Source organism: Sceloporus undulatus, chromosome 5, assembly GCF_019175285.1.
Source record: "Sceloporus undulatus isolate JIND9_A2432 ecotype Alabama chromosome 5, SceUnd_v1.1, whole genome shotgun sequence".
Taxonomy (NCBI): Eukaryota; Metazoa; Chordata; class Lepidosauria; order Squamata; family Phrynosomatidae; genus Sceloporus; species Sceloporus undulatus.
In genome coordinates this window covers 129,246,704-129,356,951 of record NC_056526.1, presented here as the reverse complement: position 1 = coordinate 129,356,951, position 110,248 = coordinate 129,246,704, and the positions used below count along the sequence as shown (strand labels likewise).

Sequence of the window (110,248 nt, the reverse complement as noted above, 5' to 3'; positions counted from 1 at the left end):
TCATTCAACAAACATCTACCACAAAAAAATTTAAAGTACAAAAACAGCATAGAGAACATCAAAAATGTTGATCCACAAAGACAATACAATGACTTACTAACTCCTACAGCTTGATTATATCTCTAAATCTATTATATATACAAACACTTTTATTAGCTGTAAATTGAAACTTTTTTCCTTTATTCTATTCAGTTGTAAATTTTTCCTTAAGTCAAAATGTGATAATCTGTTATCTAGCACAATAATTGTTCTTTGTCTGAAATAAATTAATTCATCTCAGTTGGTGGACTAGAACACTGAAAGACTGGGGTTCGAATCCTGGCTCAGCCATGGAAACCCACTGTGAGTCGTTGGGCAAGTCACACACTCTCACCCTCAGAGAATGGTAATATCAAATTCCCTCTGAAGAAACTTGACAAGAAAACCCTGTGCCTTTGGGGCGCCATAAATTGGAAATGACTTAGAGGCACCCAACTACAAACATTTACTCTATATAAAGTGTTATTACCTGTACTTATATAATTTGAATTTAAATGTTTTGTCATCTTTTCCCAGTCTCTGTTAAATTTATCTATATGCCTGTTTCTTATCAGTTGTATCAGTTTATCAGTTTCCATATACTCATAAATTTTCCAAATCCACTCATATGTATCCATCTGTCAGGGATGCTTTGATTTGGATTTCCTGCATGGCAGGGGGTTGGACTGGATGGCCCTTGTGGTCTCTTCCAACTCTATGATTCTATGATTCTATGTGGAATTTCTTCACTTTTCCATTTCTTAGCATAAGTTAATCTAGTGACTATTAACATATAAAAGAACAGTGTTCCATATTTTTTCTCCAGTTCATTGTCTAATATTCCTAATAGATACATTTTAGATCTTTTTTGTTTTTATTTGCACATATCGGTTTATGAATGTGGGTCTAAAATCATCTCCCTTTTTTTCCATAGCCACCACACATGCCCAAAGTCACCCTGTAGGCATCCATGACTGAGCGAGGATTCAAACCCTGCTTTCTGGTGTCATAGTCCAATGCTCAAGCCACTCCATCACACTGGCTCTCTCTAAATAATATTAACTTATTTAGCATTATATTAGTAGTATGGCCACTTCTTGATTCACACTAACCACAATTTCTTCTTACAACTCACCTGGGAACTGTGGCGGGTTACAAACCGCCTGTTTGGGGCGGGCTGCACCCGCCCCTTTCCCCACTGTATCAGGGCCTCAGTGTCCAGAGCAGCAGCCGCTGAGGCCCCGATCCGTAGCCTGAAAAGGGGTGTCCTTGGGGCTTCAAGCCCCAAGGACATCCTGCGGCGGCGGGGAGGAGGAGAAAGGGGCCGTGTGAAGGCTGCGCCCAGCGGACCAAACCAGGAAGGAGCTCCGAAACGGAGCTCCTTCCTGCTCCGCGCTAAGGGCACACTAAGCACCCTGGCGCGGAGTGAGGACGTCACGTCCGCGCCGCCCCATATAGAGGCGGCGCAGTTGTGACGTCCTCATGGCGGTGGCCGTGTGGAATGGCCTCCGCCATTTTGTGCGCACAGAGCACGCACTAGGGTTAGGGGGGTGCGGAAGCACTGCCCCTTTCTAACCCTAGTACGCGCTCTGCGCGTACTTTCTAGCCTGTCTGTAACGGGCCAATTCTGCTGCACAGTATCCTCCCCTGGTGTGACCCTTTACTGCTATATGCACCTGTTCTAATCCAAACTGAAATTGGTTTGGAAGGCCACACAGTACCTCCATCATGTACACATCAGTACAAGAGTGTTTTTACTGTGTGCAAGTGTTTGCTGCCATTTTGCACTTCCATTAGACTGGGTACATGCCTTCAGATATGTTGCTTCCTTTCCCCCCCCCTTTATTATTTTTTTAAATTATTCTCTCATACATTAAAAACACACAAAACATCTAATTTAAACCATGACACTACACATACAAATACAAACATTATCCCTTGCCCCTCACAAAAATAACATGACCACTTAAACAAGACAGTTACTTCCTAATCTCGTCATTTCTTTTGTTTTTTTCCCAATACATCTTTTACTTCAGAAATTCTTATTTCTAATTATGACTACATATTTATAAACACATACTCTTTTAGGTCTTATAATGTTTCTATCTCAAGTAGCTTCATTCCAAACCTGTAATGAAATCTGATCCCCATTCTTTCCTGAAATAAAGTATCAAAGGCTCCCATTCCTTCTTAAATCTATCTAAAGATGTATCCTTAAACAAATGTGTTGATTTATCTATCTCCATATAGTCAAATAATTCCAATAGTCATGTCGTTCTATTTGGACATTCATTTCCTTTCTATTTGAATGCTTTTAATGTTCTGGCTGCAGTCGTCATGTAAAATAACAGTTTGCCATATTTCTGGTCTTCTTGGCAAGATTTGTTCAGAAGAGGTTTGCTATAGCCTTCCCCTGAGGCTCAGAGAGTGTGACTTGGCCAGGGTCACCCAGTGGGTTTCATAGCCGAGTGGGGAATTGAACCCTGGTCTCCGCAATCGTAGTCCAGTGCTCAAACCACTGCACGACACTGTCTCACTAGTTTGGGTGACCCATTGGTTGGATACACGGAAATATCACTCTTTATAGTCCAAAAATCATATTTCCCCCCTTGTTTTAGGTTGGCCTTTATGCTGATCCTAGTGGTATGGCAGTACCTCTCTAAGTGTCTAGTAGACCTTTGATTGCTAGAGCTGGTGGGACCTGCAGAGTGGCAGCATCTAGAGATCCAATGTCTCTCATCCCTAACCAAAAGAAAACCCAGACCCAACCCCTTGTAACTGATTGCAGCAGAGTGTAGCAATAAATGTGAACTTTTGGGAAATAGATAAAATGTGGATACTTTTCTAGCATGCATTGAAACGGGGTGTTGGAAAAGAGTTTTATGGAAACTATGGATTATTAAAAAGGTCTTGCAGATTCAGGGCCATGGCTTCCTAGGGCTAGTCTACATTTAAGTGTACTATTCAAATTGCTGCAATTTTGCACATTCCCATTAGCATTTAATTGTCTTCACTTTCCTATGCAAATTTGCATTTATTTGCATCTATTTACCTTCCTGTGTATAACACTAAAGCTACAAAATTAAAGGTGGGAGGGACTTATGGGCCTCTAGATAATGCCAGACCGCTACTCCAGTAAGCCTTAGTAATCAAAGGTCATGTGGGTCACAGTCCAACAGCAGCTGGGGGGTTACATTCCCCATTCCTGCTTGTAGGCTGCGTCTGCACTGCAGAACTAATGTGGTCAGTCTGACACAGCTTTAATTGCCCTATGGAATCCTGGGATTTGTAATTTGTCATGGCACCAATGCTCTCTGACAGAGAAGGCTAAATATCTCACAAAACTACAAATCCAAAAATTCCATCACATTGAGCCATGGCAGTTAAAGCAGTATCAAACGGTATTATTTCTCCAGTGCAGATGCAGCCAAAATAGAAGTGGGCATGTCAGTCATATGCTTGTGGGCTTCCTGTGTCACTGAGGGCTTGAGGGTGGGGAGAATGCTTTTGTTCAGATATCTCCCAGCATGTGTGGCCTGGCATCTCCACCTCCCAAACGGCAGCGAGTGGAGAACCCTTCAGGAATGGCCCCTAGAGATCACTGAACTGGAATACTGTCAGCCCTCCACATTTGCAGCTTTGACCTTTGCTGATCTGATTATTCATGCATTTAATTAATGTGTTTTCTCTAAGAATCTCTAGGTCCTCCAACACAACTCTATGGTCAACGTCAGCCAGAGGTTGTGCTGGAGGACCTAGAGATTCCTAGAAAGAGCTCTTCCCTAGGCATTTATAGGCCCTCCAGGGCAATTCCATGGTCAACATCTGGCAGATGTTGACCATAAAGTTGTGCTCAAGGACCTAGAGACTCCTAGAGAGATATTCTCACCAGTAAAAAAATAATAGTGCTTTTGTTATTTGTCGTTTTTCCACTTTCATGGTGGTCCAGAACTCCTAACTCCAGTAAATGTGGTGGCCCCACTGTATATGAATATGTTTTCTCCTGTGCACACAACACTCATCTATCTTGTTTCTTTAAGAAATGTTCCATAGCTCAAAGGTCATTCAGGTACAGGCGAATAATGTGTAGTTACCATGGCAAATAAATTGTTACTATGGCAACTTGGATCCAGGACTGGTTGAGCAAGCTGTTGTGTAAACTGAAAGTACAAACCCATGTACTGAAGAAGTCAGCTTCTCCAAAGTGTTAAGAGTTTTGATTACCTATAAAGACACAGTTCTGTTTGAAGGAGTTGCGAAATGTGAAGGCTGCAGGTATTTATTTAGTCAAACTGCTGATTCTTTTTAATACCATAGTGCTCTTTAAAGCTTTTAACTTTCAGAATGCACCCTTGTTGTTAACCACCGTCAAGTCAACTTGGACTTATGGCAAGCCGATGAATGAGAGACCTCCAAATCACTTTATCATCAACAACCTTGCCCAGGTCTTGCAGATTCAGGGCCATGGCTTCCTAAGGCTAATGTAAGTGTACTGAATGTAAGTGTACTGGGCCATGGCTTCCTAAGGCTAATGTAAGTGCACTGAATGTAAGTGTACTGGGCCATGGCTTCCTAAGGCTAATGTAAGTGTACCATGCAAATTGCTGCGATTTTGCACATTCGCATCAGCATTTAGTTGTCTTCACTTTCTTATGCAAATTTGCATTTATTTGCATCTATTCATCCTCCTCAGCCATGGAAACCCCTGCATCACTTTGGGCAAGTAACACTCAACTTTAGAGAATAGCAGTGGCAACCCCCCTCTGATGAAACATGCCATGAAAACCCCATGATAGGTTCTCCTAGGGTCACCATTAAATCCTAAGACAGCTAAACCCTCCAGACTGAGGCCTAAAGTGAAAACTGTTATAATACAGGCACAACAACAATGTCACCCAAATGCATGTGAAGTAAATGGACAGCCATACATACAATAATGTGGATTTTGGCAGATTTCAGTGGATACGTTGGTAAAAACCATAAAGCCTTTTTCCAGAGAGTTTAAGTTTTTCAGAGGGCGGGGACAAAAAGCCAACTCTGGTGAATTTCATGTGGCCAGATTACTTTCTATTTGACTTGAATGGAATGTATTTTAAATGTGTAGATCTGCCCCTAGATTGAGTCTATCCATCTGGAATGTGGTCTTCTTCTTTTCCTACGACCTTCTTCTTTACATTGGAAGGAAGACAAAGTATTATTGTCTTTTCTAGTGAGTCAAGTCTCATGATAGGTCCAAAATAAGAAAGTCTCAGTTTCGTCATCTTAGCATCTAGGGAGAGTTCATGCTTCATTTACTCCAGCACCCATGTATTTGTCTTTTTAGCAGTCCATAGTTTCCATAAAACTCTTTTCCAGCACATTTCAATGCATCCTAGAAAAATATGCACATTTTATCTATTTCCCAACAGTTCGCATTTATTGTTAAACTCTGCGGCAATCAGTTACAAGGGGTTGGGTCTAGGTCTAAGTGCATGCAGCTAGATTGGTTGAAATTGCAAAACCCTAGCTCCACAAAACTTTCCAACTGCCTCCCAAATGGAAGGCAAATGATTACGGCATCTGATGAATGGGATGGACAGTCCAAAACTAGGCAGAAGCTGCTTCTACAAACAGGGTACTGCTCATAGAGAGTGCCCCTTTTTGGTTTTTGAATATAATAAATATATGTAAGAAATAAACATAACATATATATTGTTACATGTTATTACATATATGAAAATAATATATTATAACAAATATATTCATTATTTGCCACAAAGCTTCCTTGTTTAATGCTCATTTGTTATTGTTGTTTTTTGTGTGCCTTCAAGTCATTTCCGACCCTAAGGCAAACTTATCACTGGGTTTTCTGGTGCTGAGAGTGTGTGACTCGCCCAAAGTCACCCAGTGCGTATCTGTGGCCAAGCAAAGAATCAAACCCCAATCTCCAGTCGTGATCCAACACTCAAACCACTACACCAATAAAACAATCTCTTGTAAAAGGACAAAGATCTACATTCTGCAGAGGTGCTGCCAGTAATGGCAACCAGTGAAAGGCAGGGTGGTTTGAGAGCTCATTCTCTATATATGCTGCCATTTTCTGTAAAGCTAAATCCTCCAGACTGAGGCCTAAAGTGAAAACTGTTATAATACAATTTTATAACTATCCATTTAATTCACTCTAATGGTTCTAAAGTTCAAAGGAAATTACAGTTGGCCTGTTTTGTGATCCCATGACTTATGTGAGCTTTCATGGTAAGATAGTGGATTTTGTTATTTAAGTTCAAAGTCTACAGAGTGTTGTGTACACTTTAGCAATTAACACTTGCTGATTTGGAATACTTATGTATACTTCCTGGCCCAGAGCAAATGTAAATTGTTCCAAAATCCAAGTGTATAAGGAAAAGAACTGTGTTATCTCCAACTAGAGTTGCTACAAGGTGTCCCTTATTTTGAGGGATTGTCATGTTCCAAGAGCCATCTTGAAAGGCATTTTCTAATGCCAAACCAAGAAGGGCTGTCTAGAGGTACTGTATGCATTTCACAAGCTGTTTCACAAAAATAATCTTAAAAGAGAAGCAAAGCAATCAATTCGCATATAGTCTCTGCCCCACCCCCTGCAATGCCCTTGCTATGCAAGAAGTCCAGATGTGTATAGTCAGTTACAAAATACATTATCTTAATACTGCATTAGGACATAAATATTGCTTTGACTGCTAGCGGAAGCAGTTGCTTTGTGAAGCTATATAATTGTTTTTCTTAGTGGCAGAAAGGAAATCAATGCATAACTGGTAGGTATTGCCTTATGTGAACACAGCGGCTAAATTGTTTCTAAACTTGATGGTTCTCAGTATTCAGGGTTTTAAAAATATTATTCATGTTCAGGAGAAAGGCAGGCTATAAAGTGAATAAGTAAATAAAATATTAAATAAATAACAATTCATCTGTCAGGCAAGAAGGCATACTCTTTAAAATTGCTGCTGAGTTTAGTACAAACTACTTTTGCACTTTGAACTCAGTTTGCAACCACTGAAGTAAGATAAGGACAAAAGGGGAAACAGGGAGGAAGAGAGAGAAACTGACATGCTTTAAAAGTATGTTGAAAAAGTAGGAGAGAGAGGAATAATCAAGACTGTTCCTGCCAAATTGGGACAGTTGGGGGGTGAGAACAGTAAATGAGAAGGGGTTTTAATTTTTTTTTTAATCAGAACAATTATCAATATACCATTCCATTTTCAATTGCTACAAGTACCTTCCCATGAAAAGGTATGTGTGATGCTGATGCTGCTTCTAATTTACACAGTAATTTTGGTTGTTGTTTTTTTAAAGATAGCCAGGATAGTACTGTCTCTTCCTGTGAGTGAATGTCTATTCTGACTTAACATTCAAGATTTCCCCCCAGAGCAGTATCTACATCAAGACCCTCCTGATCTCAACTTGGGTTATTTTCAGTCCAATTTGACTCTTGTGGCATGTGTGTTGCTTTTCCTCCAAACCAGAAACATGCCTGCCCTTTTCAGTTCAAGGAGGCAGATCTGCTGCACTCACATGATGTCTAATCCGTGCTATTTCTAGGCCACATGGAGCACAAGCAACAGCAACAGTGGCTCATCCAATCTAGTATTTAGTGCCAACTTATGCCCCACCATTTTAAGTTGCTTCTTGATGATTCCCCATCCAAATACATTCCTGCTTTAAAAATGTAAATAGAAAGGTGGCATCTTGCCCTTGAAGTGGGTTGTGACAGTAGAAGAGGTGTATCCAAACCTTCAGATTCCCCAGATGTTTTTCAATATCCTTGCAAACCTTACATCGTCTTCTGTTTTCTCCATTAATAGCTCCTTAATTTTGTTTTTCAAATGTTCTGTAGAGACTTAGTGCTAAAGCAGTAGTAGAGTGTAATGTTTGTTTGTTACTATGTTTCCTCAGAACAAGATTCCTTTCTGCCTTTATGCTTTCCCTCTGTAGGGCAATGCTTCATTGGGCATGCACAGAGGAAACAAAATAGGGTTAGTGTACCATTACAATTTAATACTTTTGTGCATGCACCCTTTGGGACATGGGCACACTTTAACAACAAAGTCACCTTGTGTTTGAACAAATAGTAGCAAGTATGAACTTTATCACAGCAGCCTATTGAATCACTGAAATTGTGCTGCTGAAATAATCAGGAACATACCAGTTGCGCTATTATGCTGCTTCGGAGATCCATGGTCTGCACTCATTCCTCTGCACCATCTCACTAGCCCTTTGTCCTCATGTATACTTTACCCGGTGTCTGCATGCCTGTTTGGGAACAGCAAGGGGGAGGTCAGAGGAGAGGAGGTAAATCATGCCCACTAATTCCATGTGACTGCCAGAATATCAGAACTGCAGCAGAAGGACCAATTGCATTATCTGTCCTGTGGGAAAGCAATGATCTTGGAAGCTATTGATGTTTTTTTCCTGTCAATGAAAAGGTGTGGTCCTGCAACGATTGAAATGCAAAGTAGCAACAGGAGAGACATGACGTGGGTCCAAAATACACTGCAGAAATAATCCAGTTAGAGTCTGCTTTAACTGCCCTGGCTCAAGGCAAGGGAATTCTGGGAACTGTAGTTTTGCGAGACCTTTAGCCTTCTCTGGCAGAGAGCTCTGATCCCACAATAAACAATTCCCACAGTTCGCTAGCACTGAGCCAGGGCAGTTAAAGCAGTCTCAAACTGGATTATTTCTGCAATGTGTTTCGAACCATTCCGTGTTTCGTAGTGACCAAAGACCACTGCTAAAGAATTTTTTCCTGCTAAAATTCTGATTTACTAGCCTTGTGTGATAAAGTCTTTAGTCTTTTACCAAAAGCTTTTGCAACTGAATGTGGGTTTATTTTTTTGTTTTGTTAGTTGGAATTAGTGGGGAAATCACAGAACTACTATGGCAAACTTCATAACTGGTTACAGCTGTTAGATCAAAGAGATGAAAAATATTTTCTCTCTTTCATTTTATGCACTCTCTGAAATCAGTCACAGAGACATTTTTGTATATTCTTTGTTTTATGAGGTTCCGTTGGATTGGAAGCAATACATGAGACCTGGGAGGCTAAGTGTCTCCAATCTTGTGTTCCATCTGGGTCTTATTTTTCAGAAAGCTTTTCCATTAGTTCAGTTCTTCCCAAACATTGGTCCTCCAGGTGTTTTTGGACTTCACTTCCCAAAATTTCTGTTGGACAAGCTGGCTGGGGCTTCTGGGAATAACAACCAGAGGACCAAAGTTTGTGAACCACTGCATTAGTTGCTGTATAAATTAAGTGTTTTTAAGTTCATTAATTTGAATGTCTCATACCACTATCCTTTCTTGTTTTACTTAGTATTTTTAATTTTGTTTACCTATGGCTTTGTGAGTCAACTTAGACACCTCCATTTATACATACATTTGAAATGAATAATAATGTAATAAAATTGCTGGCGAGTCTACAGTGTGTCCAACGTTTTTAATGGGCATAAAGACGTTCTTTGGCTCTGTTCATTATTCTTCCAAGGTTTTCTTTATGCCTACAACTTATTTGTAGAGCCGGTACTTCTTGAAACAGCTATTTGTTTTTATTTCTTACAGGTTTGTTTCAGATTAGCCGGTCTGGAACTGATGCCTTGTTGACATAGCTGAAGCTGTTCCTGTTGTACCAGATGCTCACAAGGATATTAGTGTGAGTCAACAGGGTGGTGTTAATGTAAATATTCCATTAAAACACCTTGTATCACTCTTCCCCAGCCTCACACTTTCCAGATGGGCTGGACTAAAACTTCAGTACTCCCCCAGCCAGCATAGTTTTCTTCCTATCTATGTTTGGATGTTTATCTTAAGACATGTATTCCTCTCTCCTCCTCCTCCTGCTTCTCCTCCTCCTCCTCCTCATTGTACGTCTTCATGATACTCATCGTTAGATGCAAGTCAGAGTATATTTCAAAGAAAAGTAACTAACACTATTATGTTTTATTGTCAATGCTTGCACATTAGTTGCTCAACTCTGATCTCAAGTAAATTTCTACTCTCTTATCTAGCTATGTGGCCATGTAAGAAACTCCTAGAAAAAAAGCTTTGCGCGTATCATCCAGCTGCAGGGACAATGGAAATGTAGCACTGGCCAGAAAGTAGCTAGAAGTTTTGATAGTTCAGAATTTTTTTTAATATCCTTCATTGCTGGTTAACTCACATAAACACTGTTGTATAAGTAAGACTGAATCCTTATTTTATCAACACACATATCTACTCTGAGACTGGGGGCAGAGGCAGGCCTTTTAAAATGTAGTTTTTGGTTGACTACTCCATAATTCTGCAACTGTACTAGGGGTTGAAGTTGAGAAAGTTACTTTTCTAAGCTCTGGGTTAGAGGCCACACTCTGGTGTTCAGAAAAAAACTCTCAAATGTAGTTGTATCCTGAAAACCAGGAGCTATGAAAACTGGGCCAAAGAAGATGCCCTAAGCTTTCATAGCACTCCATCTATCCTCAAAAGTTCATAGATTCATTCTATGCCATGAATCCCATTTTGGGAGAAAGGCAGGATATAAATCTAAAAAGATAAACAAACAAATAATCATTTGGACCTCTTATCCCAAGTGTTAAAATGCAGTGCTGTTATAATAATACCGTTAATGTATTGGGGGGAATAACAGATATTTGAAAAATTCCATTATCAGTAACAGCCAGAAGTATGAGGCCTATACCTACTTAACTTGTGGTTTCCTAGTTTTCTCTGGCTCTGCACTATATGATAAATTACCAGCCCACAAGTACTTTCTCAAAATGACAGGATAATGTTCATATGCTACTTGAAGTTCTTTCTCTCTTCCTAAATGCTAAAACCTTTTGTGTCAACACCATTATAAGCGCAACACAGTAATTTCTGTTACATACATATAGGTGTATTAACTTTATAAATATAAAGGATAAATTGCAGAAGCAAATTATGGAAAATATAGATAAGTAGGAAAAGTTATAAAAATAGGTGAGAAAGTATCATCTAGGGTACAAAGTGAATTATCTGTGCAGTTAACAAAGACTTGGAACAATTACTAAGGAAGGACAAAGAGGAAAGCGCAAAGGCAGGCTTGCTGTTATAAGTGGAATACATAAAGAAAACAAAAATAATGACCAAGGAGGATCTACAGAAATTCAGTCTAGACGATGTGGAAGTCAGAATACATAGTTAAAGATTTCCCATACCTTGAATCAAACACTGATCACAACAGAGACTGCAGAAATCAGAAGAAGACTAGGAATGGTGAGGGCAGCTATCAAAGAACTAGACAAGATTACAAAAGAATAATGGTTAAATGCCTGTACTGCAGCCACTCACTCATAAACCATAAGGTTGCGAGTTCAATACCAGCCAGGGCTCAAGCTCAACTCAGGCTTGCATCCTTCCAAGGCTGCTGAAATTAGTATCCAGGTCATTTTACCTGGGGGAAATTAGCTTACAGTTGTAAACTGCTTAAGACACTGCTTAGGCGGTATGAAGCGTTATATAAATGAAGCTGCTATTGCTAAAGATACAGAACTGAGCACTAAATTTAAAATCGTCCAAACCATTGCATTCCCCATCACCATGTATGCATGTGAGGACTGCACAGTGAACAAGGCAGATATGAAGAAAATTAACTTATTTGAGATATGGTGCTGGAGAAGTGCTTAGGACACCATGGACAGCCAGAAAGAGAAACAAATAGGTCCTAGAGCAGATCAAGCCTGAAATCTCCCTGGAGGCCAAGACTGAGGCTGTCATATTTTGTTCACATAATGAGAAGACATGACTCACTAGAAAAAACAATAATGCTGGTTAGGGTAGAGGGTAGTAGAAAGAGGGTAAGATTGCACACCAGATGGACAGACTCAGTCAGGAAGACCACAGGCCTGAATCTTCAGGACCTAAGCAGAGCAGTGGAGCATAAGGGATCTTGGCAATGCCTCACCCACAGGACTGAGGGCAGCTAATAACAACAAGAATAAAAAAATGTATTTTGCTATTTATATTTAATTTCTGTACAAAATACCTAGCAAAAAATAAAGTAATTTACAGCTACAACGATCATGGGAAAAGGCAAGTCACCATGTAAGTAAATCCAATTGATTCAATGGTTTTACTGTGTCTAGTTGGGGCTACTAAGAATTCAGATCTCTCAGTGTAGTACAGTGCAGCATCATACGCAGGCGTGCCATATGTGGCTTTCAGCTTAAGCTGAAGCTGTGCACTGGACGAGGCAACGGCGTGCACACCTGCGCCGTGCAACATGCACGAGCCCTATTGTTTTCAATGAGGCTTGAGCACATGCAGTGGGGTGGTCCAGAATGGATACTCTGCGTAAGGGAAGGGCCCATTGTATACATCAGAGTGTTCTTAAAATGTAACGTTGTCCTAGCACATGGGTGAAATAAAAACACAGAGGCCTACAGTTTGTCCCAAGTAGTATAAATCCATGGAAACAATGGAACACATAAATGTTGGCTTCCAAAGTTCCTGTTGATTCAACCAGGCTGCTCTAGCTGGAATTAACAATTGCATTTAGGCCATTGTGTCACATATGTAACAAGACTGGTAGAAGTGGTCTTCTCATCCCTTCCTCCCTGCTCCACCAGCCCTGTTGTGTATGTGTAACTCACTGATTCTGCCATGGTTCAGTTGGGTGGCAGTTTACCCAGCTTCTGTTGCTGTGTCAGTATCATCATGAATATTCAAGATTATCCAATACCATTACAGAATTTAGTGAACATTAATTTTCAAGTACTTTAATTAGCATAGCCTCCAATTTGGCAGGGGCAATCCCTGTCACCTCTTCTTGAACTGTTTCTATAGTGTTTCTCTCTTCTCCTCCCACTTTCCCCCTTTGTCCTCATCTTATTTCCATTGCTGCCAATGAGTTCAAAGTACAAAAGTAGTTTGCACTCAACTAGAAGGAAAGGGGGAAGGAAAAGAAGAGAGGAGCAGGCAGAATCTTGTTCTTCCCAGTAAGCTCAGGTCTCTCCTGCTTTTATCTTTCTTCTTCATTAATAATTTTTGCCAACTTGTCCACCCAATGATGTTACTTAGCCATATGTGTTCCTGTAAACATTGGAGGGGATGAATTAAATGGGTTAAAGTTTTTTTACAAATCAACTATCTCATTGTCAAGAGTAAACATCTTAGATACTCTCTGATTGCACTTTACTGAGTATAGTCACTATCACCCATCCATCCATTTGTGGGACTTATTTAATTGTTGGTTAAAAAGTACCATTCATTTTGATGAATCCATTGAAGTTCAGGTTAAAATTGGGTTTAGCCCTGACACATAAATGGATGGATTTGGAGTTACAATTTATAGATTAAGAAATTACCCACTCTAGAAATCTGAGTAGACATTGTCTAAACTTATGTCTTGGAAGAACCACCATCAACATAATCATAGATCCCTACATATAAAGCATTTTGGTAGCTGACAGAACATAAAGGTGAGAAACAAGATACAGACATACAGTGCTCCCTTCCCTTATGAGGGGATCTGTTCTGGACCCCCCAGTGTAAAGGGGAAATTATGTATGCCCGTCCCCCATTCAAAATGATGGGGCGCATGCACATGGTGTGGCGTGTGCACGTGGCGCTCCATGCACACCACAGGCACACACACCATTCATTAGATTGTCCTGTGGCTTCAGTGTATGCTGAAAGCCGTGGAAGTGAAACCCATGTATGGTGTGGGCTCACTGTACTTCATTTAGAAAAGCCTCTGACAATGAAACTCCTTTTTACAAAGTCTTTTTATACCTACCCAGTACCCCTTTTCCTCCTTATCCTCTGTGTTGCTGAGTTTTTTAAAAGCAGCAACAGCATTGGGAAGATGGTGTAGGACTGGGAAAAAACACAGACTTTCTATGCCAGGCTGCAAGTGTGCCTGCAGTAAGCAATGCAATAAAGCTTGAGCTGGGAAAGTATGGATTTTACTCTTATCGATCCTGTGGTAGCCTATAACAGTGAAAGTAAACAGCAGCTGCCTCCAAAATCCCTTACTGAGCACCAAAACAGAGAGAAAAGGGTGAAGCAGATATGCCTTCTTCACCAGCTACCCCCACTTGTTTAAAAAAAGCATAGGCATATAAATTTAACCACCAAAAAATGCAAATCATAAGAAAAGTGGAGGCTTGTGAAAAACCATTCCTGGATGCATTTAGGAGGAAGCATTCAGGTGGTCTCTAGAAAGTTCAAAATGGTTTAATTTACCTATGCAAGGCATACGTGACCTTGTTGTTTAATTGCAATATGCATATTGTTAATTTTAAATGAAAAGGTTGCTGAAACAGACTAAATAGCCTTTCGGTTTTTGTGATGTGGGATTCTAACTATTATTTCCGTTATTTCGTCCTCTGGTACCAAATGTTCTGTTAAAGAAGTGAGATCCAGGAACACATCTACTTTGTTAAATGAGGTTTACCTGTAATTCTATCAGCCATATTGAAAAGAGCACATCTTCTTCAAATGTCAGTGCTGGCAGTAATTTTGTCAGGCAGAGGGAGACTGAGAATCAAGGCCATTTCACTGACTTTGCTGAAAGACAATTTGGTCCCAATATTCTTTTTCATTTTATGTTGTATTATAAGCAGAGACCACCTTCAAAAAATTCTTTGGAGGAAAAGGCTGAAAATACAACAAATCAAGGCTGAAACTAGATATATCAGGAGGTTCTAAACTTTTATCTACTCCAGCAGGGATGTAGCCGGTGGGGGGGGGTTTCTTGGGGTCCGGACCCCCCCTTCCATTAGAAAAATGAATGGTGTGTGCTGCTGCGCCACCACACCCAAGCCCCATTATAGTGGTGGCACTTAGTCTGGACACCCCCCCTTCATAAATTCCTGGCTACGTCCCTGACTCCAATTGCCTGTACACTAGGAGGCAGAGGCTTTGATTATATTAAAAGCAAAAGAGATATACAACAAATGAAGGGAACTGAGTCTTCTCTCCATTCCTCTTTTCCAAATGTTGTTTCTACCAGCTATACTCACTTCACAGAACTTAGGTGAGAAGAAAAACAAGGATGGAAGCAAATTCTGGGAATAGTGAGGTGGTTAGCCATAGTTGAGGGACAAGTGTGGTTGCATCTATATTGCAGAATTCATGCAGTTTGACACCACTTTAACTGTCATGGCTCAGTGATATGGGGAATTCTTGGGCTTGTTGTTTTGTTTGGTATTTAGCTTTCTCTGTTAGAGAGCTCTGGTGCCACAACAAACTACAATTTCCATAATTCCATAGCATTGAGTCATGGTAGTTAAAGATGATATCAAATGAATTATTTCTCCTGTGGAGATGCAGCCCAAGTTTGACACTCTGTTAATATGGGTTTCTTAACCATCTTCAGAAACAGATACGAAAGCACGAAGTTTGAAACCTTTTATGCTCCCCTCCCTTTCAAGGTTGTGTAAAATTAAGGATACAAGGTTGCCTATTAGGCATAGAAATTGTATTTTCTTTTCTTTTTTGGCTCCTTTTTTAAAGCATAAATTGTTTTCCTCAGGGGATTTGAAAAACTGGGATAGAGAAGCTTTTTCATGCTTGAATTTTAAGTATTCATCTGAGGTTCTAGAAGGGAGCAAAACATTGTAAATCACATTTAACATGGATATGTATCATACAAGAGATCATGTTGAAAACAGTGGATGTGATTTTGCAAATGTTAAGTACTATGATAGTCCGCTGACTTCTATGGGGAAGTGCTGAGCATGTGCCACTTAAATCAAAAGGAATTAAAATATATTTTATTTGAGTTGGGTTGTCTGTTGTTTTAAGATCAGATTTTCATTGCTTTCTTCTGCCTCAATTCACACAACGTGTATCATTTCTTGGGAAAATAGCCAATCTTTTTCTTTCTCCCCAAGGGCAAACACTATCCTTTTTCACATTTGGAAGTCTTCTATAACAATCATTTTTTTAAAATCCCACAAATACAGACAACATATTTATTTTAAAATTTAACTATATATAATATTTATTATCAATCCACAGGATAGTTTGATTGCTACATAAAATTCATTAAAAGCTATTTCACCTTTACAAAATGTAAAAAGAGAGAGGGGGAGGGCATGAAGGGGGAGGGAGAGAGAGAGAGAGAGAGAGGAAATAAAATGTGCCACAAGAGAAAATAATTGCTGACAACCAAGATACTGAATTGTAAAATTATAAATTTGCTGTAGAAAAGATAAAAAACCTGAAATAATTATATTCACTTTAGATTTTTTTTACTTTGAATAAAATATTCCACTGTATAAAAAATAAAAAAGCTTACTCTGGTTAGAATTTGAGTATTTTTTCTCTCTTTTAAAACCTGGGAATTTGCATAATATATCTGTAATAGATTTTCTTCTATTGTACCACACAACTTTCAAGCATAGCAGATTAGACACATAAGACAAGCACTCTTAAAAACAATCTCTGAAATGTACATGGGAAGATTCTTGCCTTCCTATTTAATTCATTTTTCCATAGCCTAAGGCCACATTAGCCAGAACAGCCTTGGAAAAGAAGAGTTAGGAGCAGGAAGAATATCTTTTAAGTGTGCCATTATTTAGAGCAAGATAATGAAAGGCCTTTTCTGCAAGTGCTTTTTATTTTTAATAAGGTGCAAAAGCAGACTGCAATATTGCTAGTACTGCACTATGTACATATATTCACAATACATTCTGGAAAAAAATAATCCAGCTAGTTCACATTGTCTTCTTCCAATCCGAGGTTCTCATTTCCATGATGGCCTTGACTGCAAGATTAGCAGTGACTCCATTTACGGGTGTTGTTGGTCCTCTTGATGAAGTTCTGGAACATACTACTGCAGGCCTTCTTTCCCTGGGTTGTAACCTTGGGGTTCCAACTTGCTTCATGTCTGCATTCTGGAGTCCTGAGTTTGAAATGCTCCACTGCTGGAGGTTGGACAAAGTAATGTTCTGCATTAGGAAGGCTTTTTCCTTCGATTTGTTGAATGTACATTAGGTGAGTTCCTCAAAGCCACAACACAGAATTTTCTAAGAACCTAACAGTTCATCATGGCTCAACTGCTCTTGACTCGAGACTGAGTAATATCTGATGTTTTCTTGATGACACTTGCCCGATTTTCATGATCTGGCAGTCTGCTGCTGTAACTGGTGGAAGCCAAACACACTGTTTGTGAGAGGGGGAGCTCTGGGAAAGGAGGACACGAGCTGTTATAAGGCTGAAAGCAGCTTTCTTTTTTGATGGTGACCTGGAGGTCAGGTTTGTTAGAAGTCACAAAAGTAGCCATACTGGGAAGTGGGTAAGGGGAGTTCCTTGTCCCCAAGTTGCTATAATATTGTTTGCTGCCAATATTTTCCTTTCGCCATTGAACTTGACCCTGGAGAGAAGAGACAGTTTGTCAATTTTACTAACACTCTATATATTAGAACCTCTAATCAGGTGAATTCTTTTAAAATTATTTTTGGACCCCAAATTATGGTTAAGTTGGAAGAGGTGGTGGTAAGTGGCTCAGCCTAGTGCAGTTCTACTGTTGGGAAAAGGGAACTACAAGGACATCTGAGATAACTGGGAAGACAATGGATGTTTAGTTTTCCCAGCTGTGCAACTGGATAGTGGCGGAGGATGGATAGAGGATGCACCCAGGAATTGAAAAGGTAAATTAAGAGCTGGCAAGAGTGGCCAGCAGAATTACACTGTCAGAGATTTATGCTCTGGCAGTAACCAAAGTGCTTAATTTTGGCTAGGCTTTGCAGAAAATAAAGAATCTGTAGTCACCAAAACTAGTCATGAGATACAAATAAAAAGCAGCAATAGAAACTATAGTGAAAATACTTACACACAACACACACACACACACACTGGGTTTTCCTTCATGCAAGATGTGACTGAAGCCAGACAGAAATACTTTTTCATCTCAAAGGTAACAAATATGTAAGCATCTTTCTATCATGGTTAGTAGAACTTCCTGCCATTGTGTTCAACCACATGTGAACTCAGGAAATACAAAAGTGACAGCTTGTGACCAAGATATGACAAACAAACAAGCTGTAACTAATGCACACTCCCACTGTAGTTGTTATGTTATACACACAAAACGCTGGCCCCAGCTGCTTGTTCATTCAAGTTCCCAATGGTGAGGTTTAATTGCTTCAGTAAGACTTTACTGCCAACTTTCATAAGGCAATGAAATTTCATATACTATTATCCCATAGATTATCATAAATTGCAGTAATATTGTGTCTGAAGTATGAGGAGAAACAAGCTGAAGTAGAAAAAACATATTGCAGCAAAGCTATGCCTTGTGCAAGTATTCAAAAGCTGTTCTGGGCCCAAGAAAAGCACTGCTGAGTTCTCCATTGGGAGGCAAGAATAACAGACAGGCTTAAGTTTTGCTTGTCTCCAGTCATAAAGCAAGCCTTTGGGCAGTAGGACACATGAGCTAAGAAGGAGACCCGGTCCAGCAACACTGAAGGAAAGTACCAGCATTTGTTGCTGTTGTTGCGTGCCTTCAAGTACTTTTTGACTTATGACGACCCTATCATTCGGCTTTCTTAGTAAGTTTCTTCAAAGAGGGTTTGCCACTGCTATCTTGAAGCTGAGAGAACGTAACTTGCCCAAGGTCACCCAGTGGGTTTATATGGTTGAGCTGGGATTCGAACCCTGTTCTCCAGAGTCATAATCCAACACTCAAACCACTACACCACACTGGCTCTCTAGGTGCCAGCACCAAGTCTGAATATTTATAAAATTCAGAGACATATTCACAAACTCCAATCCGTCTGCAGTGGGTTGAACAGAGAAAATTACTTCCTGGCATGCTGCACATATTATAACACTGGTTAACACCCCAGCCTCATGAAGCTGCCTTTAGCCAGTTTATCCCATCTCCTTTCTGGCCCCCAGCCTGCACACACTACTTTCCAAAACTCTCTCCACCATTTGTATGGTTATCTATCAACCCTTGCCTTAGCCAACATCTTTCCACCTGCCTTTGCCCCTTAGTAACCATAGTTAAAACTGAACTTGTCACCTCATCACCATACCCACAAGTTTAGCATTTCTATGACTATTCATATAGTCTGATTATAAAAGTCCTTCCTGAGCAACACTTCATTCCATGCCTCTGAGAAAGAAGACCCAGTCTACAACAGCTTATGCTACAACTTCTCTCACACATCATAGTCTCTGAAAGTGGATGCTACCAACTTCTTTCTTTCAGTTAATCTCAAAGGTGCTACAAGATCCTTTTGCATTCTAAATAGTGAGACAAATTCTTCCCTTAAAACTGACACCAGGACCCTTACACTGTAGTGCAGAGATAGATTTTGAAGTGTTCATCATAGCCATGCCACCAAGAACAGATCAAAAGTGCAAACCACTATGTATTAACAAGCCAGTTCTTGCAGTTTTTATTTCTACCAGGAAGCAGAACTTTTCTAAAGCTAACTGGTCTTAATTGCCCTTTCAAGACAAAGCCGTCCCAGTATACTCTCATAACAATAGGAATAGCTCACAACAATATACAGTATTTCACTTTTCTCTTTCCACCTATGTTGAAGATTGCACCTAAATACAGAAGAAACAGGGGAACTGAGGAGGACAGCAGATGGTGCCATCACCCCGCTAATAATAACATCTTGGTACCATAAGCTTGGTTTCTCTATACTACTGCCAACTGATGATTTTGACAGCAGCAGCTGCTGCAACTCAGCCCAGTCAGCTAGGATAACCCAGCTAAACTAGAATATGAGGATTTGGATTGAGCTGGGAACAGTTTTAATGATTGTGGAGTGATGCGTTCATTAACTGAAGAAGGCTTTGTTGTTGCTGGAGCTGCACAAGAGCTGTGATACTTTCTAGATTGACTTTCTCTAATGAAAAGGTTTATTGTTGGGGCCTTCAGGTTTTTTCCAACTTATGGTGACCCTGAAGAGAACATATCACAGGGTGTTTTGGGGTTTTTTTTTAGTGTTGTTGTTTTTATTGGTTGCAAGATGTGTTCAGAGGGGTTTGCCACCTTTCCTCCGAGGCTGAGAGAATGTGACTGGCCCAAGGTTACCCAGTAGATTTCCATGGCTAAATGGAGATTTGAACTCTGCTCTCCCAGATTCATAGTGCAATGTTCCAACCACTATAACACACTAGCTCAATGGAAAGTATCTGCTGCCAAAGCTACTGCAAAGTCATCTCCTCCAGACTTTCTTGTGTACAAATACTTCCCTGCTGCACTGGAGATGGAACATGAATATGCCTCATGGTGGTTATTTTTTCAGTATTCTGCCTTATTGGTTCTGCATCATTCACCTGAAACAAAATTATTACAGCCATTGGCTGAACTCGACAGTTTCTTTCCTTACTTTTTACATATGCCACTAAGACTGGATGGTCCCCTGCACCTCCCAGGGGGCTGCTGCTGTTGGTGTGAATATACAAAGCTTGGAAACTTTACATTTTTCAGCTACAACTGTCAGAAAGTCTGAGAATTCTGAAAGTTATAGTCCAAAACTGCAAGTTTCAAAACTCTGTGAAAATACGCTGCCCAGTCTAAGCAATCATGAGGAAAGCTCATCTTTGCTCCAGGCTGCTCATTCCAGTGTGACGTAGGGGTTTGAATGGTAGATTATAACTCTGGAGACCAGGGTTTGATTCCCAGTTCAGCTATGAAACTCACAGGGTGACAACAAATCTTGCCAAGAAAACCTAACAATAGGATTGCCTTAGGGTTGCCATAGGTCGGAAATGACTTGAAAGTACACAAAAACAAAAACAAGCCCATGTAAACACAATTGTCACATTTCAACAGGCTCTTCGTATGCCAAAGCACCTTCTTTTCTCTTCTTCAAATTCCCCTGCTCTGCACTGTCCACATTTTGTGATTGGTCTGGTCTGTTGCTCTTGCTCATCAGTATTACACCTGGGGACTGGCAAAGTTTGGTTCTCTGGCTTCCCAACTTCCTTAACTGCCCCTTTTCTGCACCCCTCACAAAAGGTGAATGGCCTCTACTATAAGCTTCCAGGGAAACCTGTTCACCTTTTAAATTAGTTGCAATGTTTAATATTAAAACACACACATCTGTCTGTCTGTTTGTTTTAAATCAGAAGTGGACTTTCAGTTTCAGGCTATGCAGTCTCCACAGGATTTGGAGAGAATAAAGTGACCATCAGATCAGCCACAGTTGCCACATTGCACTGCATCATCTTTCTGCCCTATAATTTGGGGGCCAGCCAGGCCACATGCACATGCCTGTCAACCCTTCTGCACATGCCTGTCAACCCTTTATGGTCATCTTCTGAAGAATTGCTTGATATTCTTTTGTTTTCAAAGGTTTGATGGTCTAGGATATAGAAAAAGTCCTCCCCGGTAACAATGGCAAGACTCTGGAATTCCATTGTTTTTTCCAGCCTTTAACTAAAAGGTAAAGACCATGGTTTAATTAATGGTTTGAGCACTGGACTATAATTCTGGAGATCAGAGTTCAGTTACCCACTCAAGCATAAAAACTACTGGGTGACCTTGGGCAAATCACACTCTCTCAGCCTCAGAGGATGGCAATGCCAAACCCCCTCTGAAGAAACCTGTCATGAAAACCCTATGATAAGTTCACCCTAGGGTCACCATAAATCAAAAATGACTTGGAGGCACATAACAACAACACAAAGAAAACACCTTTTAGTTTCACTAGGTGTTTGGATTTTCCATTTTGCTTCTTCTCCCCCCCCCACCCCCGCCCCTTTGGTGCTACAATTGTTTTTATAGCTGCGCCAAGGTTTTGTTTAATGTATTTATTTGAATTCCTGGTTATTATTTGTCTTTTATGGCCGTGTTTTTAATTTAATCATACACTGTTTTCGTCTGCTGTGAGCTGCCCTGGAGACCTTTGTAGAAAAAGGGATAGAAATTCTTTAACAGTTAGAGATATATGTATGCAGGGCTAAAATGTGACCATTACACAGTGAATGTATTCTACTGATAGCAGTGGAAGTGGAGTTGTGCAGACAGTATGTTCCTCTGTGCCTTGTCTTTGCATGTTGTGATAGCTTCTTGTGCATCTCATGTATTTCACAATGGTACTTAGTCATTGACAAATGTTGCACAATATTGCTGTTCTGCATGGGGGTTGCATAGTGCTTGCATATCATAACTCCACATGCTATGGTGAGGAGATGTCTGGTACGTTAACATCCTCAAGGGAGGCCTTTCTCTTGACCCCATCACTGTTGGCACACCTATTAGATGAGGACATGTGAGATATGCTTTTCTGACAATTAAGGGTCTTTTAATGGGTGCTGCTGCATTTTATCCTTTTTGGTATGTTTTATAAATGTTACAAGTTGAGTCTCCCTTATCCAAAATGACTGGGACCAGAACTGTTTTAGATTTTGGTGTTTTTTTGGATTCTGAACTATTTACAAGTGCATAATGAAATATCTTGGAGATGGGACCCAAGTCTAAATTGAAATTCATTTATGTTTTGTATACACCTTATAAACATAGCCTGAAAGTAATTTCATATCCAATATGTTAAATAATTTTGTGCAGGAAATAAAGCTTGTGTACATTGAACAATCAGAAAGCCAAGGTGTTATTATTTCAGCCCCCAATATGGACAATTTTGGATTTGGGGGGGATTTTGGAGTTCTGGATATGTGAGAATTAACCTGTACAGTGCGCCCTTACTATTCATGGGGGATCCGTTCAGGACCCTCTCACAGACAGCAAAAAAGGCGGGACCTTAAGTTCTGTTCTTTTCAATGGGGGCATGCTCCCGCTCACACCACCACATGTGTACACGCCCATTGAAAAAGCCAGGGCTTGCCGTCTGCACAAGCCCGCAGTTAGTGCAGATGTCCTGTATACTGTTTTAAATTAGTAATCTTTTAATATGATAGTTTTTTGTTTTTTAACATTTGTATAATCAGCTTTTTAGTGATATTTTTTAACCGTGTTGTAAGCAACTTTGTCATAAGAAAGATGAGATATAAATTAAATAATTGAAATAAATTAGATAAAGGAACTACTGGTTATAATAATATAATACTGCTAAATTGAGGGAGAGCAAAAAGAAAGAAAGAAAGAAAGACAAGAAAAGAAAATAAAACCTTAGAGGTATTTTGTATTCTTTTGCTTACCCGTGCATTTTCTTCATCGCTGGGGATGCTATCTGTAGTTTCACTTTCTGTGGAACACAAGGAGAAGAAAAATATGAGTACTTCATACATTCAAAAACAGGGCTATACAGCCTCTTTGGACCTGACAGCTGCATCAAATATTGACTGGGGTGGGGCAGAGGCTGGACATGCTTCCCTGCACACACATATGCAAACAGACATGCATGCAAGGATGATGAAGCTTAACCTTTGCTACTGTCCACTGAACTCAAGCAATCACTGGGTTTTGGAGGAGAAAGCTTCCCCCCTTTTCTAGTGAATTCTGCCACTGAGATTACTGCTTGCAAATAACTGTCTAAGATATCAAGGAACAGATTCCTCTCATTAACTGAGTTGATCAGCTGGGCTGTGGGACCAGAGTGTGATATTTGTTTAGATTCTGGGGCTGCACAGGGAACAGCCAGGTGGCACAGTCTGTGAACCTCAGCTGTAAAGTTTTGCTTGCTTATTTTGCTGGGAGATAAGTACCGTATATACTCGACTATAAGTCGACCTCATGTATAAGTCGAGGGCAGGTTTTGGACCCAAAATTAATGATTTTGATATGACCCGTGGATAAGTCAAGGGTAAAATTTAGGGCCATGTAACTAAGGATGTAAAGGATGAAGCAAAAGAAAATGATGCCCAAGAACTTACAAAATTGCATCAGGCTTAACTGTCTGTGCTCACCCTAAAGGCTGGATGGATAAGAAGGGGGGGACCCAGTGCTACTAGGACAGACTGCACTCTTGCCATTCACCAGGGATGGTTCCTTTAAAAAAAGAGTTAAAGTACTGTACTTACACTGAACCATGGATAAGTTGACTCAATTTTTTTTGGGGGGGGGGGGTCAATGTTTTGACCAAAATTTCTTGACTTATACATGAGTATATACAGTAATGTGTTCTCTTATCCAGGAATGGAGTCTATGTCAGCCTTATGAGACTTAGTGCATAACCAGTTACTCAAGTGTGAAACCAGGTAGATAATTAATTAGAAGCCGCTACAAAAAGAGTGATGTAAAACCGTTACTATTTGAGGGTCAAAGGGGGGAATTTGCTATTACTGTCAGCCAGCTTCAAGGTCAGCAGCCTCTTTTCAACCCACAATCCCAGCTACTGCCTTGATCACACAACAGTGTCCTGTGCCACCAAGCAAAGCTATCAGTATCCACATTCAAGAAGCAATGAAACTTTTTTCACTTGATAATGTTTATCTAGACCTCTAGGCCTCAAGACCTTATTTTTAAGCAATGATATATTAACATCCTGATATACAGTATTCTTTCAGAACTCAGTTTTTGGTTGCAATACAGTACAGTTAACACTTTCACAATTTTTCTGCTCTATGCAATACATAATAGATTTTTCTACACAAGACGGACCTAAGATTCCTAGATGCAGCAGTACCACTAGAAGGCAGGAAAATTCTCTGTTCTTCCAAATGCCAAGCAAAAGCTTATTTATTCTCTGTTCCTCTCCCACACATATCAAGCTGCTTCATTCATTTGCACGTAAGCAGGTGTATTGGAATTTATCTGACCAAAAGCCAGCTCAAAGCTATTTCTCATAACAAGCCACTCACATAAACATTTTGCTCATGCCATCTTACACTATGTAAGGTTTAGCTGTGCATGGGACTTAAACCCATAAACACACTCACATGTACATAAAGCATTTTAACACTTCTACAATCACAGCCCCAATACAGTCTGAGAGGCCATATTGGAAAAATAAATTAAGACAAATGGTTGAGTGTATGTGAAGTGAACAGGGGATTGTGAACAGTCAATCTAGATCAGCTACTCAGTTATGTATGTGTAAGTAAGTAGCAGATCCTGACCTGAACAGTTCTGCCCCCAGCCAACCTTAACAGCCAGCAGTTAAATTGAGTGAAAGAGATCTGTTCAGCTTCCAATAGTGGGACAAGGAGGAGGATGCTTCTGGCCTCTTCCCACCTGTGAGCAAGGCTGTAGTAGGAAATTGCAACAAGGTTCCTGCTTCTGATTGTTGCAAACTTGCTTGATGGTGAAAGGCAACCTGAATGCCATCCTCCTTGCACCCCAAACAGCAGCAGAACATACCTCATTCAACTGTTGGAGCTGCTGGCTAGTAAAGTGGATTGGGGGTGTCATTTATGCAGTCATACAGTAAGACTACATAGGCTTACTGAAAACATGGCAGTTCTAGAGCTGTAACTCTAGGACAGGAATTCTGTTCCTGCAATACAGAATGGCATCCAGTATCTTTAGTGCTTTCAGCTGAATCCCTTGAGGGTTACATGATATAATAAAGCTTCACTTAGGAAAGAAGTCGTACTCAGCATAACATTTATATGAGACCTCGCAAGATCACAAAAAACCAATGCAGCCTAGAAGTGAGGCTTCTCATGCTCAACCCATAAGAACTTTTATCTCCTTTAGTTTTCTTGTGATCATTACAGTGGGCCCTTGATATCCACTGGGTTTTGGTTCAAGGACAAACAGCCCCCCTCCCCCATGGATACGAAAATCCATGGATGCTCAAGTCCCATTATATACAATGACATAGTAAAATGGTGTAACTTATATAAAATGGCAAAATCAAGGTTTGTTTTTTGGATTTTTTAAAATTTCAAGCCTTGGATGCAGAGGGCCAACTTACTAATTATTTGGCATATTTTCCTTCCAGAAACCTACCTATGCTTGTTATATTCCATGTCTACAAAACACCTTACCATACTAGACAGGGGTTGGAATTGGGGGTGGGGGGGAAATGATCAATAACCCTGAGGTTGGTAAAATGAGTGCCCTGCTTGAAGGGAGCAATTAGCTCACAGTTGTAAACAGCTTAGAGACTGCTCAGTGTGGTATGAAGCAGTATATAAATGAAGTTGCTATTGCTATTGGAGCACTTGAGTTTCACTTCCTTGGCTGAGTCCCTGTACTTTTTCCATATTATTTCCATTCTTTCTGAAATAAATCTGAAGTTCCCAAGGACTCTTCCTTGCTTTTTGGACAAAGCAGCTTCCTTAACCTGGCTCTCAATACATCTGGAAGGTACCAGGTTGAAGAAGGCTGGAATACACACTGCAAGCTAAAAATAGCATCTTCTTTCTTTCATGTTCTGCTAATCTGTGCTTGGGAGTTCAATTTCTTTTCAATTAAGTTAGGTCTCTCCTTAAGAATAAGTGTTGCAGCTTGGCTACACTTGCATCTGCCACTGTACAGTGGTGCCTCGGGTTACGAAAATAATTCGTTCCGTGGCCGCTTTCGTAACCCGAAAAGCCTTCGTAAGCCGAAATGCCATAGGCGCTAATGGGGAAAAAGCCGCGGCTCTGCCGCGGCTCCATTTAAAATAGCGCCGGAGTTTTTTCGTAACCCGAAAAAACTTTCGTAACCCGAAACAATAATTCCCTATGGGATTTTTTCGTATCCCGAAAAATTCATAACCTGGGTATTTCGTATCCCGAGGTACCACTGTAGTTAGTTGATCCACTATATCAATAGGTAAGCGTCCTTTACACTGGCTAAATAAGGCTGGTTTACCAGGGTCTAAAACACACTGCAGAAATAATCCAGTTTGAGGCTGCTTTAACTGCCCTGGCTTTGTGCTAGGGAATCCTGGAAATTGTAGTTTGTTGTGGCACCAGAGCTCTCTGTCAGAGAAGGCTAAATGTCTCACAAAACTACAGTTCCCATAATAATAATAATGATAATAATAATAATTATTATTATTACTATTATTATTATAATTATTATTATTCTGGGAACTGTAGTTTTGGTGCTTATTATTATTATTATTATTATTATTATTATTATTATTATTATTCTGGGAACTGTAGTTTTGGTGCTTATTATTATTATTATTATTATTATTCCACTTTTCTTCCACTACAGGGACTCAAGGTGGCTACATTCCCTAGCATTGAGTCAGGGCAGTAAAAACAGTCTCAGGCTGCATTTCTGCAGTGTATTTTGGACCCAGGTGTGACTTTTCCTGGATAAGGAATTGTTATTCTTGTTTGAGCAACATCTGGATTAGAGTATTGCAATACTCTCATTTGATCTAGTTTTTAATGTTTTATTCAGTTTCACTAGTCACAGTAAAAGGATGTGGAGTGTATATGTATGTCTGTGTGTACAGAATAGTAACTATTTTAACCTTTCAAATTTAGCTTTCATCCTATTTAGAAATTACCTGTCTACTAATTTTACTGGAGATACATGTTAAGGGTACATTCAATTTTAATTCACATTTCTGTTTCAATATATTAAGTAAGATTAGCTCTATTGTTGCTTAGCTGGAAAAAGAACCTGTGTTCATCCTTTCACTGTAAGCACAAACAAAATCTCTAAATATCCTAAAACAGATAAGATATGCACCTCCCAATGTTTTAGATATTGCTTCTACTTCAACCATGGTGACAAGTTCTATTACAAGGTTGCTTACCTGCATAGGATGAAACTGGGGAGATTTGTAGTGGGTACAGTTGACTCATACTGCTGGGCTGATCATCACACTCTGTTGTCACTTCCACTACCTGGCAAACATCTGGAGGATTGGGAACTATCATATGATCCCCAGGACCAACCTCAAAGTGTGCATCTCCTACAACTTTGTATGATAATAAACAAGAATAATGATTGTCAAATTAAGCAAAAACTTTACTATATACATTGCTCCCTATTTTTGGGAAGGATCAGTACTTCCTTCATAAAATGCACAGCAATGTATCTGCAGTATGACTGCAAACTGTCTCAACTGCTATCAAATTTTGAAAACCTGGTTAAAAGAGACTCTGGCGTTATGAAGAAATGATGGTTATGCTAACTGTGTTTATCATTTTTATAGTGCTATGAGGAAGTCAACAGGTGACTTGCAGGCACATAAACACACACAATAGGAAAATGATGGGGAAAGTCCCAAGACAGAATTTTGATATCATTTGCCAGAAACGATCATATGTACATTGGGTACTTCACATGTCAAATCCAAAACATACCTTCCTTCCTTGATAATGGATCATCAAAATGAATGACCTTGTATATAACTACAAGCGTGGTTGGAGTCTTGTTGGTGACTTATACCAGCACAAATGCCGACATGCTACCAACTATACTTCTAGAGGATGCAGAAAGTACAAGGCATGGCTGCCCACTTTGTGATCAGTTGTGCCATGGTGCCCTACTTTATAAACCCAGTGTAGCATAATTCCAACATACTGGTAGCTAAGATGGAGTCATGCTACACTGCTGAACAGAATCTTAGCCTCAGAAGCCATAAAAATCCTTCCATCTCATCTTCCATATAATCAGGACAACTTTTCTAACTGAATGTTGTCAAAGTTGCTGTTCTAATTTTCACCGATGACAAAGGGGGAAGATCCAGGCTTATGTTTAGGGAGTGGACCTACTGTGACATAAAACTATCCACAACAAAGTTGTCCCACTGATTTTAGTCAGCCTATTCTAAACATAAGCCAAGCTGGATCCAACCCACAGGTTACTATCACGATACGTTTTAGGTAGACAAACAGTTAAATCTTCAGCTTGCAGTTGTGCCATCTACCTTTTATCAGAGCTCCGCACTAAACCTGTTGTTATAATAATTTCATCATGTTACTGGCAATATAGAGATGCTAAGCTGTAAATACCAAAGCTAGTGCTGTAGAAGTTTGCCAACCATGAAAAGGAATGTGCTGGAACTGCTTACCTACAATGTTTATTGTACTGTCGACTTCAGATTTTATTGTGGAAGATAAGCAGTAATTAGAAAAACCTTGACTTATTCCATTACTCAGTTCATAAGATGACTCCTCTGGTTCTTGCTAGAAAGAAAACATTGGGGATAGTGTCAGGATTGTAGAGAAGGAGAGATGACCAACTATTTTTTTCATGCCATGACCATGCTTTTTCATGCTTAACCCTGTCCCCTGCCTTACAGTCTCATAAAGTCTTTTTTGCCATGACCTAAGTAGCTGGATGACACTGAGATGGCAACTCAACCCAGCATTTCATAAATCTCATTAGTATACATAAAAGCAAGGGGCGAGGTTTATATAGTGCCTTCCAAGAAATATTAATGTGTGGTTTGTAATGAAAAATTAACATCAAGGGTCACAAAAATGAAGAACTGCCACAAATGTTTCTTTTTATTAAATACAGTTGGCCCTCCACTTTCATGGGGTGTAGTGATGCAGGAGCCCTGCGAAAGTGAAAAAAGTGTGAATATCATAAGCCCCCTCAAACATGCATGCTACAGACTCCAATAATTAACACCAGCCCATCACTCACTTTTGCCAGCGCAATGCCTCAACCATATTTCAAACCCATTCCTAGCCTTTGACCTCCTCACCCACTCTTCTTCCTCCCAATACTCTTTCTCTCAATCTCCTGTTCTCCCAACAGCACCGAACTCTCACTTGCTTTCCCTCCTCTGAATCAATCAAAATAAGGGTGAGGTATGCGTGGAGACAGGAAAGAAGGCTGAGGGATTTTAAACCTGGCTGAGGTGTGATGCAGGCAAGACTGGCAAAGCTGCAAATACGGAGAGCCTACTATACTCAGAACAGATTACAACCACTCCTCCTTTCTCATGGACTTGAGGTCCATGGTCTTGAATATTCACAGAGAGGTGACCTCCATTATTTTCAATGGGGTGCACCCTGCACATGCTCGTGGGCACACACCCCATTCAAACCTATGGGCTTGAATATTGGTGAGTCTCTGTTTTGGGGGGTGGGGGTGGTTCGGAACGGATCCCCTGCAAAAACTGAGGGCCAACTGTACATTCATGAACACTGAAGTGCAATGAACACAGAATGCATGATCACAGTTCCACTCCACAGATTAAACTTATCTATGTCTCTTTGGGCATAAGCTTAATTGCAAAAGTATCTGAACCTTTTACCCCAGAAATGTCTTTTAATATCATATATTCTCACAGAAAAGAAGATGCAAACTAACTACCAGCAAAAAGAACTGAGAACCCTGTTTAGCTAGAAATATTTGTTTTCCACTTCAGTGCTGGATTTACTTAGCTCTTATGTTTCACATTTGGACAAAGATGGAAAAGACTAGAATTAATGTTTACTTCATTTATGGTTTCCACTAACTGAGAAGCAACTGTCATTTCTAGTAAATTATATATTGCAATCCTGTGGTACTTTTTCTGGACCCTTGGGCTTCCTAAGAAATTCAGCTTTCATTTTTAAAAAGCAATTTGCTTATTTATTTGTTTTATACAAAAAGCAAAATGTGACTATGTATTCTGGTGTTCATATACTACCCAGAGTGTCTACCATTTAAACTAACCATAAAACCAAATACTTAATTCTGTCAAGAACAACAACAAAAACCACAGTATAATAAAGAAAGAGACACAGATAGAGCAAATAGAGCAGTCATTAGATAAAAGCTTATCTATCCAATAAAATTCCTGACTAAACTAGAACGCTTTTTGTCACATGGCAAAACACCATAGGAGTTTTCTATTCCTTGAAAGCATGTGGGAAATTGGGTGGAGGTAGGAAGATTCAAAAAGGCCATAAAAATCCTAAAGTTACCAGGTCCTATCTGATCTTGGAAGCTAAGCAGGAAGCTGATTAGTACTTGGATGGAAGACCACCAACCCATGCAAGGCTATGTTTTAGAGGAAAGAAATGGCAAAACCACCTGTGAGTATTCCTTGTCCAAGAAACCCCTATGAAATTCATGGGTTATCATATGTCGACAGGCAAATTGAAGGCACATACACAGGAAGATTCAATGGCATGCATCACTTCTTGCTCAAAGCAGTAAAAGCAAAACATAACAACAAAATGTGGAATGTACATGAAGTTAGGCAAGAATCCTGATGAACATCAACAATACACAAAGTCCACTAAGCAACATTTCCCATAGTTATCTCACACTGCATGCATTCCTCTTTGTGCCATAAACTCTTGGGACAGAAGAACGCACATCAGTAATCACAATATGATTATCTGTATTGACCTGTTATCTACACTAATGTGTAACACATAACAGTACCTCATTTTTATCTTAAGTAAGGTGTGGGCAAGCCTGAATTTTGCTCCCCCTTCCTCAGACCCAGACTTTGCTGTTGCCAGGTTTTGGAGACAAATCACATCACTGAATTTCAGTGGCAATGAAGAAAAGTCACTAAAACAATTTAAGCAAAACAGTTGAAAGGGGGAAACCCTGGGGGCCCAAAATAGTTTAGCCAGTAATGTAGCACACTGGGAATGCTCCAGTTGCACTGGGGAGGGATAAACCTCTGCTTTCATACAGCACTACCAATGAGAATCTCTCATTTCCCCTCTCCCATAACATACAATGCATACTCACAAATACAGTAAAACAGAGACATGGCTATACCATTCCACATAACTTCACAGACCTTAATTCAATTAGAATAATACAATCATAGAGTTGGTAGAAACCACAAGGACCAACCAGTCCAACCCCTTGCCATGCAGGAATACACAATCAAAGTACTCCCAAAAGATGACCTACTGTTGAACAGGTCTTACCATCAGGAAGTTCTTTATAATGTTTAGGTGGAATCTCTTTTCCAGTTTGAATCCATTGCTCTATGTCCTAGTCACTGGAGCAGCAGAAAACAAGCTTGCTCCATCCTCATTATGATATCCTTTCAAATATTTAAACATCGGGCCCTGAACCCGACGCCAAAATAAAGCTGTTGGGTCACTTTGGAGGTTGCTGTTTAAAGGATGCATGCATCCTAAGAGGCCAGAAGCTGTGCCAAAGCCATGCTCCAGTCCTAAGTACTGGAGCGCAGCTTTGGCACAGCTTCTGGCCTCTTAGGATGCATGCATCCTTTAAACAGCATACCTCCAAAGTGACCTGAAGCAATTTTATTTTGGCCTGTCTGTTCAGGCATAGCTATCATGACACCTCTTACTCTTCACTTCCTCAGGCTCCCTAAGTTGCTCCTCATAGGATATGGTTTCCAGTCCTTTTACCACATTGGTCACCCTCCTCTGGACATGTTCCAGTTTGTCTTGAATTGTGGTACCCAAAACTGGACACAGTATTGCAGGTGAGGATCAGTCCTGGTTACAGTAAATCCATTTAATCAATGAAATTTAGATAACTGTTGATTAGGAAGTTACTCTTGAGGTGGATCAACTCTAGTTAGAACTAATAACTGGCTTCAGTCCATAATATGTAGTTTAGCCCTTTGATATAAAGTTCTTAGCTGAGTAGGGCTGCTGTTATAATGGCATCAAGTCCTTCTTTAGCATGCTCTAACAGAAACATATTGGCTGATACTAGTACTTGCAAAGGTTCCCATTAGCTTCTAGCCAAAAATTGTAATGCCTTTGTCCATGAAATGAAACTAATTACCTTAATTTGTTTCACCTTGTCTTCCTTGTCTGGCTTCGGTTTCTTTCCTGTAGACATGGAAGGAAATTATTTCCTTACAGACAAGCCAATTCTGCTTAATGCTAGCACAAAACCAGCATCTCCAAATATCAGAAAACCATTTATTGTCATAATCATTTCAGTATTATTTGAAATAATCTAACCATTCAACATACTGATATTAAGTAAAACTCTACAGCAGCAATGGTTGCTATTTACTTCATTAAACCCAGCAACATAAATGAGGAGCTATGGAGTAGATGTTTCAATAAATCATGTACAGTTGGTCTTCCACATTTGCAGCTTTGATAAATATGTTCTCTCTAGGAATCTCTAGGTCCTCCAGCACAACTCTGCCAGAAGTTGACCATAAGGTTGCACTGAAGAATCTAGAAGTTTCAGCAGAAAACACTTCTCTGGGCATTTGTAGGTGATCCAGCATGATTCTATGATCAACCTCTGGCAGATGTTGACCACAGTGTTGCACTGGAGGACCTAAACATTCCTAGAGAGGTGTTCTCTCAAGTAAAAAGAATAGTGCTTTTTTATTTGTGGTTTCTCCACATTCATGGGGTTCCTACACCTTTAACCCCAGCCAATGTGGAGGGACCACTGTATATGTATTTGTTGTGGCTTTTGGTTAGCATGCACACGCACACACACAACCTCATTGAACTGAACGGGAAAAAAATAAGTGTCCAAAATTAAAATACTGCATATACTCATGTACAGGTCTAGAAATTTTAGTTAAAAAAAGGACCCAAAAAAACTGAGTCAATTTATCCACGGGCCAATATAAGTACTGCACTTTAACTCTTATTTAAAAAATGAACTATTCCGTGGTGAAAGGCAAAAGTGAAATCTGTCCTGGAAGCACCTGACCCACCTCTAGTCTCTCATTCATTCATACTTTAGTGTGAGCACAAACAGTTATGCCTGCTAGAATCTTGTAAATTCTTTGGCAGTGTTTTCCTTGCTCCATCCTTTAGATTCTTTCGTACATGCCCATAAGTTTTACCCTCGACTTATCCATGGGTCATATCAAAATCCATAATTTTGGCCCCAAAAATTGGACAACTATACATGAGGTTGACTTATAGTTGAGTATATACAGTAAGTAGAGGCTGGATGTGTGTATGAGAGAGGGAGAGACAGTGAAAGCGCCCACACAAGAGAGCAAGTATATAGTTAAGTATATACAGTAAGTGCAAGAAGAGCCACAGACCACTACTCCTTTTCTGCTTCTCACTTCCTGGGACCATTTAGCAAAACACAATGCTTCATCATTATTCCATACATTTCTCTGTCCATGCTTTATATCACTGGCACAAAAGACCGCCAAAATACATGCCAAACCATTTGTCCATCTTGTCCACTGTTGTCTACACTGACTGACATTGGCTCAATTTTGAGCAGGATTCTTTTCACACTGCCTGTTAATTGAATGTTTTTTTCTTAAACTGGGAGATGCCAGGAATAGAACCTGGGACTACCCACATGTAGAGCATATTCCCCTCCGCTGAGCTACGTCTTCTCATTTGTTCCTCTTCTCACTGGCCATAGGTAGGGTAAAAAGCAGCATCATGTGGAGCACTTGGCGGAAAAAACAGGGCTAGTATCATCATTCAGCTGACAGCAATTGCTTCTTGCCTCAGCTCAAACATGATGTACTAATACATGATGCAATGTATTATTATTACAGACAATTTTACAGACCATTTGTGCCTACCACAAAGGGAAACAACTGCCGATTCATCTGTAACTAATCCATTCTTGATACAACATGAACAGCAGTGGTTCAAAGCACAGTTCTCTGATTTTCAGAATAACAGCTTCCATCACTAAATGATTGGTCAAGCCCACAACGTTCATCTACCTTTTTTAGAAGGCCTCTCAGATAAAGGCAACATTCGGTATACCCTGAATGCATTGTTTCCTTTCTTAATGCTTTTGTCTTTGACTTCTTCAATATCAGGTAAGGAATTCATTGCACATCGGAAATTTGCTTTCCATGTCTTTGGATCTGCTTTGTCAACTCCTGGCTGGTACTTCCCTAAGAAAAAAAGAGGAAAGTACTTGTAAAATTGGTCTTTGTCACTGAGTTAATGAAAATTCTCTTGTAAGAACAGTTTAATACCAAGACTTAATTTCATTATGAGGAAGGAAAGGTACTGGAAGGCAAGTCTATGAAAAGAAAAGAACTGTGAAGAGCGGACACCTCTGGATGATGGAAACATAAAAGCTTATGAGAAACACTATTTGCCAAGACTGCAAATCCAACTGAGCAGGGTGGCTTTAGCAGGGTGGCTAAAATGTGGCTCTTCAAATGCTGTAGGACTGCAACTCTCAGCATTCCTCACTACTAGTTAGTAGATAAGAGCTACTATGCAAAAGCTTCTGGAGGACTGCACTCTCCCCACCTTTGATGTATGTTATCACTGCACAAAATGAATCCTTCCTTGTCATTTATTTTTAATATTACTGAATATCATTCCCATATGTAAGACCGCTTGGAGCAATTTGAGTGTGAAATGAAGTGATCACCAGTCAATTGAAGATGTCATTGTCTAATTGTCTAATACTCAAACTCTGAGCTAGAGAAATGAGCCTTCAGTTGAGTTCACATCGTGGCTACAGCTCACAAAATCCTGAGTCTGGGTGTCCTCAGTGGATTTTCTTCAAAAACAATTCTGCAATCTTCCAATGCCAAACAGACAACACAATACAATTCAAAATCTGGGATCTATGGTATCATGCCTACAAAGCAGAATACTGTAGCCCTCCATGTCAAATCTTCACAATTTGACTTGAGAATTTTATAATTCATTTATTTGGTTTTAACGCTGCCTTTCTCCCAGAACGGAGACTCAAAATGGCTCAAAACAAACATATGGGAATGTATTCAGTTATATCACCACGTGGATGAAAGCCTCATTGTGCTAGTGGTTGCATGTTTTCAGAATCAATGCAAGGATGTTACCACTTACGGTTATATTGAGGAAGCAGTTGTGCAAAGCAATTACAAAACAACCTGTGGAATCTCTTCTCTCTGTGTATCTCTTGCACATTTTTTTGTGCAAAGCAATCCCACAACAAGCTGTCAGTTGCGTCACTAGGTGGATGGAGGGATTTAGCCCAGTCGGGCCCTCCTCCTGCTGCAGGGTGAGAACGGGCAAGCACCCCCTCCAGGCTTTGCCAAAGGAAGAAGCTGCCACCACGGCAAAGGAAAAGGGTAAGTGTGTCCTTTTGGCTGCCACTGTCACACGCCCCAGCACCTCCCTGTACCAGGTGACATCAGGCATGCCATTGCTAGTTGTCCAATTGCTATGGTGTAATCTAGAAGAACAACTGTGCTAGTAAGAATTTTTCACTCCACAGATACTAAATTGGATTTTAGGTCAACAACAATAGTACACATAGTTTTATTAAACTGTAATTAAACACATAATTAAACTATATTATTAAAACAGGCTCTTCATACTGTGAATGATGTGCCCAACAACTTGTTCAACTGTAGTCCATCTTTATCTATAAAATCAGTAATGACCCGCAAGGCACATAAACAACTCTGGCTCATAGGGCTTCACTAGTCATTTGAACAGGGAAGACAGCTCCATGAAGGCAAAAGAATGTGTGTCTGGATTTACTTCCTCTGGTTTACCGAATAGGGGAAGTAGTGCTTGTAGCTGTAACAGCCCATGTGCTAACTGCACTTCTCATCAGACATCCATCAGGGTGATCACATGGGAAAGCAAAATAGAAAATGCTATTACTAAGTACATTTGCCTAATACAAATGAGCTTCTTTTACCTGTGTGAATGGCCCAATTCCTGAACAAGGGAGCATCTTTTTCAACGTCCCACCCGTGGCGTGCAGCATGCATCCATGGAATCTGAAAAATTTTCTTTTCCTGAAAAACAGAAACAAACAGGAAATGAATGCAAACAACAATTAACACAGAAATTGTCTTCAGATTTTTTTATTTTACAAAATAGACTCCAGCTGTACCTTCTGTGCATTTTTTTTTCTGTCACATGCTTGCTTTCTGGCTCATCTTTCCCCTTAAAATACCAAGTCAATGACTAAACAGCAGTAATTAAAACAGTTACTGACAGTAAAGAAAAACACTAAAAAGTGTATATACTTGTTTTGCAAAATTTGTTTCCAATATTTAAAAAATATTCTAAACTACTATTGGATGGGAAAACTGTCATTTCAGTAAATGAATTTCAGCATGTGTTGGTTATCATGGAAGCAACATTTGCTGAAAGCCCCACACAACTATCAAAGGGACAAGAGCCCTGCCCTTTATTCCACCAGGCAACTCTATCCTCCCCTGTTCACATTCCTGGCTGGCAGAAAGTTCTTTATGGTTACATCTGAAACAGAGAACTGACTTGCACTTGCCCAGCAAACCGGGATTATAAGTACAGAAGTCATTCCCCACAGCACCAAGCTAGTAGAGATTAAAAAAACTGTTTTATTTTTATCACTGTTTAAAGATGCAGACAGGCCTTACCTCATTTAGCCATTTCAGACCTGGTATCTTGTTTGAATTTATTTGTTCTTCTAGCCATGGCCGCATTCGCATTCTTTCCACCGGCATTGTTTCCTTTGCAAGAAGAGAAAGCATTGATAAATTATTCTAAAAGCCAGGTAATGTTTCTTTTTTATTGTATTTTATTATATATAATATTATTATATTATATGTTTCTGTATACAAAAGTGAAATTAACTCAGTACAAATAAAAACTAATGAACAAGTTACATGCAACCTTTATGGGCTAGATCTGAAAATGATACTACTGTACTTAAAACACACCCATTAAAAATGATGGCATTTAAGTTTGTCATGACTCACTTAAATCCCATTTGTTTCCATATGTCTGCTCTATGTATGATTAAGTTTCATTCCAACCCTGACAGTTTGGGCAACAAAGGTCCTATCATTGGTGAACCATAGTCCAAGCAGGGAAGGGAGCATCAAGCCTCACCCTGGAATTTTGGGATGACACGCTCCCCATTCTGACCACAAGCCACCCCAGGTCCTGTTCGTTCACAGAATAGGTTCAACAATGATTGTATATTCATGGGTCAGAATCTGGGAGCAGCCTGGAGTATTCTGGGCCCAAAGCTGCCCTGTTGTTCCTGTTACCTGGCAGTCTAGAGCAATGGTGGATGGTTATTGGTACGTGTCCTGCTGTGCCACCTGCCGCACAAGTTGCTCCATCTGAAGCCAAAAATGACACACCCAGTGTCAGATCACATGGCTGGGTGCCTCATTCTGACCTCAGGGAGACTCACAGTGGGCAGCACAGTGGGACATGTTGCAAACAGCTGCCCACTGTCACTCTGGAGCAAAATATGACGTTTTAGAATTCAGTTTCAGAGGGATATCCTGCAGGTTGAAGTGGCGAATAGGACAGATATCATCTGGAAAGTTTGCACCAGAACTGGGCCCTGCATCATCTGGACTACCCACGGTTAGGCAGAGGGAAGATGTGGCATTTGGCCTGTGCAGACACAGCTGATAATAGTAGCAATGGAGGTCTTCTTCCCAGCTGACCTAAAGTTTGGAAAATTCATTTTTGGATTACACATACCCTACTAGAATCCCCTACTAGTATGCCTTGGCAATTCCTTGAAATTGCCAGTGGTTGTCACTATATTATCATCTTAAGAAAGTGCTCGTATCAAAATTAAAAGTTGATATCAGTCTCACTGAGACCAGTAGGAGAGATAAGCAAGACCTTTGCCTACTTTAGGTGCACAAAGATTTGGGTAAATCACTTTAAGCTCAGGGTAACCATGTATTCATGTGCACTTTTAACTGGAGTTGCCCCACTGAACTCAGTTGGAGTTCCTTCTCAGTAGACATCGAAAAGATCAGGTTGTGGTGTACCTTACACTTTGGCTGAGTTATGCACACCTATTTTTATTTGCTTTTTATACTTTATGCAAGGCTGAAATCATACATTAGCTATCACATACTGTAACAGTGACCAATGAACAAATAATGCCACGAAGTTAATTATGAGCCTGCAATATAGTATGTCAATAAAATGAAGCTGATGTAATCTTAGACACCACATATTACATGTTTTCATGAATCAGGAATGCCGTATCCCCCTAAATGGGTGTTATTAGGCATCAAGTAGAATGTTATACTACGCTGGGCTGAATATAGAAGTGACTTCAGGCCAAATCAACAAATCCAAGTAGGATTCAGGTCATTAGCATTACAAGAGCTAGAAAAGCTTCTTGAGAATGAAATTTTATGTGCTTTTTTGCTCAGTCAAAAGAATGGTAAAAGTAAACCAGTAATTATGGCATCGTTCTCAAGAAAGAGAGAGAAAAGAAAGAATAACAGTGTTTCCTATGAACAGATTTTGGGGGCTTACGATGGTATATACTGTACTATTTGAACCCTATCAGATAGTTTACCATAAGCATTTCAAATTATTAGATGACTAGTTTAAGACCCTGGGGAGAAATCTTAATTTTCAGGAGAACATTTGTACTTTGTACAAAACTCCCAGCAACATGTGCTCTTAGTGTCATTTTACAAATCTCTAAATATATTTACCATTTCCTTTTGAATTCTTGGAGCATATGAGGTATGAGTGACACATTGTGGAGCCAAAATCTCCCGGTTTTCCATCAGCTGTGGCCCTATCTGCATGGACCCCTGGATACACCAGGGGTAGCCCAGAGTATCCTGGCCTGGCCTCTCACCATTACTTGGTTCCCTGTTCTCGCACCATGATGGCTGTCTGCATGGGCATTTCACTGAGCTGCCTGGTGCTTCTGCCACTGCAGGTCACTTGCTCTGAAGACAAAACAGAGCCCCCAGCCATGCGAACACTGCTGGGCATCTCGTTCTGACCTCAGAAACTAGCACCCTGCAATGGCAGCAGATTCATCCTGGGTGACTCAGTGGGATACCCATGCAAACAGTCATTCCCATATGGGAACAGGGGGCCAGGTAATGAGGAGAGAGCAGGGTTGCTCCATGACCACAATACTCCCAGAAGATTCGAAGTAAGAAACAATTTTTTAAAATGCAGTTTAAGGGTGTTATCCCTGGTTCTGGTGCTGAATGTACTGGACTTCATCTCAATTGTTTGCATCAGAACTGGGGTTTGGGCCATGCATGGTCCAAATAGGACAACACCAGAATGGGTGCAAAACAGGCCTTTTGCCCTATGCAGAGAAGGCCATAATCTCCAAGTAGGGCTGAGAAAAATCTAGTATAAAAATCCTGGAGAGGCACTGCTGCTCTGTGTTAATGACAAATCTAGAAAGATTGGTCTAACTTAGGCTTGCCATAACCCGGCTGCAACCGGGAACTTCCTGATTTTGGGGGCCCGGGGCCCCTCCCGGCACGGGTGCAGCCCCAAAACCGGGAGCCCCCCGGTTGCAACCTGGGTTGCTGTGCCCCTGGCAGGCCTCGCTGCCTTCCTCCTCCACCTCGGGGAGGCGGGGAGGAAGAAAAGGGCAGCGAGGCTTGCCTGGGGGGCAGGAGGCGAAGCTGGAGGCAGTGCCACCCTGCACACCCGTGCCACCCTCCTCCTCCGCCCCTCTCCCCCAGGCTGCACGGAGGAGGCGAAGGTGGAAGGAGGCAGCATCTCCTCCGCGCAGGGAGGAGGAGAGGAGGCGGGGGAAGGTGGCGTGGGCGCGCGGGGAGGCGGGGGATTCCCCTGGGATCCCCCCCCCAACGAGGACCTGGCTGGGGCTTGGAGGACGCTGCCTGCCAAGCCTCAGCCAGGACCTGGATGGGGCTCCGCGATGGCGAAGTCCTCCAGGCCTGGCTGGGGCTTGGAGGACGCTTCCTCCCAAGCCCTAGCTAGGCCCTGGATGGGGCTCCGCGATGGCGGAGTCCTCCAGGCCTGGCTGGGGCTTGGAGGACGCTTCCTCCCAAGTCCTAGCTAGGCCCTGGATGGGGCTCCGTGATGGCGGAGTCCTCCAATGCCTCACTGGGGCTTGGGAGACGCTGTCTCCCAGACCCCAGCGAGGCCTTGGACAAGGTTTAAAAATGTAGGACTTTTTTTTTTTTAATTTCCTGGCCAGTAAAAAAAAAAAAGAAGAAGAAGAAGAAGAAGAAGAAGGAAAAAGTCCTACATTTTAAAACCATGTCCTACATTTCTCCCGTTTTGGAGGTCCCCAGGGATGGCAACCCTAATATAACTCACTGTAAGGCAGCTTTCTAGGCTCGTATGAAGATAAAGCATTTCCAAGTCTGTGTTCCTATATTTTCACCAGCAATAAAACCAGCAATGCTAGGAATGATTATTGGCTTTCTGTTCCTGCTGGATATTGGGGCTCAAATGGAAATACATATACTGCAGAGCACTAAAAATTGTGGTAGTGGTAGGGGCAGTAAAAAAAGAAAAATAGAGTGAAACACTATAGAGCTAGGGACAATTATAGCACCATGATTCCACTTTAACTACAATGGCAACATCCTAGGAAATCCTGGGATTTACAGTTTAGGAAGGGGTATTTAGAATTCTCAGTCAGAGAACTCTAGCGCCTCACCAAACTGCCACCCTACCCCATAGGATTCTATAGGATGCAACCACGGCAATTGAAGGTGAATCATACTGTTTTAATTGTGTAGTGTGAAAGGGCACACAGTCACACTAATTATTCCATTGACCTAAGAGGAAGAAAGATAAAAGGAAAAACTGAGAGTTAAAAGACTTTTTAAAAATGTTCAACCAACAGAATTATAGAGTATCATCTTCACAGGTCAGAACCTTGATTCTAATAAATATAATATAAATCACAATGTACTTGTGTTATAACCTGGTATCCATAATTCCACTCAACAGTTTGCCAGGTGCACATGTCCCTGGATATCTAACTATCTCAAACAACTTTAATATTACAGTTTGGAGAAGGAAAGTAACATATATTTCAAGAGAGTTAAATCTAGCTCTACTTGAGTGAAAATTTGCATATAATAAGAAGCAAACATAACTCTTGGGAGTTTTTTTATTTGTTCCCAAGCCATAGTGCAAATCAGAGAAAATACTGCCTCTCCCTGTAGCCTTCTGTATATACCAGAAATTTGTTTTGGGGGGGCGGGGGGGGGTTGGAGTGTGTTGCTAGTGTCAGACTAGTAAACTAAACCAGCATTTGTGGAACCTGGCTTCCAGTAACCAAGAATAGAAAGCTATAACAACAACAACAACAACAACAACAACAACAACAACAACAACCACCTTAATTTATCGTGTCCAGAAATCAAATGAAGTCCCATTGGATATTTCTTTTAGAATAACCTTTCTTTTCCTTCTGTATCATACAAGCAACTTCTCAATTTATGTAGAATATAGATGGGGTATGCCTCAGCTACAACAGTTTATCATGACCATTGCAACTAACATGTTAATATTACGTGTGCAAGAATATGAGGTCATGCCCCTATTGATATCTATCTAGCCTGAGTATGGAGATCATTGATATGACACTGCTAATACACATTCTAGACATTAAAGGCAAGAAGCTACAACATAGTACTGGGAATCTATTTTCAGTGGTATTTTTGTGTATGTCGCTTTTGCGCTAGAACTTCTTAAATCTTGTTGATATGTATGTCAACACCATTTATAAGACCAGGTTTCACACATCTCTCTATGATGCTGTGAACTCTGTATGAATGAGTACTTATATTATTAAGTATTTAAATTGTATGATTATCCTTTCCACACAATTTGTCTCTCATGTATCCATATCAACCATAACATATCTAACTCATAACATAACATAAACCAAACAATTAATGCAAATGTGAACCCATATTCCATCAACTACAGTGATATATTATCAGCCTACGCAGTTAAGTAAAAAATTAATAAGAAATGTGTAAAATAGGAAAGTAAGCTCTGTTCTCCTGTTGGCTTATACTGTATATATAAAGTCCATTATATTAATTGCAAGCTTGCATGAACATACACAAAAGGTAATCATTTTGTGTACTCTCTCTTCCTCCCCTCTGGCACAGCTAGGAAGAGATCTGGAAGCATGTGCTTCTGATTGTAAACTGAGTGGTCAATAATGTCTGAATCCAGGAGGACTTTAATTATTAGAATATAATGTGTTCAAAGAAGTAAGAACCTAACTGAAGTTTGTGGGCATGACTTACTAATGGTATTACTTAACATTAATTATGCTATTATAGTCCACCCTTCATATTTGCAGGAGATCTGTTCTGCACTCCCCACACGAAGAAGGAAAAATGCAGGACCTTGAGTCCCACTGTCCTTAATAGCGGGGGCAACACATGTGCCCATTGAAAGCAATGGGGCTTGCCTTCCACAGATGTTTAAATCCACAGATAGCAAGCCTATGGATATTGAGAGCCCGCTGTTCAATAATGCCCAGTTTGAGTATAATGGAGGGACACTAGCTGGTTCAAAGGTGGAGACAGATGCTTCTTTTTTCCCCCTTGCAACCATGGGGAGGAACCCAAAACTTAATAATGATTTGTGTATTTGCTCAGGTAAATAAATTATACTTTACCTTTATGTCCAAAGAAGTCTAATGAGTTATGCTACATATTTCTCTCTGATAACATTTAATAGTAGAGGTTTTCAAATGCTCCCATAGGCAGCCTCCCTAAGCAGAATTCATTCATTCGGCCTTGCCATTTACTACTTGGATCAAAGCACAGTTGCTTGAATGCATCAAAGTGACAAAACTATTCCCACAGAAGAAATGGCATCTGTCATAGTACTTCCATACAGTGCAGCACCATGCTTCTGCATCAGGAGATTTTAAGGCTAAAAGAAAGACAAGTGTTTGTGTGCAAGCTGTAGATCCACAATAAATTAAACACATTGATCAACAGCTGCATGTCCAGCTCAGTATCCACTGTGCAGGCCATCACAATTAGTTGAGATAGCATAAGTATGCAAGAAAGGTGAGCAGCTCCTGAGGGAGGGTGTGAAACGAATTCGTAGTTGTGTCTGCTATTAAAGTTGAATATCTCTTACCTGAAATACTCAGGAGCAGAAGTGTTTCCAAGCGTGCAAGCTGTAGATCCAAAATATTTTTTTATATATATAAAAGGAATACAAGTAGCACAGTGCATACTGCATTTGTGAGGCTAGGGAGAGATGTGAGAGACGCAAGGCAGGAGAGAAAAATATGTACCTGTGAAATGGTGGAAATCCAAGAGTAGTGCTTGGAGTGAATCTACACCTTCCACCATTTCACAGATCCTTGTGTCTCTCCCCAACCTCATAAATAGAGTACTATGTGCAACGTGTATTCCAAAATGCAAAATATTCCAAAATCAAACCCTTGAAATTTCATGTCGGCTGTCAAAAAGTTTTGGATTTGGAGCACTTCAGGTTTTCACAGAAGGGATACTCATCTTGTATCAGTTACGTGTGCGCAAACACAGAAAAGGGAAAGAATGGGCAGGACAGGCAAAGGTCTGAAAACATGTTTTAATAGCATGAAAGAAATACTCTGCTTTAGAAAGGGAAGCAGGCTTGCTCCTGCTGACTGGCTTATCAAAAGATAATTAGTCCCTTGCATGGTATTAATTGGTTGCAAAATAGATTACTTAGTAATGTGGCTTGTGGTCCAGTCAAGAAACCTCTGGCTGCAGTCTTGTACCATCTCTAAGAGACTCATCTGATATGGAGAACAACAACTCCCAGGCAAGACTTTGAAGTGGTGCTGAAGTTCAGAGGCTCTAGTCTGCAGTATTAGAAAGGCCTTTTGTACCAAAGCTTTCATTATTTTTGTAAGCACCTTCTCAGTGGGATTTAATTCAGGGACAGCAGAATTGTAAGGAGCCATCCACCTCATGCATACAAATATACTAGTAAGAGGTATAAGCTGAATTGTGTAAAGGCAGAAATTGCTCAACGACCTACAGTCAATCACTGCAGTTTCTTCTTGCTGTTTGTCCACAAAAACCAAAGTAGCATTATGGAGATTATCATACTAGGGGCCAATTCCACAACCATTGCACTACTGGAAGATACTGGAAGCATAGAGCTATAGTGATCTATACTCCTGCACAGTTGCACAATCGCACTGTAACAATGAAATAAAAGTGAAACAAAAACGCAGTCACATTCTGCATACAAAAGCCAATCATCTTGCTGTATCATTAGTACATCACCCCCACCCCAAACTGATGCTAACTCAGAAATTACCCCAAATCATTCTCCCTTTGCCCATTCATTACCTTCCTCTTACACTGGTGTTGCCCCCCCTTCCTTATATACAGTACAGTATTTTGAGAATTAAGAAAAAGCAGTCAAAATGGGACTGATGGGGAAATGACTGCAGGATGAGAAAACCCAACTTTGGACAGTAAGCTAGTTTGAGAGGCAGCCTGAGTTTGCTCACAGAGCTGCTTAAAGGTAAGGCTTTATAAGACAGAGAGAAGTATGGGTACTTTAAACAATGCCAAGACTTATATGCTGCAGCTGCTGTTGTGTCTAAGAAAAATGGAGAAAAAGTAATGCTGTGAGACATTGTTCCTCCTCATCCCATTCCTGCAAATGTCAGGGAATGGAAGAAACATGTGGCAGCCAAAAACATTCCCCATCCCAGTCACTTATCAGCTGAGGCATGACACTGCAGTCACTACCTTTTCTGTGCTTGACAGATTCCATTTCCAAGGGGAAAAGAGGAGTTATCTTCGTATGCATTTGAATGTGTATGAGGACCTCAGCACACAGATGGTGCAGTGTGCCCAAAAGATATCATTTCTGGTTTAGAAGAGGGTGGGGGAGGCTGTACTTGAAGCAGCTTTGCTACTTTAAGCTAACTCATCAAACCACAGCTACCCAAAGCCAAAGGTGAGAGAACATGGGCTTCTATTACTGCTGAACTTTAAACAGCAAATGAAACCATCACAACAGCAATTACGGTTAGGTGTGTGAAGCTGGAACATAAATGCAACCAGGTGTAGGTTCCTTCATGAAATTAGTCATTTCATATAGGTTTTTTTCTTCATTCCACCTCTTTTTACAAGATGAATGTTAAAGTTCTCTGTACATTTTGCAAATCTAATGATCTGAGAAGAAGTTATTAGCATCAAATCATGAAACTATGTATGCTGTTCAAGAAATTAAGCATGTATAATTAAGATCATTTTTACCTTTTACCAGGATTTCATAAATTGCTTTCTTTCACTTGCAATTTGCCCTTGTTTTCCTACCACTTCTTTTTCATTTAAACCAATGATCCATGGAGTGTGTTTGAAAAGCTGAATGGCATCTCCTGATTGCTAATGTGATGAACACTTCATCTAGAAATGCTCCCAGTGTGGCACAGTCCCATGGCTTTTCTATATTAAAAGACTTCCCATTTCCCATGACCCAGGAAATGATATAAAGGCCCGTTACAGACGGGCCTAAAAGTACGCGCTCCGTGCGTACTACGGTTATAAAGGGGCGTCCTTTCCGGACGCCCCTAACCCTAGCACACGTGGAGTGCGCACAAAACGGCGGTGCCCTATGCACACGGGCACCGCCATTACAACGTCATGAATGCGCCGCCTCCAAACAAGGCGGCGCGGACGTGACATCACGCTGCGTGAGGGTGCCTAGAGTGCCCTTTCCGTGGTGTGAAAAGGAGCTCCGAAACAGAGCTCCTTCTGAGGTTTGTGTCCCTGGCGCAGCCTTTACACGGCTGCGCCAGGGACGCAAGGGAGAAAGGGGCCGAGCGGCCCCTTTCTCCTCTCCCCGCCGCCATCAGGTGTTCTTGAGGCATGAAGCCCCAAGGACACCCCTTTCCAGGCCGTGGGGAAGCGGCCTTTTGCCGCTTCCCCACGGCCTGGAAAGCGGCGGATCGGGGCCTCGGAGGCTGCTGTTCTGGCAGCTGAGGCCCCAATACAGCGGGGAAAGGGGCGGGTGCAGGATGCCCCAAACGGGCGGTCTGTAACCTGCCAAAATTTTCTTATTTGGAATGGGACACCAAGCTCCATGAAATCATCTCTGAGGTCATTCACCACAGTCCCTCTTTTTGTGTTGGGGAGAACCCTATCTAAGTAAAATGCCCTAGGGGGAAGTGGGCTTGGATAATGTAAGAGTAAGTAACTGATTTCCCTCTGGGCCGAACATACATTTACGCTTACCCACATATGTTAAAAGAGATTATGTTGGTGTAGGTGGGAACTAGGTAGGGCTGTAATAATAAATAATAAAAAATAAAAATTTTATTTATATGTAGAATGTAAACCTCATAATACGCTTTCCAGATGACTTATTTTGGTTCCCAGTGATTCATAAGAGAGAGGTTCATTCAATCTTGTCCCCTTTACACTCCAGGTTAAAACAAAGGCAAACTCCTGGCTTTAGTTAGCAGGGAAATGGTGCCTCCAGATATCGTCTGTTGCTAATAAGAGGGGCAAGATAACATTGCCAAAAAAGACAAATAAATGTGTCCTAGAGCAAATCAAGCCTGGATGTTCCTTAGAAGCCAAGATGACTAAACTGAGACTAAAATTCAGAGATATAGACAATATCATGTGAAATATCAGTATGCAAAGGGATCTTGTAGCATCTTTGAGACTTAGTGAAAGACGTTGTACCATAAGCTTCTGTAGACTCGGTCTGCTTCCTCAGATGCATGGAATGAAGTGGTGCCAGAACTGAAGTGATCTCTCAGTCTGGGGTCTTAGATATGGTAGTCACTGGAATTAGTTTTGGGGCATGAGCAGGCACAATGAGGGGACTGTGGTTTCTGATGCTTCCCTGACAAATTGTGGTAGGAGAAAGCCCTACAATAGTCTGTGTTGTGGCAAGGGGAGCAGTGGCAATATTCTGAATAATGGTAATGGCTGTCTTGGGATGGTACATGTAAGGAGGCCTATGGCGGTTCTATCCATGGTGGTTCATACATACAACAGCCAGATGAAGCCAGGGAATCATCAAGACAATGATGATGCTAGTGATACCAAGAGGGATGTGAATGGTCTAAGCCAACAAAATACCTCTGATGTCTGAGAGACCTCATATAACCACTGACATGGTCTGGGAAAGAAGAATGGTGTTGAACCAAGCATGATCAATGGCTCACACAATCCGGAGAAGAATAGTGTCAGACCGAGCACAATCTGAGGCTCTGAGGGGTACGTAAGCAAACCAAGGAGTTGGATTGGTAACCAGGTAGGGAGGTAAGTGAACAAAATGAGAGACGAAGTGGTGGGTGGCCTGGTAAGTGGCTCTCCTGGCAGACTGGGACCAGTGGGCTCTGAGAGGAAGGGGGTTGAGTAGCCACAACCTGAACCAATTGTTCCATTGAGGGTGGATTGGTCTGGGAGAATGGGTCTGAGTGAGATTGTCAATCTGGGCCAGATCCACATTTGGGGCTGAACCCAGGAGATGGACCAAAATGGAAGTCAATGCAGAGGCTGGTACAAGGGAACTGTGCCAGTCTGGCTTTTCCTTTTTCCTTCTCTTATTCTTAAAGGGGAATGTCGAATTGAAGGCACCCCTGGGAGATTTGCCAGGCTTCCAGCTGTAGAGAAATGGATCTGCTTGGGGTTCAGGGAGACTGAGCTGTATGCTGGTCTCTAACCTCTGTAAGTGGTGGAGAGCCAGTTTCTTAGTCCTTGGCTTGTAAACCCCTTACAAACAGAGCAGGAATGGACCAAATGACCCTCACCCAGGCCAAACAAGCTGTCCAAACTAGCAATCTTCCTGACACAGGAAGCACAGTTCTTGAAAAGAACCCTTGAGACCATACAAAAGAACTAATAGGTCACTAACCAGAGTTTGGGGTTGGAGAGGAGAAACAAACTAACAACTATTTTTAATAATGAGAAGCAACAAAGGGAAGAACAATAAAGGGAAAAGAAAAACTGTTCAATGCTGGAAGCTATTTGAAGGTATCAACACCCCAATGGTTGAAAATGAGCTAAGGAATAGCTGTTGGCGCTATTTATGTCCATGACTGAAGAGGGTGGGATTCCCAAAAGATAGTCAGCTCTGAACTTTCTAGGTGTGGATCTGCGCAGGCATGAAAGCCATTTGTGAGGCAGAACAACCAAGAAGAAGAACTGCAACTTCTGGGGCCAGGCATCTTGTCAAAATGAGAAGCAACACAGAAACTGAAAGTAATGTAGAGAAGAAATTAGAAATGAAACTGTGTGTTGGGTATTTTGCTTCAACTAGTTTCAATTTTTATCAGCACACAGCTGGAAAATATTTTATGTGGAACCACAACAGTAACAGAATGACATTTCTGTTTTCTCCAGCCTCCATGTTAATGCTGTAATTAATGGCCTTTGTCTCTAAGGGTATTTAACCTCCATATTTTATAACTGTGTTTTCTGTTCCTTGTCGAGCAGGTGATCCCTTCTAGTAACAAACGGTAAAACATTTCAGAGAGGCATTCAGTGAGCAAAGAATGGGGGAGGGAGGTAGAAGCCACTATTGGTAAAATACATGCTTGGCTGAGTAATGGACTTTTAAGTCTTTCATACAGGACTGGCCTTGTGGGGGAAGTACAGTAGTCCCACTAAAAAACACACATGTATTTGTTCCTTCTTACACATCATACCTTCCTGGTTTATAAAAGATTTTTTTAGCAGAACTCAAAAAAGTTACAAAAAAGGCTACAGCTCCCAGAAGAACCAATGGGAGTGGCTTGTGGATTCTAATTTGAACGATGTTATTTCCTTATAAAATGTTAAAATATGAATATACACAAATATGCAAATGAAAATACTAAATAAGCAAAATATTTTCATTCATGTACTATCTTGAGTGTGTGTGTGTGGGGGGGGAGAGACATAACATCCACATGCAGATGTAAAGGGGGCCATAAATTTGAATATCATTGCTCCAGTCTACACTATTCTAATGGAGCAAATTCAGTTGGGAAATATTATTTCTTGGGGCTAGGACTCTCACAAATAGCAAGCTGGCTTAGAGACGCCTGTGAATTGTAGATCAAAAAGGCAACCTTTCCAAACTCTGAGCAAATTATGTTGGGCTTCAACTCACTCCCCTGGTGGCATTTTTGGAAGGAAGTGAAAACCATATTCTGCCTTGTGCTATATACATAGAAACTCGCCAGCCAGCAAGTTTTTACTAGTCCTTTACTTGTAGCTCTACTACAATGCAACTAGCTCCACTAGATGTATTGTATCACAATATGCTACTCATGCACTTCCTCCTTCCCATCCCCAGTGAGCCACATTTCACCACACCCTTGACCATGCTTCTTTGACACCTGACATTAATTGAAATGGCTCATACAGAAAGGACCATTTGCTAGGCCTAAAACAGGTCTCGAGAGCCCAGGACCTTCCCAATTTTAAGATACTTTCATTCCCAATAGTCCTATGCAGATTGGCCAATGGTTACCCATGATGGGAGTAGTAATTCTTCAAGGCCAAGCATTCCTCACCCTGGGCCTAAAGCAAGGCCCAGGGTCAGCTAAACAGGAACTTAAGAGGGCTCTGGTTGCATAGTTTTTCTCTACTACTACCTCTATAATAAAGCCTATTCTTTAATCCGGGGGGGGGGGGGGGGGGTTGAAAAAAAATGTTCATTAAACTTTCACCTTGAGAAACATGGTTTACAACATGAAAAAGCAAAGTAAGAGAAACTCAGCCTCCCTCTAAACATTCACATTCATTGTGTGACCAGATCGAATTACTAAGATGAACCTCTACTCTAATTATAGGATTCAAGGAACTTGGATGTATCCAGAATTTGGAGCCATTCCAGAATATAAGGAGGCACCAGCCCTATTTTAAGGAACAGAGAACACAAGGAAGTTCTGAGCTTTCAACATGTGCTGGACCGTGACTCTTCGTTGTACCCACAGCTATACACAATGAGTTTTCATGGTAATTTCTACAATAAATATGGAGCATGGATTCCCTCATTACAGTATGTTAAACACATGACATGAAGGGAGAGGCTTGAAATATGTGAGAGATCATCTCTCCTTTTTTTTGTGTTCACACGCGCGTGCACACACACGTTTTCTCAAGACTAATGCAAACATGTGTTATGCTACACAACTAGGATCTGTGCAGGCTGAGTATCCCTAATCTGGAATTCCAAAATTTGAAATGCTCCAAAATTGTCCACATGGGTGAATGAGATAGTGATGCCTTTGCTTTCTGGTGGTTCAGTGTACATAAACTTTGTCTCATGCACAAAATTATTAAAATATGCTGCATAAACTTACCTTCAGGCTATCTGTATAAGGTGTACAAGAAACATAAGTGAATGTTATGTTTATATTTGGGTATCATCTTCAAGATACCTCATTATATATATATGTAAATATTCCAAAATCCAAATAAATACATCCAAGCTCCAAAGCGCTTCTGGTCCCAATCATTTCAGATAAGCGATACTCAACCTGTACTGACTATTGCTCTTGGATTGGAAGGTAGTGGCCATGACCAGAAGTGTTTTCTACCTGCTAAGAGTGGTAAATCACACCTATGTGGATGCTGTTAGATCTCACTGTAACTGTGTTCTGTATATCATATATACTATATATATTTATATACTATAAGTCAACCTCATGTATAAGTCGAGGGCAAGTTTTGGGACCAGAATTATGGATTTTGCTATGACCCATGGATAAGTCAAGGGTAAAACTTAGGGGCATATAGCAAAGGATCTAAAGGATGAAGCAAAGCAAAGCAATGCCAAAGAACTTATAAAATTCCAGCAGACATAATTCTTTGTGCTCACTCTTAAGGTTGGAGGGATGAGAGAGTAGAAGGGTTCAGTACCCCCAGGACAGATTATACTCTTGCTTCCACCAGGGGATGGTTCGTTCTTTTAAATAAGAGTTAAAGTACAGTACTTACATTGACCCGTGGATAAGTCGACTCAGGTTTTTTGGGTCAATTTTTTTACCTAAATTTCTAGACGTATACATGAGTATATACAGTAACTCTGAAGCAGGTAGCTTTTCCTATTAATTGCAACTCTTGGCACAATTCAAAATTCGGGTGATGGAAAGCTTAACAGAAAATACTTTGCTCCAGTCATTGTTGCTCAGGTGCTATTTTTGGACTCATATTCTAATAGCATAAGAAGATATGAAGAGCTACGCTGAATCAGACTAAAGGCCTATTTAGTTAAACATTAGTTTACTCAATTTATTTAGTTAAACATTCTGTTTACCCAAGCACTTGCCTTTGGGAAACCCACCAGAGGGACATGAATACAAATGTCCCCTTTGTTCTATGTTCTGAGGTGATGTAAACAAGGAAAAGGCCCACAAAAACCTAGACTTTCTATAAACTGAGAAACTAAAAAGCTGTATAGGACACAGTAACATGATTTAATGCATCCTTGAAGATGACAGATGAGAGGACAGATGGAATGTTTAAAAATAACACAACACCTGCATTATTCTATGCTGAAAAATTTGCACAATTACAAATATACTCATAGAAGAAAAAGTTTATAGAACTTGCTCTTGTCTGGCCATGAAATGATAGAAAAACAGGCAAGAGTCAAGGAATATTTTTTAAAAATGTTTTTGGTTGAAATACATATAATTTTCTATATCATCTTACAGTTGTTTTGCTACAATAATAGTAAAAGTTAGAACTCCACCATAACAAAGGTGCTTCATTTAAATCTATTCCAGTTTTTTATTTGTGATTTTTGTCCATTAAATTTGGCTTTTCCTCATTGCACTTAATTTCTACAAATGTTCTCATGTTCTTTGTTCCAATAAAAATGGGAAGACAGAGCTATGATATCTGATAAAATTGTTGTTGCATTCCCTGTTGGTACCACAGATAAATGGTGAGGTACAAAAGTGTATGACTTGAATTTTAACATGAAAGTTTGGAAGACAACCCAGTTAAGCAAAGAACAAACAAAGGTCTCCTCCTTTGAGCTTTCTGCACAGTGATTTTTATATCCTTTAATTTTTTTGTAAATTATGTCTGTAGTACAAAAAAGAACTAATTTTTTAGAAGTAAGAGTATTGTGTAGTGTGCAGGACTAAGTCTCTGAATGCTGGACAATGACTCTGAGAGACTACGGATCCAATTTCCAACCAGTCTTGAAAAGCCATCAGGAAAGGGCAATGGCAAATTGGCTTTTTAGCCATTTTAAAATGTATTACCTCTGCTCTCTGTTTTTAAGAAATTATATTTCTCTTGTTCTCAATTTTGTCTAGCCAAGATGTTTAAGCATACTGAGTTAAGACATGCCCAACCTTAATTTTTCTAAGAAATTGCCTTAAATATTTCCTGTAAGTCTGTAGTTGTTGTTGTGGGCCTTCAAGTCATTGCCATCTTATGGCAACCCTATCACAGTGTATCCTTGGCAAGTTTCTTCAGAGGGAGTTTGCCATTGCCTTCCCCGGCGGCTGAGAGCATGAGACCCAAGGTCACCACATGGGATTCATGGTCGAGCTGGAAAATGAACCCTACATTTTATGGCTTGTTGGGCGAACTCTGTTGTATCGTGGAAAATGTACCAGCCAGCTACTTTGATATTTTCCCTAATGTCACTTTCACCTAACCTGATGCAACTTGTGAAGAGGTGAGGGATGGAAGGGTTACACCCCAAAAAAACAGTTGAACTGTGCAGAGGGATAAAATAGATGACTTTCATGTGTTTTCCTAATTTAGGCAACCTCCAGAGTTCTTGTCAAATAGAGATCCATTTCCTTGCTCTGGTACCTGCATTAGTGCTACAGAGAAAGTAGGGAAGCTGAACAACTCTTCTTTGAGACACATCAGCCAAGCTCTTGAAACATAAAAATAAACATTAAGCCAGTGCCTGTGTATAACTGTTATGTAAAAAAGACCTATACAGTTGCTTCAATTCCATATTCTTCTACAAAATTTCTTTTTTAACTATTCTGTGAAGATGAACATTGCCTGCTTTCCTTTTTCCAGATACCTGTTAAGATGTTCAGAGCTTCATATGCATACATTCTTCTCCACAAAGTGTACTAAAACCCACCCAGACCAAGCAACGGTCCTGCAGTATGAACTTCCCAGCTAGCCCTGTGGGATCTACGAAGGTTCTCTGTGTGTCCCTGTCCACTCTTGCTGAACTGAATGGGACCACTTGAGAACATGTTTTCTCTAAAAAACACCAAGACTGTAATGCCATCACCCAATGAATATTTAACACCTTAGCAAATAATTGGTATACAGTACTGCTGGGGAATTCCGCTGGTATTTCCAACCCAGTGAAGAACTAGTCACACTAAGGCATATGAAAAAGAGTGCAAAGAGGCAGAGCACTTAAAGAAAAGCTTTATTCTAACTAAAGGAGTTCTAAAACAAAAGAATATCATTACACACAAGACCAACTTGTTCTACAGGCAAACACAGAAAATATAAGTTACAGAGTACAATCATTTCAGCCAAACCAGGAAAACAAACACCAGACTATTCTCAGCATCAAATGTGAAGTTTGCCAAGCCTTAATTTCCCAGTAAATACAACTCCACAATCACCTGAATGTTTAAGTTCAACTAAAATGTGAACTGAGAATGAAAAAAATTGTTACTACAGAGTCAAAGGAAAAAATCTGACTGCCTTTGCATTGCTCCCTAACAGAGGTATATTGCTTTTCTGCTCTTCTCCCCACTCCTTTTTTGTCCCACCTTTTAGGCCACATTCTCAATCTTTTTTCCTGATTTATATTCCTTTCCCTATCTATATTTATATAGATGTAGGCATTCTAAGATCAGCAATGCCTTTTACAACCCAACTGTAACCTCTCAAATAAACAGATCCTCTGCTTCTGTAGCACTTCCTAAGTATATTTCCTCTATGCATTTTTAAAAGGAGAGGAAAAGACTTGTCTCTTACATGCCTCTACGCTTTTGGTGTGTTGTGTGTCTTTAAGTCATTTCTGACTTATAGTGACCCTAAGTGAACTTATCATAGGGTTTTCTTGGCAAGATTTGTTCAGAGGAGGTTTGCCACTGCCTTCCCCTGAGGCTGAAAATACGCGACTTGTCCATGATCACCTAGTGGATTTAATGGACAAGACCTCAACCTATTTGTGGTCATAGCATAATCCCTAATTTTGGCCCCATAACCTGCCTTTGATTTATACATGAGATCAATTTTTACGCACATATACAGTAGACACGATCCAGTTACAATTGTAGAGGCATTTTGAAAAATACAGTTCAACATTTTCAAAATATACAGGGTTTCCTCACCCACCCACCCCCCAAGTATAGCAGCATTTTGCCATGATGCCATGGATGGAAATAATCCATTGAGCCATTCAAACCGTGTGGATATTGGGTGGAAATGGAAGTTACCAATGGAAATGCACATTTGCTCTAAAATTCTGTTCTTGGAAGTATTACAGCATGAAGAAAAGTTTTTTTCTTAATGTTAAAGTACTCCAAAATTTATGTGGCAATCCACAAACAATTTAACTCAGGAAGTTTAGCCTATATAACTTTTGCCACAATGCCAAATCCATGAAAATATATAACTAAGAGTAAACTTCTGACAAAGATGGCTTAGCCAACAAAAGGCCAGATGAAGCTGTGTTGAATCGAAACCGCACTCAATTTAAGAGATGCCAAAAATAATTTAGGATTACCATGCCCTCCCCTAACTTTGTGTTGGCACAGTGACTGGGACCATGCTAGAGGAGATTTGGATCTGGCATACCTTGGCTCTTCTCTCACTCCACGGCTTCTCTGCCCCTACTTCAACTCTTCTACAGGCTAAGCCCAGCTAGCAAAGCAGTTGTGCTGCTAGATTCCTTTGCTAGCTGATCTCTGATACCAGTTGGCAGAAAGGATTATACTAGCACAAGGGTAGCTTTAAGCCAGTTCAGATAGCACAAGCAGCTTCCTAACCACTTCTGACTACTTGCCTCTCACATTACAAAGGAAGAGGAAACTTCCCTAATTTCTGTGATATCAGTAACTTATCCAGCTCAAAAGAACTTGTGCCATTATGAAATGTACTCGTATAACAAACAAACCATTAGGATGATAAACATCAGCTTGCTCTTGCAGATCCATGTAACAAAAGAATGATGTTCAAGCAGCACTGAAGCAATGTTATGATGGCATAGCAAGAAGATGAACCTGTATAATTGCTTGTGTTTGAATTATGTATACTCAAGATACTGAATGCCATGTTAACATTTAGGTACCAATATTATGTGCCAAGGTTAAAAAGTGGCTAGACAATTACCTAGCCCATACTTTTGTCCCAGGTGTGATGTATTAAGAGGACATAAGAATCTGTCCATGCTTAAGAACCATGCGCTAATTAGAAAAATGCAGTGACATCAAGTTGTGATAATGTTCCTAAGTCCCGGACCTCAAATTGCCCAACTTAACTATTATGCAACAGCAACTGGTACAATGGTACAAAGAACAATCTATGTAAGAACTAGGAACATTTTACTATATCCTGTGAGTCACTGATTTGACTTAGAAAGCGTGGTTTGGAGCTGTGAGAACAATAACTGCAGGGAACATCAAACTTGTGCATTTCATCCTCCCCTCCCCATATATGTGTGTGTGTGTTTTCCCTTTCTTGTTCTGAACCAAGCACAATTTGCCTTTTCATCTAAACTGGCAAATGATGACTGGGAAAGTTCCCTCCAAACAAAATTTCAAAGTAGGAAGCTGATCCTGGCTTTTGGGGCAACTACAAACCTTTCTTTGGATAACATGACAAATAATGATTTTCTGGAAATAGTAAAGAAAATATGGAATTACTAAATTCACAGGGGTAAGGAGAAAGTGAAAGCAAAGTTCTTTAAAAACTCCTTCTTATACTACTAAACTATCATTGATCCACAGTTTTTGGAGAAGCTATCCTGAAGCGTGCTTACGATCAGAGATTGGTGAGGTTTTTTTTTTAAGTATTACATTGGGAACTTAACTGCTCCGTGATACTGTCACATGTGTGGTGGGGAAAGAGAGCAAAAGTCCAGTACTGTAATTTATAATATCAGATCTTAAAGCTAAATCTTGCACTCCATAAACATATATTTACAATCACTAAGGGGAATTTTGTCTGACAGGGTATGCTGGACTTTCCTGTGATGAATCAGGTACTCTGTAATGCAGCTTATTCCACCAACATTTCTTTTTTGCTTTGTCTTTTCTCTTAATATTTATGTGCAGATTACCTCACTTTTTCTGGGTGTTAGGTGCTGTTCAGAGAACAAAAATGACAGTATTACTTGATTCGAAGTGTAATGCTTTAGAAGTGTTGTCTTTTGGTGACATGGTAGGGTTGCCATAACCCTCCTGCCGGCGGGACATTCCTGGTTTTTCACCACTAGGGGGTGTCCCTGCACGGTTTCCTCCTTGACTCAGGTTTGTCCTGGGTTTTGCCAATCTGGTGACTTTCACACCAAAATGGGTACTTTTCAGAGCCTTTGGTGTGATTTTGGTGGTTTGGTTTTAATGGAAATTCTGAGGGTTGAAATAAGTTCCAATTATTTTTATTCAATTAGGGCTATGTTTTATTGCCATATGAACATTACAGGGACTTTTCAGGGATTTTGACTGAATATTTTGTGAGATATGGGGGGGATTTGGTGAGTTTTGGCCAAACGTTTCAGGAATTATCTTCGAGGCTTGTTGGCAAGAGGAGGTTGCCAGACTCAGGAAGAGGAGCTTCTCCCCTGTTTGGTCCCAGCAAGGCAGCAGCGGGGAGAGGGCCATTTCCTTTGGCACTGAGGCAACGATGATGAGGAAGAGGAGGATGAGGAAGAGGGGGAGGAGGAGGTGCGTGGCCATTTTCAATATTTATTTTGCCCCTGTGTATTTTTTCTAACTTTGACTGTCAGGGCTCAATGCTCTGGAATTCTGGTGTCTGTGAGGCATTTAGCCTTCTCTGTTAGAGAGCTCTGGTGCCACAATAAACTACAATTCCCAGGATTCCATAGCACTGATCCCTGGCAGTCCAAGCAGTGTGTTTTGGACACAGATATCCTTCTTTTATGAGTTAATGAATGAATCCAGTCCCTAGCCTTTCTATCGCTCTCACACACTGCAGGAGTAATAATCCACTTTGAGACTGCTTTAACTCAGTGGTAGGGAATCCTGGGAATGCTAGTGTTTGGGAGACATTGAGACTTCTCTGTCAGAGATGGCTCTGAGACCACAATAGACTACAATTCCCAGGATTCCCCAGCACTGAGCAGTCTCAAACTGGACCATTTCCTCAGTGTGGATGCACCTGGTGAGGAATCCTGGGGACTGCAGTTCAACTACGTTTGGAGGGTTATGGAACTCCCTGCTAGAGATAGCTCTGGGTCCACAGTGTACTACAATTCCCAGCATTCCCAGCACTAACCCAGGACAGTTAAATCACTCTCGAACTGGATTATTTCCTCAGTGTGGATGCAGCTTTGGTGAGGAACTCTGGGCATTTCAGTCCAGCTATGTTTTATTTCTGCAGTGTATTTTGGACCAGGGACAAGGTGACCAGACATCATCCTCCTTTTCCAGGACATGTCCTCTTCTGTCAAATTTCAAAATGCCCTCCATTTTGATCATGCCTAAGAAACATGCATTTATATTAACATTTAAAAAAAAACCATCAATTTTTTGTGTGTCCTCCATTTATTAAAACTGTGTCCTACATTTGAAAATGTCATCCTACATTTGTCCTACATTTGTCCCGGTTTGGAGGTCCTGACTTATGGCAACCCTATGACATGGGAGCATGGTATACAAATCTTTAGCACTAATTATTAATCACAAACACAGCATTTTGAACATGCAGAAGGCCTAATTCCATATTACCATATATACTTGTCTATAAATCAAAACATTTAAGTCCAAAAATGGGCTCCAGAATCCTAGGTAGACATATATAAGGGTCAATATGGTAATACTTCTCCATGAATCTTGGGAAATCTGTGGAGAAGGGAGGGAGGAGAGAGAGGAGAGAAATCAGAGGTCTGTACCCCCTTTTTGCAAGCCATCAGCCTTGGGGAAAGTTGTGGGGAAGGAAGGGAAATTGGAGGTTTGTGTCCACATTTTGCATGCCCAGACTGTCACCCTTGGGAGAGGTCCAGAGCGAAGTGGTGTTTTCCCCCCCCTCCATTTAGATCCTTTGTTACATGCCCCTGAGTTTGACCCTCGACATATCCATGGGTCATATCAAAATCCATCATTTCCCCCCCAAAACCTGTCCTCGACTTATACATGAGGTCGACTTATGCACTTATACACAAGTATATGAGGTATATGTCAACAGAGCTAGTAGTACATGCATTCATACAGCTACTAACATAGTTGTTGCTTATAGTCACTAGATTGGCCACTAATAACACATTCCCAAAGGATAAAAAAAAATCAAGATTGAAATAAATATATACAACTCTATGATTCTATGACATAAATATAGACCTTTAAAAAAATCAGTTAAAATTATAAATAATTGGAATAGAACACATGCATTTCATGTAGAATATTATGAGATCAACTGGTTAGACCAAACTGATACTCATACATTTTATTCATTTAGCCCATTTAAACTCCACCTTTTCCCGACTGTTGAATTCAAGACAGCCTACATGGAGTTTTTAAGCAGTCTCTGTTTCATGTATGTACTAGATCCAGTCCTGTCTAGCTTTAGCAAGGTGGGTCCATTTTTGTTCTCAGTCATGTACCAGGATTGAGATTCCTGGACCATATACATCAAACTTGCAACAGATAACCAGAATCATGTCTATATTCCATGGAGCTGAAACCTATGCACAAAATTTGATATCTTACACAAACAGTAGGTGTTGCTGCTATGATAGTGCTGTCTGATTTGATGGATTGCAAATTCAGACTACTGTATATGATTCCAATTCACTCAGGCTACCATTGAATTCTTGAGGAAACTAAAATCCATTGATGATCTCGCAAAAGACATTGTTTTGTCTACCAATAATATTAAGGCCCTTTTCATCAACATTCCCCACAAAAATAAGATTATAAGCCATAGTGAATATCATAACCCATATCTGCCACCAAACTCTGCCTCACTGTACTTACCCAGAAATACTTCTGGAGATAAAACATGTATTCAGATCAATGGCATTGCTATGTGTACTTGAATGGCACCAAAAGGTGCCAACATATTCATGACTGAATTACAGAGCACTGTTTTCTCAGTTTCTGTTTCCAAAAACCTCTCCTTTGTACAGAATACAGATGTGATATCTTTATCCAGTTCTGCGTCTAGAATTTCATAACAAGCATACATTGGAAACTGACTGACTGCTTCACATTCTTACATCCTTCTATGTTCCATCCAGAGCAGTCCATAAAATCTGTTGTCTATAGCATGTGTATGTGTAGTCTTCCTGATGTAGTCAGCTCAGTTGACTAAAGTTGATGGGAACGGCAGTTCAACAATATCCAGAGAACAGCATATGTCTCACCCCTTGTCTATAGCCATGAAGCAACATTATCTCTTCATAGAGGGACTCACAATTCAAAGATTTAGACCAGGCAATATCCATTCCATTAAGTGAAAAAAATGTATCAGAAAGACCACATAGCAGAATCATTTATCACAGGACAGATTAAGAAAGAAAATAAGAGAGTACTATTTGTTGTCACCTACAGAATCCAGGTAAAGCTATCAAACCTACAACCCATATTCAACAATTAACATCCCTCTCACAAACATTATGTGGTAGGTCTACATTTTTTACAGACTGCTGCCCAATCTACAATGGATATTGACCAGCAACAACAAACCCTATAAATGAGACACGAACACAAGAACCAGACTGTGGTGGACCTAGATAACAATTCTGCCCCTATGTCTACTCTGGCATTACTGTTTGAGGAACTAATAACATCCACAACATAGGTATCTCTGATCATCATCCAAAGTGATATAGGAGATTGCCTACCAGTAATTCCCTATTGTGTTCAAGACAGAGCAAACAGACCCCCTTGCAAGCAAAAGAAAATCTTGACACAAATCAGAAATGATACTGTTTACAAAAAATGAGGGAACACTTCAGCCTTATACAGCCTTCAGATAGCCTTTCTTGAATGTATGAATCTCAAAGACAGAATCCAGCATAAAACAACTGAACTCCAGTCCATCTAGTGGTTCATCCTTATTACCTATGTCTTGAACATGTTATGCTTTTAGAATCACACTACCTGTTTAGTCAACTTAACAATGAAAGAATGCAGTTTTTATCGCCCAAGAACTGTTTTGTGAAAGGCCACTCTTCTTAAGGTAATTGTCACTGCTTCTGCTTTCTGTATTTGAATACCTCCTGGCTTCAATGTCTATGTCCTCCATCTAACCTGCCCAACTGTGCCACATGTGTATGCACATTTACCAGTAATTTGCAGTGTCACACTTCCTGCACCTGACTGAAAAACTGGCTAATCTATAAGGTAGTACAATACTTTCTAGCGCTTTTGCTGCAACTGATTTAACACTGTAAACCCTCTGGAAATTCAGAGAGGAGGACATGAAAACGGAGGTGTTCACTGCACAATCCTGTGCATGTCTTCTCTGAAGAAAACCTGCTGAGTTCAAGAGGCCTTGTGTGTATGTGTGCCTTCAAGTTGCTGACCCACTTATGGTGACCCCATGAATTTCACAGCATTTTCTTAGGCAAGGAATACTCAGAGGTGTTTTTCCAGTTTCCTCCTCTGAAATATGGCCTACAGCACCTGGTTTTCACTTATGGTCTCCCATACAAGTACTAACCAAGTCAGACTCTGCTTAGCTTCCATGTTCAGATGGGATCTGGTGCCTTAAAGGTATTTAGACCTGAGACCTTACCACTAGGTAAGAATAAAATCACAGTCAGAGCATCTGCAAGCCACCCATATTCATTCTCCACACCATAGCCTTAATATACTTCACTCCTTACAAAAAAGATCTTTCTTTCTTTCTTTCTTTCTTTCTTTCTTTCTTTCTTTTTGTAAAGGCTATTTTTGAATTAAATTCTTGGCATCATTTACTCCAGTGTCATAATTTGAGATTCCTTGGCACAGAATATGGCCAGGATAAAAAGAACTACAAATATTCTTCAATAGCCGCTCCAAGGGGGAAATGTAGCCTTGTGTTTATTGAACAGGGTGTGGCCTTCCATATGACAAAAGAGTTTTGAAACTTAGGGATTCTGAAAAGTACTTTGTGATATGGCATGAAAGCCTCCTGTTCAAACTAAACAAGTGAAAAATACAAATCCCACAAGACTTTAGACATGCAGAAGTCTCTTCCTTCGGAGTGCAGTCTATTAGTTTACTTTTTGGACAGAGCCCATGTACCCAGTATCCTTACCAATGCCAGCATAATCTGTACCTTATCTTCATTCAAGAAAAAATAATAATTTCTGAGCAGAAACAAAACTCCTTGGGAAGAGGTTTTTTTAAAAGTATTCACTACTACAGCAGTAGGCAGTGTGAACTCCCTGCCACACACACACAGAGAGATGCTGAGGGCACGTTACTATAAAGAACTTTTACAATATGTTTGGAGCACAGTTTGTTCTTGTTTAACACTGGAAGAATGACTCATGCTTGTCCATTAGTATCTTGGGCTGGTTTTTTTAAAGCTCTTGTGCCAGTAAAGAAAAACAGACATCAATGCAGTTTTGATGCTATGAGTATTTCTAAAATTACACCTCAGCAGGCACAGTAAAAATAATACTGAAGGGCATGACACTTGTATAGGTGGAAATCTGGGGTTGAATCAGTACTTTTGTCAAGAAACCCATTCTGACTGAAACCAAGAAATTGTACTAATCAACAGCTACCAGACAGAGTTAGACAAAAACGTCTTATTCCACGTACATAAGATCAGGTTGCATAAATCTCATTATGGGTTCAGCTAACCATTAATACAATCCTAATTAATACAACAGTATTGGAAGATACTGATCTATATGGTGACTGCTTCAAGAACTGGACATGTAAAAAAGTGGCAAAGAACGGAAACACCAACTCCTGAAGAATGGCTAATGAAACTCTACATAATGGCTGAATTAGACAAACTAACAACAATGATATGGGACAAAAAAACTAAATAGCCATGGAGAAAACTGGAAAGAATTAACTAGATTTTAGGGGGAGAAAGATTGGTCAAATTGTCTATTTTATGTTTTTATGTCTATTTTATGTTTTGAAGATGCCCTAACAACTGTATGAAAACTCTCTCACTCAATTTTAATTTAATCATACGTAATCTAATTACTTAACTTTTTAAAACCTTGACAACCAGTTCCTATGATCTACATCACCTCAACACATAAACAGCTACTCTGTGCATAATTTACTACCGATTTAAATTATGTTAGATTTACTTACCGCATTTTCAGGCGTATAAGATGACTGGGTGTATAAGATGACCCCCAACTTTTCCAGTTAAAATATGGAGTTTGAGATATACTCCCTATATAAGACTACCCCTCTTCCAACGCACACCAAATAAAAATTAAAAAAAAAACATCAGATTTGATTTCAATATGGTAATTTTAATTCAAATGCTTATGACATGCAGGTAGTTAGCAGGAAACCTTATACTGTATACAAAGCCTGCTTAGACTGGTCAGCTCTCCCTGCCTGCCCAGCCCTCCCTGTCTCCAAGACTATCAGAGTGGTAGCTGCTTTCATATGATCGCCGCATACAGCGGGTATGTATCCGCAGCTGTTTTTTGAGCTCCCCCCCCCCCACTATATGCAGCGACCACAGATTCTCCAGTCTGGCTCGGAAGTTTCAGCACCTGCCCTATAAGATGATACCTGGCGTATAAGACGACCCCCAATTTCTGAGAAGATTTTCTTGGGTTAAAAAGTAGTCTTATACGCCAAAAAATACAGTATTTAATATTCTTCTGCTCCCACTCTACTTAGTAATATACAACATGGTACTCAAATATATTTACCTGTTTATATATATTTAAACAGATATACGCATAGATAGATATAACTACTGTATATAAACATTATACTATTAGGATGTATATACACATCCTTTCATGTAGTAGATATAATTATTGCACTATTATGATGAAGCTACTCATGCTTACAGGTAGTCAACACCAAGTGGATAAGGTGAATTTTATTATAACGGAAAACATGATTGCAAACTCAGGTCCTAAACAAAACAATGTTCAGTTAAACAACAATGGAGGAAAGTCAACAGTGATATAACACTTGGAAGAAAATACATTAAACAAACTGCAAGATATGTAAGTGATATATATGATGCATGGTATACTATAATGTGTAGAATTATTAGCTTTGCATGTATAAAAGTAATTTCTTTTTACTGATTGTATATATACTCTGTGTATGTGTGTATAATAAAAATAATAGTTGAAAAATACAACCCATATCTGTCTCATTTTTTTTCTGTAGAAGTGATCCCAACCCACAAGAAAAGTTTATTATCTTCAGCTAGGCACTGTTTTTGATCTACTCCTAATTTCATAGTGTTCTATGATGCAAATAGTCAGTGTTCTAAGGGCTCATCTACACCTTTCAGAATACTCCAGGATGACCTCAGAATATTCTGGCCCTGAATCTGGTCCTTACCGTATTCATGGTGATGACACTGCCTTCACTTATGTGTTCCTGAGGCATGTTGTTCTGAGTCCAGAACAAGGCACCCAGCTTGTAGTGGACTCAGAGTGACGTACCCACAACAGCAGTGGTAGGTAGCTCAGGTCTCTCTGCAGCAATAAGATGGTGGTACTCACCACTGCAAATGCATCACTCAGAGGCCAGAATGAGGCACCCAGTCATGCAAACAACACTGGGTGCCTCATTTTGACCCCAGAGTGATGCACCCAAAGCAGCAGCAGACAGTTTAGGACTGCATCAGTGAAGGCAGTCTCTGTCATCACTATGAAAAGACTGGAAAGCCTGCATTAAAAGGTGAGTTAGGGAACTGTAGGTTAGGGGGTGGAGACACCAAATTGGGTGGGCATCATGAAGACATCCGGACCCAATTCAGGGGTTTGAACCTTGTTGTCAATGTTGGCAAAGCCAAGATCTGCATCAGAATAAGGGCCTGCTCAGACATATTATCCTGTTGAAACTCTCAATTGGGTAGGAATTCCAGGCTACTGCATCCTTGCTCCACCACAAAACCCACTAGGTGACCCTGGGCAAGTTATACTGTTTCAGCCTCAGAGGATGGCAATGGCAAACCTCCTCTGAAGAAACTTGCCAAGAAATCCCCATGATAGGGTTGACATAAGTCGGAAACAACTGGAAGGCACACAACAACAACACAAACGCATCCTTCAGATTCCCTCTGCCTCTACAGAAAGAAAACAGAGGAAATGAACTGAGGGGTGTTGCTTTTGTCTGATGACATGATCTTGTTCCCAGGCAGAATGCTTGCTTTTAATCTGATGGGCACAGAGATACTGTAGTTATAAAAGGAAGAGTAGGGATGAAAAGTCCGGTATCCTTGATATTGTTGACTTAGAGCTCCCTTCCTTTCTGACCATGACCAAAGTGGGTTCAACATTTTGGCTGTCCTCAGTACCAACTAAACCTTTCTGGCTGCCAGAACATTGGTGTGGGTTTCTCAATAACCTCTCATTTTGCCTCTGAAAATAATTTTATTTTGACTCCCCTTGGCAGTCTTGGAGGTTTTGTTTCCAATAACACTGTGAAAGGTCTAACACCAACACAGCATGCAACTACACTGTAGAAATAATCCAGTTTGACACCATTTTAAGTGATGTAGCTCCATCATATGGAATAATGAGATCTGTAGTTTTACAAGGCCTTCTCTGACAGATGCCTGACAGAGTGCTGGTGCCTCACAAAACTACAAATCAAAGGATTACGCATAAAGGAGCCACATCAGTTAAAGTGGTGTCAAACTGCATTATTTTTACATTGTAAATGTACCATTAGACCTGGAGAGGAGGCAAAAGATTATCCCCATAGCTCCAAGCCTGTAAAGACGGCTGTTGTATATATTTGCCACGCTATGTTTCTGAAACACTCCAGAGTGACATTCAGTCTCCTTTCTTGTGCAAAGCTGTGAAGAAGGCTAGTTCATAGGACACCCACTGAAGCATGTGTGTGAGGAGAATGGTATATGCCACTTTGTGCATAGCAAGTGGGCTTGTGGGCCCCTGCACAGCACACTAGTTGAAAGTTATCCTTGGGATTTAATAAATGAATAAGCTCACAAAATAAATCAATACCATCTATAAAATGGGACAACCTGAAACATGCATCATGTCCCATTTTTAAACACTGTTGAGGCTATCCAAAGAATAGCTGCATCTTTTACAGCAGTCTTCCCCAACAAGGTAGCTGGAAGATGTTTTGACTGTCAGCTTTCATCAGCTACAATTCACCAACATTCGGAGATAAAAGGAGGTAAAACCCATAACTTGACCCAGAATTACACAGTGTGTGAACCAGCATGTTAAATGGGGCTTTCCAGGTGCTTTATAACATTACACAGACTTCTAGATGTTGTTGGATTGAAACTCACTTCAGACATAACCAGCACAGAGAGTAGTGAAGAATGATGGAGATGGATGTTCCCATCCCTGCTTTCCAAAAATACCTTCACTGTTTCTTTTTAGTGGTCTCAGAAAAGCAATAAACACTGTAGTGGTGATAAAGGCGGGAAACTCATAGAAGGCGGGATTTAAGACACCTAAGTCAAGGTACCACTCTAACAAATCAGGATTAAATTTCAGTTTGAAACAGTACTATTCCACCTCCACACGACAAGTGTATACATCAATTCTGCAATGTACTGTTTTTAAAAACTTTTTTTATCTTTTTAATCACATTTTTTATTTTACTGAAGTTGACTTGTTTTAATACTGCACGCAGTTTAATTCTGTTTTAATGCACTCTTTTTGTATGATTTTAATTGTATCATTCTTTCAAACTGAGCTGCTGGGGGAAGCAGAATAACAACAACAACAACAATGTATTCATTAGCAAAGAGATCAGACTAAATAGCTATTTTTTACTCTTCCCCCTCTTTAAAATATTTATTTCGGTGAGAGCTACAGAAGAAACTGAAACACCTACCAACTTCCTCTGACCACTTCTCTGTTTCTCAACAGAATAAAGTGAATAGCCTAGTCTGGATAGAGAAAACATTGACCAGGAATATTCCTTAAACATTATTAGGAGTCAGAAGCTATTTTGCTTCATCAGGACATTGACTCTATCATGAAATACTATCAGTTCTCTGCAGACACTAAGAGTAGTCCAGTAAATATTTCATTTAAACTTGCAGGGCACTTGTATTCCATGAGTTTACCATGGAATGCCACAATTTAGTTAGTGTTTAGTGCAATGTCACAATTTAGTGTTAGGACGAAAATGTATTAAGCTCAGGATCTCTATTTTCCAGATACGTACTGCATTTCTGGAATATCTTCAGATATTCCGCTATGATCTTTGGAATAGTGGTATATAAATAAAACAAATTATTATTATTATTATTATTATTATTATTATTATTATTATTATTATTATTATTTTGGACTGCAATTTTCAGAGGCCTCAGCTATGGTCAGTGAACATAGATATAGGAGATACAAAAGCACCAAGTTGCCAGGCCCAAGTTTCATCATATATAGCAGAATGCTTGGTAATATCTCAAACACACAACAAGGGAAGCTAACCAGTTTATGCCATTGTCAGAGTGTGGAATTTCTTCGCCCAGCTTAACTCCCCACCATTCTCAAAGTTTGGCAAAGTTACTCCTTAAAACAATTATGTTAAAAGTTATGCAAGATGATTTCATTATACAAAATTCAGTGCACAGTGCCCTGAAAATTCAAGATACCTGTATATACCTTTCTTGTATGTTTATACTTGCTTTCCTAGCAATGGTGGAGCTAGGGAAAGTTTAACTTGATCATCAGTGGGAGACTTGCATAAGCTGACTGGCACTTTCTAAAAGCAGCATAGGATACACAAAACAAACAAATAAACAAACCTTATCAGATTGGCTTTCATTACAGAAAGTAAGCCATACTGAATTGTACAGTCTGAAACCAAAAGGAAGAACTGTTTGTTCCTGTATAACTTTGGCCAGAAGCTGAGATAATCAGTGGCCACTTTCCAGGTGCTCTTGCTGACAAAGCTTAGGCAGGTAGCTACTTAAAAGGGGCCTTTTCTATAGTTATACGCAGCATTATGTGAAACTCTGTTCCAAGCAAAATCTGCCCTGTGTCCTAATTAGTATGTTTCAGGTCAAGCTCAGTTCCTGCCCCAACAAACACTGGAGTCAACATTCATGGCCCTCTATATCGACAGATTCTTTATCTATAGATTCAACCATCCACATCTTGAAAATATGATAAAAAGATATAATTCCAAAAAGTAAACCTTGATTTTGCTATTTTTATATACAGGACACCATTTTACTATGTCATTACATTTAATGGCACCTAAGTATCCACAGAGTCTGTTATCCATGGAGGGTCCTGAAACCAAATCTCTGCAGATACCAATGGCCCAATGTACAATTAACTGAGAATTGTTTGGGTGCCCAAACCTATCTTCTGCAAGAAGATGAAGTGAATAATTTTGCTTCCATCTCCATAATAATGAACTGTTTGAAATAATTGGGTTCCAGAGTCAATGGATTCCTATAATGAGAATGTGTACCCAAAGAATACACAGCTATTTTAACTGATATTCGTTTCTTCAAATTTAGATTGCCAGGCCACTGCCATAATGAATGCATCTATATGAAGAATGTCTTTTTATTGAAGATAATTTGCTTTAAATCCCAAGTGGGATACCACAAAGCTTAGAATTCCACAAACCCTTAAGAAGCATTTGGAACAGATCTTTTTTGCATCCCTCTAACAAACCAGGACTAAGTTTCAGTTTGAAACAGCACTATCCCATCTCCACACTACAAATGTATATACAGTACATCAATTTTGCAATATACTGTTTTTAAAACTTATACTTATTTTGGGCATAGCCTAATAATCTTCAGTGTCCAACATAGCCTTACCCAGATAAAGCAGATGGCGATCATAATGCAGGGCATAACATTTGAAAATGAAGAACGCCAACTCAAACTCATTTGCACCCCTTTTAACTAGTTCTCATGTGTAAACTGTACTCACAAGGAAGGGAGTAGGGATATGCACTTACTGTATGTTAAACTCTGTCCCTCACCCATTCTTGTTGCCTTTATGGGTGCAGCAGGGTGCCCACCTAAAGAAGACAATGTTCTCTAGCCATGGAAATTCCCCTTTATATTTCAAAATGTCAGTTTTCAAGGATTCAAAAACTTGTAGGAATAATTTCACAAATCAAGGTTTTCCCTTTCAGCCTTTTGCTATCTACACAGATGCCATCGCCAATGGAGTGGGAGGGGAATTTCAGAGTTTGCACACTCATTTTTGCTTCCTTTGTCACAGGTAGATCTTAGATGCAATAAGAACATCTAAATCCCTTAAATCTGAATCACAATACATGCAGATACTATCATGGCAAATACTGTAATCAATATTAGATTTTTATTATTTCCTGTAATCAGTGGCAGTTTCTGGCACTGACATATTTGGAGACAAATGACAATGACACACAGAGAATGGAGGCCACTGTGATCTTTGGCAGCTTACTGTCAGTTCTCCAAAAGGCCTGAGTGGTATAGTAAAAGGGCACACAGGCTTGGTTCTTTGCATGTTACACCTGCCCTCCAGTGCATCCATACATGCCATTGCAGAGATGGAAAAAGTTTCTTCGGGGCTATAGCTCTCAGAATCCTCCAGCCCTAGTGGTAAGGAGATTCTGGGAGCTGTAGTGCAATTTTTGATTCTTCCACACTCTGCACCACTGCACCTAAGAAACGGCTGTCACAGTTGTGAGATTATGGTCAACATTTTTTTCCAAAATAGCAATAAAGGACAGCCAAAATTCATGATATGCAGCCTTGACAATTGAGAGGCAGCTATTAAACAAGTTTTTGATTTACCTAAAAATTATTTCAGCTAAACTAACTATGTGCTTCCTTGTAAAATTAACATATTGACCAGATCCATAAATTATATGATGCGCATATTTCTTGTGAAATGTTCAAACTCAAACATACAATTTTTTTTGTCAACTTGTTCAGTCTATAATGAAACGAAAAGCTTTCCAGCCCTCAAACGGGGGCATCCATTGTAATAACGGTCACCTGCCAGTCCTATAAGCAACAAGCTTTCCAGCCCTTAACCAGGGGGCATCCCTTGTAATCAGGGTCACCTGTCAGTTGTATAAGCGATAAGCTTTCCAGCCCTCCAACAAGGGGCATCCCTTGTGTGGAGAGTCACTGGGAGAGCGGCATTTCTGCCACTGCCAATCACTTAGGCTGGCTGCAAAGGTGGAGGCTGCCTGAGGAGTGACTATAAAAGGGGAGAGAGCCATTCAAAGGAGGAATGTGTCATGTCCTGTGAGAAGTGACGAGCTACTTCAGGGTGGCTCATACCCCCCTTGTTCTGAGGGAATGTTGTGAATTGAGCCAGACGCCTGCAGGGTTCATAGTCCTGTTGAAGGGGAACTTGTATTGAAACTTGTAGAGAAATAAAACAGTTTCAAATGGAAACCAAGTCAGTGAAAGAACTGGAGCAAAGACAGTTTGTAGCAAGTGAAGTGACGTACACAATGTAATCACACCATTTGAGAACCAACTATGAAAAGATACTAACTTAAGTTCTGTCTGTAAATGAAGCTTATATTTATTCTTGTTTACAAAGGAGTAGCTTGAAGTAATTTATAAACAACAACATCAAAAGCATGCTCCCTATAATATTAAAACACTTGATAGATAAGGATACTGGGAGCCCATCTCGAGACATTTATTAAGTGAGTGGACTAGGAAAGGAAGTGGGGACAGTAAAAGGACCAAAGGTTAAAGAGACAGTTCTGATGAAAGAAAAGCCTCAGAGTAAGTAAGTAAAGAGAGAAGAAACCTGTTAAACCAACGGTGGTCACATCTTGTAATAAGGGTCATCTGCCAGTCGTATAAGTGACAAATTTTCTAACCATCAAACAAGTAACCCTACCAGATATTTCCCCGCAGACAATGGATTGCCAGTTAAATAGACACACATATCCTACTGCATATCCTCCCACCCTGAGGCCTTGCTATTCAACGACAGACCAACACACAGATTAACGTGTAAATCACTTCCTCCCAACCAAGGGTCACACAGTATATATACCCCACTCACTTCCATGCCATCAACCTCTGAAGATGCCAGTCACAGATGCAGGCAAAACGTCAGGAATAAATTCCTCCAGAACGCAGCCCGGAAAACCCACAGAAAACTACTAGAGAGTCTTAGAATCAGCCCCTATATGTGGGCAAAACATAAATAAGGGATAAGACTACCCTAGGTTAACAAAAAAAGGAAACAACCCATGTGGCATCCTAGCACTTTGGAATGACAGTGTTTTCCCAAAAGTAAATTAATCCCAAGTGCCTATAGCTGGGAGTACAGCGGCCCAAAAGGATGTGCAGCCTTTCCCAATATAGTGTCCTGCTAATCTAATGAACTGTTTGTTTTTTAAACTTGTATTTTGCATGTTTTATAGGGTTTTAACTTGGACTGCTTTAGATTTGTAAGCCGCCTTGAGTCCCTCCTGTATTGGGGGAAGGTGGGATATAAATAAACATAATAATAATAATAATAATAATAATAATAATAATTACAGTCGGTCCTCCCTATCAATGAATTCTGCATCCACGGATCCCACCAGCCCAGGCTTGAAAATATTTTTTAAAATTCCAAAAAGCACAACCTGATTTTGCCATCTTATATAAGGGAAACTCTTTTACTTTCCCACTGTATATAGTGAGACTTGAGAATCCATGGATTTTGGAATCCACAGTGTGATGGTTTTCTGGAACTAAACCCCTGGAAATATCAAGGGCTCTCTCCAAATGATCTGGTTCCAAGCTATTCAGTGGGACCAGAGTAACCAGATGTCCTCCCTTTCTAGGACATGTCCTACACTTCAGCCTTCTGTCCAGGAAGGATTCCAAAGTGTCCTGCATTTGGAGCACGACTAAACAGCCCATTGAGTAACACCACACCTGCTCTTCTCCTTCAAGAAATGTGTCTATTTGGCAGCCTGTCCTTGATGCAAAGAGGGGGATATGATGGATCCTTGCTCTTTTTTCCTAGAAGCAGCAGCAGACAAGACTCACACCCAGAGCTCCTGGCACGTTTGTTTTTCTGAGGAGAAAAGGATAGCGAAATTTATAGGCAATGGGCCACTGGAGGACACAGTGCAAATGCGGAGAGGGACTTTTCCTTCATTTCAGCACAATGGACAAATGAAAGGAATAATTTAAATGTCGATTCAGTCAAGGGTTTATTGCAACAAAAGTACAACTTTAAGCATGTCAGAGTTTTATAAGTACATTGCAAGCCAACAAAGATCAGCTGATCAGAAAAAAATACAATGGCATACATAAAAACACAGTAAGTGGTTTGAGTGCCAAACTAGGACTCTGGGAGACCAGGGTTTGAATCCTGGCTGGGTCATGGAAACCGGCTGGGTGGCCTTGGGCAAGTCACACTCTCTCAGCCCATGACAGGTTGGGCTTAGGGCTGCCATACGTCAGAAATGACTTGAAGGTACACAACAACAATATAGCTGTCAATAAACCACATGCCATGAATTATTATATGAGTGTTTTTGGCTTTTATTTCATCCTAGAGATTTTTCTTGACTGCATTTTTGCTGCCTTTTCCTCCTTTGCAGTTAGGACACCTAGTCACCCAGAGTGGAAGTAAGATGACTGTGTGATGTAGTGGTTTAAGTGACTTTGGAGACCAGGGTTCAATTCCCCACTAGGCCATGTAAACTGTGTGATCTTGGGCAAGCCACAATCTCTCAGCCTCATAGGATGGCCATGGCAAACCCCTTCTGAAGAAACTTGCCAAGAAAACCCCATGATAGGGTCGCCATTAGTCTGAAACAACTGGAAGCCACACAACAACAACAACAACAGGAGCCTGAGTAAAGGCTGGCTGGCACTAGGGAGAAAGAGAGAGAGAGAGAGAGACCCTTCCTCCACCTACCCAAAGCACCCTGACTGCTTCCCTGGTTGCCTTCCTGGAAGAAAATGCAAAAAAAGAAAAGGAGGGAACTTTACACGATAGGGTCACCATAAGTAACCTTGGCCAAGTCACACTCTCTCAGCCTCAAAAGATGTAAATGACAACTCCCTTCTGAAGAAACCTGCCAAGAAAACTCCATGATAGGTTCACTTTAGGGTCGCCATAAGTAACCTTGGGCAAGTCACACTCCCTCAGCCTCAAAGGATGGCAAGGGAAACAATGTAACAATTTAATCCTGTTTTAATGTATCACTTTTCTATGTTTTAACTGTATATATTTTTTAATACTGTGAAGCCGCTCTGAGTCCGTTTTGAGGGGAAAGTAGGTTGCAAATAACAATAACAACAACAACTTCATGAAGAAACCTGCCAAGAAAACCCCATGATAGGGTTGCCATAAATAACCCTGGACAAGTCACACTCTCTCAGCCTCAGAAGATGGCAATAGCAAATCCCTTCCTGAAGAAACCTAGCAAGAAAACCCCATGATAGGGCTGGCATAAGTAATCTTGAGCAAGTCGCACTCTCTCAGCCTCAGAGGAAGGCCATGGCAAACCCCTTTGTGAAGAAAACTGCCAAGAAAACCCCATGATAGGGTAGCCATATAAACTTTTGCATGTCACACTCTCTCAGCCTCCGACGATGGCAATGGCAAACTCCTTCTGCAGAAACCTGCCAAGAAAACCCGATGATAGGGTCACCATAAGTCTGAAACAACTGGAAGGCACACAACAACAACAATAACAACAACAGGAGCCTGAGTAAAGGCCGGCTGGCTCTAGGGAGAAAAAGAGAGCCCCTCTTCCTCCTACCACCCAAAGCCCCCTGACTGCTTCCCAGATTGCCTTCCTGGAAGAAAATGCAAAAAAGAAGAGGAGGGAACTTTCCCTTCCTCCATCATAACCAAGGGCTCCTCCCCTTCCCCATTGAGCTTCCTGATTGGCCCAGCTGCAAAGCAACGTCACAATTACCGGCCTGGTGCCTAGAAAAGGAAGTGAGCACTAGCCAGCAAGGCTTGTGTAACAGAGAACTGCCTTGTTGGAGGGAGAGGCTGCCAGAGGGGCCTTGGGGTGGGTCAAGGTGGGGACACCGAGGGAATAACATAACATAACAGCACCCCTCCACTTAGCTCTTTCAAAATAATCTGGCTTGACACCCCTTGGAGTGGCCTGGCTCCATGCTGTGGCATTCTGGGGTTGTAGTTTGTTCCTCAACAAACTACAACCCCCGGAATGCCACAGCATGGAGCCAGGCCACTCCAAGGGGTGTCAAGCCAGATTATTTCCGCACTAAGCCTATGAGAGAACCAGCATGCTTTGAGCATTGCACTCTGACTCTGGGAGACAAGAGTTTGCCATTGAAACCCATTTTGGGCAAGTCACAGTCTCTCAGCCTCAAAGGATGGCAAGGGCAAACCCCTGCTGAAGAAACTTGCCAAGAAAATCCCATGATAAGTTGGCCTCCACAAGCCAGAAATGACTTGAAGGTACACAACAACAACAACACAAGAAGCATGAAATGTATATGAATGTGTTTTGAACTTTTCCTTTGGCCATGTCCTCCATTTTTTTCCTCTCCAACAGCTGGGTCCGAAACACACTGCAGAAATAATCCAGTTTGAGACTGCTTTAACTGCCCTGGCTCAGTGCTAGGGCATTGTAGTTTATTTTGGCACCAGAGCTATCTCTGACAGAGAAGGCTACTTGTCTTGCAAAACAGGACATACTAAAACAAATGACAGTACTGTACTTGCCCATAAAGAAACCATACTTGCTCATAGAGAAACATAGGGGAGTACTTGCCCATAGGGAAACATATTGGAGTACTTGCCCATAGGGAAACAGGAGAATAGATGCCCATAGGGAAACATATGGGAATGCCTGCCCATAGAGAATCATTGGGGAATACTTGCCTATAGAGAAACACGGGGGAATACTTGCCCACAGAGAATCATTGCAGAATACTTGCCCATAGGGAAACATAGGGCAAGTATTCAATTATTCTCTATAGGCATGTATGGTTTCCCTATGGGCAAGTACTGTCATTTCTTTTAGTATGTCCCTCAAAAAATTAGTTCCCAGGATCCCCCAGCATTGAGCCAGGGCAGTTAAAATGGTCTCAAACTGGATTATTTCTGTTTTGGACCCTGGCTCCGCTTGCTTAAAAATGAGGGTGAAGGGGGGGGGGGATATAATAATTTCTAGCTGCCTCCTCTCCCTCCAAGGCCGCTGCTTTCTTCCTCCTAAGAAGAGGCTTGTGACTGAGGGAAATAAAAGGGTAACCCCAAGCACCAGCCCTGTGCCTCCTTCTCCCCCGCAGGCACCCCTTCCCCAACCTCAAAGCCAAGGCTCAAGGCCCAGTTGCCTCCCCAAAGGGCAGCCGCTTCACCTAGGCCCTCCTTTCTTTCCACTGAGCCTCTATGAGCCTCCATGGCTGGGTGCAAAGTCTGAGGAGAGGAAAGAGCCATGCCTGGGATGGTAGAAGAGCAGGGTGAGCAGAGGTCCCCACTGCAAAAGGGAGGAGGACATTCAGGGGAAATGGAGGGCATGATCCAATAAGAACCACTCACAAAAAGATAAATCCATGTTTCTCAGAGTGGAGGATGTTCAGGAACAAAATATGTGACATGACCCAAGGAAAGGTCGAAACATTCACAGGAAGAGAAATCCATGCTCCTTAGTCCTGTTCAAAATGGAAGGCATTCAGGAAAAACATAGGACATAATCCAAGAAAAGGTCGAAACACTTATAAATACAAATTCATCTTTCTCAGTCCTCAAAACGGAGGACATTCAGGAAAAATAAAGGACATGACCCAAGAAAACCTGGAAACACAGAAAGATAACCTCATGCTTCTCGATCCTGCTCAAAATGGAGGGCATTTAGGAAAAATGTAGGACATGGCCCAAGAGAAAAGCTCGAAACACAGAAATATAAATCCATGCTCCTTAGTCCTGGCCAAAATGGAGGGCATTCAGGAAAAAATGTAGGGCATGAGCAAAGAAAAGGTCGAAACACTCACAAAAATATAAACTCATGCTTCTTACTCCTCAAAATGGAGGACATTCAGGAAAAATACAGGACATGACCCAAGAAAAGGTTGAAACACTTGAAGAAATATAAACTCATGCTTCTTAGTCCTCAAAATGGATGGCATGTAGGAAAAACACAGGACATGATCCAAGAAAAGCTGGAAACACTCTAAGAAATATAAATCCATACTTCATAGTCTGAAAATGGAGGACATTCAGGAAAAATACAGGACATGACCCAAGAAAAGGTCGAAATACTCATCCTTCCTAGTCCTCAAAATTGCGAAATGGAGGGCACTGTGGAAAAATACAGGACATACCCCAAGAAATGTTCAAACACTCATAGAAAGCTGAACCCATACTTCTTAGTCTTGCTCAAAACAGAGGACATTTGGGGATCCCTCCTGGTTAAAAGGTGGAAATGTAGGGCTTCGTCCTGGAAAAAGGAGGACCAAGCCTGGGAAGAAGCCATCCCTCAGACAGGGAAGGGCCAAAAAGCCTCTCACCTAAATATATAGGGATCCCAGGGGTCGAAACCCACAAGTGTCCAGCTCTGCAGTTCCATGGGCTTCTCCCCTAAGAGTCCAAATGGGGGGAAATAAGTTCCTTCCTTGAGATCCCCCATAAATAAAAACATATAGACACTGAAGGAAATAGGGGAGATCTTCCTAAAGAGATCTGCCAGGGTTAATGCCTCCTTCCTGGATCCACTTTCTTCTTTGACCACCCCCAATAAAAAACCTCCAAGGAAAGAAACACAACACACACACAAATGTCCTCCTTCTCTTCATGCTGCCTTTGTTTTAAGCAGTTTTAGCCCCTTCCAGCAAAGCCCAGAGCAGAACAGAAAAACAACACTTCCTTCCAGCAGATGATCCCTTTCCCTTTCCCTTTCCCTTTGCAAATAACAAAAGCGAAATTAAAAATAAAAAAGACCTGCCACTTTCTCTTTGCAGCCTCTAATAATAATAATAATAACAATAATCATTTTAAAAAAATCATATGACCCCACAACCCAACCTTATCTACTTTGCATTTTGGGTTTGCAAACCCAATCTCATGATAGAGAAAGAGAAATGCAGAATTAGGAGGGTGGGGAATGAGAAGAGAGTTGGAGTGATGGTTGTTGTTGTTGTTGCTGCTGCTGCTTTATCTGGGTTTTGTTGCAAAGGCTGGATTGAGGTTATTATTATTATTATATCATCATTATTTTGTTGTTGTTGTTCTTCCTTACCAATTGGAAAGCTGCTGCTCCTCCTGTGTAAAAATTCCTCAAGGTTATATCAGGGGTTGCCAAGAGACCAGAAATGGAAAGGAAAAGCAGGGTGGCAAAAAAACTCAAAGTGGTGTAGTTATTCCTCCTCTTCCTGCGAGGCCAGATCGAAAGCAAAACAAGGCGAGACCAGGCTTGGAAATCCCCCCCTTCCACCACCTCCTTCCCAGGGCCCTGTTTGTGCAGCAAGGCAGCAGCAGCAGCCCACAAGAGAGAGAGAGAGAGAGAAGGAGGGAGGGAGGCAGGCAGGCAATAGGCAAAGCAGTGCGGAAGTTTGCTGCAGCCTCTCATTGGCAGACCAAGGCTGCTGCTTTCATCATTTCTCTGAAAAGTCGATTTCATTTTCACTTCCCTCCAGGAAGAGCAAGGCAGGCAGGCAGGCAGGGAGGAAAGGCTCTCACTCTGGTGCCACAACTACCATTCCCAGAATTCCAGAGCATGGAGCTCTTAGTCAAACCTGACTATTTCTCTCCTTCAAAACACACACTGCAGAAATAATCCAGTTTTTGAGACCTCTTTAACTGCCTTGGCTCAAGGCTAGGGAACCCTGGGAGCTGTAGTTTATTGTGGCAAGGCTCAATGTCTCACAGAACTAAAATTCCCAGGATTCCCTAGCCACTGAGCCAGGGCAGTTAAAGCAGTCTCAAACTTGATTATTTCTGCAGTATCTTTAGGACTCCTGTCTTTCCTCCCTTTCTGGTACAATAGACATTGCAGAAATAATCAAGTTTGAGACTGCTTTAACTGCTCTGGCTCAATGGAAGGGAATCCTGGGAGTTTTTTTAGACATTTAGCCTTCTCTGTCAGAGAGAGCTCTGGTGCCATAATAAACTACAGTTCCCAGGATTCCCTAGCATTGAGCCCAGGCAGTGAAACCGGTCTCAAACTGGATGACTTGTGCAGTATCTTTTGGACGTCTTCTCTGGTTCAAAACACACTGCAGATATGATCCAGTTTGAGACCGCTGTAACTGCCCTGGATCAAGATTAGGGAACCCTGGGAACTGTAGTTTATTATGGCACCAGATCTACTATCTCTGACAGAGAAGGCTCAATGTCTCACAAAACTACTGTTCCCAGGATTCCCTAGCCACTGAGCCAGGGCAGTTAAAGCAGTCTCAAACTGGATTGTTTTTTCAGTGTGTTTTGGACCCCAGTCTCAAACCAGGTTATTTCTCTCCTCCCCCCCCCGGTCCAAAACACACTGCAGAAATAATCCAGTTTGAGACCGGTTTTACAGCCCCGGCTCAAGGCTAGGGAATCCTGGGAGCTGTAGTTTATTGTGGCACCAGAGCTCTCTCTGACAGAGCTGTCTCACAAAACTACAGTTCCCAGGGTTCCCTAGCCTTGAGCCGGGGCAGTTAAAGCGTTGCAGTTAAAGCAGAAACAATCCAATTTAACTGCCGCAGTTCGAAGCTAGGGAATTGTGGGAACTGCAGTTTTGTGAGGCATTTAGCCTTCTCTCTGTCAGAAATCGGTGGTGCCAAAATAAACTACAATTCCCAGGGTTCCCTTGCCACCGAGCCCAGGCATTTCTCAAACTGGGAATTGTGGGAGCTGTAGTTCTGTGAGGCATTGAGCCTTCTCTGTCGTAGGTAGTAGTAGCTCTGGTACCACAATAAACTACAGTTCCCAGGACTCCCTAGCCCTGAGCCAGGGCAGTTAAAGCGGTCTCAAACTGGATTATTTCTGCAGTGTGTCCTGGAGCTCTCTCTTTCTCTCTATGAGCCCACACTTCCTCCCTCCATTGCTGTTTTGACGGAAGCTGTTCTCCTAGAATGGCGCCACTTTGAAGCCTCTTCCGGGTTCATGGAAGAAATGGAGGAGAAGGGGAAATAAAAGGAGCCTCTAGGATCCATTTTAGGGGCAGCAGAGGTCCTCACCGTCAAGGAGGACAAGGCACCACAAAATGGAGGACATTCAAGAGGGGGGCAATAAATGGAGGCCATGACTAAATAAAAACACTCATCATAGAAATGTGGATTCTTAGTCCTGCTCAAAATGGAGGACGTTTTGGAATCCCTCCTCCTGGGCAGAAGGTGGAAATGTAGGACAGGAAAATGAGGAAGGCTGGTCACCCTGACCCTAAAGTGACCCCCTTTTATCATGGGGTTTTCTTGGAAGGTTTCTTCATGAGGGGTTTGCCATTGCCATCCTCTGAGGCTGAGAGAGTATGACTTGCCCAAAGATTACTTATGGAGACCCTATCATGGGGTTTTCTTGGCAAGATTAGTTCAGGGGAGGTTTTGCCATTGCCTTCCCCTGAGGCTGAGAGAGTGTGACTTTCACCCAAGGTCACCCAGTAAGTTTCATTATATAAAATGGCCAAATCAAGGTTTGTTGCTTGGAATTTATACACACACACACACACACTCGAGACAACAAACCTTGGTTTGGCCATTTTATATAAAAGGGACACCATTTTACTTTGCAAGGTGCGTACATTTTATTAAAATATATTTTTCAAGCCCTGGATGCTTGAATCCATGAATATAGAAAGCCGGGTGCACTCATTATTATTATTATTATTTTCATTTTTCTGCAAAGAAATTAAAATCAAAAGTTCCCAGTCCTTCAAAAATGTCACCAATGATTTTTCTCCAGACAAAATAGATAACAAGTCCGTTTCAACTAACTGAAGTCAATTTTAGCTGTTACTCTTTTTATAAATGTTTATTTATTATATTTATTTGTATCCCGCTCTTTTCCCAGGACTGGGACTCAGAGCGGCTTGACAGCATTAAAAACAGTACAATTAAAAACATTTTTTAAAAAGTACATTAAAAAGGAATTAAATTATTACAGTATTAAAACAGATAGTTATGAAAAGAATAAAACATATTTTAAAAAGATAAAACTCTTATTTTAAAAAGATTTTTTTTTTTGGTTGGGGTTGCAATATTTCCCAATTTCTGTGCATAGAGTAATCTTGCTGTCATGGTCCTTTATTATAGTAATCTTCCATATCTGTTTCATTTGTATATAATATCCAAAATTTTGAGCCCGTTTTATCATACAGCTTTTGACTTGTTCCTCTTCCTACTCAGGTTTTAACAAAAACTTATACACTTTGCAAATCAAATGTTCATCGGGGAGAGTGTTTTTTTTTTTTTACTAAAATGTGTTTAGTGGGGGTGCAGACTGCATTGGGTGAAACCTCAGAGGGGCCTGAAAACCCAGTGGGGCAGTCGCTCACTATCCATCCCTCCTCCGCCAGCCATAGTGCCTCTGCCCTACACCTGCTGCGGCTGCTGGTTGGCAGCCCTCTTCAAGTCTGACAGGGCTGCTGGTCAAGCGGGAAAGGGAGACAGGGGGGGGGCACAAACCCCTCTCCTTCCCCAGAAAGATAGGTGCCTGCAGGCACCCACCACTATCACCTCCCTTTTCCACCTGGCCAGCAGGAGGTGCTGCCGGGTGGTAATAGTACCCGACCAGCACCCACAGCGGGCAGAGGGCAAAGGCACACTGGCTGGTGGAGGGGAGCAGTTGGGGTTTGTGTCAGTTAGCCTGGCCAGGTCAGAGAGGGCTATAAGGCATTCAGGTGAGAAGGCAAGTGTCCTTTCCTGCCTGCTGCCACATCTCCTGCCTCGATCTAATACAAGAAGAGGCGGGATACAAATAAATATTATTATTATTATTATTATTATTATTATTATTATTATTATTACTATTATCTCCTTCCACCATCCTCTCCCCACCTGATGCTTCCTGCAGGGTCAGAGTTGGGCATCAAGCTGGGCATCACAATGGTGGCAGCATCCTCTTCTTCTGTGCCCTTCCTTCCCCTCCTTCTGTAGGCACCATGAGGGCCCTGGTCCAAGCCCCTTCCCACCCTGTCTTTGCTCCATGGTTGGAGGGAGGCAACCAAGAAAAAACTGATCCGGCTCAAACTACGAAAGCTCATAGTAAGTTACCCACCATTCTTTGCTGTTGTTTCTTCCCTATAAAAGGCTTCTTATGGTGAGACTGTAAAAGTATCTTAGGGCATAACCTTGCTTTGTAACTATTACATATTCTTAATAAGGCACATCTCACAAAATGATTGTTAAATCTATATTTATTTTGGCTTTATCGTACTGTGCATATCCATGCCACCCAAACCTCCGGTCATGTCCTTCTGAAGGGTTGTGTAGAAAATTTATGAAATAAACATCCAACCAACCAGTCATGGTAGATTATTAATTTATCTTAATTATTTCAAGACATCTAAGGTAATGACTGCAATAATTTATCAAGTACTCTTTCTTTCATATAGAACTTCCATCTGTCTTTCTAAAGAGTGATTTCAGAGAGATAGCGTGACATAGGGGTTTGAGTGTTGGACTGAGGGTTCGATTCCAGACTCGGCCATAAAACCCTCTGAGTGACTTTGTGCATGTCACATGCTTTCAGCCTCAGGGCAATGACACACAATCTCTGAACAAATCTTGACAAGAAAACTATGATCCATTATCCTTAGAGTTGCCATAAATCAGAAACGACTCAAAAGCACACAACAACAATAAAGCAGGTACATCTTCCAGTTTAGTAGAGCTGGGATTTGTATGGTTCATAGCATATTTCTTTCTGCAGCCCAATCATTTTCTATTTTAAGAAAACAAACTGTGACTTCTGGCCTAGATGCCCTGTTTGTGAAATACAGACATTGATGACTGATCTCTTTGTTTTTACTTCTGTTTTCATTTCTGTCACTTTACCACTTCCTCTTTTCTTCTTTTTCAATGGATGCATCAAAACCAAAGGCTTATTTAATATGCAAGATTTCAAAACTTATACAGTGAGAATTAGTAACCTGAAAAATAATGGCAGAAGTGGGAAGAATCCTGATAGACTAGTGCAAAGATTAGTTCCTGTTCATCTCTTCCCAAAATTCCTGTTCTCAGTGTGCCACCATTATTGGAACTGTAGTTTATTGTCGCACCAGAGCTCTCTGGCCAAGAAGGCTAAATGTCTCACAAAACTACAGTTCCCAGAATCCCCTAGCATTCAACCAGGGCAGTTAAAGCAGTCTCAAACTGGATTATTTCTGCAGTGTGTTTTGGACCAGAGTTAAATAGCCTAGGAGCAGCAACTGATAAGACTGCCTCCCATGTCCTCACCAGACAATCCTGTGAGAGTCATAGGACAGAAAGAAAGTCTTTTCCAAAGACCATAAGACTTGACTAGCTCATATGGAGAGATAATAAGCTTTCATATAGTCTGGACTTAAGCTGTATAATAGGGCTTCATAGATCCTAACCAGCAGTTTAGAAATGGATCAGTAGCCAGTGAAGCTGTTCCAACAAGGGATTTGTAGGCTCCCTATAATTAACCTTGGTTTCTAAATTATTTTCAGCTTGCTACTTAGTATTATTATCCAAGATCTACCTTTTGACACATATATTAACTGTTCTGCACCCTGGTTCTAATGTTGCAAAACAACATAATTAATTAGAGCATCTGATCAAATACAGTGGGCCCATCCCATCCATGGGAGTTCAGTTCCAGGCCACCCTGTAGATGGAAAAAATGCAGGAATTCAAGTCTGCACTCTGGACCCCACAACAAACTCCAACTCCCAGAATTCCATAGCCTTGAGCCAGAGCAGTTAAAGCAGTGCCAGACTGGCTTATTTCTCCAGTGTGGATGCAGCCTATATTAGTCAATAGGTGGTCATGTGCACACTCCTAGTCAGAGCAACCATGGGTATATGCTACCATTGACTAATATTGAATGAGCTCCAGTCCACAGATAAGTAACCTGCTCATACAGTGGTCTACTGTAGTTTCATTGAGTCACCCTTTCATTATCCAAAATAAATGATGCCAGAAGGCTTCAAAACTAAATATTTATATTTCCTGACAAGATCAAAACGGTGTCAGCTTTTGGTAAACAGCTCTTATGATATGTGCACTCAAGTTATTCTCAAGTCATCTCAGCCCTTCCCAAATGTTTTCTTCTTTCTCCGTGTACATAATGGGGAATCGCTTTGTGGATCATATACCTGCATTTACTTTGCTAATGCTGTTCATTGTATAAAACATAAAAGGTTGTCTGCTGTGGCTTTAATAAGCTGCCAGGGAAAAGTGGCTTTGTTTTGGAAAATGAAGAAGAGGAAGAGGAACTGATAATCTGCAGTCTAGGCTGCAGTTAAAATAAATCTAGGCAAGCATTAAGCAATACATCTAGAGACAGTAGAAAGGAAACTGTACCAGGAAATTCCTTCCAACATAATTAATCTTGATTTTAAATAATTATTGTATGTATTCTGATGCCTTCATCAAAACCTGGGAGAGGAAATTACTAGAATATATACATGGTGAAAATATATCTATGGCAATGTATGTAAGTGTATGTGGTGGTGATGTGACAAACACAAATATATTCAGATGTACTTGACTCTGTTATTAATCATAACAAAAGTCACAACTAGATAGGAAATGAAAGGGGTTAGTGTCTTGTGTTAGATATATACTTTTTAAATTTTAATTTTAGTATTAAGGCCCAACCTCCAGGAATTTACAGCCCATTTATGTATGTTTACTTGAAAGGTTTTCTTACTGTTTTCAGCGGTCCTTATTGAGTAGCACGTTCAAGATTGGCTGGGTTTATGCTGCCATAGCTGATTTTAGCAACTGTGTTGCTGTTTACAAAATGTAACTTAGAACTAGTAGTTATTTGATAGCTTGTTTCTAGTGAGATGTTGCTGCTGGTAAAACATAATATCTCTCTGTACCCTTAATGCTATTTCCCCTCAGACGCTTTTATAGTGGTCCATCTAAGAGGCATGGTGGACTTATTTTGTGCCATGTATAACAGCTGCCATTTGATAAACATGGCTGAATCCAAGCACTTTCAGACAGCTGCTTCATGTTCTTTTATTTAATTTGTTCAGCCAAGAAAACATTGATATCTCTTGCCTCATTCACGTCTCCTGAATTTGGGATAGGGTTGTCCATGGCGGCATGCCATATAGGATCACTTCGAGTCAGCATCACCATTGTAGTTTCTCATACCACTATCAAGTTTTAGCAGTCACTGCCAAGACTTTTGTTGTTGCCATTTTCAAATTTCAGCAGGAACTGTATCATAGAGCATTAGAATCATAGAATCATAGAATAATAGAGTTGGAAGAGACCGCAAGGGCCATCCAGTCCAACCCCCTGCCATGCAGGAAATCCAAATCAAAGAATTCCTTACAGATGGCCATCTAGCCTCTGCTTAAAGACCTCCAAGGAAGGAGATTCCACTACACTCTCTATAGGTCCTTCTTTTCTCCCCTCACTTCTCCATATCTTCAATCTCTCTCTCTCTACAGGCTCCTTCCCCTTGGACTTCAAACATGCTTTCATTTCCCCAATTCTGAAAAAAACTTCTCTTGACCCCTCCTCTCTGTCTAGCTATCGTCCAATTTCCCTTCTCCCCTTTCTTTCTAAGGTTTTGGAACGGGTTGTTTATTCTCGCTGTCTTGAGTTTCTTGAAGCCAACTCCATCCTCAATCCCTTTCAGTCTGGTTTCTGCCCAAGGCATTCTACAGAGACAGCTCTCACTAAGATCTCCAATGACCTTTTACAGGCCAAGGCTAATGGCCTTTACTCTGTTCTCATCCTTCTTGATCTGTCTGCAGCCTTTGACACCATTGATCACTGTCTTCTAGTGGATATACTTTCTAACCTTGGGTTCTCAGACTCTGTTCTCAACTGGTTTCGATCTTATTTGTCTGGCAGATCTTTTGCAGTGGTCACAGGTGGTCAGACTTCATCTCCTGTCCCCTTATCTGTTGTAGTTCCCCAGGGCTCTGTTCTGGGTCCCCTTCTGTTTTCTCTCTACACACTGTCCTTAGGTAAACTCATTAGCTCTTTTGGTTTTTCCTACCATCTGTATGCCGATGACACCCAGCTGTATCTTTTCACCCCCGATCTTTCTCCAAGGCTTGAAAAACAAGTTTCATCATGTCTCACAGCTGTCTCGCAGCAGATGTGCCATCGGCGTTGGAAGCTCAACATGTCCAAGACGGAGCTTCTTGTCTTTCCTCCTAAGCCCACCCTTCAACACTCCTTTTCTGTCTCTGTGGACAACATTTCTATTCAACCAGTCCAGCAAGCCCGCAGTCTTGGTTTTATCTTTGATTCGTCTCTCTCGTGTATCCCTCAGATCCAGACCACAGCCAAGGCTTGTAGATTCTTTTTGTACAATATTGCCAAAATCCGACCATTTATCTCTGCCTCTACTGCCAAGATCCTGGTCCATGCCCTAGTGATCTCACAACTTGATTACTGTAACGTCCTCCTGACTGGGCTTCCTCTTTCTCTACTTACGTCCTTTAATCTCTGTCCAGCATTCAGCTGCACACATTATCACTACTGCCCAGCGCTCTGACCATATCTCTCCTGTGTTGGCATCCCTTCACTGGCTCCCCCTCCCTTTCCGTATTCAGTATAAGCTCCTGCTGTCGACATTTAAAGCCCTCCATGGACTGGCCCCTCCTTACTTATCAGACCTTCTTTCTCCTCACCTTCCCACCAGGGCCCTCCGTTCTGATAGTCAAGGTCTGCTGTCTCAGCCCAGGATTTCCTCTGCCCCATCTTGGATTCGCCCCTTTTCACTTGCTGCCCCTCACTCCTGGAACCTTCTTCCCCCACAAGCAAGAGCCATCACTTCTTTAACCTGCTTCAAAACAGAGTTGAAAACCATCCTGTTCAGAGAAGCCTTCCCAGGCATTGCATAATTGTCACTTATTATTTGATATTCTTTTGGTGCCTGTTTATTGAACCATTTCCTGTATTGCTATGTACTGTATATGTATTATCCTACTTGAGAGTATGTATTTTCCCTGGAAGAAGATTAACCATCCATTATGAAGCCAAGCCCTCCCTCCAGTCCATCTGCCTTGGTCCAGGCCTCGGAGGTAGAGAGTAACTGCTGGACCTCATCCGCTTTCCCTCTACCACTCCCTTCTTCTTTTGTGTCATGTCTTTTTAGATTGTAAGCCCAAGGGCAGGGAACTGTCTAATTAAAAAGATTGTATGTACAGCGCTGTGTAAATTTACAGCACTTCATAAATTTATTTATTATTTATATTAAATATTAAATAAAGGTTAATAATAATAATAAATAATTCAGGACTACAATGACTTGGTGACAGCATGGTTTGGATTCTCTACAAATATTTATGAAGAGATAATAGCAATGTCATATAGAAAAGGAATATTACATGTTCATTGTGGTGAAAGAAAAATATTTACACTACTCTCCACATGTTTGCTTCAGATATACATTAATATAAAGTACATGCCCATGTTTCATGTATAATGAAGTCTAAATACACATACACCCTTCCATATGAAATTCATGTAGAGACTACATACCCTGAAGGCACCAGCTCCTGTCTAATCTTGGAAGCCAAGCAAGGTCAGCCTTGGTTAATACTTGGATAGGAGACCACCAATTAATACCATTCAGTGAATGGAACTGGCAAAATCACCTCTGAGTATTCCTTGCCTTTGAAATTCATGGGTTTGCTATAATTTGCCAGGTGACTTGAAGTGCTATGCACACACATTAAATTAATGTGTTGCATGTTTGCTGGAGAAAACACTGTTACATCATGAGTATTTCTTCAGAAAAGTCACAAGGGGAGAAGATGACTTAGTGAAAGTCTTATGTATAAATAGACTTATTGTACAGTGTTATTTTCAGCATCAAATTCAGTGAGCATTTATTTTGCTACTTAGAAGCAGAAGAGGGAATTTACAGAGTGCTGATTCTCTGTAGTTGGGATATCAGAAAACTACAGAATTGCCAGAATTCCCTAGCACTGAGCCAGGGCAGTTAAAGTGGTCTGAAAATGGATTGTTTCTGCAGTGTGTTTTGGACTATAGTTGCCTATTTTGAGTCTGCAAACATATTTTTAATACGTATGTACATGTACAAATCTATAAACCACATTTTACTGTGATAGAGTTTTGAGTATACACTCATCCCTCCACTTTCACTGGGGTTAGGGGCACAGGCTCCCCTGTGAGAACACCTCTCTAGGAATCTCTAGCTCCTCCAGTGCAACTCTGGTCAACATCTGTCAGACATTGACTGTAGAGGTGTGCTGGAGGACCTACAGATGCCTAGTGGAGTGTTCTTTCTAGGAATCTCTAGGTCCTTCAGTGTGTGTTTTGGTTAAATTTGACCATAGAGTTGCACTGGATGAGCTAGAGATTCCTAGAGAGAGCATATTAATAAAATCCATGAATAATCAAATCCGCAAAAGTCAAAGGGGCAAATGTGGAGGGACGAGTGTACTAGTAAAGTCTGCAGATGTAATATTCTACTGGCTAGTTTGGCAGGAGTACAATACTGTTAGGGGATATCATACACCTAAATATACTCACACTCAAGCAGCAGCACAAAGCTTGATATTTGTTAAAGAAGATTCTGGTGAAAAGACAGGTCATAACTTCTATGAGTTTTATTGTACTATATCACATTTACTTGCCAGGTACAGAGAAAGAAATGGCTTTGAAATGTAGAGAAGACAGGATGGAGCAAAAACCAGGTGTTAGAAGGCCATCTGGTGGTGGTGAGTTAGAAAAACATCTGAGCTGAGCTAAATAGTATGAATTCAGGCATTTCTATAAAATGCAACAGTCTTGGGGCATCTTTAACAGAAAACCGATTTATGGTAACAAGCTTTTGAAGGCCATAACTGATCCCATAAGATAAATACAATATATTTCATTGACTTTCTATTACATCAGCCTCGACATGTGAATTGTGTCAAGGGGCTTTGTGCATAGAAAGGGTCTGCAGGGCCATGCCAATGGCACCCTCCAGTTTACACAGCTCCTTAGCCCTTTCCCTCATGACCATACCTAAGGCATAGATGTTTGAATATGATAGCCTACGCACATGGGCTGAGATCCCACATTGGAGCTGCATAGTGTAAACCTCCACTTGTAGAGTGGCACACAACTTTTGATTATGCCACACAACTTTTGTGCTAGTGGAGTCTCCCTCCTTGGAGGTCTTCAAACAGAGGCTGGATAGCATCTGCCGGGGATGTTTTGATTGAGATTTCCTGCATGGCAGGGGGTTGGACTGAATGGCCCTTGTGGTCTCTTCCAACTCTATGATTCTATGAATACCCACCCAAATGCATATGGATGTCTACATGCTCATGTACACCTGCGTGCGCAATGGCAACTCTACTTCTGCAACTTTGAATTGAATGGAGACCTTCCACATCAGACAAAAATGTCCCACCACTTCTGTAGAAGGATTTACCCATGCATAAGACACTGACAAATTTCTGCCTCATGGCTTTCTGCATCAGTTGCATAGTTAGGATTTTGCCATATGTGAAATGCCTACAAGCAAACGCTTTTTCCTGGGGTTACCACATCTACACCTAACATATGGGTGTTGATGGAGGAGCAAAGAGAGACTGTGCAACCTCAGGGATATGATTTATCCAGCAGCCCTTTTCTACACATTGTGTCACGTCACACGATGGTCTTATGCATTATTTTGCTTTTCTCCTAAGATAATTGGGGTAACATGGGCCACACCAAGTAAACTTCTTGGAAATGTAGCAGTTTGTTTCTGGGTTTCCTTAGCCTGGGTTGGATATTCTTACCAACTACTATCCTGGTTTCTGTATATGCAAACATCTTTCTCTTGAAAGTAGGGGCAAGAATCATGCAGCCCTCCAGATGGTATTGGACTGTGACTCCTAGCCAACACAGCCAGTGGTGTGGAATTCTAGGTAATGCATCCAACATCCGGAGGTGAAATTCATAGTTCCCACCCCTGTTTAAATCAGAACTATGTGAAAAAGTCAACAGAATGCAAAGTTATGAAATGCACAGTATAGTTGTTGTTTACCTTCACGTCATTTTGGGGCTGAGAGTTTGTGACTTGCCCAAGGTCTCCCAGGGGGGTGTCCATGGTTGAGCAGAAAACTGAAACCTGATTTCCAAAGTTTCAGTCCAACACTCAAACCACACCATCCTGCCTCTCAGAATTGCGCAATAGGTCTGTGATATTTCTATGCAGAACCCTTATGTTCTGCATAGGACCTACATAGGATAAGAAGCCATTCAGAATTGTTATAGGCTGCACTTAACAAGGCATATGCATTGGACAGCCAGGGTAGAAATGATCATATATTAATATCAATAAAAATGGATAATATGATACACTGTGGGTGACAACTGAAAGGAGTGGTCTATGTTTTTTTAGGGGGGAAATAGTGATATACAGTATATCCATTGTAATGTTGTGATCCAGATTGGCACTGCTAGAGTTTCCCAAATGTCCACTTCCAGTGGGTCTGGATAATGTAACTCAGAGGTAAGAATCATGCAGCCCCTCCCCCCTAGTCCTAGGCAGTATAACTAATGGAGAGAAATATAGTTCAGCAACATCTGGAAGGCTATATGTTTCCTACCTTTAATGTAAATGTTACCTACATTTCTTCTTAGAGGAGAGACCTCTCACAATATGAGTTGAGGATGCCATTGCTCCCAGTCAGCAGTTAATATGTGAGGTTACTATGGAGTCATCAGGCCAATGCCCTTTCCATAGATATTCTCCAACATACAATTGCCCCCAAATATAGGGCTTGGAATGGGTTGTTATCGTGCATCAGAAGAAATATTTATCACATAACTATGTCCTCTTGTTTATGCTTTCCAATGTTAGCATCTCAAAACTCACTTTAGGTACTTATAGTGCAGCCCCCCACCCAACACTGTCATTTCTATGTTGTTGAAGAGCACACAATGAGAGTGTGTGTGGAGTGAACAGCTCTTTTTCTGCAGCTGGACACTCTACAACAAGCATCTGCAGAGACCTCAATGGCTTTTTGTGAGCATTCTGAGATGTTGTTCTTGATACATGCCCAGCTACATAAAATAGCTCTATATATCCATGCATATTCCCTCATTCTTCCATAACATGGAAATGGCTGTGTTGTCGTGGGGGCTGTGTTGCTTATAAGGTGAATTTGAGGGGAATTTAGGTGATTGCATGGGTCAGATATGCAATTAGCATAAAAAGAAGTTGTGATAACATGAATCCAATTTATGTCTTCATAATTCACTAACTTAATTCTGGTCTGTAACCAATTCTAGAGAGGAAGCTATTTCATTTAGTCTGTTGCAGCAAAAACAATTTACATTTAAACTGGCACTGTGGTTCTCTTTTCTTCTTCTTAGCTCAAATATCATAAATTAGCATGCTGGGAAAGAGAATGTTATGATTGGATCTGCTGTTGCGAATGGGTCACTCTTCTCCTATATTCAGAAATGAGCCCCACTCTGGAGTGCAGCCAGAGACATACTTCTAGACTGAAAATGAGATCATTTGACAGAGCAGGTGGTGTTTCAGTTTCATATCAGACACTCTCTGTGCTTCTTGTGTCTTGTGCACATTACTTCATTATCTCTAGTGACACCCTGTGGTAATGATTTCATGCCCACATAACACATTTCACTAATGTGCACTGAGACGATACAACACAGTATGTTGGGTTATGATTTATAGAAGACCATCAGTGTCCTGTGTAACTGGGGGGGAACACCTGCCCTAGGGATCTTGCCATATAAATGTCAATAGAAAAAGCTTTTCAGAAGTGAACAGCAAAAACAAAGTAACACATTTTTCAGCCCAATCAGTTTAAAGTAAATCTTCCCGAGTTCACTGAAGCTTGCTTTCAAGATGTGTGCACAAATGCGCTGCCAAATTTAAGACTGACAATAATCCTAACTCCAGTCCATCTAGGATGCAAAATTGCTTCATACATAAAGTTTTTACCAAAATCACATGGTGTGGTCTATGGCCCGTTCTGCTAAATTCCTATAATACTTTCAAATGTGGTAAGGCAGCTCTCATAAATTACTATAGGGACCAGATTACAAGAGTCTAATTTGAGGTTGTAATTAAAGTTACTGGGTAATGCAAGGAAACCTTGATTTTGCTGAATAAAAATGTACTGCAAATGTTAGTTGCCTGTAATAGATAGATTTGGATATTACAAAACTCTAGATTTCAAGTAAGTGGTCTTAGGGCTTGTCTACACCAGCAGGAAACTTGGTACATATTCTATAGCTGCAGTGCAGTTTCCCAGCCTGCAGCAACTCTTGATAATGCTACACTCACCGTGGCAAGATCAGAGTAACCCAGAAGAAAAGGATGGTCCTACAACAATCACGTACCCCAGACTTTCCAGATGAACACAAAGTATTAATGATACACATGAGGGGATCTGCCTTTAAGTACAATATTTCCAAGTGGGAAAGGATTGAGAATTAGAAAGCATTCTAGAAAAAAAGGTATGTATAAAAGGCTAGAGCCTAGAACCTGGGTTAAGTAGCATCACTACTTTCCAATATCTTCAGTCAGAGCCAATGGTGTTTGGTGACTTTCAAGGCAGTGAGAAGGGAAATCCATGCAGGATATAGTCCAAATTTTAAAGAAGTTATCCAAAGTGCTAAATGTATTTTGAAGACAAGAGTTCAACATGACAGACAACTTGTTTAAACTTTAGACTAAAGCCCAAAGAGGATTCACCAATGCATGGGAACCAACAACCAGCCAACATTGGTCAAAACCTGGTATCTATATTGACAAAACTTTCATGTTTTTTTGAGCTCACGACATATCCTTATTTAAAAAGAAAGCTAAGCAGCTTCGGATCTTAGAATCATAGAGTTGGAAGAGACCCCAAGGGCCATCCAGTCCAACCCCAATCTGCAATGCAGGAAATCACAATCAAAGCATCCCCGACAGATGGCCATCCAGCCTCTGCTTGAAGACCTCCAAGGAAGGAGACTCCACTACACTCCGAGGAAATGTGTTCCACTGTCAAATAGCCCTTACTGTCAGGAAGTTCCTCCTAATGTTGAGGTGGAATCTTTTTTCCTGTAGTTTGCATCCATTGCTCCGGGTCCTAGTCTCTGGAGCAGCAGAAAACAAGCTTGCTCCCTCCTCAATATGACATCCCTTTAAATATTTGAACAGGGCTATCATATCACCTCTTAACCTTTTCTTCTCCAGGCTAAACATCCCCAGCTCCCTGAGTCGTTCCTCATCTCTCCTGCATAGAGATGTGCTCAGACACCCAGTTCTAGGGCAAGGTTTCCAGACCTTTCACCATTTTAGTCGCCCTCCTCTGGACACGCTCCAGTTTCTCAATGTCCTTTTTGAATTGTGGTGCCCAGAACTGGACACAATATTCCAGGTGGGGCCTGACCAGAGCAGAATATAGTGGCACTATGACTTCCCTTGATCTAGACACTACTATTGATCCAGCCTAAAATCGCATTGGCCTTGTTAGCTGCTGCATCGCACTGTTGACTCATGTTCAACTTATGGTCTACTTGGACTCCTAGATCCCTTTCGCACGTAGTTTCATTCAGCCAGGTGTCCTCCATCCTATATCTGTGCTTTTCGTTTTTCCGCCCTAAGTGCAGTACCTTACATTTCTCCGTGTTGAATTTCATTTTGTTAGCTATGGCCCAGTTTTCTAGTCTGTTCAGGTCATTTTGAATCTTGATCCTGTCCTCTGGAGTATTAGCTACTCCCCCTAATTTGGTGTCATCTGCAAATTTGATAAGTATGCCTCCAATATTGTCCTCCAAGTCATTGATAAAAATCTTAAAGTACATACACAATTTTATATGTGCACCAGCAAGAGCAACTCTGGGGCCACTTAGGAAACCTGATCCACACAATCTAAATGTAAATTACAAGTTCTCTTTTTCCAAGTCCTGGTTTGCATTGTGTAATCGTACACTTTATTTGCATTAATATAAATTAAACGGCTAGCCAAAAAGTCAGTGCCAAACTGTAGAAAGTTACATTATGGTGATATCTGTCCCTCTGCATGTGGCAGTTGGATGAGTGACTCGGTATAATTAAACAGAATCTTACTCCTATCAGAAAGAAAAACTACACGCAAAGTAGCTCTCAATTTTTTAGTCTGGTCAGCTGAATTTAGAAGATGGCCTTTTAAGAAATATAAATCCTCACATTGTATTAGTTGCTTAGCCTTTCATTTCTTTAAAACCTTTTTGTCTAGGTGGGCTGTCTGCATAGAGATGTGCTCAGACACCCAGTTCTATGATCATGGCTGTGCAGATTATATATTTGAAAACAAAACATTTATTTCTTATGATCTCTCTGATTAAATATCATAAATCTGACAAAAAGGGTTAAAGTAGACATGGAATTTCCTTTCCATTGACTGAGAAAATAGTATTTTGTTAATCTTAGAAAAGATTGTACTACTTGAAAAAACTCTCACAGCAAGCTGAACCAAAGTTCAGTTAAAATGTATGTATGTATTGCTGAGATATTGTACTATGACCTGGATCATAGAGTTTTAATGATGTAAAACCACTTTGATTGGAAGGAAAAGCGGTATATAAATAAAAGTTTTATTATTATTATTATTAAAATACCTTTAGAGCAAGTAGCTTTTATATAAGTTTTGGTTCTCCATGCAATATTGGTAGGAGACAGCTACATGTAAGAGCTGGAATCCCCATTACTTTTTAAAAATTCTTGGTTCTTCCCAAACCATGGGACTACCAAAACACTCTGTTAGGTCTTATGTATAATTAAATCTACTTATATTTGTGCACTGATACAGCCTAATTACTTTCTTTTGCCATAGTAAATTATGAGTAGGTATGAAGTGAAGACAACTGGTTGACTAGGAAGGCTGATTCACTGCCTGAAATGATGAAAACTGTAGGTGTTGTTTAGCTAGTTAGATTGTGTGCCAAGCTGTTCATATCTGTATTTGGAAAGTGATATTAAATTTTACCTCTAGAATAATTTTTCTGACTGACTTAATATGACTTGAAGATTATACAGAGGCGCAGGAATGAGAAACTGATTCTACGTTTCTATACTGTAGTTAAAAAAAGACCATCACTAAGCTAGTTATACAATACACTGTTTATTACATTCTTAAAGTTAAACAACCACACAAGATTACATTTAGTATGCTAGACATTCCAATAGAAGTTGATTGTAATGATAACTCAGAATCCTGATACTGTTCTTCGTACAAGTTGGAAAAATTATGCAAAACCAAAATTCAATTGCTAGTTTTGACTAAACTAGAATCATTGAATCAATGGGAATTTGATAAGTTAACAATTACGTAGGTTCTATTTATTAAATCACTCTACTACTTATTATTCAATTGGTCTAACTGGACTTGGGGCCAAATATTAGTGTCTCCAAGCACTCAGCTTTTATTTAGCTGATCATATGTCCATAAATGTATAAATTCTCACGTATTATACCAGTTGCAGAAAAACTACTGTACTTGTAGCTTAAAAGTGCCAACCAGCTGTCTCTAAAGCAGCATGAGAGCTGATTGCTAGACTGTGTCTATGTAGCTGATTAAGGGTCATCAGCGTTGAAGTCTTAGACATAATGGAAAGATTGATCCGTGACTGCCTTGCTGGACTGTGATACTAAATACACAACACCTACAATCCATTGAAAAACATAGGTAGCTCAGCTGTACTCAAGAGAACTCCCATCTTCTCTTCCAAGCATTACAAACATTACTATTAGAATCAGAGACTTGCATCCTGTTCGATATTTATAAGCTAGTCTTATGACCTCATATTTTGCTGTTCACATTTACAATTGTGGTATCAGTGCCATGATTGCAAATGCCATTTAAAACCCACCTTAAAAGCCAGGCAGCCATACTGCCCAAAGGTTCAATGAGTAGTTGCAAAAAGACTCTGCAACTGCTCATCACACTGTGACTCACTGGTGGGAGGGGGCTGGATGCATCATCTTTCAGTGCCCCACTCACTAGCACTGCACCTTTGGTTGGTGTGGTTGCCTGACGTTTAAGGTGGTTGTAGGGGGTCAGATAACAGCACTGTCTCTCATACAGGATCTTGGCCATAGTTTACAAGTTCTGGAGTCTGCATTTCAAGAAAGGTATACAAACCAGAATGGAGCTCAGATGGGTGTAGATATGATGTTCACGGTTATGGGGAAAATTCCTATGAGCAACATTTGAACATGTTGAGTATGTTTAATATGAACGGTTGAAGGAGACACATAAACATTATTTAAATACCCTGAAGGGCTATCACAGAGAAGAGAATCATAGAATCAGAGTTGGAAGAGACCTCAGGGGTTTTTTCTATGAGTCTCTTTTCTATGATAGCCCTTCAAGGTATATGAATAATGTTTATGTGTCTCCTTTAGCCATTCACATTCAACATATCCAACCTGTTCAAACTTTCCATATAGGAAAGATTTGTTGGCTTGTGTCCGAAGGCAAACAACTAGATGTAATGGACTTTTGTTTCTTGAATTAGGCTGCAAATCATGCAGCTTTACAGGTGCTGCTGGACTGCCATTTCCTACATTCCTCATTATGTTAGCTAGGGCTGTTGGGAGTTGCAGTCCAATATCTTCCTGAGGACTGCATGACTTAGCTTAATTGCAGTCTATGCTCCTGCGAGTCAACAACAAGAACAGGTCAATAAATGAATCAAATATTCTGGAGGTCTTTAAGCCGAGGGTGGACAGTCATTTATTGGTTGTGTTCTATCTATAAAATTCTCTTCTGGGCAGCTGTAGTTCCAAGGACTGTACTAGAGCATTCTAGCAAGAATTCTAAGCATCTCACCAAACTACAGATCCCAGGATTCTGTAAGATGGAATCATGACTTTTAAAGTCATGTTGAAGTGACATAATTCTGTAGTGTAGGTACATTTCAGGAATGTGTGGAAGATTTCTAATATGCATAATCTAAAGTCTTTTTTCTTAGTATGCTACAAGGGGGCTCAAAACATTTTCATGCATTATGCAGGTGGATTCTCTTACATGGTTGTTTCTATTTTTAAACACTGTACTTAAAAAAGGCAAAGTCAAAATTAGGAAACAGAACGCATTCTTCACATGCCTCACAGACTATATAAATAAAACAACTTGATCCTAGCTAAGAACCACAAACTATGTTTAGGAGTAGGCTACATTTATATTCAATGTACAAACTACTACTATATACACAAGCCGGCTATGCCTAAACTGAAATGCAACTGTAAAATACAAACCCAGATCAGCTTTCAATCTAATCCAAAGTAAAGCACCATTTATCATCTATTACATTTAAGATATACAAAAAAATCCCACTTACAAACTTGATTAGAAATGGTATTTTAGAGTGGCCAAAATGTTTCCACAAACCTTGGAAGCATTTTATTTAGATATTTCTATTTAACAGCATTTTAACCCTTTTTACCATTTTTAACAACTCAGTTACAGTAATTTGTAATGACACTAACATACCAATCCTAACTACACCGACTTGGAGAAAGATCATGCTGTTTTAAATACATTATTTCAAAATAAATACTTCTACAGCCCGATCTTAAAATTAATACAACTAAGAAAGTTACCTTGAAAATACCATATTTTATTGCTCTTTTATAGTCTGCTATGATTGTTTCCAAATACTGGTTTGGGAAGAGACGCATCTATAGACCTCTTGTAATTTTCTGATCCCTTACTATAACAAATTGATTGGGCCGTATTAATTTAGTTGCTTGATCTCTACCTTTCTTTTCTCTTAGTAAGAGAATTACTGCAAATTCACAATATTCCCTTCTCCCAAAACAAAGTTTCTGGCCTCGCAATCTATCCCACTGCTCTAGCGATAGAAATTCTTCTCGCCACAGATTTTAATTTAATGCAGCCTAGGCACATGTGACTGAACACTAGTTCAGAGTTAAGAATTTAGCTCTTTTCTGCTGGTTTGCACATAAGGTAGAAATTTTTAATGAGGAAAGTAAAAATCTTTTGTGAGCATAGACATAATGCAAGGGATCTGCTTCTTTCCATGGAAGTCTGGATGGTTTGAATAAGAACTGAATTCTGCAACTTTGCGATTTACACGTGTTAGGATCTGCATAATTTCAAGGTTTTTGCCATATTGTTTCAGCATCAAACACAAGGATTGTATAAACCAAGATCCATCTGATGAGTTCCTCCAAGAATAGTAGCCTGTAAGAAAGAAATGTATTTAATGTAATTTTATTCAAAAACTAATTATAATAGCCAGCCATATGTTTTTTCTCTTCAAAGTATTAAGAAATTAACAACCAAAAGAGTTAAATAGAGGCTTTTAAAGATTACATCCTCATGTATCTTAAAATATTTAATCACTCTGCCCAATACAACTACAGAAACTTATTTAGAATTATTTACTAAACAACTTAAAATTAATCTTATTCTATCTTTATTAGACCTAACCCTGCCTCCTGTAGTACAATCCTATACAAATATACTTGGAATTAAGTCCAACTGAGTTTAATGAGATTTTCTTCATTGTGTGCACAAAAGATTGCAGTCTTGGTCTCAAAGATGTTCTGTGGACAGCGCTGAGAGTTGGATTAAAGATATTAGCTTCAACTAGAATATTAATCTGACACAAATTGAAGTAGAAATCTTGCTAGCAAATAGCACACCACAACAGTTGGTATCACCCAGTTCGGGGAGAAGGAATGCCTTGCCCTCTCTCTCCTCTCCGGCCACTCAGACCACTGCTAAGGGTCGGGGGGGGCACATTCAGGCTCCATTGTAGCTGCTGTTTTACTATTTCTATTTCTTCATTGTCTAGTTTGAATTTGTGAAGATTGTCTGCAGTAATTATTTTTGTTTTCTTTATGTTCCGCAGTAAGCCTGCCTTTGTATTTTCTTCCTTGACCTTTTTCAGCAGTTGCACTAGGTCTGTAATGTCTTCTGCTAGTAGTATGGTGTTGTCTGAATATCTTACAGACTTCATCCTATTTTCACTCCTATTTCTGTGTCCAAGCCTGCTTTTTGTGTAATATATTCTGCATATAAGTTGAACAGATAGAGTGAAAGATGCAGCCTTGCCTGACAACCTGAAAAAGGACAAGTTGGTCATGACTGACTTCAGTCCAATGTTTTCAATAGGTATTCTGTGAGCATGACTAATTCTGTGTATTTAAACCAAAAGGCTACATCTGTCATTATTTTTTCTTACCAGGCGCAGTAGAATATGCATATAGGAAGTCTGCTTCTACAGGTATTTTCTGACACATGCTTTCATCAGAACCACTGTCTGTTTCAATACCAGAATCAAGGTCTGTTCCTCTACACGCCTATATGAAGTAAAATAAAGAAGTAAATTAAAACAACAATAACATATAAAATAAACCAAGCTATTTTCCTTTAGCTGGATGCACAGCACTAAGTCATCCTCAGGGACTTCCCAAGGACACCCTCAGGAAGTCCCCGAGGATACATGTTGCAGTGTTCAGTTAAAGGAAAATATCTGGATGTGTCTACTGCTTTCCCCTTTCATTGACACAGAAACAGCTGTTGTTGTGCAGGGGCTGCCACCTTTAAAAGGTGAGTTTGGGGGTGGAGGTTTCACAATGAGATCTATAGAAGCTACATGTTGGAGATACATCTCCAGGATCTTGGCCATTGTCTGCATTTCATGAAATGGACTAAAATTGCCAGTTCCTGAACAAAACAGGTCATTATGCTAGGTGGTTTCTTGGTTTTTGTCTGGATTTACCTGCTGCTGCACACAGCAGAATTCTGCCTCGTTCTCACTAAATGAAATAAATATTTTCTTAAATAGCTACTCTTATTCTGTCTCGAATATTTGTCATTCATCAGGTTGAAGGCTCAAATTTTTGATTTTCTATAATATTTTCACTCTCTGCAAACTGCCTACTCACAGTGTTGGGAACCATTGATAGTTTCAGGACCATTCTCCTCCTGACATCTTCATTTTTCCATCAGAAACTGTTCACTATCAGACTCCTAGCTCTTTCTGTTTTCTCTTTTTATTTCCTACTTCTGCTGCCATATTAATATAAACATTTTACTTTATTTTTAATTTAATGATCAATATGAGAGAGGGGTTGAAGATGACAGTTATAACTTTTTTTAGAATTCTGAGATCCTACTGGACCTGGGTGGCATGAGAGATAAACCCATGAGTTGTGGATTGTGTTTTCAGCCTCACAGAGAATGGGCAATCTTGCCATATAATGAAACAGTCTACTTAAAGGCTCCAACAAAAACAAAGCTGCCTTACACCAAATCAGTCCACTGGCCTATTTAGCTCTGTAGACAATGACTAGGAGCAGCTCCCCAGAGTTTTAAAAAGTCTTTTCCAACATCAACTGGAGTTGAAACAGAATCCACAAATTTCTGCACACAAAACCTACACTCTGCCACTGACTGATGGTCTTTAATTCTACTTTTGCTATCACCTTTATTTTAGAAAGGTACTTTCTATTCCATGAGGAATGGAATAGAAACTAGACTATTACTTTATAGCAAAACATCATTTATAAATATTATGGAACACACTGGATATACTATATATACTAAACTACATATATAAGTCAAGGGTAAGTTTTTGAGCCAAAATTATGGATTTTCAAGTCAGGGAGTAAACTTAGGGGCATGTAACAAAGGATGTAAAGGATGATGCAAAGGAAAATGATGCCAAAGAATTTAGAACATTCTGGCAGGCCTAACTGTGCTCATCCTAAAGGCTTGATGGATGAGAGAGTAGAGGGGATCCATGCTTCTTTTTTGGTGCTACCAGGATGGACTAAGCTCTCGCCTTTTACTACTCTATTCAGATAAAGGGGATGGCTCTCTCTCTCTCTCTCTCTCTCTCTCTCTCTCTATGAATGAATTAAAGTAGAGTATTTACATTGACCCATGCATAAGTCGACCCAGATATTTTGGGTCAAATTTTCGACTAAAAGTTCTAGACTTATATCTGAGTATATACAGTATGTTTGATTGTAGCTGCATGTTTTATACTTGCAATACGCACATCTATATAAAATGTCATTATCACTGAAGTAGTCTTTTTAATTAAAGCATTCATAATCTGTCCGTTTAATGCAGTTACCTGAATAAAGAAGAGCTTTGGCTTTCCAGCCAAGGTCTTGCATCTGTCTCCTCGGAAGAGACTAGTTAACATTTTCAGCTCCAGAGGACCATCTGTACCATAGATCAGTCCATCCTCTCCATGGCTTAACAAAACACAAGCAAAACTGTTCCTCTTGTTGTGATCATCCTTGGCAACTTAAAGAAGAAAAAACAGCATTAAAGAATACATAAATTGCATTTCAACATTTAATTTTGGACAAAAGGTTTTTGTTAACAGTAGATCTGAAGAACTTCAATGTTTGTTTTCTTCAAAATAGCCAGGAAGAGGGCTATTTTTGCTCTAAAATGAGTTTTTGAATATTGAAATATTAATATGATTGTTCAGAAGAAACAAAAACACAATTTTAGGCAGTTTTTTTTTCATTAATTGTTTTTGAAATTTTACAAAACAAATTTTAGTATTCTTTCCATACATACATGTAACTTTTACATCTTATTCGTTTAAAAACACACACAACTAAATATCACAGTGCACCCCATTCCCTTCTTTATACTCTATCCAAAATTTTAACTCGTCCTTGTGGAGGTAATTTCTCATCTTCTTAGTACATTTTCAATACATTTTTCCATATTTCATCAAAATAATTTCTTTTCCATAATCCTTTTTTTTACTTTAAATTTACATGTTAATTTGTCATTAATTGCTAACTTCCAAATTTCTTTATACCAGTCATCCAATTTCACATTTATTTTTGTCTTCCAATTGCTTGCTATGATTAATCTTGCAGCAGTAAACAGATTTGTTACAAGTTTTTTTTCTTCTTTTTTCCATTCTACTTCATTGTATATTGATAACAATACTATATTTGGTTTTCTATCTATCTTTACATTCATAATATTTTCTATCTCTAATAGTACTATTTCCCCAAATATTTGTACATATTTATATTGCCACCAAATATGTTTATATGATCCTACTTCCTGACAACCTCTTCAACAATATTTTGAATTATCTTTGTTTATATTATGTAATCTCACTGGTGTCAAATACCATTTCCAAATCAATTGATAATAAATTTCCTTAATTCGCACCGATACATTTTTCAAATATCTTTGTTCCCAAATCTTATTCCATTCAATATCACAAATTTTACAACCTAATTCCTCTTCCCATATTTCTTTTAAAATAATTTGGTTTGATTTTTTCCCTCTTACTCTCCATTAATATTTTATACATTTTACTAGTCATACCTTTCATATTTTCATTTTCCTCCATTTCTTTTCCTTTCTGGATTATTTGTTCAAATTGTGTATATTTTCCTTTTTCTATATATTTTTTCTTCCAATTTTTAAACTATTGTTCTATTTGCATAAAAGGTAACCAGGACATACTGTATTTATTCCCCTAAGTTTTTCTTTTATATTTTATTTTCCTATTTTTAACTCTATCCAATTTTCTATTTTATCTATTTTCCTTTCCTTTAATTCCTTATCTAATAAATCTCTTAAATTTTTGGGAATGATTTTTCCATTATTATTGGTGTTATCATTGAATTTTCAATCATTAATCTTTTTTTATATTTATTCCATATTTCTAATATATTTTTCATAAATGGGCTTTCAATTTCTTTAATTTCTTTCCTGATAAATTCTTTAAAAAAATGTTTCTCTATTTTCATAGCTATTTCTTTTTCCCCCATTTCTAACCAATCCAAATTTGGTACACCCAACATACCTTCTATTACATATCTTAAGTGGTTGGCTTCATAATATCCCTTTATATTAGGGAGGTCTAACCCTCCCTTTTTCTGAGATTTGTACCAAAATTGTTTATTTAATCTACTTCTTTTTCTGCCATTACAATATACATTTAGTAACTGTTGCCATTTACTTAATTCTACCTCTGATGTTTTTAGTGGTATCATTCTGAATAAAAAATTTAATTTTGGAAAAATTTTCATTTTGACTAATGCTATTCTTCCAAACCATGATAACTGAATTTTCTTATATTCTACCAATTTTTTTCCAAAGCTAAAATGAAGACTGTTCTTAGATCTTCATTATGCTCCCAAATTAACCCATGACTAATTCAAAAACTGAGCTTGGCCATTCAAAATCCTCCACAAAGTCAAAGATTAATGTCAGCTGCTCCTTCAAGTACACCACTTATTTTCGAAACACAACACATAATTTGAGGGTTCTGCTATTGAAACTATACCATACTATACCCTGCAGCATAGTGTATTATACTATACCTTGTAGCATTTATGGAGAGCAAGAATAATCACAAAAATTATGATAAAACTGTGAAATAAATGGCTTCCAAACGTTGTACTTAACTGTTTGATTTTCTATGGAGGCCATTACAGCTTCAATTACTTTAAAAATGCTGCAAGACTTTGGGGAGTGGCCTTCTCTGAGATAATCAATATTAGATGCAAGTGTACCAAGCACTGAACTCATTGGCAACACTTATTCCAACCCCAAACATTATGTGGTTTGGTCCCAGACAAATTAACTGTTTAAATATGAGGCCATTTAATTCTTTTCAACTGGCGAAATTTTAAAGCTTGGTGGCTTGGCCCTGGAATTATTAATACTTGCTAAGCTCTCCAAAACATTAATATCCTTGCAATATTAATACCTGAAGGATAAATCTTGTTGCAGTGTTACACAACTCTATTAATAGGCAAGAGGCAATATCAGAAATTATATCAACCTTACTAAACATCTATTTAAAAGATCTTGCAGTCCAAAGAAAGTTATGTTTCCAAGCCTAGGTAAAACTTCCCTAACCTATACTTTTGCCAGAAACATATAGCTCTCTAATGGATTATGTCCATATTTACATTTGCTAACTGATGATCAGAATGGTCAGTTCTGATCTTTTACTGCTGTCAGACTGGTTTCAAGGTCCATTTAGTCTTTTAAAAAATGTCATGGGTGTTACCATTGCAGGTGTCAAGTTACAAAATGCAGGACGCATCTCCAGTTCTCTGACACTTCCTTCTCCAAATGCCATATGTCATTTCTTTACTGATTTCATAAGCAGAGAAGAGTGCCAAAAATGGCTCAAGATAGTGAGCACAAGATAGTGAGTACTTCAGTATAATAACGTTGAGGGTGCAATAACATCAGTGGGTTCTGTGCTGGGACACTACGTTCAGATTTTGGCTTCCAACTCCCAACCAAATGACTATAGCTGTCAAGTCAGACCACCTGGTTTTATTAGGGGACGAGGGGGTTGGTTTTAAATTATTATTTTAACTTTGTATGTTTTAAATTTTATATTTGTAATTTTTATATATTTTTATTTTAATTCTACAATTTTAATTGTTGTTTTAATGTGTTTTATATGTGTTGTTAGCTGCCGTGGGTCCCACTTTGGGAGAAAGGCGGGATAGAAAATAAATAAATAAACTTGTTCTGTGATTATGTGTGCTTCCAAATCCTCACATGCAGCAAGGTTATGTGTGCTTCTAAATGCTCACATACACACATCCTGCTTCTGTACATAGACCTCTATATACAGGACCCTTCAACATTTCTGTTGTACTGAATGTTCTGCTTATAATTCAGTATGCACAATTTCAGATTCCTAAGAAGAGTGGACAACCAAAATCTTAAGTGTCGAGCTCATTATATCTTACAATCCAGAACAATTGACGATCTATCAATCAAGTCACTACTCACCCTTTTGCAGAGCATCAATAATCTGTTTGCATGTAAGATCGTTATAAGGCTTGACAGTATACCCCAAGGATCTAAAAGTGTCTACAACACGTGCAGCATCTGCGTCTGTACCAGATCGATACGACATCCCTTTAGATTAAAAAAAAGGTTGCCTTAATTGTATTTTGAAAACATTCTAGCAGAGCTATGTATGTCATAAGTAACTTTTGCTAAGAGTTATACCTCTACAGTTGATGCTAGAAGGTTGGTTCCTGCAAGTTTCTCACATACATAAGCTATACAAATTTACAAATGCAGTTTTGCACTGGAAAATACAAGGAAGACAGAAACAAGGAAATGACCTATATCTTTATAGAAAAATGCATGATCTTATTGCAGTTGTGCAATTAAACTAAAAGAGCTGCAAATCCCACACAGGTTCAAAGGAACAATTTATAGGATGAATGGTAACAATCACTATGATTTACCTTACTTCACCAATTATTACTGCTTACAAGAAAATTAAAGGAAACAGTATTATGGCATTTTAATTACCACACAGCTACAGTGGAAGACTTTTTATCAGTTGTACACCAAAAGGTGAAGTGATAAAATGCCATTTTCTTAAAAGTAATTTTGAAACAATTGGTATTTTTTCAATAATTAAAATAAAATTATGGGAACATAACCCCTTCAGACCAAAGCTTCTGACCAGAGTATTTCATACCCTAAGAAGATGCTGATTTGAATACATCTGATGAGAAAAGGAGTTGGTACCGATTAAGTTTGCCATGGGTTTAATTCTACAAATCACTGGGCCACAACATAAAAGTTACACTGTTAATATGTCATACAAAGACATGTTCCATCTCTGACTATTCTTCCATCTTCCATCTCGACTATCCTAAGGTAATCAAAGACATATGACTGCATACACACTGCAGAAATAATCCAGGTTGACACCACTTTTAACTGCCATGTCTCAATGCTATGAAATTCTGGGAATTGTAGTTTTGTGAAACATTCAGCCTTCTGTCAGAAGGTTCTAGTGCCACAACAAACTGCAATTCTCAGAATTCCATAGCATTAAGCCATGCCAGTGTCAACCTGGATTACTTCTGCAGAGGGGATGCAGCCCTAGCTGTGTTAGTGTGGATCAGTATGCAAAGGGATCTTGTAGCATCTTTGAGACTGAGAGAAAGAAGTTTGTAGCGTAAGCTTTCATACACTAATTGGATGAAGTAGACCCAGTCTACAGAAGCATATACCTTAACATTCTTTCTCTCAAGCTCACGAGTGCTATAAAATCCTTTTGCATACCATTCTAGGGTGCCTTCAGGTTGCCTGTTGACATATGGCAACCCTATGAATTTCATAGGATTCTCTTCGGCAAGGAATACCCAGAGGTGATTCTGCCAATTCTTTCCTCTCTGAAATATAGCCTACAACACTTGGTATTTGTTGGCAGTTTCCCATCCAAGTACTAATCAAGGCTAACTGCTTAACTTCCAAGATCAGATGGGACCTGGTGCCATTAGGGTACGTGAATATGAAATAATTCATTGTTTTGGGATCACAATGGTTAGTTGATTACACAACATAAAACATTTTTGATTAAAAAGGGGCTCCCAACAAACTAGACAATTAAAAAAAAGTAATGAATTTTAATGCATGTTATCGAAGATCTGAAGGAGTAATCTTAGAAACATTTGTTTATCTCTGAAGTGAATACTTAAAGATGTGTGCACATCAACTAGAAAGAGGCTGGTTTTATATGTCTAATGTATGCAGTGTTGATGGATGCAGAGCTTGAAACTTTGCAAATGTCCAAGTTACAGGTATCTGTCACTATTTTGGGATTATTACTCTGAACAGTCAACTTTAACAGTTTAATACTAGTTATCTTTATTATATTTATGGAGAGAAGTTTTAACAAAAAAAGAGGGGGGATATCAAATAGAATAATGGCCTCACCAGTAGCTGGATGGAAGTTTTTATTGTTGACTAAAATACACAGCCCCATTTCCGGATGGTCCATTCTATAACTCTCATCTGCCTGTATCACAGAATCCACCGATTTGCTAACAGGTAGGCTCTTGCTGTGGGGAGAAAATGATAATGTAAATGCTAAATGTATGAGGTGGCTAGTGAAAAAACTTGTTAGCTCCCTCAAATGTACAATGCCACCTAATAGGATGACTAGGTGCAAAGGGAACCTGGGTGCAAAGAAAACTGAGAAGCTTCTCATCTGTGCCATCCTTGTGGCAAAGGCCAGTGCGAGTGAGAGGCTGCTTGGTTGCTGCTCCCAAAGTAACTGGGTGCAAAGGGAGAAGCTTCTCCTTGGTGAGGAAGAAGTCTCATTTTTTTTGGTCAGGAGAAGGGCACAGCTGGCTTCCCACTTTTCTCCCTGGCAAGGGGAGGACTCAATCCAAGAGAGGCATGTGAGGTGAAGGACTCTTTTGAAGAATCAACATCAAATACTCTTCCCCCTCCTTCCCCAGAGACATGTCTTCCCCACATAGCTTCAAGTCACACCCTCAGCCACAAACACTGTTTCTTCTGCTACATCTTCTCTTGGTCTGTCCCACAAAAGAAAGCAGGAGCAGTGGCACAGTTCCAGTCTGCCAGCCAAGTCCCAGCAAAGCTCACAAGCTTAAGCAGAGTCTCAAATGTGAAAGCTCCTTTTGCCACCATTTCTCCCCTGCCACCAAGTAGTCTTCTCCTCTTCCCCACAATAGTTCTAAAGGCCATTGGTTCCCCTTGTCTTTCTTACCCACCAATACTTTGACTGAAGACCTCCATGCCACCCCATTTTTCTTCACCACCCCGGATCTTTCCATCACCCCCTCCAAGGGGGGGGGGGCTAGCAGCTGCTTTGGTAATCACTGGTCTAAAGGACACATAACAGTAGGTCCTTGAAAACTGTAGAGTTTTGAAATCAGCAAGCCATTAATATGTTGCACAAAGATGAAGGGAGAAGAAATCAATATCAACCAAATCAGCAATCTAAGAGTACATCTCAAAGTCACCAGCGTTAAAGTACTTTTATCCTTAACTCTGCTGACAGTAACCAACTGTTCACATCTTATTGTTCACAGCTTTATGTTTATGTGCCCAAGTTAGAAACAGTATCAGCTATAACAGGCAAGTGGCAACTCTGAAATCAAAAGTGATGTGATTTGCATTCTCCACATCATTTTGACAACATTATAGTTAGTGAGATGCTGCATTCTGGGGTTTTTTGTTTTTACCTTCTCTTTCTTTCTTTCTTTTTAATGGTGCTTAGGCAGAACTACAGTTCTAGCCATATAAACAAGTCTACAAAGGCTACTAGTGCAGAAGAAAGTTGAAATTAAGTAGCCTGCTTACATGAGCCTACTGTATGTTGTACAGGAATAGCATGGGAAAAATTGGAGTGGGGAGAGAGAACCAATTAGATAGGGGCTTACAACTGTCAGAATGGTGGCCTGGGGTTTTTACCTTCGCTTTCGCTGCAGAATAACAGACAAGTGACTCATTGTGGCAAAGGAGAGTACTGTAGTGACAATTGCTGCAAGCTGGCTGACCAGGCCAGGTCAATGGGAGACAGTGACGCACCAGGGTCGCTCTTAGTGGGAAGATCCACTAAGAGTACCTCCTAATCCTGAATCAAGCACCGTCTAGAAAAGTTATAAAATAGGAATAGAAATACAAACCACATCAACAAAAAAAATCCCACTTACTTACCCTTCAGAACTGGAGGTTCGTCTTGCATCTGTCACAGTTTCTGATGATTTCAAAATATGGTTTTCGTCTGCCATTGCTGTTTCTGTTTGTAAATAAATAAAGGACAACATGTTAAAGAATTTTCATTGTATACAGAGCTCAACCTTTTCCTGGCTTATACATTTTATGTACTGTAAGTGCCATTTCTGAAGGTGCTTTTGGTAGTCAAACTAAACAAATGCAGTGCAGTTTACTCTTAGAATTTTATTTTCTTGCAAGTATCCTGTAATTTATATGCTCCCTGAAATGATAGAATCCCCAGTAATGGTAGATATAAATTACCTATAGGTGTTTAGTTGTGTGTGTGTGTTTTTTTAAAATCTAACTCTCAGAGGAGAACAGCAACTAGCTTGCAGGGTGCTTGTAAGAAAATAAAATTCTAAGAGCATAACTGATATGTACAGTTTAAAATGTAACACAAAGGCCTTTGTTTTGTTTTTTTATCAAAAAAAACCTGCACTTCAGTTGAAAAGACAGCAGTCCGTAAAAGGAAGCAAGGTAGTCACAGGTGTAGAAGAACAAAAGGTCACAAAAAGATCCATCCATACAAAGACATTCGTTTTGATTTTGTGCAGTCAGACACATGCTCTGTCAGCAATTATTTGTTTCTGTTCCACTGAACTGATGCTAACATACAGAAGCACCAAAGCTCTTGAGAGGATAATGCTGTTACTAACCAACTTTGCTGGAGTATGAAAACATTACCTCATCTTGGTTAGCTAATGCATTGATGTCACAGTCTGTCAAGCAGAATATACATTTCTCTAGGGAGGATGATCTCATTCTAAGAAGGAGGAAAAAAGCCTTCTAGGAACAGTCATAGCTAATTGCTGTTCTACTTTTTGACACTCTTCCTCTCTGCCCTCACCCCAAAGGAAACCTTTTCAATGTCACAGAAAGTTAAAGAGGTTTCTAGGAAAAGTTAATAATAAAAAAGCCGTCATGATTTATGGCACAGTCCAAGTCTTCTTAATCCACAGTTTACTATCCACAGCATATAATAAATTTTTACAAACCATACTTTTAGTTTTAAACACAGCACTCTTTTATGTTGTTTCAAGTAGTGCTGGATAATCCATGGAGTTATTAGATAGGTAACCAACAAAGACAGATTATTATCTTCTATGTTATTAGATAGGTGACATTATTATTGGCCAAAAAGAGAGAAGAAACAGACAGAATGATTCAAGCAGTAAAAGAAAGAAAAGAAGCAAAAGAAAAGGGAAATAGGAAAAGAATATGAGCCATGAATGCAACTGTTCAACGACTAGTGCTCAAGGATAAAAAGAAATACTACAATTATCAACTCAAAAGAAACAAAAGACAACAACGATAACAAAAGGAAGAATTAGAGACTTCCTCCACAAAATCCGGGAACTCAAAGGAAAATTCAAACAGGTGGGGATTTACAGTATGAGTAAAGTACAGCGATTATGTCAGATGTTGCTATATAATTATTTTAAAAGCAATACTGTACTCTGACAATCAGTTACTCAGTTTACTTAGGTGTTAGTTCTGTTATTCTTTACCTTTGATTAAATAAACAATGAGACCGCTATCTATGCAATACACCCATCTAATCTACTTCTCAGGGACATTAGGATAAGTACAGAGTTACTTATCCTATATCCTTGACCACATGTATAAGTTGACAGCAAGTTTTGGGGCCAAATTATGGATTTTGATCTGTGGAAAAGTCAAAGGTAAAATTTAGGGGCACGTAACAAAGGATGTAAAGGATGAAGCAATGGAAAACGATGCCAAAGAACTAACAAAATTCCGGCAGGCATAACTGTTTATGCTCACCCTAAAGGCTGTCTGTCTAAGGAGGGAAGTACAATAAATTGTGGCTGTGCAATGGGTAGAGGAGGAGACTGGGCAAAGGCGGGGCTAAGAAAATACTCACATGTCAAAAAAGACGAAAAGGCAAAGCAAAAAAAACAGCGACTACAATGGCAATGATTATAGCCTTTAACTTTAATGTGATAACTTTGCCTGGTTTTAATCCAGAAAAGCTGACCAACATACTCAAATGTTTTATTCAAATCCTTCAAAGTCAAAGGGGGTTCATGGTGCATGGGTGTTTTTTTAAAAGGTAAGATACTGAAGGCACAGTTGCAAACAATTCCAAGGAGGGGAAGTCAACAGTGTGAGGCAGTGGCCAAAAATGCAATTCTAGGCTGCATCATAGGAGCATGATGATCAAGGGAAGTAGCAGTGCCACTCTATTATGCTTTGGTCAGTATTCTGCAATAACTGTGTCCATTTCTGGCCACCACTTTCAAGAAGGATGTTGACAAATATCCAGAGGAAGAAGGACCAAGATGATTAAAGATCTGGAAACCAAGCCTTAAGAGGAACAATGTAGGGAGTCAAGTATGTTTATCTTGGAGAAGAGAAGACTGAGAGGTGACATGATACCATCTTTAAATATTGGAAAGGGTCTCATGTTGAAAATGGGGAAAACTTGTTTACTGCTGCTCCACAAACTAGAACACAAACCAAATGATTCAAATTACAAGAAAAGAGATTCCACCTAGACATTCGGAAGAACTTTACTGTAGGAATAGACTGCCTTGGAGTGGTCTCTCCTTCTTTGGAGGTCTGCAAACAGAGATTAGACAGTCATCTTTGCAGTTGTGTATTACTGCATGTCATGGGGTTGAACAAAATGGCCCTTCCAGCACTTTCCAACTCTTAAGTTTCTATTACTGTATGACTACTGTTTTGCAGACTGATGCACTCCCTTTTTGGTCAGTCTATAAACTTTTATTTTCACTTTTAACAGGATCACAACATTAACAAGGTAAGGGTGCAAAGATCCAACTGCTTGCTAGATCCTTCTTTTTAAAGCTGTGCTGGTAACTGGCACCTGGGTTGCTGCAAAAGTCAAGAATCAACATTCTCCTTCCATATGACAACTTTCAATCCCTACTTTCAACCTGAACTCTCTTCAGTTAGATATTTTGCATCAACATTGTTAGGATCGTTATACATCATGCTTCCTTAAATAATGAATAATTTCTTTCTTGTAAGTCCCAC

The 110,248-nt window shown here is 40.1% G+C and overlaps 2 protein-coding genes across 3 annotated transcripts in view; both read right to left on the bottom strand.

Annotated features, from left to right (window-relative positions):
- Nucleotides 1-15,955: 15,955 nt before the first annotated feature.
- On the bottom strand, nucleotides 15,956-77,211 carry IRF2 (interferon regulatory factor 2). Of its 2 annotated transcripts, XM_042468936.1 has the most exons (10): nucleotides 76,817-77,211; nucleotides 71,520-71,661; nucleotides 37,020-37,112; nucleotides 36,311-36,410; nucleotides 34,377-34,553; nucleotides 32,483-32,529; nucleotides 28,824-28,938; nucleotides 27,561-27,725; nucleotides 23,113-23,159; nucleotides 15,956-17,359 (listed from the first exon to the last, which is right to left on the bottom strand). In XM_042468936.1, exons 3-10 carry the CDS (start codon nucleotides 37,104-37,106, stop codon nucleotides 17,039-17,041), a joined length of 1,059 nt encoding a protein of 352 aa, XP_042324870.1. In that variant the 5' UTR covers nucleotides 37,107-37,112; nucleotides 71,520-71,661; nucleotides 76,817-77,211; the 3' UTR covers nucleotides 15,956-17,038. The 2 variants fall into 2 exon arrangements, with proteins under 2 accessions (XP_042324870.1, XP_042324869.1); XM_042468935.1 differs by lacking the exon at nucleotides 71,520-71,661 and having other exon boundaries at nucleotides 76,817-77,209.
- Nucleotides 77,212-93,774: 16,563 nt separating this feature from the next.
- CASP3 (caspase 3) overlaps nucleotides 93,775-110,248 on the bottom strand; it is an 18,650-nt gene continuing 2,176 nt past the window's right edge. Inside the window, exons 2-7 of the mRNA XM_042467866.1 lie at nucleotides 107,168-107,249; nucleotides 105,416-105,540; nucleotides 103,463-103,591; nucleotides 99,789-99,964; nucleotides 97,887-98,004; nucleotides 93,775-96,880 (exon numbers count right to left, since the gene is read on the bottom strand). Of these exons, the coding sequence (XP_042323800.1) occupies nucleotides 96,654-96,880; nucleotides 97,887-98,004; nucleotides 99,789-99,964; nucleotides 103,463-103,591; nucleotides 105,416-105,540; nucleotides 107,168-107,241 (849 nt within the window). The 5' untranslated portion in view covers nucleotides 107,242-107,249 and the 3' untranslated portion in view covers nucleotides 93,775-96,653. The remainder of the gene's footprint in view (nucleotides 96,881-97,886; nucleotides 98,005-99,788; nucleotides 99,965-103,462; nucleotides 103,592-105,415; nucleotides 105,541-107,167; nucleotides 107,250-110,248) is intronic.

What these genes read in the sequence shown, in the direction of transcription:
- IRF2 (XM_042468935.1), bottom strand. Translation starts at nt 77,197, where the DNA reads ATGAAATCGACTTTTCAGAGAAATGATGAAAGCAGCAGCCTTGGTCTG. An exon ending in TGAGAGGCCTTCTAAAAAAG is followed by an intron (nt 32,530 to 34,376) that starts GTAGATGAACGT and finishes CCATGTCTACAG; the next exon opens with GAAAGAAACCGAAGCCAGAC. An exon ending in CAGTACAATAAACATTGTAG is followed by an intron (nt 27,726 to 28,823) that starts GTAAGCAGTTCC and finishes TATCATACAAAG; the next exon opens with TTGTAGGAGATGCACACTTT.